Here is a 144,179-nt window from a genome sequence, read left to right as displayed (position 1 = left end):
TAAAAATAATGACATTTTGTGACAAATGTCATAAATACAATGATATTTGAGATAAAATATCGTTAAAACAACGACATTTAATACAAATATGTGTACAAATGTCATAAATATTATGACATTTATTTCAAATAGCGATATCATAGCGATGTCAAAGCTCCATATCAATCTCCTAATGCCAAACCAAACCCACGCATTTAATATTTAACTTCTTAATCATTTGCAGTAATATTGAATTAACTAGGAGCGTATATGGTTGGGTTGGTTTGAGTTTTTCAACTATCAAATCAAATTATTTGTGTCAAATGCTTAAATTCATAAACCAAACCAAGCTAATAAAAGTCGGGTTTTTCAACTTCGAATTTATTTTGGATTTTCAATATTTTTTTTACCGGTAAATTAAAGTGTTCATACAAACATATAATTAACTTGTGCTTCAAATATTTCTTTAGTCCTACCAAAAGACAACTATCTAAGGTGTTTCTTAAGAAAATAACACAGAATATGAAATGAGTGATGACAATAAATTAAAATATTCAACAGAAAATAATAATGAAATCGTATAAAATAAATATTGCAAATTAATAAGTCATAATGAAAATGGTCATAATTTATATAAATCATGGTATAATCCGTCTAATAAGTATTAATTACTTGATTAAACATTAAAGAAAAATTAAAATTAGGTTATGTATTTTAAATGTTTAAACCAATGTAAAACTAAAGAACAAATATTCAACATTATTATCATTCTTAGTTTTGAATTTTTGTTAAAAAAATTAAAATTAGTATTGATTTGAGCTTTATTGGAATTACTTATATCCATGGACTATAACCTTTATTGGACCATTCAAAATTGTAAGTCTAAAAAAAATTGAAATAATATGTTAAAAGATAAAAATTATGAAAAAGTATAAGAAATACTTAGAAATTATATCAAAGTAAATACTTTTATGTATACAATTATTTTATTTTATTTATTATAGCTACATATAACATACCAAAATAAATTTAAAAATATTTTGATAAAATTTCTCAAGAATCAATTTGAGTTACATATCAACCAATTGTTAATTAATAGATTGAACTAATAAATAAGCGGACTAATAATCCACGTAAACTTAAACAGATTGAGCGAATTAGACAGATTGAATTAGATTTTTAATTTTCATCCCCAAATATAAAGCTACTAAAGTGATAGATTCAAGAACTTTTTTTGTGAACATTTTCCTTTTCTTTCCTTTTTTTCAAAAAATCGTTAACCTTAATTACAAACTTTCTTGCCGTGAAGATTTTGAACCATGTGTGTTTAGGCCCCCTCTAAATTATCACTAATTAGCCATATTCACGTGGCTTCTTAATTACCAAGAGTATGAGATTAGCTGCCCCATAACTTCTCAAAACATATTTAAGATCAAATAATTTAAAGAATAGTTTTAATATATTAATATATACTTTAATTTAAAAGTATTATCTAATATTTTAAATTTTGTATCAAATTAAATGAAGAAGGCACATAAATGAAATAACAAGAGTAAATATTATTCTCCAATAAGTGAGTTAGACAAACTTAACTGAGATGACAAATAAATAGTTAAAATTAAATTTGAGCAGATCAAGATGATCAGATGAATGAATCAATAAATAAATCGTCGTCCAACTTTGCTTAAAGCATTCCTAGGCAATTTGATTCTTCCATTCATTTGGTTTTGTAAATGGGAATAATATTGACGTTTTTAATAGTACCATCACTACCATACAACATCACTTTCTCAATTTACTAGTATTGCTTAATTTCGTTTTTACTATGATTAATTTATTTTTTGATGCTTTTCAGATCTCTTGTATTTAAAACTGAAGATCTCTTATATACAAAAATGTCATAAAATTATTTAAGCTTCATGTAAAAAATGTCTGAAATTCAGTCAACTATATAACTTGACCTCAACCAAAAATGTCTGAAGTTTATTCCAATAATACCAAGATCAATAAGGCAATAGGTACATTACAATTAACAACACAAAGTATAAAATGGAGGTTTCAAATAAATTTGTTTGAAGTTGTTTTCAAAACGGATAAATTTGTAAAGAACAATAACTTGAGATAAATTAAATGACGATTTTAAAACAGATATTTTTTGACTCCGCCCATCAAAATTACTCTTAGCCCAAATTAATTACTACTTGATGGATGGGGCAAATTACATAGCTTTGACTAAGTTTTGCCATGCCTAGATGCAGTTGACCTAACCACTATGCACTAGCTAGCTAGGTTCCCCCCTCCTCATTAATGGAGTAGGAGATCTTTGATTTTTTCTAAATAAATTTCTGATCACATTATATTATAAGTTAAATACTATACGTACTTCACTGACCACGTGAAATGTAATTAAATTTCTTTAATTAAATCGTTCATACTAATAATGAAATTACAAAATTGTTTTTTGGAGTTCATTGCTTACGGTTTTGGTTTTACAAGTTCAGCACTATATTATATGAAATAAAATTAGCTATATCCAAATTAATTTAAGTTTAATGTAAGGTTATTTATAGTGGGTAAGAAAATAACTCACTTTTTGTATAAAACGTGCGTTGCATTCTAGCTGGTACAAAACATATTTTTTTACTTGTGTGTTGGTTGGAAGGAAAATATTGTTTTCCACGGAAAATGTTCTCCTACAAAATATTTTTCTTAAAAAGAAGTAGTTTTCTTACTTATAATAATTAGTTAGTAATTAAAATGAAAATATTATTCCGTTTCTTTTTAGATAAATGAAGGCAAATACTGTAACACGGAACCCAGACTCCCACTCTTTAACAGAAACCCGGAATCCTATCACACTGCCACACAATACCCAACCTAGCCCCAACATCGAATTAAGAAATGACCCTCACCCAAACTGCAACCCAGGATCAACCTTGACCCTGAGTTGGAGTTGGGGTGGGAATTGAATTTCGGGTTGAGGTCAGAATCGTCAGGGGTTCGAGTCCCGAGTCAGGATTTGGAAGTCAGGTCTCGAGGTCGGGGTCAGGAGTCAACTCTCAGGTCATGTAGGGGTCGAGGTCCTGAGTCGAGATTGGGGTCAAAGTAGGTTCATGGTCATGGTGAGGAGTCGAGTCTTGGGTCAGGGTCGGGATAGGGAATATGATATCGGATCAGGTTGGGGTCAAAATTGAGGTCTGGAGTTAGGACCTGGGAAGGAGTTAGGGTCGCGTCCCGGACTGAGGTCAAAAGTTGAGTCCCAAATTGGTATGGTGTCGGGGTCAAGAGTCGGGAGTTGGGTCCTGGGTTGAGGTCGGAGGGATGGTCCCGATTTAGTATTGGGGTCAAGGTCAGGAGTTGGGTCTTGGATCGGGTCCCTAGTCAAGGTCAGATCATGAGTAAAGGCAAGGCAGGAGTTGGATCCCGTAGTGGGGTCGGGAGTCGGTCCTTGGTCAAGTCGGGTGATGAGGTCGGAAGAGAGATTTTGAAAATGGTTTCCTTATTTTTATATATAGAAAAGTTATTTTTTAAAATTAGAGAAAAATAAATTTATTTGAAAAGTATTTTCTCTACAATGTTTATGTACCACACACACTCTTTGCTTTCAAAAGTCACATTTGATTCTCTGTATATTTTACTAACTCAAATTTACACTTAGGTATTCAGTATTCTATTATAAATAGAAACTCTAATATGTTAAACAACACAAATCTCTCTAGTTTGAGAAAATGGCCAAGTTTTCTCCTCAATCCCCAATAGCCAAAACATTTTTCTCTTTTTTCCTTTCTTTATTTTTCTTATTCATAATCTTCTCCTCATCCACTGCGACGATTCAAAATAATAATAGAAGGTATGTTAATTTTTATTCCGCTGTGGTTTTGCACATTGAATGTCTTACAATTGCTTCTTTTTGAATGACAACAACTTTCCACGTGGTGGGTCTGGGAGGTTGAAATGTACGCAGTACGCATAATTTTTTTTTTACCTTATTCTTTTTTTTTAATTTTATTTTACTTTAATACTAATATATATTTAAACTTATTTTGGTAGGCTTGAAGGTAAGGTAGCAATAATAACTGGTGGAGCTAGTGGCATAGGAGCAGCCACTGCTAGACTTTTTGTTCACCAAGGTGCAAAAGTTGTAATTTGTGACATTCAGGACAAGCTTGGAACATCCGTAGCACAACAAATTGGCAATAAGCAAACAATTATCTATGTCCATTGTGATGTCTCGATAGAAGCGGACGTAAAAAATGTTGTTAATACAACAATTGCTAAATTTGGTAAGCTCGACATAATGTTTAGTAACGCTGGTGTAATGGGCAATCCATTTACCAGTATCCAAGACATTGATTACAACATGATTAAGAACATATTCGATGTAAACGTTGTTGGAGGGTTTTTTTGCGCGAAACATGCTGCTAGAGTGATGATTCCGAAAAAGAAAGGTGTCATTATTTTCACAACAAGTATAGTGTCGACATTTTATAGTGATTTGGTTCACATCTATACTACTTCAAAGAATGCACTTTTGGGACTTACCAAGAATGTTGGAGTCGAATTAGCAAAATACGGAATAAGAGTTAATAGTGTTTCTCCTTATACAATTAGCACACCATTGATGTTAAATGCATTTAAAGTAAACAAAGAAATGGCTGATAAATGGTTTACAGAAGGAGGAAATTTGAAAGGAGTTTTACTAAGTGTGGAAGATGTAGCAGATGGAGTGTTGTATTTGGCAAGTGATGAATCTAGATATGCAAGTGGACTTAATCTTATAATTGATGGTGGTTATACCACTACAAATGTGGCTTTACCAGAGGTCTACAAGAGATTGTTCATCAACAAAACAATGTAATATTATTATTATTAAAGTAGGAATAAATAAATAAATAAATAAATAAATAAAGATAGACAAACTTATATATGGTGAAATTCAAATGATCATTTAACTATGTATCCGTATCAATATAAATAAAAAGCTAGCCCTCTTTGAACGATTGATTCCCCTCCTCCGTTTATTTTAATTTCCCAACAAATAAAAGTATTTTGTGCACTAGTCACTACAATAAAAGAGATATTTAGTGGCAGTTGATTTTATTTTTAGCAACAATATTTTGGTACCGTAAATATATTTAGTAGCAATTGAATTAATGTGACGGGAATTGCAATGTCTAATTTATGTATTAATAATAGAAAAATACATAATTTTGTCCAAGACACCTTGAGACAAATGAAATTAATGAAGGATACAAAAAAGTCTTAGTGCTAATATACATGGGATTGGGCCTGAGAAATCATGAGTATCCTATAGAATTCATAATTATAATAATGAGGGAAATATCCGTATGCCATAACCAAAAATTCCAAGAATTGCTAACCATTATTAAAAAAAAAAAAAGTGATTCCTCTGTGTACTGAAGATGGGGTGTTGGATCTAATATTTTTTGATGATTGACAAATGGTTTGGGCCAAAGAAGTTGGGTCGGAGCATAAGTAACATGGAACAGGTCCTTCCTATACATTCAGGGAAAGGGAAACTTTACATAAATTCTACTAGTTTATAAGCTAATAACTTAGATACATTTTAGTTTGTAATATTACAAATTTTATCAGATTTTGGTGCATCTAGATATGTTGAAATACATCCAGATACATATATCTTAGGATACATGGGGTCAAAATTAGGTGTAATTTGTTCTAGATACACTGTATCTAAGTGGATTTTCATGTATTTGAGATATATAACAAATCTTGCTCGCCACTCTCCTATGTATCTGAGATACAAGCGAATCACACCAGATACATACATATACATGTATCTATAGTGTATTTATGTATTTGAGATACATAACAAATCTTGCTCACCTTTCTCCTCATCTCGCTCGTTTCTGTCCCTATGTTAGTATCTGGTATCAAAAATACATGTAAAAGAAACTCTCTTAATTACTGGTAAAATATCTAATATTTTGAAAGTATAGGTAATATATATATATATAGTGAAGTATATCTAGTTTTGATTTTATAATGAAAAATTATGGTGTTGTTGATCATTTTCTTTATGCAGATCGTTCCTTGGGACGAAAGTTGTTTCTTTCCTCCATTTTAATAGTACTAAACTGTTTTAATGACTTAAAAATGATTTGTGAAATATCAATTAATTCCATACTTTAATTTTTTTCTTATAAGTTTTAATAAACGCTTCGATTATTAATATTTGAAAAGAGTCCTTTAAAACTTTATGTTATTTTTTTACGTACATGTGTATTCTAGCTCCGTTCCTTAGTCTAATATATATATTAAAGTTTTAGTAAGATGCTATCATCTGCTTTGGAATTTAATTAACTTTTTTTCTCTTCATTTTGGAAGATTTTCTTTTAACTCGTACGAGATATTGTTTTATTGATGTTGCAAGTTGCCTTCAAGTTTAAAATGGCTGAACATATTTTTATGTATAAAATTTCAACAATTTAATCATTTTGCTAAAATACGTGTATTAACTTTATGAAAAGGTAAAATAAGTATTTTTGCAATAAGGAGAAACTACCTAATTACACAAACATACCTATTATATTTACTATTTTTTTTTATTGTTTGAAATAATTTTATTTCATTAATTAATAATTTCATACCAAACTTCAAGTCAGATACATTTACATACATGTAAAACTATTGCTACTAGATACACTTAAATAGGGAAAGAGGGAAAGAGCGAGAACAGGAGGGAATCGACTGAAATTTGTCTATGTATCCCTGATACATGCAAATCACATGACTAGATACATACTAGATACATGTTTTTGATATGATTCATATATATCTGGAATACCAGATAGATATGCGAGCGGGATTTGTCTATGTATCTCAAATACATGCGAAGTACAGTGTATCTAGAACCAGGGGCGGCTCAACATAATTTAAGGCCTAAAGCGAAATTCTAATTAGAGGCCTAAAATTTAAATAAACTCTATTTGTATTTATTTAGTTTTCTAATCTTTAGATGTAAATTATTACTTAATGTCTTTTTTTATAAATGATTTTTTCAAATACTTTTTTTTCATTATTATTTTTAGGTAAGATTTTATCAATTCAATATTGAAAAACATCATTTTATTGAGACAATTATTATATGAATTGATAACATAATTTTACAAGTAATAAGTTGATAAACTTTAAATAAAGATAAGAGTTAGAATCATAGAATATGATTCAAAAGGTTGATAAGTGGTATACCCTTACTTTAATATGAAAAGTTACAAAGAAATAAAAAAAAGAATTTGTAATTCACTTTGTTCAACACTTTTCGACTATTGATTCATATTTTTGACAGAGTATTATTCTAACTATCAAAGATTTGAAAAAATAGAGTGCAAAAGGAGTTAAAAAGAATAGATAATGCGAGTGTTAACGAAGAAAATGTAAGAATTCAAAACAATGTTTTCTTGATTTCTTCTATTTTAATGGGGTTAAGAAGATTAAAATAATATATATATATATTACTTTTATTATAAATAATTAATTTTTTTATGAAAAATTAAACAATTTATTATTTGTAGAAATTTGAGTCCCTCCAAAAATTGGGGGCCTTAGGCATTGGCCTTGAAATTTATAGGCAAGAGCCGGCACTGTCTAGAACAAATTACACTTAATTTTGATCCCATGTATCATGAAATACATGTATTTGGACGCACTAAATTCTGATAAGATTGTTAATAATGCAAACTAACATGTATCTAAATTATTAACTTTTAAACTAGTAAAATTTTTATGAGTTACACATAAATTAATGACCGTGTAAAGCGCGAACATATTCACTCCAAAGGTAAAAAGAAATACATAGTCTTTCAATGACTTTGCGCCTCTTAAAAAAGGAAAATTTGATAAAGTAAAGGCAGGAGTAAATTAAAGTCAAGAAATAGGACTATGAATGATGAATGAAAATTAAATGTTATATTGGTTATATCATAGTCAAGAAAGACGACTATCAATCAAATTAAATCTACAATAAACAAATTCTTTTCACTTAGACTTTACATTTTGATGTTTTATCTTTTATGTGAACTTATATATTATTTAATCAAATCGCCAAGTATAATACTCACTCTATATTTCAATTTATGTGACACATTTCATTTTGAGATTCAAATCGTTTAAGTTTTATCGAGAATTTACTCGTGGAATCTTTAATTTTTTTTAAATTTAAATTTATATAGTTGTAAACTACGTAAAACTAATAGAAGTTATAATAATTGACAATTCAAAATATTTAAAAGATATATGAAAATTTTAAGATAAAAATAGACTTGTTTAAATTTTGAGATTCAAAATATGTCACATAAATTGAGACAGAGAGTGTGTTAGTTATCCATTCATGTTGTCTTCTTTCATCGTACACTATAATTGACATTTCTTTTCCTTCCACTTTCTTGCTTCTGGAAAGTATGTCAATTTTTCCTAATATACAATCGAATAATTTTATCCATAAATATTACATGAATATTTAATTCCAACCAGTATAATAGTAATAAATAATTAAGTCCATTTCATAACTAGTCTTTTTATAACCTACTTAATTCATTAATAAAAAGTAAGTTACAACTTATAACTTTAGAAAATCGCTATAAGGCATTGGTAATTATAATGCACATCAATATTAAAAAACAAAATAAATATGAATATCTAATTTCACATAAATCTTTGGGTGTAATTTCTTGTGACGGACTTATAAAAATATATCTCACAAGCACCAACTTTAATTGGAAGTGCATATAAGAGATCTCGATAGTCAAATTTGAGCTTTGAATATAGAAAACGTTCTGTTGAAAGCGTTATCCTCGAATGGACCTCCACGCGCGAACTTCAATTTCCCTTTTTAAATAGTAGCTCTAGGAATATCAACAATTCGATCCGCAGCCTATCTTGAAATTATTTAAGCAATTAAAATCAAACTTAGAATTCCTTAACGATTCTAAAGTCAAGGAAAACGACTAGTTTCTTTTAACTCAAACAATTTAGATAATATATATTTCATTTATTGCGCTAAAAATATCCTTTAGTCCACATTTTAAATTAGATAGCAATCTTTTATAGCTAACAAGCTTTTTTTTAAATAATAATAATTATTATTATGTATTACGTGACCCTTTTCAATTAGATAAAATTAAATTTTAATCCATCAAATTTTCTCTTTTCTTTTTTCCTCTTTTTAAGGCTACTTTCAACCCAAATACTCAAATTTTCTAGTGCAATACTATATTGAAGTGGAAGGATTCAAGTTGGAGAATTGGTAGTGGTTCTTTTTTGTTTGTTGCTATCTGAATTTTGATTTTTAATATTTATTGATATGGTGTAGTGTCCTTTTCTATCTTTTTCTCTCTCTTTTTTTCCAATACTTTATTCAATTTTTTTGCTTTATTTATTTATTTGTAGTTTATTGTGGACCCTATCTTTTATTTGTGTTTGTATTTTAGGACGATAAATATTGACACATTTTTTGACGTTTTCTTTAAATAATGTTGATGGGTCACTTTTCTTGTTTTTTTTCTTTTATGTATTCTCTTTAAAGAATATGATTGAGAAGATTGATTTAGTCTTTATGAACTATTTACATATGCAAGTAGATATTGATATCTCAATTCTCAAGTGGGTCTTTAATTATTGAAAAGGTTAATTTGGTCTTTCACTACTGAGAAGGTTTATTTACATATTTTTGGGCTTAAAGCAAGGATATTTTTGAAAAAAATAAAAAATAAATTATTTTATTTTATTTTAATTTAATTAGTTTATAATAATTTTGAAACTATAGGACGCATTGTATTTTAATTTTATATCCATATCCTTTAATTATAACTTGATTACTTTGAATATTGGTATATTTGCGTAAATTTTGTAATTACTTTGAGTAAAAAATCAACGGTCAATGAAGAAATTATTTACTACCACACAAATATATATCATAATTTATTTTAGAGAAATTTTTTTAAATTCATTTAATCAATACCACTTATAATTTATCAATGTTAATAATAGTTATCATGTATTTATTTACACTTAATGAGACCAATTAAATATCATTTAATTGACACTGCTTAGATAATAAATTTATGAACAAATATTAGGCAGTTGACATCATAGGTTTTTCATAACTAGTTTAATTGTTAAAGTGCCAAAAATAAAAATGGAAAACTTATCTAATTAGACAAACATTTCTACCATATTTACTAATTCTTTCAATACAGTAAAATCTCACTAAATTAATATAGTTGGGATCATAAAATATTATTATTTTGTAGATGGATTGTTTAATTGATAAATTAATATTTATTAATTAAAAGAAAGTTTTGGGATTCATATTCATATGTCCTGATTTTAGAAGAAATTGTAGATATCATCTGAAAAACAATGTTGATGATGAAGTTGAAGATGATACAATACCTTGGGAACCAGTTACGCGTAAGGCAACACTTATCACATCTTGAACTCTTTGCATTTTTATGGTGTAGTTCGAAAAGACAACATCAAAACTTTAGGATACAATAATAAAAGTTAGAGGCGAGCTTCAACTAGATTTAAGTTTTAATGAAAAACAAAAACAATAAAATCATATTTCACTAAATTATCATAGATATATTTGTAATTTTAAAGAATTATTAATTTATAATATTAATGGGACCATATATTTATATAGGAGTCTTCTAAAAATATATTATCTTATCGAAATGAGTGATTTTTTCCATTGGCCCAAGTTGAGACCGAAGAAAAATATTATCTTAGAGAGATTATTAATTTTACCAAGTATTAATTTAGTGAGGTTTTACCATAGATTGAAATAAATACATATTGTCTCACTAATTAATAATTTCATACCAGATTTCCAATACACCATTTTTGCTACCACATACACTGAAATAGGGAGAGTCGAACGAGATAGGAGGAAAGTGATCGAGATAGTCTATGTATCCCAAATATATGTGAATCACACTAGATACATATATCTGGGATAATAGATACATTCTGAAATACATATACATAGGAAGAAATCCGAGCGAGAGAGGAGAGAAAAGAGTGAAATAATAGAGAGGCAAGCAATAAAATCAGATAAATGTGAATCCACTTGAATACAATCTTTCTGAAACAAATTACACATAATTACCGCAATTCCCAATACAACAATTCCCACTTGTCACTTGTCAGTATTCTTCTTATATAAGTCTATATATATAGTACATAATAACCCCTCTAAACTAAGCTAAAATATAAAGCTAACCTCCTACAATACATATTTGTGTGATCAATATTTATTATGTCTAGCCAAAAATTTGTTCGTCCAATTTTTGACAATCCCTTTTTCAACATTGAAGAATTACCAAATGATACAATTAAACGTAAACCTGAACCCCTCATACCAGCCAATTCTGATCCCAATGATACTTCCTTAGTCATATCTAAGGATGTAGACCTTGACATCAACAAAAAAACATGGCTACGAATATACGTCCCACGACGAATAATTGCAAATCATGATAATGATAAATTGCCTGTCATTTTCTACTATCATGGCGGAGGCTTTGTTTTCTTTCATGCTAATAGTTATGGTTGGGATCTCTTTTGTCAGAGACTTGCTGAGAATCTTGGCGCGATGGTTATCGCCCTTGAATATCGTTTGGCCCCTGAAAATCGACTTCCTGCAGCTTACGATGATGCCATAGACGGGTTATATTGGATTAAATCAACTCAAGATGAATGGATTCGAAATTATTCTGATTTGAGTAACGTTTATCTTTTTGGATCCAGTTCTGGTGGAAACATGGCTTACCATGCAGGTACTTGATTAGAGTTATTTGGATTCAAGATTTAAAATTGATGCGTTCAAATCTGTATATATTTATGTTTATTATAGTTATTCTCTCTTATGTCCCAATGGAAGTATCTTAGTTTGACTGGATACTGAGTTTAAAAAGTACATGGAAACTTTTGAATTTTATGATTTCAAATTAAAGATATCATGTGTAGTATTTTCAAACTCGTGGTCTTAAACTTACACCAAAAAATGTTTACTCCCTTTCTCCCAATTTATATGATTTACACATTTCATTTATTTGACAAATATTAACCATATTGTCAATAGTTTATCCTTGTTGAGTCCCACTTATTTGCCAAGAAGTCTACATAGGTGTACTCTTTTTAAGTTTAATTTTGGAACATTGCAAAGTACTCTTCTTATGTTTCTTTAACTACGCGCTCAGTCAAACTATATATTAGATAAATTGGGATGAAGGGAATAACAAGGAGATTAGCTTAGCTTTGATTAGAGTCCATCTCTTCTATTAACACGTCCAAATCTGAACGTATTGAACTATTTATAATTTTATGGGCTAATTTTGTTACCCTTATCTACAGGATTACGCGTAGCATCTTCATCATACAAAGAACTAGAGCCAGTGAAGATCAAAGGGCTAATCTTGCATCAACCATATTTTAGTGGCAAAAACAGGACAGAATCCGAAGAGAAACTAAAGGATGATCAACTTTTGCCATTACATGCAATTGACAAGATGTTTGACTTGTCCTTACCAAAAGGAACATTGGATCATGATCATGAATATTCTAATCCATTTCTTAACGGAGGGTCAAAGCATTTAGATGATATGGTCACACGAGGCTGGGGGATCCTTGTAACCGGTGTCTCTGAAGATCCTTTGGTTGATGGCGCGCGCAACTTTGCTAATTTTGTGGAAGAGAAAGGTATAAAAACTTTCAAGCTCTTTGGAGATGGTTACCATGTTGCTGAGTTCTTTGAGCCATCTTTGGCTGCAGTCTTATTTGATGCCACTAGGGATTTCATATCTGCTACTAAAAGTTAAAAGTATGAGTTTGTTTTGTTATATTTCCTTTTGTGCAAATAAGAGAGGAGGGTATGCATTCCTTTGTGTGTGGGATTACTTTAAGTTGTTGTATTTTTCTCATGAATAAAAGTTTCTATGGTTGAGTTAGTCCTAATATCTATTTCGTATTTTGCAATGTTGATGACAACCTTCTCTCTAAATTTGTAAGTCTAAAGACATAATACATTACTGCGCCTTTAATTTGGCTTCAACTGATATGTATTAATTCCTTCCATTTTTGGGTGTGCACAAGTAGACACTTAAATTTGTACAAGTAGACACATGTGTCCTATATGATGGGTGTCTTACAAATAAGTTCGAGTCTATCTCACGCGAATTATCTCGTTGGACGCATGTGCCTAGCTATTTTTTCAATTTTAATACAAGTTTAAGTGTTTACTTATAAAGTTGAAGGGCATGAATGTCAGTTAACTTCATACTAAAAGACACATTGATATATTATCTTATGTCAACTAAAAAACTTCTACAAGTATGCAATTTTCAATTTGTTCCATTGATTCCTATTATTAAGAAACACCATGCATGTATGGAAACAAATTTTAAAGAGTAAACTTAGCTCGGTTAGGTGTTAATTATCCTATGACAAATTCATTTTACTCGCGGAAAAGTTGGAATTCATAAGTTTCAAATCTTAGATTCGTTTCGGTTCATGTGTGCTCTTAACATATATATAGGCCACAATCGTATAATTCAGTTCAAACGTGCAAACTATATCTGCCTTATCATGTAGTTTTGTTCGATAGGAGGTGATAAACGTGTGTTACTTGAAACTTAAAATAATTTATTTACCTTAATTTTGGTAGAATCTAAGTTAATTATTATACATATATTGAAGTGTAAGAAATTCTCACTTCAGCTATTCAAAAAGGCATCAATATAGGTATTCTTCCATAAAAAGTGAAAGATGCAATTTTTAAAATAAGATAGGTTGATCGGTATAACATGTAAAGATAATTTGATAGTGTTAAAATCTATATATTGATCGTGCATAAAATTTTGGGGGAAGGCATAGGCGAAATCTCCGTGACACACCTTAACTATACATGAGTCTTATTACCAGGGGCGGACCCACGTAGCTTTCAAGGGGTTCACCCGAACCCCCTCGGTAAAAAAATTATATTGTGTATATAAGGTAAGTTTTCTATATTTTTGTAGATATATTAATTTTGAACCCCCTAATAATCATGAAGTAAGTTGTAGCATAGTGGTAAACCTCCTTTTAAATTGACCCTAATGTCCAGGGTTCTAGCCCCATTGTGAGCATTTTATATTTTTAGCTTCTCTTCCTTTAGTTTCAGGATAAATCATTTATACTTTTATTTTTTGAACCCCTGGATGAAATTCCTAGGTCCGACACTGCTTATTACCCTTGTGAATTATTTTAAAGTATAATAAATACATCATTTGATGCTGAGGTGGCATAAAGAGTGTGCTCACTCTCTTGGAGGCATGTGAGTATAATGATCCGATCCATCATTGTTACGAAAGGGTACCTCGTGCAGAGTCCCAAACGTTTGGTAGGATAGTGCAAGATTCCAAAAATTTGAGCACGATAGATTTTGGCTTAGATTATTTTTGGACTGAGTTGAGGTCATCTCATCAAGCGGAAGGCCCCTCGCTATGGCAACGCTGCTATAGTGGTCTGAGTCCCACTATAGTGAGGTGTTGAAAATTACCAACCTAATTAATGTGTCATCTTTTATTTTCCTCCCACATTTGGAAGGAGAAAATAAACGAGGGTTGCTCTAAAAACCTCTAGAAGCACCCGAGGTAAGGGAGCAACAGAGGAGGGAGAATTTCTGCTCTAGGAAGGAGAAAGTCTACAGATTTTCCATGTCGTTCACCAAAGGGTGATTCCCTGAGGCTGTATTCTGGGAAAAGATTTATCAGCGGCTACTTTGGCGCCCAAATATGCTATGTTTTCTTCAAAATTTATAGTTAGACCTGTTTTTATCGCATCCTATCATGTATCTATTCAGAGATTTCATGCCTAAGTCTTCAGGCATGAAGTTTGGATGGTTAAATATTATTGCAATTGTTGTTATGGTGGAAAAAGATAATGACTAGAGGATAACTCTCTAGCGCTTGGTTGTTAATCTGTAATTTCTTTATTGGGGTGACTTGATGTTAATTGTAATTAAGGTTAGGCATTCATGCAATTGCTGATTTATAGCCATTTATGGAACTCATGGTAATCAAAGAAACTTGTGTATACTCATAATGGGGCTCTATATGGAGCCATTGATATCTGTAAGTGATGGTTGTATGATTCCGTGTTATGTATATATGCATGTTTATTGCTTGTAGGGTCATATTGTGTAATGTGTAATAGTAAGCATATGAAATGACTTGTGATTGTAACTTGTTGGTTCAAGTTGTGTAGTTCACTGTGCTACGTGATCATTCATGCTTGTTGTGTTGTGTGATTATGCATGCTTGTTGATTGGCTCAGGTACCATGCCAGTATATAATATTGTTTGTTGGCTCGGATACCACACCTAATATGATTATATGCAGTTGGCTTGAATACCATATCTAGTATGATACAGTTTGGTTTGGGTCTTGTGAGAGGACCAATATGTACTAGTTGTTACATGAGAAAACCCGATAATTATGTTGTAATTATGTGAGACATGTAGCTAGGCATTGTTGTTGCAAATGTTACTAGTTCATGTTGTTGTAACTGAGAGTACTGGTATTTTGGGGTTGTTGTTCCATGTGGTTGACGTGTGGTAATGGGTTGCGGGTAGTGCATATGAATCCAAGGTGGGGACAGTGAGTCTCGGTTAGGTGACACTCGTGATGGTCGAGGGATGTTAAGGGTTATTACCAATTGCACACTTACATGCAGTTTTGTATAATCGATGTCTTTCCTAGTGGAGTGAGTTTAAGGGACCCAGTTCATTTGTGGTCTGAGCCGTGGTTCTATTAGTTGGGGTGGTCTTTTTTTTTTTTTTTTTTTTAAAAAAAAGCCACCTCAATGGTGGGGGGTTAGGCATACCCCTACCTGTTCATATCTTGAGCAAAAACTTTTACAAGGGGAGAAATATGGTACTTTCCTCTATGTGAAATAATGAGAATGAAAATCTCATCCTTGTACAAAAAAATGTCCTATGCTTTGGTTACATAAGATAATCCTATCTATAACAAGATAGTCGTGATAGATATTTTGAGCAGCTTGTCCCCGATGGATAATAACACATATATAGAGTAGGCTCCAACAGATCATGCTAAGAAATTGAAGTGTCCTTATCTAACTCTGATGATATTCGGAAGACCATCTTGATCATTCTCTAGTGCAACTTTAACTTGTCTCGGCAAACAAAAGGCTGAAGTGAAGAAAGCTTCATGTTTCTCCGTCACTCCAATATTGGTTAGTGCATCAGCTATACTATTTGCTTCTCTAAAGCAATGACAATATCTTGCATTTGCCACATTATAACATTCTTACCCTTTATCATATCAACCATAATCATAAAATCCGTCTCAATAATGACATTATGTAAATGATTAATAGCACACCATTGAAGGCCTTTTAGGATAGCCAATCCTTCAGCTATGGTGTTACTACAATTACCAAAATAGGTCTGAAATGCCATATTGATATTACCCTGATAATCCCTTAGTATACCACCACCACTAGCCTAGCTCCCCAGGATTACCGTTAGAGCATCCATCAGTGTTCAACTTGAGGTAATTATCAGGAGGTTCTCTCCATTTAATAAAATTGATATTCAAGACAGGGTTGACTCTTTCAATTTTGGTGCACAACTCCTTCCAGTTTCATGTAGAGTTAAGGCAAGGAATCTGTTTGTTGAGTATAAGAGTCATCAACCATGTAACCTGGTTAATAATTCTATAGGTGGACTCCTTAATGCCTTGAAATCTAGCAGTTCATCTGTTTTTTCATATCTCCCAGCACAATATAGTAGGAAGACATTGGTGCATTGTCTCCTGAATTTTATTGTTTGTCTTTGTCATCCACCACTGCATTATCATAGCTCTGATAGATCCTTTGTGAATTTTGATCCCACAACAATTACCAAATTTTATCCATCCACAAAAAGATGTTGAATGTTCTCTTCATGATGTGTTTTGCAACAGTTGCAAATAGTCTTCTTCCCACCAAAAGGATATATATCCATCACCTATCCTCCAAATCATATAAGGTTTACATATATCTTTAAGTAATGCTTATTAGTCTTCTCCAAGTATGGGATTGATCAGGCTTGTCTTTACTGGATACATGATGCATTTTCTTACAATACTTGGCCTCGAGAAATTGTTTAATGAGAGAGTTTTCAGCTCTGAAGTTCCACTTGTTCTTAGCAGAAAATGCATCACAAAAACTCTGGATACTTTTAATACCTACACCTCATTCATAAGTAGGGTAGCAGAGATCGTTCCACTTAATCCAATGGTGCTTGTTTTTACCATGTGTATCCCCCAGAAGAAAAGAAATTAGCCATCACCATCTCCATCTTGGTAAGGGGATCTAGGCTTTCTTACCAATGATGAGATAAGCTAAGGTACCAGTTTTGGTTATTGTTCTGGCAATGGCTAGGGTGTTAACATGAGTAATGTAAGAGAGAAAATCGGTAGTCGATGGGACTAGTGATGGAATGTTAGTCAGTGACATTAATGTGGTAGATATGTTAGGTTTCAATTGTGTATCAACGTGGCATGACGGGGAAGCCTTGGGGTGGCATAATGGAGGTACATAGTCTTGGTTTAACCCGCGAAGGGTCGAGGTAAGAGAATTGAGAAGTGAGGTGGTATAATTGATCTTATTGTATAATTTTCTATCTATTTACTTGATATTATGCAGTAGATTCGGGTCGACTGATGATGTCTACTGGTACGTGTTGTTTGTACTGATACTATTCTTATTGTGCCATTTGACATAGTCTAGTTATAGGGTAAGTGATGTTGCATAGGTACATGTGAATGTGATCTTCAACAACTTCTATGTTTCCTTTCCTTACGATGGGGGTTGTGTTCTATTTTTTTGTCCAATATGTATTTTGTTAGTCGCTCTTATACCTATTTGGAATAGTTCCTTGGGAGTTGTTTCTCGGTATTTGTAAAATAGTTCATATAAAGTTTTGTTCTTCTCAAAAGCTTATGAATTTGTAGTAAATCAATTGTTTCCCTCATGTTTAAACAACTGCTTTGAGTGGTAAGGATACTCCTATCTAGGTGTTAGTCTAGGTCTCGTACAACCCAATTGGTTGGGTCATGACATTTCCCCCTATTGGACTAGGAGAGTACGATTATACACTATGTATAATGGAATAACTAACACATGAAAGAAGTGTATTCACCTTTTTTTTTAAAGCAAGTCCTCTAGGCAAGGTGTGCCTAGGGCTAGTTTTATTAATGAAAAGGATCTCAAAGAGAAGAGCACAAGCAAGGGGGCCTAGACCTTACCTTACTAGTCTTAATGAGGTAACAAGGTAACACACCTCTACTAATTAACAAGCATGAAGAAAATAAGATCTAGAGAAAACTAGATATTTTATGATCATCACAGAGTTTATAATACACTCTGTGATGATACTACAAATGAGGATGATTAAATAATGCAAAAATATAAAATCTAAGAATAAAGCTAGGTTATCAACCTTAAACTTTATTTTATATATGTAAGAATTAAAAGAGATGGATTGCCCGTGTAAAGTAACCTGAAGTATTTCCCTTTTGTTTTCTTCATCAAATATGTCCAACAAAACTTGATAGTTCATCACTTCTTTTTGAATCGTGTTGTTGTTGAAACTGTCATATGATTTTGCTTTGCTAGTCGCATTGGTAATTGCCTTGGAATAAATTCCTCAGTCACCTTACCATCCCAACTATGTTGCCTTTCATATGTCTTCTTTTTGTTTTGTTGCTTCCACTTCTTTGTTGCCTAGGCGAGAGATCTCCATCCTTGGCTATCTTATCAAATAATATGTCTAACATATCATCCTCATCATCTTCGTCAAACATTTCACTGCCCAAGTCACTATCATAAGTTGTAGTTGGACTACGTCTTGAAACTTCAGCTTTTGGCTCATGACTTATTTCCAATACCTTGGTGTTAATGGTTAAGATCTTTTTGGAGTTATCAATTGTCACTGTCATAGATGGATTTGCCTTACTTGAAGGCACAAATATGGGTGCTTGAGGACTTAACTTACTCCTTGTAGGTGCATGCTCCTCTTACTCAACTAAATCTGCCCATCTAGAATCACTCGTTTCCTTGACCAAACTCTTGTCATTTGTTTTGGAATGTGGTATGATCATTGGGTTTTCTTTATTCAGAGTAGTTTCTGGATTAGAAACTTGAAGAATTGGACTGGACAAAGCATGGAGCTCTTGATTAGAATTGGTCATTAGGGCATCAAAGGTGTTAGAGCACACAATATTCCTCGACACTTTATCTTCACAATTTATCGTTTGCCCCTTGTATGGTGGGTTAGTATAATCTAGTTATTGTAGTTTGGCTGGAGAAAATGTTTTGTTTGGTACTTCAGTCCAGCCTTCCTTATCATTGTCCTTCAAAGTGAAGTCATGATCGCATGTACCACCAGATTCAAAAATTTGATCCAAATTCTCTTTACACTGTTGCACCTTATTAGTCTGGCAAGAATCTTGAATCGTAGCCAAACTAGGATTTTTCCTAGATAAAACACCAGCAGTAGGTAGTTTAGGATTCGAAGCTAGATCGGCCTCCAAATTAATCACGGGAACCATCGAATCACTAGTAACATCATCTTTTGCACTCAAAACCAAAGTATCGTCTTGAACACAAGTATCAACTACTCGATCTCCATTATTTTTAATGGCTTCCACAATTGCTATTTCATTATTATTTGCATCTGCAACTCGAGTATTATCACCAATCCTTTGATCTATGTTTGTTAGTCCCCTCTTCTCATTTAAAATTTGTCTCAAATCACCTTGAAATTTCTTACCACTGAATTGTTCATCTCCAACCATTCCATTATCTTTGTGATTTTTATCTTGATACTTTTTTCAAAATCAATCAACAATTGTTTTCATCATGACCTTGATGCTTACAATGGTTACAATATAAAGGTAAATTATCATAAACAAATTCCTGAAAAACCTCTTGAATCTTACCGGTTTGCTCGTCCAAATACTGGAGACGCATCCTCTTAGGCAGCTTGTCCATAAGATTGAGTATCACCTTCACCCTAGCAGTGTTAGGCCTTGTCTTGTCTTGTGTTGCCTTGTCAATGGCTATTGGCCTTCCAACCACTGATGCCATCGACAACAAGGATCTCTTGGCAAATAAATCTGGTGATAATCGAGGCAACGAAATCCACACCGCAACCATTGAAGTTTCTTCTCTAGAATTGAAATCTATTGTCCAAGGAAATACCCTATAAAGATGTTCCTCTCCACGAGAAGGTAAAAAAACCTACCGATTTTGATAGAGAAACCACATAATCTTCATATTGGTCTATCCTTAGCAGAATATGTCTGCGAGCAAGTAAACCAACTAAACAATTTCCTTTGATGCCCAAGTGTTTAGGTAAAACTGTTCGCAAATCCTTCACTTCTAGTGTATCGGATGAGAACTTAATAATTACAGCTTGATGTAATCCTTCTTCCTGTGCGAAAATTTGTCATTCTCCCTTTGTGAGTTGAATCGTAGGCTCTCCATGTACATATTGAATCGTTTCAACTGAATTTTTGTCAAATTTTTGACATCTTGATTTGTGATTAATTGAATAGCAAAGGATGTTTGTTGATTAGGATTAGGGTTTGTCTCTCCCACAACCAAAGGCCGAGGAGAAATGTGCGCAGACATGGCTGCTGCTAAGTCTCCATCGCAATTGCTAGGTTTAGGTCGTCCGCAGAGATTTAAGTGTATTCACCTTCAATTACTATTAAAATGAAGAATAACAAAATGTTCTTCAAAAGAAGAAAATCTTTTGTTGCAACAACCTTCATCTTTAGAACTATTAATTGCTTTAAAAAAATGATTAGAGGTATAACATATTTGCTGACCATTGAGCAAAGGCTGGTGAGTCAAATGAATTGTTTTGACTTCTTCAAAAATCTGAAAAATTTAATAAACTATTAAATACAATAGCATGTTTGGTAACAAAACTATATATTTTTTCTTTCACATTAGGAAAGTCACATATATTTGTTATTTCACTAAAAAGATCATTTTTCTTTCTTTTATATCTAAAAAGTTATTTATATTTTATTATTTCAGTCAAAAGGTTAATCAAAGATGGAAAGTAATATACTCCCTCCGTTTAAAAAAGAATGCCCTATTCAGCTTTTCACGTGATTTATTTAAGACCAAAAAATTAAAATACATTTTGGTACATTTGACACAACTTTAACTTATGACCACAAGATTGAAAAGTCATCTTTATTTTCTTAAATTCCTTACCAAGTTAAACTAGGTTATTCTTTTTAAAATAGAGGAAGTATTAAAATACTATATAATTAATGATGCATCACTTGGTTTTTAACCCAAAAAAAAATATATTAGACCTAACTCATTTTTAACCAAAAACTCTTATTTAACCTAGTATTAGATTTGTAAAGCCTCTTTATCTGCTAAACAAATATTCAAAGTTTCCTTTATATGCTAAATAAATCTCTCTATCTATAAAAAATAATAATATGATAAATGCTTTACGTAGAGAGGGTTTTGAATAAAGATGATGGAAATAATAGCCGTGCAACTACATGTTGAGGCAAGATATAGAGACATCTTAGCTCATTGGCTAACCTTAATTGAAATAGTCCATTGTGAATAATTTGCATGCAGTTCATTTGCATTCAACGAATTTAAAATCCCTCATGATTTCCATTAAAGAAAAAGTAAAAAAAAAGACTCTTTGTTTTCCACCATTAGAATAAGTATAAAATGAAAAGAACTATCAAAAAAAGATAATGACAAATCAAAATCCTAGCATCTCATATTTATTGTTTGCATTCAATTAATATGATATTGTTTCTTTATTTTCACACGATTTGACTACGGTAACTATGTCCAGATATGCATACATTCACATATGATAATAAACTCAATTATTGCATTAATATTATTTTTCAAGCTAGCAAATTTATTACATACTACTTGAGAAATAATTCTATTATAAATAAAGTTTCCTAAATCTGATAGGGCGACTTCCACACAAAAAAAGAAGAAGAGGAGATGATAGATTTACTACTATATGCATAGCAAGGTTGAAAAGAAATCTACTTTTTATAAAGGATGTGTAAGGGGGTCGAGGAAACAGTGAAACAAAAGAAGGTTGATAGAGATGTAACGAAATAGCCATCTTTTAACTGTGAGATAACTAAAATATATAATAACTTTACTAAGTAATATTAAAATACACATTTTGTATTCATTGGAATATGTATGTAAATATTCTATGCAATAATTTATTATATTTTGAGAGAATTGGTATGATGTTATTTTCTGATCCTTCACATGGATGTTGGTGAGAAATTTAGACTTGAAATTTGTTTAATTGGAATATTCAATAAGACAAGAATACAATTTACGAAAATCATGTGAATCTAATACATGAATAAGTTGCTTCTTTACTAGGTATCAAGCGATTTCTTAGCAAATAGACTATAAGTATCAGACACATGATTTGTCGTATTAGCGTGAGATGTTTAAGAGACTCATTTATCATGTGAAGATATCTGAATAATTATTTAAAAGGTTGAATTATCAAACTGACATTTAATGCTAAATTTAAAGGGCTATATATGCATTTAGTCATAGGTAAACAAGGAGTACTTAACAAATAATATACTTATATTTAAGAAAATTTAAGAAGTGAAAGGTCTTAATTTTTTGCTCTATAAAAGCTCCATTCTTTAGCCCTCAAAAACCTTAGATTTCACTTAGCCGACACTCTCCTTTTCTTTGGTATGTGAATAACCTTCATGAGCCTATCGTTGTTACTTGAATAACATTAAGTGATGAATGTTTTTAAGGATGTACTTGAAGATGACTTGCAAATCGGATCCTAGTAAGAACATACACATTCATTAGTTCAAGAATAACTTTCGGGTAACATCCTACATGTTAATTCCCTTAAAATGTAACTTACTTAAATTAGGTTTTACATGTTAAAACTTTACTTATAGTTTTCAATATAAGTGAATAATTTTACATTTGTATTATCAATATATATTTATGTTTAGTGTTTTTATTGTTAGCTTTTCTATATATAGTAAATTGATTGCTATTATATTCCGAGTTGATTAGCAGAGGAAGATTTATGATTGAAAAAGATTTTAAGAATACTATTTATTGTAACTTTAGTGAATTCATAGATCTGCCCTTGTTAAGTGGTGATGAATCTTTAATTTCTATTGTTGTTCTATTAAATGTTAAGTTGGTAACCATTGGTTTGTTGCATTGAAAGTATTTGCTCTATTGCTTTTCTGGGTTTATGTTTAAAGCTATGGTGATTTTTTAGTCAAGAACAAATTAAGGACGGGTGGTTCTGCAGGATGACTAGTATTTTGCATGATTTGTTCAATTTTTTGACAAGGCAACAAGAAGATTGGTTAATCTAGTGTATATCTACTTTTTTTCTCATGAATGTGTATCTAGTGTCACGTTATCAAAATTAATTCTTTGATGTGTACATTCCATTTATTTCAGGGTGAAGCGGGTGATGCTCAATTGCAAAAAGATTTATGTTGTTGTAGGAGGTATTTTAAGAAACGTAACACCTCTTGTCTTACATATTATTATTCAGTTTGAAATTTGACATTTAGTGTCATACTGTTAGACTTCAGTAGTATAATAATTTCCATATATATGTGTGTATGTGCGTGTAGTCTTAATTAAGAGCCCGTTTGAATTGGCTTAAAAAGTAGCTTGTAAGTCCAAAAATAAAAAGTCAAACTGAAATTACTTTTAAATCAACAAATAAAAAGTAGAAGGAGACCTACTTTTGGTTTTTAAGTCATTTTAAACTTATTGTAAGTTATTTTTAATCTTGCCAAACACTTTCAAAAGTTAAAATGACCTAAAAGTAAGTTTGACCACTTTTAAGTCAATTCAAACAGGCTCTAAGTAAATTATATATATATATATATATATATATATATATATGTACAATTCGTAACAATAGTTCTATTTGTTCAACTAGGCAATTCTTATGTTTGTATTTTCTCAAAAAGTACAATTTTTAATAAATTGAAATTTGTCCTTTCCTTTTGGTTTTAGTATGGTTATTATGTTCAACTACAATTATTTAAATTTACTTTGAAGAAGGAACATTCTTTTTGTGTAAGATTGTCCTTTTAAAAGAGACTTGAGTGTTTGATTTTAAAAAATAGGGATATTATTACTACATTTTCCTTGGAATACACTGTTAAAGTCTTCTTTGGTAAGAAAAGCTTCGCCCTAAAGTGGGACTTTTCTGTACGAATCTTTATTAATCAGCTCCAATCATTTGTGTCGAATTCAACTTCACATCTTAAAGAGGATGTGGTTTCAAAATTTGAAAATTGATCCTACTTTGTTAGATCCAAAAACTTAAATTTTGTTCAACTAGGGAAACTTACATACTAGTATGCATTATCATCATTTCATAGTTTACTTCTCTCTTTCTTTTACATGCTACAGTAGCAGTCAAGTGGTTGCTTCAATCCCTTGGAGAACTTTATTCTTGTGTCGCTCGATATCCCACTGCACTACTCTAGCTTCTTTTGTTTGATTTATGACATTTTCTACCTGAACTTGTGCAATCCTATAGGTTGCTCTATGTTTTTGCTCATCATCTTATGTGCACTTCTCATCTTGTTCAGTATCAGCAACCTCCCATTTCAATCTATGAATCAGTTTTCACTACAAGAAAAGTGTGAATTACATGGAGATTAGTATGAAAATTTGTAGGAAGCTTAATTTCCTGCAAATTTTCATACTAATCCCCAGGAAAATTCCTATGTAATTCACACTTTTATTGTAATGTTTCTTTCATTTTCTATCTTCAAATGTTTAGTTTTTCCTTATTATTTTCTTGAGTATGTTCAATTTCCTTTTCAATATCATTTGCACGAAGAACATCGTCTAAACCTTTTTGCTCCAATTCTGAAACATTCACATATCTTTGTCTCTCTCTGCAATGAGTAAACCATATTTATAAGCAATCATGTTTTGGCATCTTCGTAGAATGAACCATAGTCAACACCGATCCAATTCAATGTGGAGAAAGAAGATTTTGCAAAATAAACCATGTCATCTACACTAGTAGACATCTCAGAAGTGAGATGTGACACCAACATAGACTAAACTTCATCAATCAACACTTTTTAGATTTTTCATGCATTTGGGAAGAATGTGTTTGTTTTGGTGTCTCCAATCTTAATAGACAAAGTTAAAACTGAAACCTTTATCAAGACTAGAGTCATCCAAACAAACATATTCTTCCCAAAGTCAAATGCACGAAAAAACTAAGAAAAAGCGTTGTTTGATGAAGTTCAGTCTATCCTTATATCTTTTCTCACTTATGGACGACTACTAGAGTGAATAACATGGTTTATTTTGTCAATTCTGCTTTCTCCACATTGAATTGGATCGATGTTGATTATGACTCATTCTATGAAGATGCCAAGAATATGATTGCTTATAAATATAATTTATTTACTGTAGAGAGATATATGTTCTGTTTCAGAATTGGAGAAAAAAGTTTTAAATGTTATTCTTCGTGCATATGATATTGGAAAAGAAATCTAACATACTCAACAAAAACATGAAAATGATAAGGGAAAAAAAGAACATTTGAAGATCCAAATAGATGATGCAAGAAAATTGATTCGTAGATCGGAACGAGAGGTTGCTGATATTGAACAAGATGAGAAGTGCACGAAAGATGATGAGAAAAAACGTAAAGCATCCCATAGAATTGCACAAGTTAAGGTCGAAAAAGTCAGTAATCAAATAAAGGCAGCTAAAGTAGTGTAGTGGGATATTGAGGGACACAAGAATGAAGCTCTCCGAGGGATTGAATCCACCACTCGACTGCTAATGTCTTATGTAAAAGAAAGAGAGAAATAAAACATGAAATGATGATAATGCATACTAGTATGTAAGTCTCTCTAGTTAAACATGTTTTTAAGTTTTGGGGTCTAGCAAAGTAAGAGAAATTTTCAAACTTTGAAATCATATCCTCTTTAAATAGATGTGAATTTGAATTTGATAAAAATGATTGGTGCTGATTAATCAAGATTCATACAAAAAAGTCTCACTTTGGTGTGAAGCTTTTCCTACCAAAGGCAACTTTAATAGTTTAGTCCTATAGAAATGTAACAGTAGTATTAGTTTTGATGATTGAAAAAATATTTTTGATGTTTGACAAAGTAAACTATGTTGCATTGTTTATCATCATCAAAAAAGGGGGAAATTGTTGAGAAATAGGAAAACATATAGGTCGTTTTGATGGTTGATAAAGTGAACGTGGTTCACTACTTGTTGTCTTATACAAACTCTATCAGGTGAACTAGATCCCTAGACGTGAACGCAGACAGCTTGTATACATATATGAGAGATTGCAGCAAAGAAAGAAACTAATAAATTACAGAAATAAAGGTGCGAAAAAAGAAACAACTTAAGTAAAAGAGCAAAAAAAGAAAGAAATAGGAGTAAAATTAAAGTCCATAGAGGAGTCAAAGTTTCCTTATAGGATGAAACTCTTTTAAAGGAAATTTCCTTATAGGAGGCCAAGTCCTATCCGAAGTAAAGTCATGGTCTGTGATATACTAGGGCAAGACAAATCTCCAGTATATATGGCATGAAGACCATTAAGAGCCGCAATTATTGCATATTCATGAAATATATCATCTTAAGAGCAATAACCATTGAAGCAAAACTACATGACTTCATCATAGTAATACAAAAACCTGGTTCACTAGTTGTGTTCAAGTCATCCTATTGAATATTGAAGTTTTATTACAAATAGGCTAGAGTTACTAGTCCTTGATGAGTTGGGCTAGGTTTATTATTAAGTTGTAATCAGTGGAGAACCCAAATTCTGTTGAGGGGTTAAAAAACATGTTAAATAGTGTTGACAAATAAGTTGTACTAGATTTCAAGCTAAAACATTGAAAAATGTTTGACACGATCCAACCCACCGAACCGTGCGGGCACCCACTCTAACACCTAAGTAGGAGAACCCTCATATCCCAATAGTCAAACATGCGGAAAAATTTAACAAAACAAATGTAACTACAATAACATAATTTTATAAATAATATCCTTAAGACACTTTTAGTTAAAACTTGCAAAATAATTTAACAACTCCCATGGATCTAGTCTAAACAGGTACAAGAGCTACTAAGAGTACAACTGGACAAATAAATAAAAGACACAGCTCCCCCCATGCATTCGAAAGGAAGAATAAAAGCTGCTAGAGATTTTCTTCGTCTTCACCTAATGAAACGTCACCAATCCTGCATCCAGACTATGTCAAAAGACATAGCAAGAGTTGTATCAGTACAAAACACGCATACTGGTAGGCATCATCGGTCAAACCCGACGCCCACCACATAACATAAGAAACCAACTAGTAAGATCATGAAATAAACCACTCGTTTCTCCACCGTTACCCTTTCTTGTAATACCTCCAAATCACACTAGCACTCTAACTACTAACTACCTTCCAGTCAACCTACTTACTAGGTATTTGATCATAGCCTAACCATTCTAACACGTAGAAGAATCCCCCACATACAACCACCAACATTGCCCACTAAACATTCGCGTCATACCCCTACTTGCTCGTCACATTACCCAACCATAGTCATAAATACCTTACATCAAACTCTCTTAACACTAACCCAAACTTTTTCCCCCAAGGTGTAATCCACCTAAGCGTATTTACAATTCCACTATACCCAACAGGTTCGCTCATTACAATGAACAATCAAATATAAACCATCATACAAGTGCCCGCTAAGTACAACATAAGCAAGTCAATACAACATAAACTCACATCCGCATATCAACAAGTGTAATCAATAATACAACATTCATATACAAACATCAATTTGACCATACTTAGCCCTAGTTCATCATCTAAGTACTTCCTTCTAGGGTTTAGTCACAATTCATCATAAATCCTCAATTCAATCACTTCAATTTATGATTTGGCATGCATTCATAAGTCTAGTTCCATTCATGATTTCTTAGTCTTAATCTTAATCTTGAACCAATTGTATCCATGATAACAATTCTAGAGTCCCTAACAATTCATCAATTTCTCTTTTCAAGCTATACACCCACGTACTTTGATTTCTAGGAATTACTCATGGAATTTACTTGGTGCACGAAGGTCTACACCCAACCTTACCATTGATTTCCATATATTACATAGTAAGCACATATTTATAACTACTCAATTTATAAAACCTAGTCTACCTGGGCGCCAAGTAGATGCACAGAGTTTTGACTTCGATTCGAGTTTTTCGAGCTTTGTGACGGTGAATTTGGCCAAGAATCCGTAAGATCTCACCATTCTTACGCTAGAAATCTCATTCTCCTTCCTTCCCAAGCTTCAAGTAGCTTTTCTGAAATTTCTAGGGTGTTTTACGACTTAATTAGGTATTTTAGGAAGATGGAGAAAATAAGATTTCTAATAATTTACGTTGTCTCGCTTATCCCGCTCCTACGCCAACTTACCCCGCCCTGGCGACATCTAGCCCGCTCTGGCGGGACAATGGCCTAAATTTTTCCCGAATTTTTGTCCCTCCTAATGAACGACGATTCGGGTCGTTACAATGTTGCTAGCCAGATTTAAACCCATATGACTACTACTCTACTAGTTTTTGACCCCCACCCCCCCCCATAGCCGATGAACCAAGTCACTTGTGTTGAGGGGATTCAATATATATATATATATATAAAAAAAATCAATTGACTTATTGAAGAGTAGTTAGTGAAAACTGTAACAAGAAGAGAGTTTGACTTCTTGGAGAGTAGTTAGTGAGGTTTGTAATAAGAAGAGAGTTTATCTTCTTGGAGAGTTGTTAGAAAAGTTAAGTTGATCGTTTGTTTTGGCCAAAAATGAAAATTTTATTTTAACTAAGTGTAAGAATTACAAAACCACTAGTTCATTGTACTCTAGAATTAGTCCTACAAATTATTCATTGAATCCTAACCATATAGAAAATAAAAAAATTATATGCCTAAATAGGAAAGGAGTCCAACTTGGCTAGCATCATGAACCACTTTCTATGACTTTTTCCTCTCTTAGTTTGGAATCTTCTAGCATTTCATTTGTCCCATAGTTGTTCCAAAGAGGAACCCCAGAATACCAACTTTTGGGCTTGTTCCATCACTTTATCCAAGTCTATGAGTGCTTTTCCTGAGTTTTCTGGTAGACAAGGGGACTCCCAGGTACTTGAATGGTATTGACCCCAAATTGAAGGGTTCTTGAGTCAACAAGACATTTAATAAAAATTTTATGGTTTAGGCAGATAATTTCTTACTACATCAGTCCTAATAAGGATGGGAGAATGATCGGAGCATTGCGGGCTATGGTAGTAAGTTTGTACTTGGTTATATGTTAAGAACCACTTGTCATTCCCAAAAGCCTAATTGATAAGACTATAAATTCTCTAATAATTCTAATGAATAAGGAGGACCAAGTTTATGTGGCATAATTCCTCCTAAATTAGAAATTTCCTTCTAAGAGGCCAAATCCTAGTCGAAGTAAAAGTTCTAGTCTGTTATACACTAGGGCATGAAAAATCTCCAGCATATATATAAGGCATGAAGATCATTGAGAGTCGCATCTATTAGATATTCCTAAAATTTATCATATTTATAGCAATAGTCATTAGAGCAAAACTATAGGACTTCGTCATAATAATGCAGGAACATGATTCACAATTTATGTTCAAGTATGTTCTATTGAATATTGAAGTTTGATTAGAAAAAGGCTAGAGTTATTAGTCTTTGTTGAATTGTCCTAGGTTTATTATTGAGTTGAATAATTCCTAGATTGAAGAGAGTAGTTGTGTGGGTGAGGTTTGTAACAAGAAGCGAGTTTGACTTCTTGAAGAGTAGTTAGTGAAGATTGTAACAAGAAGCAAGTTTGACTTCTTAGAGAGTAGTTAGTGAGGTTTGTAACAAGAAGAGAGTTTATCTTCTTAGAGAATTGTTAGAATAATTAGAGTTAATTGTTGAGTTGAGGTACTAGAGTTATTCTCTTAGATAATAGAGTTGTAATTTAAAATTGCTCTTTGAAGTTAGTGGAGGTTTCTTAAAATCCTACACATTGTAGTTTGTGGGTTTTTTATTCCCTTGAGCAAGGAAGTTTTCTACGAAAATATCAAGTGTTAATTACTCCCCCCGTTTCACAAAGAGTGACATGTTTTGACTTGGCACAAAGTTTTAGAAAATAAAGAAGACTTTTGAATCTTGTGGTCCTAAATTAAAGTTATGTCAAATGTACTAAATTGCCCTTCAATCATGTGGCTTTAAACATGCCACATGGAAAGTTGAAATTAAAATGTTACCAAAAAAAGAAATAGGTCATTGTTTTTTAAACAGACTAAAAAGGAAAGGAGGTCATTCTTTTTTAAACAGAGGGCGTACTTTTATTCTAATATGACTATAGGAATCAGGTTTCTAGAAATAATTGTTGGTGTGTAGTTTTCTTTCACTATTTTTAAAAATCAAATACTTATGTCTCTTATAAAGGGACAATCTTACAAAAAAATAATGTTCTTCCTTCAAAGTAAATTTAAATAATTGAAATGGAACGATAAATAAGCAAACAAAAACAAAAAAAGGAAAGGAGAAATATTAATTTATTAAATATTGTACATCTTGGGAAAATACAAACCTGAGGATTGCATCCTTGCACAAATAGAACTATTTTTATTAATTATACAAACATATATACAATTTACTTAATTGAGACTCCATCTATATATAGGAAAATATTGTATTACTAAAGGTTAACAATCTAGCACTAGATTTGCGGTACAATGAGATTATACTATTAAAATCTCAAATTTCAATTAAGAATATTTCTAAAGTCTTTTTCCCACACTTCACTATTTCATCTGCACTTCATTCTAATTTTTGTGTGCTTCAACAACCAAAATCCCTCTTTATTCCTGTCAAGAAATTATCTTTTTCGGTCATCTTTCTCTCTCAGAGCTCTTTCCTTCTTCGCTTTGCTTAAGAGATATCACTTATCTTCCATTCTGAAAGAATTTATTTTTTCAAGAAGAAGTAAGAATGTCATCACAGAAAAATGAAACACCACCTCCACCTGTTCTTTCAGAACCTTTGTTTAAGATTTCATCTACAGATAGTATTGATGATTCTATAATCACAAAGCTGGTGATTGGATTACTTCTCTTTGTAGGAGGTACAGTTCAAGAAAAAGGAATTTCCAAAATCTCTATGATCGTGAGGTCGTGGAGAAAGGCGAGAATAAGTGAGACTAAAGAGATTTTGGAAATCCTCTTTTTCTTAAAATGCACCTCCTACAAAGAGAAGTCCAATCACCAATTTTGATGATTGTTTGTGATTATAGTATCATCAGTACTATATGTAGATGAAATCTAAGTCAAAGGTCTTGGAAAATCAAGTGGAGGTGGCATTTCAATTTTATGTGATAACATTCTTACTTATTTCTCCTTGAAAAAATAAATTCTTTCTGAATGAAAAAATGAGTGATAACTCTAAAACAAAATGAAGAAGGAATGAGCTCTGAAGAAAAATAACCAAAAAAGATGATTTTTTGCCAGTAGTAAAGAGGGATTATAGTTGTTGAAGAACACAAAAATGAGAATGACGTGCAGATGAAATAGTGAAGTATGGGAAAAAGACTCTAAAATATTCTTATTTTAAATTTAAGATTTTAATAACATAATCTCATTGCGCCTCAAATCTAGTAATCTTGACCATGTCATATATGGTAAGTATATATAATGCAAAAAAAAATCATGAAGATTTTACTAATATCAAACATGAAGTTCTTTTCAAACAAATTAAAAAGAAAAATAAGACTTATGACTTAAAATAAATGAATCACAATGAGGTTGATGATAACTGATATTCAGTATAAAATACATACATTTAATTGTCATAAAGTCTTCATATGTATTTTTCTACCATCATTTAATCATTTTTATAATCATTATGTGCTTATTGCGTGTGCTTCTTTGCATAAAAGTTTTGTTAGAGCTAATAGGCATGCTTGAAGAAAAAAAATGAAGTGTTATGAAGCTTCAAAGTTGGAATAGAGGCATGAGGACTATGATCAAGATTGAGTCTGAGAATCAAGAGTCAAATGGACATAAAAATATCAAGAGAATTGCGAGAGTTCAACAACAAGCCGTATGCGGTGCAGTCATGCTACCAGGCCCGCGCTGCGCCAAGAGGAAAACATGGATCAAGGCTAAAAAGATAGTTACCGCAGTCAACCGTGCACAACATGGCCACACTACCCATCTCGCTTCGTGTATGAACAAAAATTACTGAGTTTGAATTTATTTTGACTGAAAGATATTGGTATCCACAGAGTAAATATGTGCGGTATAAATAGTGCATTAACTTGATTGCCTAAGGTGGACAACACCATTCTGTCCAAAACTGAGATCTATATGTTTGGCTATTCCAACAATAGTTACGTGGCATTTATGAATTATGAAAAAGGAGAAATAATATTAAGAATGGGAAGAAATTATCATACAATAGTCTTGTTTTTCAGGTGACCCCAAGTATATGAAGACTAGTAAAAATCACTTATCCTATTAATCAAGTACCTACCAACTGGCCAGACATGGTGGTTTTACTGCAAAACTATAAACCTAAGCTTTTCTCTTTAGCTAACACATGAAAACCACCTGACGGGAAGTGTTTAAATGTAATACATATGGTGCGCCTAGAGACAATCCCAACAAGAGTTCCCATGGTTATTGTTTAAGAAATCATAAAGGAGATCTAATATATGCTCAAAGGGAGAAAATTCATGAGACAACAGATACCGAGGAAGAAGCAATTGCAATAGAAAAAATCATTTATCATTGTGTTTCTATGAGCCTCAATAAGGTGATTTTGAAGACTGATTCTTCAGTTATGGTTCATATTCTTTCTGGAGTTTAGAAGATTCCTTGGTTGATTTCTACTATAATAGGAGACATTAAGGATCTAGCTCAGTTATGTCAAGTGAGGCTTCAACATGTTTCAGAGAGGGAAATTCATTAGCAGATTACATTGCTAATATAGCCTTTGAAAAGGTTGAACAACAATGTTTTCCCACCTTCTGTGAACTTCCAAGCAACGAAAGAAAGATTATTAATTTAAAAAAGTTGCTAATACCTAATTTGAGAATATGACCTAGAGAAATAAAGCAGAATGACAACATAGGGGAACAATATTTCATTATTACATGATATTACACTGTTGTATATATCATGAAAATGAGGGGTTTCAGAAGATTTGAACAAAAAGCAATTTGGCTCAGCATTCATACACAACTAAAGATTTCTTTTCAATTATTCAAAATTCACAGGATCAAAATTGTTACTTCTTTAGCTATATCAATCACTTTATAGAATATCATAAGAAAGGAAAAACCTGAAGAATCAACAACCAACTCTTTTTTTGAATTCCACATAGAAAATACAGCATCAAGTCTCACTGGAGGAACATATCCAACCAAATCATCTACATCCTGACACAGAAAAAAAAAATTGTTGGTTAGAATTAGAGAACAAAGACATTAAAGCTTCTTCTTTTTTTGAAAAAATAGCACTCATCTAACTCTGCTCAGATCTAAAATTGCGATTTGGAAAGAGAAATGAAGCTCCTTGCCATCCTTGAAAAAGAACCGTGAAGAAATGAAGAAGAAACTATGGTTTCCCTTCTTTGGATCTAGAGGCAACAAAAATTTAGAAAATCTCTGCAACTTTAGGTAGCTTTTGTATTCTTCTAAATATTTATTTGATTTTGAATTTCAAATCAAATCTCTGCAAGCTGAGCAAGAATGATACTAGGAAGAACAAAAGAACGGGGTTAATGACCCGCAACGAATGGGGGAAGAAGGTGGAATTCCACAAAGCTCCAAGCAGCAACACGGGGACAAGGAAGAGGAGCACAAATTTATGAACCCTTATTTTTTTAGGGTTTCTTTATAAATACCTAAAGGTTCATTTTACTGGACTGGGCTTTTTCCTTTTGGGCTAATCCTAGTTTTGGATTGGCCTCTGCTTGTACATACTTTATTAGTGAATAAAAAGAGCTCAATGCTCCAAATTTATTTATTTTAAAAAAACAAATGCTTGTAAATTGTAAACACAATTCACAAAAGATGTTTTATAATAATGCAAGATATGCCTCTTGTTATGACTAGTGGTGGAAAATGGGCGCGTTGGGTCAAATTTGAGCGGATTGAAAATGGGTCAACATAAAATGGATGATAATTCAACCCGCCCATATTTGATACGGGTAAAAATGGATTGGGTAACAAATGGGTTGGGTAAAATACTAGTTTACTCATATTTACTCATATTTACTCATATTTACCCATATTTTCATTAGTAAATAGTACTCTACTTAAAAATTCAACATGGAGAAAATATTTTAGTCTTTTTTAGATGAAAAATGTTAAAAATGCTTCATTTAGTTTTATTGTATCATAAAAGTAAAAAAAAATCCTAACTTTTCAATATAAAATAAATTTATGTAATAACAAGGGAAAAAAATTTTAATTTCAAAGTAAATGAATAGTTGCATTTTAGGACTAAGAGCCCGTTTGGATTGACTTAAAAAAAGTAACTTTTAAAAAGTAACTTTTTAAAGTGCTGGAACTTATTTTAAAAATAAGTAGTTATGTGTTCGGATAAAAGTGCTGTAGTTGAAAAAAAAGTTGTTGATGTGTTTGGCAAATAAGTGCTGGTAAACATTTTTTTTTATCAAAATGTCTGAAATACCCTTTAAGCTGTTAACATGATAAAAAGTTGATTAATTTAAGGTTTTTATATTTAGAAAAAAATTAAAACAAAATTAATTTATATTTTACATCCATAAATAATAATATTTTCCTATCATTCACATATTTCTTTACCACCTTATAAGAGGAATATAAATTCATATTTCAGAAATAATAATAATAATAATAATAATAATAATAATAATAATAATAATTCAATATGGGCAATTTGGAAATTGTATAAAAGAATTAAGGGCAAAAAGGTAATATATTTGGTCAACATAAAAGGACTTTTAAGTTTTAAAAAAAAAAAAGAAGCTCCCCTCACCTAGCTTTTGGCTTAAAATAAGTCATTTTTGACTTAAAATAAGTCACTTTGATAATTGTCAAACACTCTAATAAGTCAAAAACTGGCTTTTAAGCCAGTTTGACCAGCTTAAAAGTCCATCCAAACAGGCTCTAAAACATGCTTAATGTACTTTAAGCAATGTCAATACTAATACACGATTTGCTTATTTTACACTATTATTTATTATCCAATATAAAATTAAACAAATAAAAAAATATAATTATAATTAACAAAAGAAATGTACATTTAAAATATATTTTTGGAGGGCCAAAGACTTCACATTTTCAATTATAGAGAAAAATAATTAGTTCTATAGAAGAACATAAAAAGGAAGAGAAGTTATAATTTTTTTAGTGATATCATAAATTTTGAGTGAATAAAAGTTAGAAGCTTAACCATTTGGCTAATCCATATTTTACCCATATTTTACTCATAATTTACCCATATTTTACCCATATTTTTATGGGCTGAATATGGGTATCAACCCATATTTTACTCATGTAAAATGTCACTCACCCAACCCATTAAAATATAGACGAGTTGGACGGGTTGGGCGGGTTACCAAAATATGGACTCATTTTGCCGGGACTAGTTATGACCAATTGCGGTTGCAATCAATTTTAACATTGTAATAGTTAATTATTAATTATACAAATTAACTATAGATATAGAAATTATGTTAGAATCAAGATTTTCAAACCCTTCTTCTAACCAATAAAACTCCTATTTAATGCAACATGAATGCAAGAAATTACTATGTATATATCATGTTTAATTCATATCATATTTAGTGCCTCTATCATATTCTAAACACGATTTTAAGTTTTAAGCTTCTGAAATTATAGTTAATTTAGAATTAATGGTGATAATTACACTCAAATTCATTGATTTGCATGCACAGGTAAATATATATTTAAAAATATTATTTAGCTTATAACAAAAAAGAATATATTTGAATTTAAACATGTGTAACGACCGGGTTCCGTCATTATAGAAAAGTCAACGGGAAAAAATTTAGGCCAGAAAATTTTTTCGTAGTAACTTGAAATTTCCCAACCTAGTCTAGATTTAGATTAAATCAGAGTCATTAACGTCTAGGGAAATCTAGTAGTAATTGAGAGATCTAATTATGAATTTGATCACATGAGTAAATAGGTAAGTCGTTAAGGAACCCGTATGACTTTATGGAATTGAATTCGGGTGAGTAGAACTCTCAAAATTGGTCTTAGCCTGAACGGGTAGTATTTGAGTGTCGTTGGTTAAAGGCATGTTGTCAAATGGGGGTATTGGAATTATTAAAATATCTCACTGTTTTGTGCAAGACGCTTTGGCGGTGATTTCTGTCTCTAGGGCAGGGCCGTTGTAGCGGGGTGAGGACTATTGTGGCGGGCCCGACGCGACTTAAGTCAAAAATAAACCTCAAAAATATTTTATTCTGCACTTTTCGACTTTGAGAATTAAGGAACGACCCTAAGTGTTTTCTTGACAGTTTCCACCATTCTTAAGGCTAAATGTAAGGTTTTAACTCCCCGAATCTATTTTTCAATCCGTAGAACATAATCTTATGGGTACTTATCGATAAGGGAAGGTTTTGATCTGAAATCTATGGTGGAAAAAACCCTAGTTTGGATTGTTAAATCATAGGTATGATATAGGGTTGTTAGAATTGTTAGTAATTCGGGTAATTAGTGATTGTTTATTGATTCCCGTATTATATTGATCGTTTGTAGACCAAGAACAAACGGAACGAATCCGGAAAGGGAAAAATCAAGTTTCTTAGGGTTTCAAGCTTGTTTCGAGCTAGGTAATGGTTGTGATTCTATGATTGTGTGATGTATGTTTGTTCTTGCTTCATTATGATACATGCAAGTATGTGAATGTTGCGTTATTGATCACATTAATTGTAAATGAGAATATATAAATGATAAATGTCATGAATCATGACTTGATTGTATGATTATGAGAATGTACTTTGTTATTGTGATTGTGCCTTGTTGAATGGATGGGGTGTTGTGTTCCGACATACTAACTTGGATCGGTTTCCACGTTCCGACATAATCATTGGATTGGGTACCACGTTCCGGTATGCTAACAATTTGGGTTTAGGTTCCGTGAGAGGACCAATGTTTTGATCTAATTGTGTATCTTGAGAAATGTGAAATTGTACCTTGTTTGTAAATGTTGATAATCTTGTATATGTTCGATTTATGCATGTGATTATATTGTTGTAATGGCTTATGTATGTTGCACTTAGTGGGATAGTCGTGTGATCCTACCAGTGCATTGTGGTTGTGTACTAATACTACACTTACTCTTTCTTTGTTGAGTACAGGGCATCTTCAGGCGGCTATTGATAGATCTCACTTAGAAGATCAATGATCGTCGTTCGAATTCAAGGGTGAACCAGTTCTTCTAGGCAGCCATGAGTTCTCTTTCCGTCTATGTCCACATTTCGGACTTATACTTTCTAGTTAGTTACTAGTCATTAGTTTGGGGTTGTATCCCTTCTTGTTTAGACTTGTTGAACTTTAGATGTTTTGGTACATTGACTTTCAGGTTCTAGGTGTTTTTTCGCATTGTTTAGTTGTTAGATCTTTTGGAAGTTTATGGGAACTTATGTCTTTAGCTATTTAACTTGCTTTCATAACTAAAATGCTTTAGGTTTTGGTTTAGTTACTTGGTTTGGGTGATAGTAGTGGTTCTCCCACCGGAAGGTTAGTGTGGATGTCAATCACGAGACTCTGAGTCGTGACAAAGTTGGTAACATAGCCTAGTTTCGTTGATCTCGATGTTCCAAAACAAGTCTAGTAGAGTCTTGCGGAATGGTACGGAGACAGCTGTACTTTTCTTTGAGAGGCTATAGGACTTTAGGAAATCTCTATGTCTTCTCTTGTTTCCTTTAGTGCTATAACTTGATTCCAATTAGTATCTGGCGATTCAAATTAGTATCTAACCTCCTTCACTCTTTTGTCCGCATATGGTTAACACTAGATTTAACAGTGTCAGGCCCGTAGCTCCCGTTAATGCTCCAACTGAGGAATCTGCAGCGAGAAGTCGTGGTCGAGGCAGGGGTAGAGAAAGAGCTAAAGGTAGAGGCCGAGGAAGAGTGGCGCCTACTAGAGATGGGGTACCGGTCGAAATTACCCCCCAAAATGAGGCCTCTCTCGTACATCATGAAGAGATAGAAGAGGCTATTGAGGTTGAAATTGTTGAAGAGGTGGGACAAGAGGAACATGTACAGGCTGAAACTATCGGTGTTCCTCACATAGACCCAGTGTTAGCTCAACAGATCATGTCATTCTTGAAAGGGTTGGGTGGTCCTGGAGTGCTTCCTTCTGTTCAAGCAACTCAAGTTTCCGCTAATCCCCTTGTTGCTAGTACTGCGCCACAATGTGGGCGGGACTGGAGGTAATGATGTTTTCTTCCATCCTTTGTTGGGTTATATTATGACTGGTAATGAGCATGAAATGTTGACTAAGTTTTTAAAGCTAATGCCTCCAGTATTTCTTGGTTCTGAGAGTGAGGATGCTTATGAGTTTATTTTAGATTGCTATGAGAGGTTTCATAAGTTGGGAATTGTCCATTAGCATGGGGTTGAGTTCGTGACTTTTCAACTTCAAGGCGAGGCTAAGCAGTGGTGTAGAGTTTATATGGAATGCAGATCTTTAGCTTTACCCCCACTTTTTTAGACCCAATTCCATGTTTTGTTTTAGAGAAATATATGCCTAGAACTTTGAGAGATCGCAATAAGGATGAGTTTATGGCTTTGGAGCAAGGTGGTATGTCTGTGGTTGCTTATAAGGCCAGGTTTCATGCATTGTCTAGATATGTTACTCAATTGGTGAACACTGAGAATGAGAGGATCCTTTTATTTAGTAGGGGACTGAACTCTGAGTTGCAGGTATTATCTTTTCATATGACCTCTACAGGGAGGAGCTTTAATGAGGTAACAGACTTTGTTAAAAAAGTGGATGGGGTGAGGCGAGACGGTCAGGCTAAGGCATTGGCTAAAAGGGCCAAGAACTCGGGTAATTTTCAAAGTTCTTACTCCAGGGGGTCCGGAAGGCCAACGCTTGCAGCCAAGCCAATTCAGTCCTTTATGCCCGCCTCTACAGGTAATTACTCTAGAACTTCAGCTCATAATTTGATTCAGGATAATCAGGGAGTCGGACCTTCAGCGGACAACATGCCATCTTTTGATCGTAGATGTTACAATTTGGAGAGCATGGGCATATGAAGAGAGATTGTCCCTACCCGCGCATGATGGATTCCCAACAGCAGTAGACTAGAGCAGTAGTACCCGCGGGAAATTGTAATAATGGTCGAGGGCGTCTACAAGGTGGGCGAGGAGGTAATCAGCGAGATCGCGGGGTAGAGGAAATGGTAACGCAGGCAGAAGTGCAACGCAACCAGGCAGGAAAGTAGATCGTTGAGATGATAGGGCTCAATGTTATGCCTTTCTGGGCAAGAGTAAGGCAGAGGCGTATGACATAATGATCACAAGTACTATTCTTGTCTGTGACCGGATGACTAATGTGTTATTTGATCCAGGTTCCACTTATTCTTATGTATCCGTGCGATTTGCCTCAGAATTTGCTATGATTTGTGATATACTTGATGCCCCCATCCATGTTTCTACCCCCGTTGGAGAGTTTGTCATAGTCACCTATGTCTATCGTGCTTGTCCTATTGTGTTTATAGGTTTTCAGACTTGAGTTGTTTGGTGATTTTAGATATGACTGATTTTGATATAATCTTATGTATGATTTGGTTGTCCCTATATTATGTTGTGTTTAATTGTAATACTAAGTATGTAACTCTAGTCATTCCAAGAAGGGAAAAGTTAGAGTGGGAAGGGGTGTACAAGCCTAAGCAAAATAAGATCATATCCTCCATTCGGGCTAGTAATTTGGTAGAACAAGGTTGTTTGGCATATTTGGCTCATATTCGGGATGTTGAGGTTGAGTCTCCATCTATTGAGTCTATTCATGTGATGTCAGAATTTAGAGAAGTGTTTCCTAATGATTTGTCTGGTATGCCTCCGGATAGGGATATAGACTTTTGCATTGACTTAGAACTTGGTACTCGTCCCATTTCTATCCCTCTATATCGCATGGCTCCGGCAGAATTAAGAGAGGTTAAGGCTCAAATCCAAGAGCTTCTTGATAAAGGATTTATTCGTTCTAGTGCTTCCCTATGGGGTGCTCCAGTTTTGTTTGTTAAGAAGAAGGATGATAGTATGAGGATGTGTATAAATTACCGGCAATTGAATAAGGTCACTATTCGAAACAAGTATCCCTTGCCTCGAATAGATGATCTTTTTGACCAATTGCAAGGTGCATTAGTTTTCTCCAAGATTGATCTACCTGAGAATGTGTGCCTAAGACAGCGTTTATAACCCGCTATAGGCACTATGAATTTCTGGTTATGTCTTTTGGTTTGAATAATGCGCCTGCAGCTTTCATGAGTTTGATGAATAGGGTGTTCAAACCCTTTCTTGATTTGTTTGTTATAGTCTTCATTGATGATATTTTGGTTTACTCGAAAAGTGAGGAAGAGCATGCCGATCATCTTCGTATTGTTCTGAGTGTTCTTGGGAAACAAAGGTTGTATGGTAAATTCTCTAAGTGTGAATTTTGGTTGACTTCTATAGCATTTTTAGGACATGTAATTTCAAAAGAAGGAGTAATGGTAAATCCTTAAAAGATTGAGGCGGTGAAGAATTGGGTTCGGCCTAGCTCTGTGACTGAAGTTAGGAGTTTTGTGGAGCTCGCTAGCTATTATCATCGATTTGTGAAGAACTTTGTTTTTATTACCACTCACTGGACTAATTTGACCAAAAAGAAGATTTTATTTGAATGGACGGAAAAATGTGATGAGAGCTTCCAAAAGCTCAAGACTCTTTTAACCACCACACCCATCCTAGCATTACCGGTTGAAGGTAAAGATTTTATTATTTATTGTGATGCTTCACATTCTGGCTTGGGTGTTGTATTGATGCATGATAAGAATGTTATAGTTTATGCCTCGCATCAATTGAAGGTGCATGAGAAGAATTATCCAACACATGATTTGGAGTTGGCAGCGGTAGTGTTTGCTCTTAAGATCTGGCGGCATTACCTCTATGGTGTTAAGTATGAGGTATTTACTGATCATCATAGTTTGCAGCATGTGTTTACTCAGAAGGATCTGAATTTGAGACAGAGAAGGTGGATGGAGTTACTCAAGGATTATGATGTGACTATTGAATACCATCCAGGCAAGGCTAATGTGGTGGCAGACGCTTTGAGTAAAAAAACGGTGAGTATAGCTAGTTTATCTTGCTTGAGTGTATCCAAGCGACTCTTGGCTAAGGAAATTCAGACCTTGCAGTCTAAAGTCATGCAGTTGGGCATCTCAGAGAAAGGTGGGGTGATAGTTAGTATTGAAGTAAGGTCCACGTTCATTGAGGAGATCAAGGCCAAACAATTTGAGGATGAAAATTTGAATGAGCTTAAGAAGAAGACCGCAATTGGGAAGGCACAAGAGACCACTCTTGATGCGGAAGGTGTGCTCAATTTTAAAGGAAGAATTTGTGTTCCTAGAGTAGATGACTTGATTCAGAAATTGTTGGCAGAATCTCATGGTTCCCGATATTCTATTCATCCGGGTGTGACCAAGATGTACCGAGATTTGAAGCGAATTTATTGGTGGCAGGGCATGAAGAAGGATATAGCGGAGTTTGTGGCTAAGTGTCAAAATTGCCAACAAGTAAAGTATGAACATCAAAGGCCTGCATGTTTGCTTCAGATTATGCCAATTCTGAAATGGAAGTGGGAAAGGATAGCCATGAATTTTATGGTTGGTCTTCCCAAGACTTTGGGAAAGTTTGATTCTATTTGGGTAGTGGTTGACAGATTGACTAAGTCAGCCCATTTTATTTCGGTAAGAATAGATTATAATGCTGAACAATTGGCTAAAGTTTATGTGAAAAAGATAGTGAGGTTGCATGGGGTGCCCCTTTCTATCATCTCAGACAGTGGTACCCAATTCACATCTGAGTTTTAGAGGAAATTTCATGATGAATTAGGCATACAACTCACTTTTAGTACAACATTCCATCCACAAATAGACGGGCAGTCGGAAAGGACTATTCAAGTGTTAGAAGACATATTAAGGGCATGTGTGATTGATTTTGGAGGGCACTGGGATAAGTTCTTACCTTTGTGTGAATTCTCTTATAATAATAGTTATCACTCCAGCATTAATATGGCACTATTTGAGGCACTCTATGGGAGGAGATATAGATCACCCATATGATGGTTCGAGGCTGGAGATGTGAAACATTTGGGGGTTAATTTAGTGAAGGATGATCAAGATAAGGTGAGGAGTATTCAAGCTAAGCTCTTGGCCACCCAAAGTAGACAGAAAAAGTATGCATACAATAAGGTAAGAGATATGTCATTTCAGACTGGTGAGAATGTTCTTCTTAAGGTATCACCCATGAAAGGGGTGATGAGATTTGGCAAGAAAGGTAAACTAAGTCTGTGATACATTGGTCCCTTTGAGATTCTCGAATACGTAGGGACAGTGGCGTATAAATTAGCTTTACCTTCTAATTTATCGGGAGTTCATCCAGTATTTCATGTGTTCATGTTGAAGATATATCACGGTGACGGTGATTATATCATAAAATGAGACTCAATTGTGTTAGACAATGACCTCCAATATAAGGAGGAACCGGTTGTAATTCTTGATCGTGATGTGCATAAGCTGAGGACCAAAGAGATTAAGTCCGTGAAAGTTCAATGGAAGCATCGTCCAGTTAAGGAAGCTACTTGGACATGTGAGACAAGTATCCCCAATTGTTCATCGATTCAGGTACTACTCAATTCCTTCTTTAGGCTGTTTTTCCTAAGTTTGTCACTCGGGGACGAGTGATGGGTGAATTGTTATCTATTGTAACGATCGGGTTTTGTCGTTATAGAAAAGCCAACGAGAAAAATATTTGGGTCGGAAAACTTTTTCATAGTAACTTGAAATTTCCCAACCTAGTCCAGATTTGAACGAAATCGGAGAAATTAACGTCTAGGAAAATCTGGTAGCAATTGGGATCTAATTATGAATTTGATCATATGAATAGATAGGTAATTTGTTAAGGAACCCGTACGACTTTATAGAATTGATCTTAGCGTGAACGGGTAGTTTCTGAGTGTCGTTGGTTGAAGGCTTGCTATGAAATTGGGGTATTGGAATTATTAAAATATCTCACTGTTTCGTGCCAGCCGTTTTGGCGGTGATTTTTGTCGCCAAGGCGGGGCCGTTGTAGCGGGGTGAGGACCGTTGTGGCAGGCCCGGCGCGACTTAAGTCGAAAATAAACCCCAAAAATGTTTTATTCTGCACTTTTCTACTTTGAGAGCTAAGAAACGACTCCAAGTGTTTTCTTGACAGTTTTCCACTATTCTTGAGGCTAAAGGTAAAGTTTTAACGCCCCAAATTCGTTTTTCAATCCGTAGAACGTAATCTAATAGGTACTTATCGATAGGGGAAGGTTTTGATCTAAAATCTATGGTGGAAAAAACCCTAGTTTGGATAGTGGGATCATGGGTATGATCTATGGTTGTTAGAATTGTTAGTAATCTGGGTAATTAATGATTGTTTATTGATTTCCATATTATATTGATCGTTTGTAGACCAAGAACAAGTGGAACGAATTTGAAAAGGGAAGAATCAAGTTTCTTAGGGTTTTAACTTGTTTCGAGGTAGGTGATGGTTGTGATTGTATGATTGTGTGATGTATGTTTGCTCTTGCTTCATTACGATACATGTATGTATGCGAATGTTGCATTATTGATCACATTAATTGTAAATGAGGATATATGAATGATGAATGTCATGAATCATGACTTGATTGTATGATTATGAGAATGCACTTTGTTATTGTGATTGTGACTTGTTGAATGGATCGGGTGTTGCGTTCGGACACACTAACTTGGATCGGTTGCAATGTTCCGACATAATTATGGGATCTATTGTCACGTTCCGGCATAATCATTGGATTGGGTACCACATTCCGGTATGCTAACAGTTTGGGTTTGGGTTCCATGAGAGGACCAATGATTTGATCTAATTGTGTATCTTGAGAAATGTGAAAATGTACCTTGTTCATAAATATTGATAATCTTGTATATGTTCGATATATGCATGTGATTATATTGTTGTAATGACTTATATATGTTGCACTTAGTGAGATAGCCACGTGATCTTACCAGTACAATGTGGTTGTGTACTAATACTGCATTTGCTCTTTCTTTGTTGAGTATAGGGCATCTTCAGGCGGCTATTGACAGACCTCACTTAGAAGATCAGTGATCGTCGTTCGAATTCAAGGGTGAGCCATTTCTTCCAGGCTGCCATGAGTTCTCTTTCCGTCTATGTCCATATTTCGGACTTATACTTTCTAGTTAGTTATTAGTCATTAGTTTGGGGTTGTATCCATTCTTGTTTAGACTTGTTGAACTTTAGATGTTTTGGTACATTGACTTTCAGGTTCTAGGTGTTTTTCCGCATTGTTTAGTTGTTAGATATTTTGGAAGTTTATGGGAACTTCAGTCTCTAGCTATTTAACTTGCTTCTGTAACTTAAATGCTTTAGTTTTTGGTTTAGTTGCTTGGTTTGGGTTGTAGTAGTGGTTCTCCCACCTGAGGGCTAGTGTGGGTGTCAATCACGACGGTCTGGATCGTAACAACATGTTTGCATGAATGTTATCATTTCCATTATCATTATATGTCAGACACCAAATCGAATCAAATAAAGTTCCTAAAGTATTATTTTATGATCCAATCACTTAGGTAGATTAAATATAATTACTGGTATTATTCCTCAAAATTTTGAATTAAACCTTCTCATATACAAATGCTCCTTAACTAATTGCAATATAATGAAAGCCAAAATTCATGTATTTTCTATACAATGAAACAACTGCCTTTTCAACATATGTATTCTTTGACAATTTAGAGTTCTTATTGTTAATTTTTTTGTAATATATTAAATTGTTTAGAGTTTACTTTCTGAGTTAATTGGCAAAGGACAAATACATAATTGAAAGAGACTATATATATATTATTATTATTATAATTTTAGTGATTCATAGATATATCTGTTCTTGTTAATTGGTGATGAATCTTTCAGTCCTACTAAATGCTAAGTTGATAGCCATTGTTTAGTTGCATTGCTAAGTGTTTGCTCTGCAATATTGTTGTTGCGACACTAAAGTGGATAGATGTAAAATGCTAAAAATAGTTCTCAACCCTCACCAATGCCAATTAATTTGTCACTTTCCTTAAAATAAAATTTTAAAAAGTTATAAAAAAAAACCATCTATATTAAATTTGACATCACTCTGGATAGGTTCTTATCAAGAAAATCTGTTTCCAAATAAGTATTACTTTATAAAGCTTATCCCCAAGACATCATCAAATTGACATTTGGCAAAGGTTTTTGGCAGTACTTTTTTTCCTTTTGAAAAAATAATTTACTTATTTCAGAGAATTGAGATGTTTGATTAAACGCGGGTCTCCAAAACTCCAAAACTCTATATTGTAGGTTCAAATTCTATAGAGCATGAATTTTTTCTTCTTAAATAGAATTAGAATGAAATAAATTTATTCAGTAACTTTCACAACAATCAAAATTTGACCTCTTGTTTTGAGAATTTCTTTAAAATATATAACCCAACACAATATATTACATTTATATAGTCATATTTTTAGTTTACACTAGTACAATCAAGGTTCTTTTTCGGCAGTAATTATATATACAACATACAATATTATTATACACTTACAGTATGTGTTGATAATGTATCAACTTTACATTGAGGTAATCATTTTCTCAAGCTATAGAGCAGTTAATAATACACTTCAGAGAATTCTTTTAGAGCCTCTATTTATAGGGAATGAATCATAGCAATTAAATTATGTTTTTCGGATGTTTGTGATGAAATGATTGCATAATTCTGAGTTTATATTTAATAAAGTCGCATAATTTATATTTTCTAACAGAATAATTTAAAAACTTTACACTATTAACAAAAAAAGTTATAACTATCGAAAAAAACTCAACCTATCGATGAATGATATATATTCTTTTCGTTAAATTTTAATCTTAAAGATACAACCCAATTTAAAGGTTAAAGGTTATAATTTTGTAATTGTTTATTAGAAAATATAGTTATGCAACTTTGATGGAAAAAAATTATGATTATATAACCATTTATAAAATTTACCAGTTTCCTAATATCTATACAATTATGCCTAATCTTTTTTATAGTATTATTGATGTAATTTAGTGGGTGGTGGCTCATTAAGTATAGTATTATTATTGGTTTGTTGACGTGCTTACACAAAACTTTTGCTACTTTTGGAGGAAGGGATTTGATTAAAGGGAAAAAGGACAAATATACCTCCGAACTATCGTAAATAGTATGTAGATACCCTCCGTCATATTTTTGGGACATTGGTGCCCTTGCTGTCCAAAAACTAGAGCATATATATATACCCTTTATACTAACGGACATACACGTGTCATAATCTTATCCACCGACCGATATTTATTAAATATTGAATTGACGGATAAGATTGCGTCATGTGTTCGTATTTAGTCTTCCGTTAGAGTGAAGGACATATATGCTCTACTTTTTGGATGGCAGGGGCACCAGTGTCCCAATAATATGACCGAGGGTATTTGCATACCATTTAAGATAGTTCAGGGGTATATTTGTCATTTTTCCCTTGATTAAATATTTGAGTGCGTCTTTTAAAAACTAATTTTATAAAGTTCAATCAAGTGCAGATCTCAATTTTTATGTAACAAAAGATATCCATTACAATTTAAAATATTAAGATATGTTTTTCCTACTCTTTAGGGAAAAAAATAGTCCTATGTTAATAAGCCACATTTATTGTGCTATTAAGACCATCAAGACCATTTTACTTGTCATCATAACTCGAATAAATAATAAGATACTCAGTATAATTTCATAGTATAGAAAAGTAAAGTGTACATAAATTTTATTCCTATTTCAAAGATTAAAAAAAATAATTGTTTCTGATAATTCTAATTAGCTCAAGAAAAAATAATGCAAAAGAGTCCAAAAAAAAAAGTAACGAAAATACATGAAATAACATATAGTAACAAAAATAGAAGATAGCAACATGATAAGAATGGATAACAAGAAACAATAAATAATAATAGAAATCACAGGACAATAATCTTCATGATCAATACTACAACAACTATTAAGAATGGATAACAAGATGACGCATTGCTACCTACTAATCTCCTATCCTATTATGTGTTGTTTACTATCTCATATCTAGGATCATGTCTTTGATAAGCTAAAATTATGTTATATTCTATCTAATCACCTCTCTCTAATACCTTTTTGGTCTACTCTACCTTTCCTAACACCATCTATAGCTATTTCGGGGTTGCAAGCAAATTTGGTCTCCGTTCATCCAGTATTCAACATGTGCATGTTGAAAAAGTGTATCGGAAACCCCTCTTTTGCTATCCCTACAGAAGGTGTCAATGTGAAAGACAGTTTGACTTCAGAGGGAATTTCGAAAGAAATTCTTGATCATCAAGTTCGCAAGTTAATTCAAAAAAAATGTATGTAAAAGTGTGTGTATATGTATATGTCAGTTATAGGGCAAAATCAAGGAAAAATAGAAGGACTTCATAGCGTCAAAAAATAGTGCCTCAAACACACAAAATAAAGAGAGTTCATCATCTAGGTAAAATATGCTATTCTCGATTTTTATTGTATAATTGATATAAAAATTAATGTTTTTATTTATACTCTTCAACTGTAGTTTTTTTACGCTTTAAAAACCAACACCCTTCCATTAATTTTCATTAAAAAAAATGACAAGACCTTCTCCATTTTTTTTTTTAAAAAAAAAACTAAACAAAAACAATCATAGTTTTTTTCGTGTTTTGTGCGAAATCAATCAAAAAAACGACCATCTATTTTTTCTTAAATTTTTTTACTGTTTCCGTGCATTTTTTTTTGTGAAAATATTTGACAGATTCGTTTGTTGATTTTTGTACAGTAATATTAATAAAAAAACCATTGGTTTTTCAATATTGTCTCTCGATTATGTCGGTTGATTTTTCACTTGTTTTTAGTAGTGATTTTATTTATATAGTTTCTAGTTATTCTAATTTATTTCTAAAGTCTTGCAGTTTTTTTGAGGTATAATTTCTGCTAGTCTTTTTAATACCTTTTTGTTGTTTAGTATATAGTTTTTTATGCTATATATTTTAGAATTTGATGTGCCTTTTTAAAATTAAATACTTTTTTCATAGTTCCCATCAAATGGAGTTCGATAAAATATTATCCTAAGACACTAAATATTAACTTTTGGCAAACTAATTAAAAATATTATAGTGTGAGATAAAAATAATTAAATATATATATTTTTGACTTAATATAATTTATGCTCGTATTAATCTCGAATTCCTATTTTTTCTATGTCACCCCAAATTTTGTTTTGGATAAAAATTTTCTCATCAAGTGGGTGAATATTTAGTTTTTAACAATTTTATTAAGTTTACATCAAAAGTGCACTAATTTTATACCATAACTAGAGGACTATTTGTGCTCCACCGTATAAAATAAGGACTATTTTAAAACCAAGACAAAGAATATTGGACTATTTTTGGGCCTTTTCTCCATAGTTTTTTGATACTTTCATTTGCATCAAATGACAAAAATAGTCTCTTATGTTTGAGGGTGTGTCCAAAATAGTTCCTTAAATATGATTTAATAGTTTTAGTCTTTTAAATTTGTTATAAGTTAACGTAAATGGTCCCTTAACAATTTTGATCATTTGAGTTTGTCAAAAATTATTACTTTGTCTTTGATAAACTATTTATCGAATTCTATTTGTTAAAGAGAAAAAACATAAAGTGACACCTGAAGTTGTCCCAAATTTTCAAAAAGACACCTTAACTATGTGGGCGTCCTATTACCCCCCCTAAACAATTTCGAACTTATATTATTACATCATTTTTCGATCAGTCCCAGATTTTATAAAGCAAGTGTTATCACACACCAATTATTATGTGACACATGTTAATTTATTTGAAATATAATTTTTTTTCATTTTAAGTTTTTCTTTATCTTTTTTTCTTTATTTCTCTTTCTCTCTTTCTCTCTCTCTCTCTCTCTCTCTCTCTCTTACTTTTTGACTTAATTTCATTTTAAATAGTGTTTCATCTCCCACCCTCACGTTCAAGTTTTCCTTCCCTCCATTTTCTTTCTTTCTTTCTTCTTATTCACCTCCCACCTTCATCCCAACCCCACATCAAGTTGAGCCCCTCCTTCATTATTTTCTTTTCTTTTTCTAGACCTTGTTGAGTTATTGATAATAAAACTAATTGTTTTTCTAAGAAAAATTAAAATTTTGAAGCTATCATTAATTAATTTATCTCATTTTCATATAACTTCAAAATTGGTAATGATAATTTTAAAGAATCAATGAATTCCCCAAAAATTGAAAAAGCTTAATTGAAATTCGGATAAAAAAAAAACACTAAATGATAACTACTAATCATCTTGAAATCTAATGGGTTTATCAAATTATAAAAAAAACATTTAAATATAATTTTAAAATTGAAGAGAGTTAAACTAATATTAATAAAACAAAAGGGAGGTGAAGTTGTGGTAAAAAGTGGCATTGAAAGTGAGAATCTTCAATGGAGATGACAAAGAATTTTTGAAGAAGAAGTAAGAAAGAAAAAGAAATAAATAATAAGGAAAAAAAAGTTTAAATAATAAGAAAAACAAGAAAATATATTTTATAGCAAAATGCTTGTAAAAATAAAATTATATTAATTTTTTTAGTTTGGTCACGCTCTTTAAGAGAGTGCATACACTCTCTATGCCATGTGGACAAAAAATGATGTAATAATATCAATTCAAGAATGTTTAGGAGGGTAATAGGATGCTTGCATAGTTAAGGTGTCTTTTTGAAAATTCGGGACAACTTCAGGTATCACTTTATGTCTTTTCTCTTTGTTAAATTTGACATGAACTATGAATTATTATTTTTCAGTAAGAACTCATATTTTGCACATTACTAAAACAAAGGTAAAAAACTAAGGGCTCGTTTGGTGTGAGGGATTAGAAATAATAGTGATGGGATAAGGAAATAGTGATGGGATAAAAAAAAAATTATGTTGTTTGGTTGGCAAGTCCGGGATAACTTATCCCGGGATTAATAATTAGTACCGGGATAAGTTATCCCTCCCCATGGGTGGTATAGTAATCCCGGGATAACTTATCCCGAGATAGAATAGGTAAATGACAACTATGTCCCTTTAAATCCTTTTTATGTATCATTTTTTACATTTATGTATATTTACATTTTTTTAATACCATGTATAATAATATTTACTACTCCTTATTTTTATGATAATTATACATATTTTTCTATTAAAAAATTATACTATATAAATATAATTTTTATTTATGAATTTATTTGACTAATTCTTATGTTTATTTTATTTTGATATCTCAGAAATTTTCTTCTCTTTAATAAACTTAAGAGGAAAGTTCTATTTTTAAGCTAAATAAGAAAAAAGTTATATTTTTAAATACACATGGTACTTATCATGGGAATACATAAACAAAAATATTTAAGTTAAAAAAAAATAAAAGTTTTATTTTAAAAAATGAATAACTAAAGCTCACAAAGAAAAAATTAAAAAGTTTAAATAAAGTGAAGGGTAATTTTGTAAACAAATAACTTGTTCTTAAAATTTATCAATATATATTATTTTGAATATAACAAACCAAACACTCAATAAGAAATAATCCCAGGACAACTTATCCATCATAACTAATCCCAACATAACTTATCCCATCACAACTCATATTCAAACCAAACGACCCCTAAGGGACAAAATCGACGTACACTATCAATTATAGGACAAAATGGATGAAAAATAGACTGACTTCATAATGTCAGAAAATAGTGTCTCAAACACACAAAAAGAAAGAGAGTTTGAAATCCATGTAAAGTACACTAATCTCGATTTTTATGTAGAATCGATATAAAAATAAATATTTTTATTTATACTCTTCAATTACAGTTTTGTGCTTTGATAATCGACTTCCTTCCGTTAATTTTCATCAAAAAAATTGACAGACTCTCTATTTCTTTTTAAAAAAATCATAGTTCTTTCAAATTTTTGTGTGAAAGTAATCAACAAACGAGTTACGAGTGTCTATTTTTTCTTTATTTTTTTATTTTTTTCATACACTTTTATCGTGAAAATATTTGGTAGATCCGTCCGTCGATTTTCGTACAGTAAAATTAAGAAAAAGTCATTGGCGTTTCAATAACGTCTCTCGGTTCCATGATTGATTTTTCGCTTGTTTATAGTAGTGATTTTTTATATAGTTTTGATATTTATAATTTTGTTCTGAAGTTCGGTGCAATTTTTTAATGTGTAATTTTTACTAATTTTTTAAATATCTTTTTATTGTCTAATATAGTTTTTGTGTTACATATTTTAGAATTTGATGAATTGAATACTTTTTTCATAGTTCCCGTCAAATAGAGTTCAATAAAATAATTTCCTAGACTCTAAATGTTAAACTTTTGGCAAACTAAACTGATCAAAAGTGTTTAGTTCATACTTAAGGGACTAATTTGAATCTATCCTCAAACATGAGGGACCATTTTTGTCATTTTCTCTCAAACTCTCTAAACCCCTGAAAATTATTGCATCGGCTACTGTTCTTTTGTGTGTTGTATGCAGCCATATTAGCTCCATTCACAGGTTTGCTATAAAAGCACTATTTCTCTGTTCTTTGTGAAAATTTCAAATTACGCATTTTTTGTAATCATGATTATTAGTATTTTCTTCCCTAACTGTGGTGTTCGAGCCAATTTGTTGCCGCAATTTGATTAATTCAGTGGGCAATCTGCTATAGTCGATGACTAAATGTGTTCATAATTGTTAACAGTAGAATTTTGACTCATTTTTTACTGATTTTTCTTCAGCAGTACGCAATGGCGATCAACTCGAAGACGGAATTGCCAGGTAAATATCCTCTATATGTTAAGCTTAGTTTTGTTTGTTTGATTGAAGAGTGTTCGATCTACATTCGGCTGCAATTGTTGAAAATTTGAATTTTAATTGTATATTGTTGCTATAAAAGAGTTAACGGTTTTGGAATATGATCTTGTTGCTCGATTTGTATTTTATATAAATGATTTTTTTCAAAATGAAGTTTGTAATTAGAGTTAAATTGACAGTTTTACGGTATCTGCAATGATTAAACATATGTTTTAGGAATTTTTTCATTGCCTTCTTGGAAGCTTGATTGGCGTGGTTTAAGTTCAGTTCAGCGTGATGATGAATTGATGATCTTATGTTAACTGTATGAAGTTTGTGAATCTCATTTTTATTAGGATTCTGGATAAGTAAAACTTTTTTCTGTTTCATTGTTATAATTATGAAAAAGTAAATTATCATATGTATTAGTTAGATTGGTTCCATTCAGTTGAAAACACAGCATATATTTTCTGTTTCAAAGAATTGATGTGTTTGTCGTCTGTGGATTTTCATTAGCTGCATCGTGCTCTAAGTAGTAGAGTAGAACATTTTGTAGAGGAGAGTTATTGAGAAGTGCCAGTTTTCATCATAGGGAACCTCATTAAGAAAAGTTGAGGCAGTTGCACCTGCCTTCACAAATTAGAGGCAGCATCTCTGGGGGAAAACCTCATATTGTATCTGCATAACTATTAAGTTGATTATAGAATCATCACCGTGGAATTGGCAAAGTGTCTACAGAACAATTTAGTTGAATATATATAGAAAACAAAGAAAGAAAAATAAATTATATTTCAAAGCATTGGCAAGTGCCATTAGGTTGACGTGTGTGCCTTTCCTTTTCACTTGGCTACTTTCATTTGCAAAATCATTGTTCTTATACCTTTTGACCTGTTTACAAATGATTCCTAAGATCTGTTGAAGAAGTTAGATAAATCAGACAATTGATGTTCCGTTTTGCCACTTTTGATGATACAAAATTCTTCTTGCAGAAGATAGACTGAACTTCGAGGCACTCAAATCCCACCACAAATCAAAAGCTATTGCATCAATCAGCAAACAACAGAATCCATTTGATCTCTTACGCATATTGTATGGTAAGTTCTTCTAATTGCTCTGGAAGTTACCACAATATTTCCTAGAGTCTTGCTGATTAGATCAAGACTTTTAACTTTACTAGAGAGTGACTGAACCTTTTAATATGAATCTGAAAAAGTAAGGATGAAAATAGCAGATCTGAGGAAAGAATTTCGCTTCTTCTGGTAAATTTTGGGTCGCCTTTGAGACTACTTGCGTTTACTTTCAGTTTCACTTATTTATAAAAAATTCAGATGGCTATGGGGATAACCTCAATAATATCAATACTAAAATACAAAGTGATAAATTTTCAAGTGAAATAAAATTTGGCATACTTACAGTGTTACTCAGGGACCATTGTTTGTGCTCTGTTGTGTATGCAATAGGTCACCACTGTGCATGAAGTCAGCATAGAAACATATGCAAAGGATGCAGTGCTTAGGAATTCGTAAGCTAAGTTTATTCATATATTTATTGACTAGAAGCTCATTCTATTAAAAAAAGTTAGAGGTACATTATGTTTGAGTGGCTTTTGAAAATACTGAGGCATTTTAAGGGTGGAAAAGAAGCATATTCAATTGTCACTGAAATCATCTCAGAAGTCAAGATTTTTGATCTGGTATCTTTGTGTTCTCGATATCATCTTATTGCGGCACATAGTTTGGAAAAATGGCATTAATTTACTTCTCATCTGGTGATAGTGCAACTCTGTGATGGTATTGCTGAATGACACCTTTAAGTGCTCTTCTGGATTGTAGATGAACACGGTTAATGTTATTTCCCTCTAGGTAAATTAGTTGAGAGTTATATCCCTGCAGCTTTTGTGTTTTTGCCTTCTCTTTTGTGTTGGTTTTGGTATTGTGTACATTTCTAGTGACAGATTCCAAATATTGGCTTTTGGCCATTTACCCCTCCTTTATGATTGTAATATCTTCTCTGGACTTCTTTAGAGGGAGCTGTATCAGGAGCTGCTGCTGGTGTTGTTGTAGAAGCTGCTTTGTATCCAATTGATACAATTAAAACTCGTCTTCAAGCAGGTTTATTCTGTTAAACATTTGGTGAATATCTTCTATGAATATGCTTCCTTCTTCCTACTGCGTATCTTTTTAGCACGTACTAACTATTTCTCTGAAAGTTTTTTTACTTGACATTCTGGCTCTGAGTCATTAAGACAATGAGATTAGCTTTTGACAAATTCGTAACTGCTTCTTAACCTCTTATTTCTCATCCATCAAGCTTCCAACTTGAGTATTAATTTCCTTAAGTTTGATTTTAATTATACAAGGACTTCAGCTAAGTGAATCTTGTCACCTCTTATACAGTTATACTATATTAGTTGATTTGACCAGCTGTTCATGTTTTAATGTTAGGCAGTTCGTGGTGGAGGACAGATCATTTTGAAAGGTCTTTATTCAGGATTGGCTGGAAATCTAGTTGGAGTCTTACCGTAAGTAGTCTTGATTTCAAGTACTTTACTTTATGAATTTGATTCCATGGATGAATTTCTTGTTCAATGCACATTGTGCATTATAAAAATTACACTCAGGTCATTTCTCAATTCATTATGGGGTCGTTTGATAGGAAGTATAAGAAAAAATAATACCTATTCAGTACCATTCTTATACATAGTAAACCATGCCATTAATAATGCGGGGTACTATTCCTATTCTAATACTACAAACCAAACAATCGAGAAAATATAATACCAGCATAACTAATCCCAATTCTCTCGTTTTCTGTTATTACCCGTTGTTTCTTATGCTTCGGTTATCGCATTATTTTGCTACTGCTACTGTTCCTTTTCCTTGAATGTTATGTAATGCGTTCTCTATTATTTGCTATATTTTCTTTACTCTTGTATTTTCTTTTTCATACTGCTCTGTTATGCATGACAAGATTAACATTATTACATTGTTCTTTGTAGAGCATCGGCAATATTTATTGGTGTATATGAACCTGCGAAGAGAAAATTGCTGGACAGCTTCCCTGAAAACCTTAGTGCCTTAGCTCATTTGGTAAGTATTGCAACTGATAAAATGTCAGCAACCCTTATTTTGTTATATTTTACTTAAGATATTCAATGATCTGGGTCCATGCAATCTGTGACCGCAGTTTATAGTCTATAACTATATTAAATCATAGTTTAAGCTACAATCCTGAAGATGGAACATAACTCTTTGAACCTCTCACACGTAATTCGTTCTTATTTCTGGAAGTATATTTAAATTGACACATCTATGTGAGCGTAGAAGATAATTTTAAATTGTCCCTTTCTGAATTTTGAATTATCTATGCATTTACATTGAATAATTTAAGAAAAGGGCAAGCAATAAATGTCCCACATTTCAAAATTATCGAAGTATAAACGTTTATTTACACTCAATTTAGACTGCAGGTGCTATTGGCGGAGCTGCTTCTTCTATTGTTCGTGTACCCACTGAGGTAATGAAACCTTAATTGTCCCATCCAACGTTTTGGTGTTGCTTCACGGGTTTAAGGTATGAATAACTTACAGGTAGTTAAGCAAAGGATGCAGACTTGCCAATTTTCTTCTGCCCCTGATGCGGTCCTACTCATTGTTGCTAAGGAAGGGTTTAGAGGCCTTTATGCTGTAAGTAGGGGGTATTTTTCCAGAATTTATCAGAAACTTGAATCTATGTTGAATGACGGTTTTCCTTGCCCAGCCTCTTGAAAACCCATTGTTTTCTTTCTCGAGTGCAGGGGTATGGTTCTTTTCTACTGAGAGACTTACCATTTGATGCTATCCAGTTCTGTTTATACGAGCAGCTGCGGATGGGGTATAAGTTAGCTGTAAGTTGGTTCTGTATGGATGCTTACACGTCATCAATTTTAATCAAATTCAAATAACCCGTACTCGGGGGCAGAGCTAGAGTACAACTCAACCCTTCTTTCTTTTGTGCAATTAAGTAAACTAAAATTGAAGCACCAGTATACCAGTAATATTTCATCCATCTATAGTATTTTTTTTTATGTATTGAACTGGAACTGCTCAATTTCATTCTGCTTTTCACTACAAGAGAATTTACATAACTTGTCCAAATGATTATATATATAAACTCTTCTTTCTATTCATAAATTTACAAAGACTGGTTTTTATGTTCATATTCTTGGAAAAGAGACATACTTTTTTCTTATGCAGGCCAAAAGGGACCTTAAAGATTCCGAGAATGCAATGATTGGTGCCTTTGCAGGTAATCACATGTGTTAGATTATTTCCAATTTCTATGGTATCATCTGTTTCGACTGGTACACTGATATCTGCGGAAATCCCTCACTAAATAAACAATCCATGTGTAATCAACATACTTTTTCAAATATCTTTATACACATGAACATGACACATATTTATGAATCACAAGAGCCTTTTGCTTACGTTCTATGGAATATTTCATGGATTGAGGATCGATTTCAAGCTAATCTATGTTAGTTGGGACACGCTTCTTAAAAGGAGAATTTTAGAGATGCATTTCACTTGAAAGTGGTCCTTCATCTGCTGTAGTGTCTTGGATGGTAAAGTCTGTTTCCTATTAGAAATCAATTGGAAATGAATGCAAAGAGACAATATGCAAAGCTTGTTTCTAGATTCTTCTTCTGATTATACATTTAATATCACAGCAATAATTTCTGTTCTTCAGATATCTGTTACATTTGAATCTTACATTACTTGCAGGTGCAATAACAGGAGCTATAACTACTCCTCTTGATGTGATAAAAACAAGATTGATGGTTCAGGTTTGGTGCCCTCGCGTCTCTCTAACTGCAAATCTCTCTCTTCCTAATTCATTATTGAAAACCTGACTGCTTATGTTTATTTTACGTTTGCAGGGTTCAGCAAAGCAGTATGAAGGCATTTTGCATTGTGTTAAAACTATTGCAAGAGAAGAAGGAGCCTCTACTCTTTTTAAGGTAGTGACTTCGTGTTCTATGACTTACATTATGTGCATATGTTTGGTTGTACACATAGTGATTATGATTCAACTTTTCATCTAGTCCCTCCAAAAAAAAGAGTGCAGATGACGGATTGGCATAAACTTTCTTATACTGATTGGGTTATCAATTTTTATAATAGCTTGTCAGTTTGTCAGCCATAATATATGCTAGAAGCATCATTCTCGATCATTCTCTCTTTTTATCGCGTTTTATTGTCAAAACTCTGCCCATTGAAATTTGACATGTTGTCTGTTCTCTTTCATTCGTTGGAGGGAAAGAAGGTCCAAAGTAATACCAATTCCTTCGAATAGTTAATCTCTTCAACAATTTCATATAAAAAGCACTAGGAGTTCTAATATTGCAATAGAGTTCAGCAGAGAATTCTTGTGGGAAGTGATGTTATATGTAATGTTGACAATTAAGTTAATATAACTTAGATGATCAAGCAAGCTAAGCTAATTCTTTACCGTTGTATTGCAGGGAATAGGGCCACGAGTACTTTGGATAGGTATTGGAGGATCCATATTTTTTGGTGTTCTTGAAAGGACAAAGAAATTAGTTGCTGCAAAACAGCCTGTTGATTAGAACTTGAATCCTTCGAAATTGGACTATCAATTTGTCTCAGGTACATCGTAGCTACGTGACTGGACATAGTTCTCTTGAAACGTTTCTTCATTTCTCAGTGTATTATTGTTGGTTGAACCCTGTTGATTGTGGGCAACCTATGATGGGGTGTTAGTGTAATGCAGGAAGAATTGGGTCAATATTGTGCAGTTTACCTTTCCTTTTCTCTGCACTATTATTCTCAAACTATTATACTCAATGAAACAAAATCTGAAAGTCTAGGAAGGTTTACAACTACAGCATACCTAGTATAGTCACACAAAGTGGAATATGGGGAAGTTAGAGTGTACGCAGACTTTTACCAAGTGAGGTAGAGAGGTTGTTTCCTATAGACCCTCGCTCAAGACAGAAAAAGTTTAGAAAAAGACGTAATGGAAGTACAAGAGACAACAGAAAATAACAAAAACAACAGATAGTAGCAAAACAATACTACAATAATAATCCTATAATCGAACCATACGAAACAACATATAGCAACATAAGTTGAAGAACAAGAAACTACAGGAGTAGTATTACGCTTGCTGATAAGGGAACCAAGACAATACACTTCTACTAACTAGTATAGATGCACTCCTACTTAAAATCTAGGAAGGTTTACATGATATTTTAAATTATATATCAGGTAAATAAATATTACATGATGAAATCTCAGGGAAGATATGCATAATCATCTAATAGTTAAAAACTTGACATGGCTTGTGCATTGGCTTCATATTCTTGGGAGATCAATTCTTTCAGTCGATGGATCAACATGTCAAAATCATGTTGGCCACTCAGCAAGCTGAATCGAACATAACGATCTCCTGCAAAGAATTGTCTACCTGTACGACCTGTGATTTTTGCAACTCTGAAGATTTCTTGACAGTTTTTATCTTCTTTCCTCTTACACTTCACCCATGCATAACCTGCCATCAACGCCACAACGATTTATCTTTTAGAACACACACACAAGCATACAAAACTAAAGCTTATGTAGAAGTTTTCTTAGAGTAAAAAGAAGTCACCTGGAGATGGCTCTCTTGTTCTTTCAAAAAATATGCAATACTGAGTCGGAATTGTTTGGAGGCTAAAACGTTTAGTAAGGGAGAAGATATGACTCAATTTTTTCCATCGATCCATCAAGATTTGTTGTGCAAAATTGAAGAGTTGTTTGCCATCTCCTTGAGCAACAACTTTCAATAGTGTTAAAGCCCTCAACTGAACATCCTTTGAGGTACCCATTTCAGCCAAACTAATAAATTCCATCATTCTTGTATACACATTCACATCTTTCACAATTGCCCACCTACATTAATGAATAACAATTAGTTGTTTCTGTAACTAAAAAATAGTCATTGTTCTCGAGTTTTAAATTTCACAAGAGAAATACAGGATAATGTGTTGTGGAGTTTCACTTGTGGAATTTGAAACTCCAAAACGACTATTTTTCACTTGGAGAGTTGTTTTTCTTACCCAAATCTGGATCCAGCATGACCAGTGAGCTTAGACATAGAGAAAATCATGAGATCTTCATCAGCAGGAGCTGGAATTGCTGTATAATGAGACCAATAATAAGCATGATCATAAATGTGCTTCACATTTGGACCATTTAGAACTGGACTTTCCAAATTTCCATCTGGATTATTTGGTGAAGTCACAAACTCAATCACATTTCCAGCAAAATCTGAGTTGTTCTTCAACATGGATGCGTCTCCTCCAAATTCACAATGACGTGTTTGAAAGTATTCCGTTTGAAGCTTATAAAGCTGATAAAAAGTACTTTTAGTGAGAAACAGTTTGTGTTTGATTCAATAAATTTCAAAAACACTTTTGAGCAACAATACCAAGCATTTCCAAACTACTTTTCAAAAAAAATATTTTTTAGTTTTGAAAAACAGTTTTTGCTACTCCCCATAAGCACTTATTTTCTCCCAAAACTTAGCTTGGCCAAACAGACTATTAATATGTAATAGAGAACGAATTACCGAATAATAAGGGATTTTATTTGCAACTACTTTTGTTGAATAATTATTATCCATAGAAAGAGCATGAACTGCAGCATGTAGAAGCTGAGTAGAGCCTGTTCCAAATATAATGTATTTTCCATGTGTAATAGCATTCTTGGCAATTGCATGTATTTTTCTGATGCTTTTCTCAAGTTCTTTGGATATAAAGGACTGATTATTAGGAAATGCATAACTCATTCTATGCCATCCTGCCACTACTACTGCACTGCTAGCTGCATTTTGCATCCAGAATGGTTCCAAGAATAGAGGATCACCTCTGCATATTAATTATACAATCAATTACACAATAAAATGATGAAAGAATCAACTTTTTAAGGGGTTGGATGGTAGGGGTGTAATGTTGATAGTAGTTATGCTGAGATTATTTCTGATGTAGTAGTGTTTGATTTGGTATATTAAAAATAACATGCATTGCATTAATTATAAAAAGGATATCAAACACAAACAGTATTAATAACTCATAAAGTTAATGCATGCCTAAGGGATAGTACAGTTGAACATGAATAAATTTGCAATTTCAATCTTTTAGAAGGAATATTCACAAGAAATCTTTCTATCTTTTTGGATGGGAAAATGTGTAAAATATAAATTAGATGGATGATTGATAAGTAATATACTTCCATCCTCTAGTTATACTGTTATAGAGATGGATTATTAACAAAATAACAATAACATATTATTTAGTGTAATTTTATAAGTGCAATAGAGATGAATAATTAACAACTATAACATTTTCAGTTTAATTTCACATGTAAGGTAAAGACTAGAGATGGATGGATAATCAATAACAATAATATACTCGGTGTAGTTCTACAAGTGAGGTAGAGACTAGAGATGGATGATTATCAATAATAACATACTCAGTATAGTTTCACAAAAGAGGTATATATAGACTAAAGTCTAGATTTTAATATATACTTAATCTAATTCCACAAATGAAATAGATACTAGAGATGGATGATTAACAACAAAAAAAACATATACCTAATCCAATTCCACAGATGAGGTAGAGACTAGAATTGGATGATTAACAACAATAACATATACTCAGTGTTATTCCATAGGTGAAGTAGATACTAGAGAATATGGATGACGATTAACAACAACAATATTTTCAATCTAATTCCACAGGTGAGGTAGAGATTAGAGATAGATAATTAACAATGATAACATATTCAGTGTAATTCCACAGATGCGGTGGAGATAGATGATTAAGATTATAAAAAAAAAATGAATTGAATAAAGTAGAATATTACCCTTCAACATTAGCAGAACAATTGGAGGAAAATAAAGAGCAATCAATGCCACCATAACAAGAATAACATTCACAAATAGGGTTTCCATCAACATTAACATAACCATCAATATAGGCTCTTCCATGGCCAGAACATGAAATTGATGCAACTTTTTCTGCTTCTTGTGCAGCTCTTTGGCTCCAACTCAATTTCTCATTATCATAATAATACATTTTCCTAAAAATATATATATTCACAAGCACTAAAACTAAGTGACACAAAACATAACTAACACTCTTAATCTTTGCCATTATACAATAATATTGGCTTCCTTTTCTTTTCTTTGAGAACTAATTTGAAGGCTTTTGCAATTTGCAATGAACATTATATTAAATACACTTTATTTTCTTGGTAAAAGGGATATAAAAAATAGAGATAAAAAAATTTGCAAGATGGCAAATAGAGTGGGAACGTGCTATTTAAATAATCTTTTTGTCTGGCGGATACATTTTTTATACTCCATTCTTCTTCTTTAAACTCTATTATTGTAATTGGTTTTTTATTATTATTTTGCTTTGCTTGATTGGGTCAAGAAATATGATGTGGTTTGTCAAAAGCATCTGTGAAAAGATTCTTTAAGAACTAAATTGATGGATCTTGCAGTGAACATTATATATTAAGTAGGAAGAATAACTTGAACCCTGCGCGTCTAAATTATCAGTAGTCTTAATTATTCTTTAAGTTCGATATGTGGTAGTCTTTAGGTTACACTTTTTTAGGTGTTTAGGGATGAAAAACTTGAAAAAAGAAAACAATTTTCGAATAGACTATTTTATAATTGTTAATCGTCACATGGTCATATACAATGATTTGTTTATCCATAGTGTAATTCTTTTATATTTTTCTTTTGTAGACATTTGGCTGATTTTTTTTGGGGAAAATTGTACATAATGGCAAACTATTAATTCAAATTAAATGGTATAACCACACTTTGATTTAATTGTGTCATGTAGCAAACTGTTTGCCAGCGCCTCTCTCCCTCAAACTCTCGCTCGCCACTCTCCTCTCTCGCTCACTCCCTCTGTGCTTGCCTCTCTCGTTTTATACAACAGAATTGTACAAATTGCGTTTCTGTTTGTATAAAGCGAGAGAAAATTGTATATACACATGCAAATACATATATATTCGTCTTATACACTTATAATTATACAATAAAAATATTCCCCTGCCCAGTTCTCTTTTGCCTTTCTCTCTTTCTCGTTTTATACAACATAATTGTATAAATTGCGTTTCTGTTTGTATAAAGCGCGAGAAAATTGTATATACACATGCGAATACATATATATTCGTCCTATACACTTATAATTATACAATAAAAATATTCCCCTGCCCAGTTTTATGTTTGTAAAATGTATAATTTATGTTTGTATAAAGCGAAAGAGAGTGATTTTTGATATACAAATATTTTTGTCAACGATTTATACAAACGAGAGGCTAACAACAATTTATACAAATGGCTTGCCAGCGAAATTATACAAATCTGAAGAAGAGCCAACGAATTATACAATTGCTTCTTTTTGTATATATGTACAGCGAAATAGACAGCTTTCAATTGTATATGCATAGCGAATTATGCATGTATATGTTTGCTATGGAGCGCAATTATGCAAACTTTGCTATAGCATACAAATATGATTTTTTTTGTTTGCTATAGCATACAAATTGTTTTTTTTCTTTCTAATTAACATTTTAAGGAGAACAAAAGAAGGGTCGTCTAATATTATTGTACCTCACTTGAAGTGAAGACTTGTTCAATAGGTCCTCAAATTTGCTGGAGAAATCTTCATTCTCTGTTCTGGGTGTGGATTCTATTTACTATCTTAAATTTGTTCATTGATCTCAACGAAGTGCATCTGGTACTACTATCTTCCATTTTCAGTTTTCACCCAATCAACTGGTCCTAACAGACAACCGTGAGAAAAATAGAATTTTTAAAATTGCAAACATTAAACCACAATTAATAAGATATGTATCCATTGATATGAAAAGTTCAAGTAATTGCAACACAAAAATTTCTTTATGGATGTGAAAGCTCATTTTTATCTGTTAGTATGAACTCATGAATGACAATAACAACTTTATTAATTAGTTGTCCTTCCATTTATTTAATTGAACATAATAAGAATAGAAGCATGACGGAAAACTCTAAAGAAATTTGATTATTAAAATTTTGTAACAAAATTAGAAATCCCTCAGGATTTTTTACAAAAAGAGAGTTAATATCTCAGATGGTCACTCAACTTTCAATTGTTCTCTTAGAAAGTCACTCAACTTAGAGTAGTTTATTTGGAAAGTCACTCAACTTTGTTTTATAACTCAAAAGTCTCTCAATTATAAGTATTTCATTAAGAAAGTCACTCAACTAATTTAAATGTTTTTTAATTAAATTTTGTTAAAATCAATTTTTATTTTAACTTATTTTCAAAAATTAATAAGATGCTAATTTTAATTATTTTATTAAATCTTGTTGAAATATATTTTTTGTTTTAAACAATTTTTTAATAAAATAATAAGATTGCTACATTTTTATTTTTTTTGGATTACTTCTTAACTTCTTGATTCCAACCTTTCTAAAAAACAAAAAAAAATAAAAAATTCAGCATTAGTTCCAGTTAGACAAATGCTAGAATAGAAAAGAGAATTTTTTTTTGGCAATCGCTACAGTACGTTTTTCACAAGAAAAATATAATTAAATAATTAGAGTGGTGATAAGATAATTAAAATAGATATTTTATTTCAACAAAATTTAATGGAAAAAAAATATTTAAATTGATTGAGTGACTTTATAAATGAAATATTAATTGTTGAGTGACTTTCTAAGTGAAATATCAATAGTTGAGTGACTTTTGAGTTATAAAATAAAATTGAGTGACTTTCAAAGTGAGCAAACCTAAGTTGTGTGACTTTTTATGTGAAGTATTCAAAGTTGAGTGACCATATGAGATATTACCTCACGAAAAGACGGAACATAGAAAAAAAGCTAGAAAGAATGAAGAGGGGAAACGGAAAGGCCTAAGCAATATAGACAATCTAAATATAGACAACATGATGTAGCACCTCTCTATGACCAGCATTTCTATTTATCTTTTTTCTCCTTTTTTTGACATTTTATTTTTGTTTTGTATTTTTTATTTGTATTTAAAAAAAAAACTGAAAGTATTTATGTCATACCCAATTAATTATGCCCTTTATAACATCCATTACACTAATATAGATTTAAGTAAATGGAAGATGAAAAGATAAAAAACTATTCATTTTTCATAACTGTTTATAATTATTTTGCCTATAAAATAAAATAAAAATATTTGAGCATTTGTAAGTTGTAACAAATAAGAACAAATTTCTTCACTTTGGTTCTTCTTCTTCTGACGATGATAATGAATATATGGTATCAACTTATGTCACTAAGATGTCCATCAAATTTCTAGGTCATGTGACTTTTTTAACAAAAGAGAAAGAGAGAATATCTCATGATTCTTGTGAAGACATTGATGTAAAGAAAGAGATCATGTAACAAAAGTTTCTCTTCAAAATGAAAGACTTTTTGAAAAAATGTTTATTCCTCCTACAAGGAGAGAAAATTCATTATGGTTGAGAAATTTATATGAAGGTTGATTAGTGTTTCAAAGGGTAAGAATAATTATTTGGAGAAAAAATCAATCTATTTATGAAATTCGTATCAAATTAGGAGGAGAACAAACAAAAATTTATTTTGTGATTTGAAAAGAGAGAATTTAAAAAACCGACTAGATTGGTTTGATTTGGTTTGGTTTTAGAAATTTAAAAAACCGACTAGATTGGTTTGATTTGGTTTGGTTTTAGAAATTTAAAAAACCGACTAGATTGGTTTGGTTTTGGTTTTAAACAATAACCGATCCAAACCGAACCACGAACACCCATATTGACAGGATCCCAAATATATTTATTCACCATATTTTTTAAAGACAATAACTCAATGTTAATAAATTAAGGATATAATAAAAAAAATTGTCACTTCTTGATTTGTCAAAAATGACAAGTAAAAAGGAACATCAAATTAGAAAATATTTGACAAGTAAATAGGATCAGAGGGAGTATTTAGAATAATAGTATACTAATATTTTTTAAAAAAAAATAATGTCATTTCACTATAACAAAATCGATTTTTAGCGATAATAAATATGCATATTTACAAAAAGTGTTAAAGTTTTTATTGATATTAGTTAATTATCATTAAATTTAATGTTGGTATAGTCTTAAGAAACATTTATAAAGAATGTTAATTGCCTCTAAAAAAAAAACATATTTATCTTCCTAAAGATTTAGAAAAAAAATTATAATTATAAAAAATAAATGTGCCTACCAATACGAAGTTAACAAACTGAAAAAATATCCATATCAAGAAAAAGACGAAAAATACTATTAAATTTCAGTAACTAATGTGTGCGGGTGTGTAAACAATTTTACCTGTATAATTTCTACAATATGATATTCAACATCGACGGTAAGAGCAAGTATGATATGTGCTGAATAATCTAGGGTTTATTAACTTTAAACTTTCTGACGGAATTTTTTTTTTTGTTTTTTTTACAAAATTACGAACAAATACGCAAAAACAAAGAGAGTATATTGAATGAATTCATAAAAGTATAAAAGGAAAGAAATTGGAAGCAAAGTTTGAAAATATCACATAATTATCGCATGACACGTGTTTAGTGAGACAGCCCAATACATAGTATGACGAATCCGGTACAATTACTCAATATTGTGTTCATCTTTCTTGTTGACTTATAATAATAGAACTAGAGGGGCATGATCCGTACTTAATACGGGCTCAATAATAGACTCTTAAAATTATAATGATTAATAAAGTCAAAATAATACTTATTCAATTTCTACAAGCAGAATCTGGTAAAGATGTAAGTCTCCCGATGAGTTATATCATCTAGAATAGCAGAACAAAAAGTAGGCATTTCTAGGAGTTGCTAGAAGCAAATTACATGTTAATTCCAACTGAATAAAATGAAGAAATTCCTAAGATAAAAAAAATGTAGAAGTACTACAACCTATTACAATTAATCTTATCTATAGTTACCAACAATGGAAATGGTGGAGTGGTAAGTATCCCTTCATTCTTAACCAAGAGGTTTCGAGTTTGAGCCCCCTTGGGTATGGAGTTGCCTTTGTTAGGGAGCGCTTTACCCTCCACTGTGGACTTCCCGGTAACATTTATACCATTCGCTCAAATTCATAGTTTAAAATATTACAATTTACAACTGTTTGTATCATTTGAAAGAAACCTCATAGAAGCTACTAACACATTTTTCTTCGTTAATAATATTGTGGATTGATCAAAATATACGAAATTTTCAAAGGAATATATTTATCTTTGACCTCTTTGTTTATTATTTTTTCAAGAACTTAGCATGTCCCTTATTCTTAATTGACACACCATAACTCTGACATAAATTGTGTCAATTAGACAAAAAGATCATCAAAGGAAACTCCAACTTCAAGTTCACAATAGAAAAAAATTATAGAGAATTAACAAAAATGACATTTGGAAAAACAACAATGCATAAGGAAAACTATATAAAAGAGGAAGTATCCGATTTTACTATGTATATTATAACTTTTGTGCATTACATCCAACATTATTTATTAGGGAGCCAATTCTACATTCTTTTCTAATTACATGTCAATACATTCAGTACATTATCTAACATCACCATCATTATAGATTTCCTAACCAATGTTATTTCCTCTATATATGCTAAAATTCTTTTGGTTCATAAAATCATGCAAGAACATTAAGAAGTAGATAAACAAAGATTCTACTCCTCAATTGTGCAAGCATCAACATATCAAATAAACAAATTCCTTTACTGCCTCATCCTTGAACTATAAACATTTTTATTAGTGATGTTGAAGATATAATATCTCTCTTGGGACTTGAATGAACATACTGCATGCCAAAGTAAATTTTCCTATTCAAATAGAAATTAAGTGACAAAAAATATAAATATGAATCTAGTTCTATCATATCCTATCATTTCACCATTAGAGATTTACCTTTCTTTAAACACTATTTTAGTAGCATAATCTTGAGCATTTCAGAATATTATTTGATGTTGTAGTATTCATATCAAGCTAACCTCTACATTTTAAGGTGATAAAATATGAGAAGCAAATTTTGAAGCTCAAAGACAAAAAATACTACTAGAAATTTCTAACTTTATCTGCAAACATTGACCATCTTCAAAAAAAAAATTATTACTACTAAAATATGAAAAAAATATATTAACAATACAATCAAATCCTGAAATGATTAATATTTTATTCAAAGATCACCAAGGGAATTTCTTCATTTGCCTTTATGTTCAAGAGTAAAATAACTACTTTGTAAAATTACTCTCGTTACTTAGCAACTGCAAAACAACTCTTCCTAACATACATAAACCTATTTTCCTTTGTATTTCCCATCTAGCAAAAAATTGAAGTAATTACTAATAGCAGAGTCAATCATTAGCTCTAGAAAAGTGATGTAGAAAAGAAATGAATGCCAAGTTTTTAGAAATGGTCAAGTGTCTGATTAATTGAAAACTTATACCATAATCAGATCATTAGAATTACAAACTACAACAACAACATATCAAATATAATCTCATAAGTGGAATTTAGGGAGGATGGTGTGTACGCAACCTTACCTTTAGCATGTGAAGATATATAGATTGTTTTCTTTCGAACGTCAACTCAATGTACTGTTATTAAAAAAAATACCCAAACATAAAACATAGAAAAACTATAACACAGAGAAAGAGGAGCTTAAGCACAAATAACTATTCAGACTACCCTATAAGGACACAATGATATTGAATTGGGAAGAATAACATTTAAGGAGAAGGATATGTATAGCCACTTACAATACAATGACATTTTTTAGTCAAAAGTCATTAAACTTGCAAAAATGAAACGAAATCATCGAGTATATATAGCAAATGAGATCAATATTTTCAATAGTCAAGAGAATACAGTATGGCGTCACAGTTATAGTATATATACATAGAATGTAGTTAACAGATTGTAGAAATGAAATGGAAATTTGATCATCACTTATTGTTCAAACATACAATCTTACAACAGTACTAACAAAGAGAAAAATAGGAGAATTAAAAAGCAAAAATTGATATCCTAATAAATGAAATATCATTACCATCGATATGAAAGATAAAAACTGCCACAAATTCCTATCACTTATCTTAAGAATTGAAAATTCAACTCCTTACATATCTATATGAATCGTCCATAGGTCAATCAAGAAGCTTTATGGTACTCTCCGTTCTTTTGTTGTCTTTGAACTCCAAATAAGACTATCTGCATTTTGGAGATTAATTCAGTTGTAAAAATTTCTAATTTTGAAACTTTCATTTGAATTCTAAGAAACCCCAATTTAACGTTAGGTTAAAATATTAAAATCTTTAACGGAAAAGGGCCTAAAATACCCTTGAAGTATTGGAAATGGTACAAAACTACCCCTCATCCAGCTAGTGGCTCCAAAATACCCTTGTCATGCATCCACCTTTGGGTCCAAATTTGACCATTTTTTGACAGAATTTCATTTAAATTATTTTAAATGTGTGGTGCTCAAGCATTGGTTATAATTTAATTAATTAATATAATTTATTACTAATTAAACCCACCCCAAATCTGACCCAAATGATAAATCCGCCCCAAATTATGATTACCCGCCTATTAAACGAAACTCTTCACCCTTGGTTCCCAACATTTTCTTTTTCACCAGTTAATTTCTTCCTATATTGTTCATGTTTTGTAATAACTGTTACCTCTCATTTATTGGAAACTAGTCTATATTACTATTTACTGCCTCTAGGGGTTCATCCTCCTAATCAAACACTCTAAAATAAGTGCAACCATTTTTTTCCCGAACAGCTTCCTGCTAGAATTCGCAACTTAAAGACATTGACCATTTTTGAAAACATAATTAACTAGCAGAGTGAGAATTAACCTATTGAGGCATTATAAATCAGTTGCCAAACTCTCTTTCTCATTTAATATTCAGTCTTATCCTTCAACTTAACTAGGGAAGAAGAAGATGTTGGGCATGAAGGGGGAAGGATTTTGTTTAATAGGTGGGCAATAATAATTCGGGGAGGGTTTATCAGTTGGATCAGATTTCGGGTGGGTTTAATTAGTAATGGGTGGGTTTATAAATTATATTAATTAATTAAATTATAACCAATGGTTGAGCGTCACGTATTTAAAATAATATTAAATCATTTAAATGAAATTTTGTCAAAAAAGTGGTCAAATTTGGACCCAAAGGTGGATGACAATGGTATTTTGAAGCCAATAAGTGGATGAGAGATAATTTTGTACCATTTTCAATACTTCAAAGATATTTTAAGCCCTTTTTCGAATCTTTAATTAGCAGAGAATTTTGCTACATGTAATAACATGTATGACTCTGACAAATAATTAAATTAACATAAGTGAAAGAACTTAGAAAGTTTACCATGAAAAAAGTTAAAAATTCAGACTTTTTAACCGTTGAACTTCTTGAAAACGTAACCATAGTACAAAATCCAAAATATATATAGATTGTTACGTGTTGTTGTTATTGTTGAATTCCTATTATTGTTATCATTTTATGGAATTCGACGGAATTTCTAAATCTAGATTCACTTGTCATAAGAGCATGCATATATGCAGTAATACTGTATAGACCAAGCAAGAAATCAAAAATAAAGTTATAACTCACCGCAAGGAGTACTAAATCGAAGGACCCAAGAAACTTCCCAAAAATTAATCAATTGCAGTTTTAGTCGTCCGGAGAAATTAAAATCCATGAAGATGAGCTATAAACACCACAAAAGAGAAACAATCTGTGAAGAGTTGGCATTAAGATTGGTCTTGTCAGCGCAGTTAGTTCTGACGAAGAAGAATCGGCATAGGGTTTAAGTTTAGTTTTTGTTCTTTTGCTCTATTCATGTTTTGATTAAGAATAGATAACGTACAATTGTCTCTAGTACCAAACAAGTACAATTATCTCTCAGATAATCAATCCACCAAAAAATTTCGCAATTTCAAAAATGCCCCCTATTCGTCCTATCACATTTTCAGCACAAAGTACTTGTGTTCGTCCTCTATGTTCTAAAGAACAAGTGAGAATTCTATTTAGTTCTAAATGAAATCTATATTTCCTATCACGTTAATCTATTGGCGTTTGGAAGTATTTATTGGGCCTCATCGCAACTTTCACAAGAAGAAACCTCTTTAACCAAGCCCAATAACACAAGTTGCTCTCTGGAAATAGCCATGTTATGGACTTCTCTTCTATTGGATTGCACTTGTTGGATATTGTATACTCTTTTAACAACTTCAAAAAATTTATTTAATATGTTCCCCATTTAATTTTGTTTGTGTAAAGTTAGACGAAGTGTACAAATATTCATTTTTCATCGCTAATTAATTTTATGTTTTAAAGTTTAAAACAAATTACAATATCTGTTTTGACAACAATTTTAGATATGTGTAAATGAAGTTGTGAAATTCACATCTAATTTTAAGTTAATTTTTTCTGAAATTGATTTTGATAAAATCAACTTCAGACAATTATTTAAGTTATGTATGAACTTGATAGGACCAAACTTTACATACTTTTTTATTGAAGTTCCGTCTTACTTCATTAAAGACCACAAATTTAATGAAAATGTCTATATTTAATTTTGATTTTTACAACGAAGAGAAAAAATATAGAGAAAACATAAAAGGGTAAAAAAGGGAAAATTTAGGCAAATTAGGAGAGAGAGAGTTAAGGATATCAATTTTTTCTCACAAGACACGTAACAATTTTATTTACTTTTCATAATTATCATTTCAACCCAAACTAAAAAGTACTCCCTTCGTCCATTTTTATTTGTCATGTTGTGCTTTTCGAAAGTCAATTTGACTAATTTTCAAAGTTAAATTAAATTACGTTAATTTGATGTATAAAACAAAATAAAAAATAGATATTCAAAAATTATACAAAAAATACTATAAATTGTAATTTTCTGCATATCGATATGATGAAAAAATACATCATAAAATGTTAGTCAAAGATTTTATAATTTACTCCAAAATAGAGAACCATGACAATTAAAAGTGAACGGGATAGTAGTTGTTAAGTAGATCATTAAAAACCTTTCCTTTAGATATTTACCCCACCATTTATTATATGATTTTATTATTTTACCCATTGTTTCACTCTCCAACCGTCCAAAAGCATTTTGATTGGTTCTTTAGTTTGATTCCACGATTGAGGCAAAGTATAATTAAATGAATAAATGCCCTCCACGTGTGCAAATAATAGGTTTCCACGACATTACAAGATTAGACTTTAATTAATACTTAATTAATTATAATCTATACTTTTATTAATCGGTGCCGACTTTTGTTTGACGTTTTCTCATATTATTTGTTTATTAATATAATAATAAAATATAAGTTTGTTGCGTAATAGAATTCTCTTACTCATGGAAGTTTCCTTTCGTTCCCCATACTTCCAGACTATTTCCTTGATACTAGACAAATTACTAGCATTTTATTGTATCGTATAGTTTAAATTCATTATTAAGTAATAACGAAAAAGTTAAGTAACGATGAAAAATTTAATTTTGTATAACGATCAATTGGTGCGATCGCATCGTTACCTTATATTTTCTTCTCATTTTATCTTCACTTATTGTTTAATAGTCATATTTTATATTTTACCATCTATTTTTATTGTAGTTCTAGTCTCGTACCTTATTTTTTTGAATGTTTATCATTCAAATTGTTAGTGTGACATTACGTAAAGACGAGGATGATATTATATATCCAAACATTGTTTTTTCATTAAAATAATACAATTCAATTTTTTAAAAATAATATTTTTTTTATCTACTTACCAAACATATAAAAAAAAGTAAAAAATTGGTTTTCTGGGAAAATATTTTCCATTAAAATATATGGGTTGATCCCTTTCATTCACATATATAGAAAAATATATTTAAATTATTTTCAGAATTATTTTATGCTCAAATATAAATATTCTTTTACAATATATATATATATATATAACTTAAATTACTGTTTATAGTGAATGTATTTCCCGTGTTCCATGTCTTTCTAGATTGTTCCATTGACATATAGATGATTGGTGCAATTTTTTATTGTGGAATTATATCATTTCGACATTTGTTATCTTTATAACATTTTATTAAATGAAATTAATCTTAAACTTAAAAAATTATAATTGGTCCATTCATATAAAAAATATATGTTACATTTTCAGTTATTTTAAACTTATACTTAGAGTAACAGTATGTTCTACTAATATTATAAAAATAAAAAAATAAAAAGATAACTTTATCTTATTATAATAAAAACAATTTTTAGCGACAATAAATAGTATATTTATAAACAATGTTAAAATTTTACCCGTATTAGTTAATTCTCATTAGATCTAATATTATTATAGGCTTTAAAAACATTTATAAAAAGTGTACATTAATTATATCTAAAAGACATAGTTAGTCATAATTAAGATATTATCATAATTAATAATCGCTAAAGATTATTTTTAGTGTTCTGCCTATACATAAATTTAGATTTTTCAAAATAATAATAATTTGCGTAAGAGAATTTTCCACATCATGAATGTTTTCTCTTGTTCCATATTTCTGGATTGTGATTGGCATTTAGACAATTAGTGGCATTTTTACTTTTTTTTTTATTTCTAGATTGTTCCATTGACATTTTAGACTGCTAGTTGTATGCTAAATGTTTTTTTTTTATTGTGGCTTGATTGGGGATGGTAGTAACTTTAGGAGGAGGTAGTGTAAGACTTATGAATCTATTAAATTATATTAAAATTTAATACTCTTAGTGCTAGTTGACTACTTTTGACAATAATGTGCTAACTTTTAATATTTTAAAGCATCTTCTTTAAGTCGAAAGCTATTTTCATTTTCGTCCATTAATCTTTTATTATTTAAAAAATATGTTTGCATTTGACCTAAGAAGGCACTCACTATACTTAAACATTATATTTTGTTGGTCTTTAATCAAAATGGGGATTTCAACTTCACTAATTCTGAATATTAGAACAACAACGTCAAGTATTGACAATTAGATTTTAAAAGTGATATTTGGGTGTATTTTATGCATTTTTTAATACAAATTTATTGTTTAACAGAAAAAATTACAAATAGAATTCGTAAAGATGTGAACTTGGACCTCCTTAAGATTTATTTGATTTCCATGTAAAGACAATTTTGTGGATCTTTTTTATGTATTTGATTATCAAGAAGAGTCCGATCATATCTCCAAAGATGCTTCTTCAAGAGAATATACCACTCTTTTTATAAACATGAGCTAGAGTTTAAGGTAAAATAATTTTCAATAACATAATCCTAACTGAAATTGAACTCGTCTAGTAGAGTTCTACAAAAGTTTGATATCTACACCCTCGTATGCTTTGCTTTTTTATTGGAAAAGCACCCATCAATGTCAAGCATATTGAATTTCTTTCGAGAGGATGCCATTTTATAGAGATTGGAACATTTCGTTTGAAATACTACACCAACAAGGTACCAATATTGCAAAAGACATTGCTAGATAGAGGAAAAGAGGCTGTGGAAAGGGACATTTTCAAAGATGCACTTGTTCCTTTCTTTCCAAATGTGCCACAATATTGAGTAAGCAATAAAGATATAACGCAACCAACGAGAGTTATGGTGGAGTCATAAGTACTTTTTCTTTCTTAATCAAAGGTCTTGAATTCAAGTCCCCCTGATTATGATGGAGTCGTCTTTATAAGGATGTCATGATTTCATTTTGTTCGAAAATATGGAAGAGCTATTTTGTTGAAGAGGTATAGAGTAATTAACTTATAACAAAGAGAATTGTGAAAAGAACATTGTTAGACCGTCCCCAAATAATCTGATCTTGCTTGATAAAATATTGAGGAATACAACAAGAATCGATTAAGCAATGAATATTAATGGTAGGAATAAATCAAAAGATTATTTAGAAAAGTTCATCTTAAATTATTTATAGTTTTTGAGAATAATAATTATTATTTAAGAAAAAATCTAAAATATTATTTCATCTTAAATTTTTTAAGTAATAAATGGCTTAAATTTTAAATATTATGACAAATAATGTAAGACGAGCTAGGGAGTTCGGAGTACTCTTACGAGTCGTTTGGTAGAGTGTATCAGAAGAAATAATGTATACATTAACTTTGTGTATTAATAGTACCTTGTTTGGTATACTTTTTCATCCTAGATAATTAATGCTTGTATTGTGTATTGAAGTGTGTGTCTTACTAATACATACAAGGAAAAGGGTCAAAAATGCCCTTAACCTATTAGAAATGGTTCAAAAATGTCCTCCTTCCACCTATTGGTTTAAAAATATCCTCAATGTTTTCTTTAGGCTCAAAAATACCCTTTAGTTAACAGAAATCTGATGTGGAATTTAACTATTATTTTTAAATTTTTTAAGGAGTTTAAAATAAGTGGCCCACATAATTTTCTTTTTATAAATCAAATAAACCTTACACTCGAGCCATTTTTGATAAATCTATCCCAATTTTCGTATCTTTGATTTTATACCTCCCGTTATTTGCTTGTTCCTTTCACATGGAGATTTAAACTTTTGTTTGGTCATCATCTTTACTGAATCACTTTTGAAAAGGATTAAAGATAGATTTTTTATAAATTTAGGATTAGTTCAAACTTCATACACATGGGTTTATATCATCGTATGAAAATATTTTAATTGCTTGTTTTCATCTTGTTTAATCTGTATGTCTGGTTTTTAAATAACCAGATTTTACAAACACACTAGGTTTTGGATTGGAAGTTTTCTTTCTTAAAGAAAGAAAGAAGAGGATGAAAAATAGAGAAAAAAATTAAATTGACAGTGAAACGGGTTTGGGCTAGGTGGAGTTTATTTTATTTGATAAAAAAAATTAGATGGACCAATGAAATTTGTCCACTTGTTCAGTTAAATCCCACATCAGATTTCTATTAATTAAAGGGCATTTTTGAGCCCAAAAAAATGTTAAGGGCATTTTTAAACCAATAGGTGAAAGGAGGGCATTTCTGAACCATTTCTAATAGGTTATGGGCATTTTTTAGCCTTTTCCGTACATACAAATCAATGGTATTAGTAATGTTATGAGATTTAATGCATGCATTAGCATGGTTAATGACTCAATTATCCATCAAAATATTTTTCATCAGATTTGTGGAGGATGTGTCTTTGTAAATAAATACTCCTTCCGTTCACTTTTTCATGTCACCTATTCCACTACTAAAAAACTTCTTAAAAACGACGGACGGCGTCGCTCCAAAAAGCGACGTATTTTGCCACACTGTCCGTCGCTTTTTAATAAAAATAATTATTTTTTAAATTATTTTACAAAAAGCGACGGACGGCATCTCTTAGTCCGTCGCTTTTTTTCACGGATTTTTGCGCCAAATATATAAATAATTAATAATTTTTTATTTAATATATATAGCGACGCCGTCCGTCGCTTTTATTAAAAATAATTATATATAAATTAAAAATTAACGACGCTGTCCGTCGCTTTTAATTTATTTTATTTTATTAAAATAAAATTATGGCGACGGACGGCATCTTTATATCCATCGCTTATTGGTCAAAATATATGGTCAACTATTTTTAAAAAGCGACGGACAGTGTCTCTTAGTCCGTCGCTTTTTTGGTCAATATAATAGTCAACTATATTTAAAAAAAGCAACGGACTTAGAGACATTGTCCATCACTTTTTATTAAATATTTGAAAGATAGATCATTATTTTCTTATTTTCCTCTCTCTTCACTCTTATTCTCTCCCTTCTCTCTATATGGATCCTCTACCCGTCACCGATGCCGCCCTTCCCCGTCGTCGGCGCCGGTCGGCGTCCTCTCCCAGGTCTGCCCTTCCCCGTCGCCGTCCGCCTTCGCCGGTCCCGTCGCTACAGTGTTGCTGCCTCTCCTTGTTAAGGTTATGGTTAAATTTTAGTTTTTTTTTTTTTTCAATTGTAGTGATTATAATTGATTGTTTGTTAGTATATTATTGTTTTTGTTTGTTGGGTTGTGTTATTCAATTGTTAATTTGATTTGATTATTGTTAGTTAGGTATAGATAGTTGAAGATTTTTATTTTAGGGTTTTTTTTTAAAAAAAATTGGGCATTTTTAAATTGGGCATTGTTAGTTAGTGAAGAATTAGCATTTTTGTACTTTAGGACTAGTTTAAACTTGAGAATATGTAATTTGAGGTTGAATTGGGATTTTTTTGGATTTTATTTTAGGACTTGTTAGTAAAGTGTTAATTTGAAGTTAGAAATTAGTAATTGAAGTGTTATGAGTAGATGATGAATGTTTGAATGTCATGAATTTAGATGATGAATGTTTGAATGCCATGAACTTAGAATTTGAAGTTGAACTTAGAACTTGAACTTGAACTTTGAACTTGAACTTGAACTTGAACTTAGAATTTGAAGTTAAACTTAGAACTTGAACTTGAAAGTAGAACTTGAACTTAGAACTTGAACTTGAACTTAGAATTTGAACTTGAACTTGGAACTTGAACTTGAACTTGAACTTAGAACTTGAACTTGAAATTAGAACTTGAACTTGAATTTAGAAATTGAACTTGAACTTAGAACTTGAACTTGAACTTGAACTTAGAACTTGAACTTAGAATTTGAACTTAAACTTAGAACTTGAACTTGAACGTAGAATTTGAACTTGAACTTATATAAAACTTGAACTTGAAATTAAAACTTGAACTTAAACGTAGAACTTGAACTTGAAATTATAATTTGAACTTAAACTTAGAACTTGAACTTGAAATTAGAATTTGAAGTTGAACTTAGAACTTGAATTTGAAATTAGAACTTGAACTTGAACTTAGAACATGAACTTAGAATTTGAAGTTGAACTTAGACTTGAACTTGAAATTAGAACTTGAACTTGGAACTAATTAGCTTGAATATATAACTAATTAAGTTTTGAAATTAGATATGAACTTGAATTGAAAACTTGAATATATATATATATATATATATATATATATATATATATATATATATATATATATATATATATAACTAATATTCTTAGATTTGAAGTTTATATTTAACTAATTTTAGAACTTTTCGTGCTAGGCAACTGAAGTTGGTGCATCTAAATTTCTAAAGTTCAAATACAATTGTTTTCAATAATGTGTTTGTGTCCATCTAGTATTGATACTTAACTTTAATTCTAGTGATTATAATTGATTGTTTGTTACTATATTATTGTTTTGTTTGTTGGGTTGTGTTATTCAATTGTTAATTTGATTTGATTATTGTTAGTTAGATATAGATAATTGAAGATTTTTATTTTTGGGTTTTTTAAAAAAAAATTGGGCATTGTTAGTTGGTGAAGAATTAGCATTTTTGTATTTTAGGACTAGTTTAAACTTGAGAATATGTAATTTGAGGATGAATTGGGATTTTTTTGGATTTGATTTTAGGACTAGTTAGTAAAGTGTTAATTTGAAGTTAGAAATTAGTAATTGAAGTGTTATGAGTAGATGATGAATTGTCCACCCAAATTTGGAAAGAAAAAGTGGTAGGGGGGACACACAAGGGTAGATGTTATGGTCTAGGCTCTCGAAACGATGTTAGACGACTCCAGTCAGGCTTAGAAGGTATTGGATCATCACGTCAAGCCGAGGCACGTGACGGTGTTCAGATTGCTGCTATGTCAGATCAAATAGCTAAACTTACAGCGGCACTAGCAGAGTCGGAGCGGAGAAGAGTAGTTGAACAAGAAAGCATGAGTAAGACCATTCAGCAAATCAAAGAACAAGTAATGAACCTCGCTCGTTGACCTACTACTTTGGCTCCCGATGACACCGACGACGAGAGTGATGAAGATGATTATGTAGATCTCACTCCCTAGTTTAGATCTCTAGACATTTATGAAATTTTTGAAATTTTAAAACGAATTTTAAAAGACTTTATAAGTCTTTAATTTATGATTTAGATACTTTTGAATGTTATTTTAAGTTTGTTGTTTTATGTATTGTTTAAATTGTTTATAATTGTGTGTGTTTGATTGGGCTGAATAGTGTAGAATTGAATTGAATTGCATTTGTAGGTGGGCAACAGAAACTGCCAGTTTCTGCTGTCAAAAATATTGCAGAAAAATGACGGACAACGTGGTTTAGTCCGTCACTTTTTTGGATTTTTAAAAATAAAATTTTCAGAAAAGCGACGGACAGTGTCCTTTTATCCGTAGCTTTTCTGGGATTTTCAAAAATAAAATTTTCAGAAAAGCGACGGACTGCGTCGCCCTTTAGAAATTAAAAAAAATGAAAATTAGAATAAAGCGACGCAGTCCGTCTCTAAAAGAGACGTAGTCCATCTCTAAAAGCGATGCAGTCCGTCACTATTTGAAAAACGACATTGTCCGTCGCTTTTTGAAAAACGTCGAGCTAAAAGGCGACGGAAGTGACTGCATCGCTTTTTTGTCGATTTTGACCAAAATAGCGACACAGTCCGTCGTTTTTTGACAATTTAGTAGTGTTCCTAAAATGTTTTTTCATTACAATCTCTAAATTATTTTTCAAAACCTAATTATAATGTGACAAAATACATATATCAAAAATTATATTCTTAATGAGTGTATGTCAAGACAAATAGTGATAAGTGAAAATGAACGAAGAAAGTACAATACATGCTGTTTTTAGTACTCCAAATCAAACAATGTGTAAGAAATATATCTTTGCATAACTAATATAACTATATAACTAATATGAACACTACTAATACACTCTATGTAACGACCAGGTTTCGTCATTATAGAAAAGCCAATGGGGAAAAATTTTGAGTCGGAAAACTTTTTCGTAGTAACTTAAAATTTTCCAACCTAGTCCAGATTTGGACGAAATTGGAGTCTTTGAGGTGTAGGAAAATCTTGTAACAATTGGGTGACTTATTTATGATTTTGATTACATGAGTAGTTAGATAAGTCGTTAAGGAATCCGTACGACTTTACAAAATTGAATTCGGGTGAGTAGAACTCCAGGAATCGATCTTAACGTGCACGGTACTTTTTGAGCGTCGTTGGTTAAATGTGTGTTGTGAAATGGGGGTCTTGGAATTATTAAAATAGCTCACTGTTTTGTGCAAGCCGTTTTGGCGGTGGTTTTGGTTGCTCTGGCGAGGCAGCTGTAGCGGGGTGAGGCGAGCCAGACGTGACTTAATGTAGTAAATAAATTCGAAAAATGTTTTACTCTACAATTTTCGACTTTGAGAGCTAGGAGACAACCTCATACAAGTTCTTGACCATTTTTCACCATTCTTGAGGCTAAAGGTAAGATTTTAACTCCCCGAATTCATTTTTCGATCCGTAGAACATAATCTAATAGGTAAATATCGATGGAGAGGGTTTTGATCTAGAATCTATGGTGGAAACAACCCTAATTGGGATAATTGGGATCATGGGTATGATCTAGGGTTGTTAAAATTGTTAGTAATCCGAGTAATTAGTGATTGTTTATTGATTCATGTATTACATTGATTGTTTGTAGACCAAGAACAAGCGGAACGAATTCGTAAATGGTAGGATCAAGTTTCTTAGGGTTTCAAGATTGTTTCGAGGTAGGTGATGGTTGTGATTCTATGACTGTGTGATGTATGTTTATTCTTGCTTCATTATGATACATGTATGTATGTGAATGTTGGATTATTGATCACACTGATTGTAAATGAAGATAGATGAATGATGAATGTCATGAATCATGACTTGATTGTATGATTATGATAATGTACTTTGTGATTGTGATTGTGGCTTGCTTAATAGATCGGGTGTTGCGTTCCGGCACACTAACTTGGATCGGTTGCCACGTTCCGGCACACTAACTTGGATCGGTTGCCACGTTCCGGCATAATTATGTGATCGGTTGTCACGTTCCGGCATAATCATTGGATCGGGTACCATGGTATGCTAACTGTTTGGGTTTGGGTTCCATAAGAGGACCAATGACTTGTCATAATTGTGTATTTTGAGAAATGCGAAATTGTTTATTGTTCATAAATGTTGATAATCTTATATATGTTCGATATTATGCATGTGATTATATTGTTGTATTGACTTATATATGTTGCACTTAGTGGGATAGCCGTGTGATCATACCAGTACATTGTGGTTGTGTACTGATACTGCTTTTGCTTTTTCTTTGTTGAGTACATGGCATCTTCAGGCGACTATTGATAGACCTCGTTTAGAAGATCAGTGATCGTCGATCGAATTCAAGGGTGAGCCAATTCTTCCAGGCTGCCATGAGTTCTCCTTTCGTCTATGTCCACATTTTGGACTTAAATGTAACAGCCCAGAAAATTTTCGAACTAAGACTCGAACCGTTCTTCGTAGTGAGTGAGATTTTACCAAGGAATTTAAAATTTCTTAAGTGTTAAGGTCACTAGATGTAGCACCTTGAGTTTAAAAAAGAATTAAATTGGAAATAGCAAAATCTGAAATTTTGCAAGTTATGCTTAAGTATGAATTTTGGGTCGAATTCAAATGACCATAACTCCTAGTTCATAATGAATTAGGTGTGCTACCAGATACCGTAGCGAAGATCTTTGAATTATCTTTCCAACGCCGTGGAGTTTGCTATGTTTCGAGGTCGGATGAGTGAGATATGACCTTTTGAAGATAGGCTGTCCAGTTAAGGAAGGTTAGCCGACAATAGAGAAGGGTATTTTGGTCTTTTCCTTACCCAATCAGATTTGATTCGATTTTAGTAATATTTTAAGGGTCTAATCCTATTAGGTTCAGTTTTATAATCCTAAAATTAGCCTAGAGTTTTAGTTGAGAGTTCAAGAAGAGAAAAGAAGAGAAAAGAGGAGAAAAGAGGAGAGGATGAAAGCGTTCGTCGAGATTCTTGCATCTTGTTGCGGATTTTCGCCATGGGTTTGATCCCTAAGAGGTATGTAAGCTTCCATAGTGCTGGGTTCTTTCACCCACACGCCAATCATGATTTATTCAGCGTAATTTCGTTCTTGAAATTTATGGATTTAAGTTCTTGATGAGTTCTTGATAAGTGTTCTTGAAGTATATTAAGTTTTGAAGTAAGATTCTACTTGGGTCAACTTTAAATGACCATATCTCTTAGAATATTAAGAGTTACGTGAGCCATAACCTATCCAATTAAAGGTAATTGAATCTACTTTCCAACCCCACCAGTTTCACGTCAATCCAATATCTGAGTAAAAAGTTATGACTATTTTAGTAACCTATACAGTGCTGTTACGAATTAGCCGACGGGAAAATATTGAAAATATCGTTTTTTTTGTCTTTTTACCTCCAAGAAAACCATCAACGAATTTCTTGACTAATTAAAAAGCTCAAAACAGTCAGATTTACATCTTCACTCATGAAAATCATATTTTTTGGCTATAGAGATTTTAATAAACTAACTCGAGAATCTCAAGAAAGGTCTTCTTGATTGTTTACCTTCAAGCTAGGGTTTCAAGGCTTCTAATCAAGTTCTTCTTCAAGATTCTTAAAGATTCTTCAAGAATCTTGTTCTTCTAGGTATCTAAGGCCATCATAGTATTGGACTAGTTCGTCCTCACGCCCTACATCTACTTTCAGATCAGAAAAAGAGTAATCTAGGATACCTTCCCTAGATTTGAGTATTCTTGAGATAAGTTGATTTTGAGTTCTTGAATTCATATTTATTTTAAAAGTTCTATTCCTAATTATCGAATAGCTATATTGTTATTGAGATCCTTCATATCATGAATCATAACTCTTGAATTCATAATTCAAATTCAAGAGAGAGTTAAGAGTAGAGTTCAAGGAAGCCTTTGAGTTCAGTTGTGAATCCTTTGAGATCAACTATCGATTTGAACTAAGTTTTGAGGAAGTAAGTCAGAGAATGAGAAGAGTCACATACATGAGTTTCATAATGTTATGTAGACCTACGAGTCAAGTCGTTCATGCCCATAAATTCCGCATGAACTCCAGAAGTTGAGTATCTTTGAGAGGAGTAGTATCTTCAAGTTCTAAGTCTTGAGTATTGAGTTCCTAATACCCTTTGAGATTATATTTCTAAGCATGGGACTATTACATGTTACCCATAAAGTCTTTGAGTTGAATTGTTCATGCCTATAATTTCGCATGAATCCTATAAGTCGAGCAGTCTTGAGAAAAGAAGTATCTTTGAGTCCTTGAGTTGAGTCGTTCATGGTCATAATTTCGCATGAACCCTTTGAGTTGAGCATTCTTGAAATGAGTAGTATTATTGAAGTTCTTGAGTTCCAAGTATTTGAGTTCTATCTGTGGTTATTGAAAACCTTGCATTGAGTCGTTCATGTCCATCATTCGACACGAACCACATTTTAAGAAGTCTTTTACAAATATTTTACCTTTGTTTTAAGACTTAAGTTTTGAGTTTAGTAAAGAGTGAAGAGTAAAGTTTGAAGTCCTTTTCTTCAAAAGTATATTGGGACTAAGTATTCCCAAAGAGTTTATAAATGTTTTCACATTTAAATAAGAACGGAAACTGAGATTTCCAAAGGGCTTTCGGGCTAGTTTTCAGAAAAGAGAAATAGCTTTCTAAATGAAACAAGCAGGGAAACTGAGATTTCCAAGATAGCCTTTGAGCTAAGTTTTTGAGCAATTCTCTCAAACCAGCAGAAAAAAGTATGTTTTTAAAACATAAGAACTAGTATATTTTTGGGAGTAGTATTGAGCACCGATATGGGGGAGAGTTTAGCAACTCACAGCCCCCATAAACTATGTAGCCATCATGGGTAGAAAAGGGTCATACTTTTTAGATGAACCCTTTTCACATAGACTAGTGGATCCATTAGGTAGTTCAGGTCCTATACCTTTGGCCGGGTATAGGATGCTCTGGCAGCGTGAGGTAGATCGCTGTATCATCACTATAGCTCTTATGTGATGGTTGTCGGTTAGAGAAACTCTCACAGAAGTTATTGTATTTTTATATACATCAGTTTATTGTATTTTTATATACATTTCAGAGTTATGTTGTATCCTTGCATACACACAGATTTGACAGCATATTTTTAAACAATTTGTTTCTTTATATTGCACTTGTTTTAAATTGCTTTATATTGAAATGAGTTCAGTCATATTTAGTTGAGTATTCAAAGTTGAGTATCCAGAGTCGAATATCATATCTTTGAGTTAAATATCATATCCTTGAGTTGAGTATCTAATCTCGGAGTTGAGTATCTTATCCTTGAGTACTTCTGAGTTGAGTATCTTTGAGTAGTTTTGAGTACCCTTGAGTATTCCTTGAGTTGAGTAAGTTTGAGAAGAGGTAAGTATGTTTCATTTCTATCAAGTTTCAAGCTTATGTTTATGTTTTAGAATTCCTCTTACATGCTCGTACATTCCACGTACTAAGCCATTTGGCCTGCATCTTCTCATGATGCAGACACAGGTATTCAGGGTCATCAACATGAGCTTCGTTGATACATCCGAGAGTTCGAGTTAGCTATGGTGAGCCTCCTTGCTTTCGGAGGATTTCATGTACCTTTCAGTTATATCAGTTGGTAGGATGTCATGGGTCTTGTCCCGACTTCCATCTTTATCAGTTAGAGGCTTCATAGATAGTCAGTATAGTTGAGAAGTCTGTATCATTTATTTTATTAAATGTTTTAAAGACTAAAGTTTCCTTTTTATGGCGAGTTGTATATATTTTATTATACAGAGTTTTCTTTGGACTTAAAGTTTGTATTTAAGTTTTATGAACTTTTATTTCAGTTTTTAAGCTTTGTATGCTTGAATCAGTTTTCCGCTTGTAGTCAGCCAGGATGAGGGTTCGCTTGGGGACCAGCAATGGTCTTCGAGTGCCGGCCACGTCCAGGGTGTAGGCTCGGGTCGTGACATTAAACTTTTCTAATTAGTTATCAGTTCAATAATTTGGGGTTGTATCACTTCTTGTTTAGACTTGTTGAACTTTAGATGTTTTGGTACATTGACTTTCAGGTTCTAGGTGTATTTTCCGCATTGTTTAGTTGTTAGATCTTTTGGAAGTTTATGGGAACTTCAGTCTTTAGTTATTTAATTTGCTTATGTAGCTTAATGCTTTAATTTTTTATTTAGTTGCTTGGTTTGGGTTGTAGTAGTGGTTATCCCACCGGAGGATTAGTGTGGGTGCCAGTCACGATAGTCTGGATCGTGACACGTTATTTAGCATTATTCTTGTACACTCCTATACGACCCCTTAAAACTATAGAAAGAACACAAATAATTATTTCGAACAACATGCCCTTTCAACAAATAAGAATTTGAAACGTGTATGTATAAACATATTCCTATGATGACATGTATGATTTCATGAAGAACATCATAAGTAGGTCCCCCCAAATGTGAGAGAATATACTTAAGTTAGGTAAACAATTAAAGAATTTATGCGGAATACATAAACAGATCTATGAACTTGTTCAGTTTTTCCTCTTAGGCACCTCAACTACGTCACCTTCCTATTGAATCCTTAAATCACCTATAATTTGTACCTTTTAAACACTACTAACTGACATGGCACAAAACGTGTTCTCATGTCGCTCAAGCGTGTGAAGACGATTTAAAAGAGCTGATGTGGAATCCATCATGTCTTTTTTCCCTTTTATCTATGTAACCCTAGTTTTCTCCTTCTTTCTCTTAATTCTCTTTTCTTTCTCTTCTTTCTTCATGTCATATTCAAGTTGGAGATGCTCAAAGTATCTTTCTTTTTCATCGATTTTTCTTATAGATTCTGATAGAAATATAAAGTTAGCTAATTTTGGAATTTCTGCATCAATTTTTGAGCCAAATTTAGGTTATGAGTCATCATTTTCTTCCTTATCTTCGTGTTTAATGTTCATTGATGTGGTTGGAACACCATATTGAATGGCCATTGAAGTGATACATTCATGTATAGGGTACAATTTCAAGATTGATGTTGGTCCTTCGGTATTACTGCTCTTGAATTAGCACATGGAAGGCCTCCCCTGTTTCATCTCTCTCCTTCAAAGTCCTTGTTCATAAAAATCACCAAGCCCTCCTTCAAAGTCCTTGTTTATGAAAATCACAAAGCGATTTCGATTTTTTGATAGTGAGAAAACAAAAAACAACAAGAATTACAAGAAATTCTCAGAGAGTTTTAAGGACATGGTAGGATTATGCCTTGATCAAGATCCATTCAGAAGGACAACAACAAAGGAACTATTGAAGCATCCATTCTTAGAGTTATTTGGGTTGAACTATTGAAACTGTTGAAATGTTTTGGTTTTCCAGGTTTTATTTGGATTTTTATTTTGGCAAGATTGACTGATGTGTAAATTATTTCAACAGTTTGAGTATTTTGATTGGTTGCACTTTCCACGTGGGAAAGGTGGATTTCACGCGCACAATCAACAAAAAAATATTTGCTAAAGTTTTGTGTCATGTCAGCCAATAATGTTTAAAAGGTACAAATTATAGGTGGTTCAGGGATTCAATAGGAAGGTGGCATAGTTGATGTGCCTAAGAGAAAAAACCAAACAAGTTTAAGGGGTTTGTTTATGTATTCCACCAAAAATTTACTTACTCCTATAAATTAAGTGGTATTTTAGTTAAGATATTTTTAAGATTAAAATAATTAAAATATATTTTGAGTTGTCTAAATAAAATATATTGACAAATTTAAGCCTATATCTATGTATAGTATAACTCTAATTATCTCGAACAACATGTCTTGTCAACAAATTAGAATTCGAAACGTGTATGTACAAGAATATTCCTATGAGTCCATGGCATGCATGATTTTATGAAGAGCACCATAAGTTGGTCCACCAAATGTGAGAAATTAAAACCAAAAGAAATTTTTAGAAGATTTAAATATGGAAGATGATTGGTTCACGTGTGTGCTTAAGTTAGTTCAAATAACATACTCTATATATTTAAGCTTAATTTATTGACCTAAAAATTAAGAGATATTTTGGCTAAAATATTATTAATTATGTTTTTTTTTTTTTAAATGGATATAATTATCATCAAATTTGTACAATGAATTATGAATTATGTGTTGCAACTTACAAGTAAATTTGGGTGGGGTGGGGGGGGATAAAATAGCTTCTTGATTTTTAAAGTATCAATTAGTTTGGACCAATTTTTAGAGGCTAAAATATTAATTATTTTGAATTGGAGGGAATATTATTTTGGAATATAAAATACAACTCACTTTTAACCTCTCCTTATCTAAATATCTACTAGATATTTCTGTCATGCCCCATTGATTTCATGCTTGTTGACTATCAACCACTTGATTCTCATGCATATTCATATTTTCTTCTATTTGATTCGCCTCGAACAACTGTTTTGTTTGTTATTTCTCTATTCGGACCTTTTAAATTACTGAAGGTACATTGTTAAATAGTACGTACATTCAATATTTATATTAGACTAGTTAATGAAAGATATGTATTTTTTTTTGTACATGTCTATTAGTACTTAATTATAATTGATAGGTGTATATATACGTAATAGTTAATGTGGTCACTTTAATTGTGAAATAATTAGGAAAAATTACATAAATACATAACTTAAAGATGTCATAATCTCTAAAATTTTCTGTCATTTAAAAAAATTACAAAACCCCCCTCTTGTATACATCTATATCCCCTCCCGGATACATCTTTATCCTCTCATATACATCCCTATCCTCTCAGATACATATCTATCCTCTCGGATACATCCCTATCCCCCTCTCATGAGGTACATCTCTATCCTCTCAGATACATCCCTATCCTCCTCTCAGGTACATCCCTATCCTCTCGTATACATATCTATCCTCTCGAATACATCCATATCCCCCCCTCAGGTACATCCCTCTCATTAAGTAATGTATCATTTGCAATGTATTGGACAACCAATGAATGTATCCGAGAGCAATACAAAATTCACTTTTTTTATAATTAGAAAAACTTTCGGAATATAATGTAATTAGTCCCAAATAATATATGGGATTTAGGTAAGTTATACAAATAATTATGTTATAGTCTTTGCAAGTGATGCCACTAAGGCCGTATAAAATACTTATAGAAATTGCATTTTCATTTTTTTTTTTCATTATATGAAACAAGTCAAACACTATCTATATAGATTATTAGAAGTCTGATATATGATTTGAAACCTTTTTATGTGCTTTTATGTTATAAAAAAATTACTAATTATGAACAAGTTAATATTTAAATGGTCAACTTTTATTCAATTAGAGACCCAAACTTGAAAAGGCTCCTTTAAGATCTAATCAAACCAAAATAGATATAAAAAAAACTAGATCAAAATTTTAGAAGTTTGAAGATTGACATAGCCGATCAAGATTTTATCAACCTCAAAAGGTTCTCTTTTGAGAACTATTTTTAGCTAATGATATAATTTAACCTGAAAAGCTAATTCATATTATAAATCGCAGAAAATAAGACCGAGTTAATGACACTGAAAAACAAAATTTTCTTTGGTCACATCAACTTATGGCGTGTTTTCCCCACTCTCACAATTTCCTCTCCAATTATAAGCTTAATTTAGAAATCCTTTTCCCATGATGAAGTTTACAAGCACTACAAATATGAAAAACAAAATTTAATAAATTCTTCAATCTTGTGTACCTTTAGTTGAGTGGTTTCACTAAAGTATTAGTAAAATTTTAGAGAGATGCATTCACCTACTTTTCAATGAGTCAACTAGTTTTTTTTACAACTTTAGTCTTCCAATAATATTCAAGGATCTTTTAGATAGGAATTATAGTGTTTTTGATTCTTTAATGGTTGATTAAAAAAAATCTAATTTTAGTTCTAATGGTGATATATGACTAAGTGTATTTATTTAATTAAGATGCGAGTTTTAGTTTCTAATATTATATTTAGATCATTTATAAAATTATATTACATTCAATTTTGAGATATGAAGTAATAATACAAACATAACATAATATATACACAATTAATGAAAGGTGTAATTTTAAATAATTGAGTCCAACTTGTGAAGATTCACATGTAGAGGAATCTAAATGTAAATTTAAATTAATTGAACGTCACATGTATTTAATTATATATAATAAGAACTAACATCATAATTTACTCTAATAACGACAAATTAGTATTTGCAATATTGATGTTGACCATGGAAAAGAAACTACTTTTTTTTGAGTCCCCACTTGGAGAAATTAAATATTATTAATTTTTTGTGTTTTTTTTTATATATATATATAAGTTAGCATATTTGGCTCTTTGATAGGAGAATTTCTTTTGTAAATATATCTTAGTATCTTACCATATTTACAATTTGGCCAAGTTGTACAATAAAAAATTCCTCTTTAATTAACTTATATATATATATATATATATATATATATATATACTTATAAAATATGCAATGTTTTACTTCCGTAAATATTTTGTATTTTCGTTCTCAAAGTGCATTGCTTCCTTTTATATGTTTGAAAACCTCATTATATTTCTGTTGTACCCATAAAGTTCTATAAAATGGGATTGAGTATCAAAATAGAGAATATTTTTTTTTTATGATGGTGATATTCGGATCAGCTTTTTCGCACCTCGATTAATTTCAAGAAATACATGCCACCTCACACCTATGGTCGCCAATGACCTCACCCCATCCCTAGACCATATCCCCATCCCCGAACACTCACTCCCCATCCGTCCTATTTTCATGATATTTTGCTAGATTACATATAACTACTCTTGAAATAATAATTTATTATTTACTTACCAATTACTAAAAAATAAATAAGAATAATATTGAATTTTCAAAAAAGTAAAAATATTTTTCCATTACCAAAAATACCCTTAACTTTCACAATATTTAATGTTCTCATTTGAATTATTGGCACATACTGTATTTAATTAATTTAAAGCATTCTTAAGGGAGCTTACACTCAAAACAAGATACACAAGGCTCCTTAATAATTCTGTTTAACCTAAGGTTGACAGCTTCCTAACTCCCCAAAATATCCCTTAGACAGCTCCTCCCACTAATGCATTTTCTATTCAATTATATTCACCCAATTAAATAATTTTTAATTTCACTTCTTCAAGTTTTTGTCCTACTATTATATCTTAATTCAAGTTGCTAGAGTACCTATTTTATTTTTATATTTATTATAAGGAAGAAACATAGTTCATCTTCTTCTATTCTTTTGTAGAAGATAAAAATTAGAAAATAAAATCTTATATTCTTGGTTTATTTATTTTTATAAATTATTAAACAACATAATAACATATTTAATATAATGCCACAAGTGAGGTTTAAGAGGGTAGAGTGACAAGATCTTACGTTTACCTTGTGAAGGTATAAAAGGTATTATTGAAAGACCTTCAACTCAAGTGCAACAAAACAAAGTATTTATGAAAAAGAAAATACAATAGTGAACAAAACATGTCAATTAATAAGAAAAGTAGTACAAACCATTCAAGAAAAAAAAAGAATAATAACAATAATGAAATAATGCGCTAACTGAAACACTTTAGACAACAAATGGTATCAGATATCAAAAGCAAGAAATTACATATATAAGGCTAATATTACGAGAACACGGTGCTCCCAAACTCCCACTAAGTCTAATCCCGCTGAAAAGTGAGTCAAAACTCAATTACCTACTAACATTCTACCTTGTTCTGCAATCTCCACACCCTCCTATCTAATATCATGTCTTCAATCGGGAAGTTGAAGTTGTACGATGTCCTGTTTAATTACCTCTCTCCAATACTTCTTAAGTTTATCTTCACATTTTCGCATACCACCATATTCAACCTCTCACACCTCCTCACTAGGCATCTTCATACACATTTCCTCTTCATACATCTAATTCATCTTAATCCCGCTTCTTTCATTTCATCCACCACAAAGACTATTCACATTTCATCCCAAATATTCTTATTCTTATTCTTAATCTTATCTCACTTAGTATGCAAACACATTAGTAAGTTCTCAAACAATTGCAAAATCAATGTTATGAATACTACAATTATGGGTGTGTTAAGATTGTTTTTAAAAAAATAGCTTATAAGCTAGATGTCATAAAAGTCTATTTAGATTGACTTTTTATTTTTAATTATTTTTTACTTATTTTTAACATTTTAGTTTTAAACTGAAGTGTTTAGCATTTTGACTTATTTTTACCATTCTACTTTTCTTTTTCAGCTAACTAGAAATGTGAGACTTTATTCACATCTCCAACATCACAGTCTCTTTCTCTCTATATAAATTTTCCATCAAGAAATACTAATTAGTTGGATTAAATGAAGTAAGAAGTCGTTTGATTGGGAACATTTTATTCCAGGATAAGTTATTACAAAAGGCCTAACCCATCGGTGACCCTCTAAAGTTGACACCATATTTTACTTAAACACTTCAACGGAGCGATGTTCATTTTAGATACCTCATGTAGGGTCTATATGAAATAATTTATCCCATCACTAATATATAAATGATGAGTTAAATAATCCCAGAACAACCTAATACCTCCGACTAAACACAAGATAAAATAGTCATACATTTTATCCCTAAGATTATTATGTCGTATATCTCACACCGTAAATGAGAAAGTAGGTATGTATGTGATGATGAAGCAATTAGTCCACTTGCTTGCCACATGGCCCTCTTAAGATCTGAGGAAAATATCATCGCCACGTATGCATTAAGAAAACACAGTTAAAGATCTTCTTTCTGCTCCATATCTTTTTCTCTTCTTTAAACTCTTCTTCTCCTCCTTGTATTTTTTTCTCTCCAAATCCCTAAAATATCTTCCCTAAAATCTTTTTTTTTTTCTTCCAGATTTACCCTCACCAGTTTTCAGAATTCACATCTACGGTAGTTTACCATTTTTTTTATTTTTTTATTAAAATAAACTTTGCTCTAATAATTTTTTCTGGGTTTCTTCGTGCATAATATGTTGTAGATGTTGAGCTGTTTTTTGTTTTTGAAGGTTTTTTTTAAAAAATTGTCGAACAGTTTTATTGTACTATTTTCGATTTTTTTTTTCAGGAATAAGAATTGAGAAACAGTATATAATCGGAGAATTGATTATACTTCTAATTTACTTGAGAATAATTTATTTATTTTTGACAATTTGTGCAAGTGATAGTTTTCTGTTAATGGGAAAATGAAAAAAAAAAGTTTTTTGTTCCCTTTATTTTTAGGAGAAAAAAGGGTTCATTTTGATGAATTAATACTTTTTTTTAAGCTTTCAAAAGGTATTAATTTAGTTGTGCATTTGTGTAACAGTTTGAAGATATTTTTTTTTTTGTTGATGATTTGTGCAAGTGAAATGAACTGCAAACACTTTTTCCTGTTAATGGGAAAAAATTGTTCCTTTTTTAGGAGAAAAAAGGTCATTTTTAGCTTTCAGAAGGTATTAATTTTGTTGTACATTTGTTCTACTGTTTGATGATTTTTTATTTTTTGGTTTTGCAGGATAAAGTGGTGTATTGTTATTGTCTTCTTCACTGTTAAATAGTGAAATCTACAATTGCCATAAGCTGGTTATAACATTAAAGGGATAGCTTGAAGCTCTAAGGTAATTTTTCTTGATAAGATACTGGACCGTGGCGGAGCCAGAATTTTCATTAAGGAGGTTCGAAATATGAAGTAAACATATGAAAAAGTCTAGGGGTTCAACATTTACCATATATACATAAAAAAAACCGTGTATAAACTGTATAATTATGAACCCCATTAACCTTACTAGTTCCGCCCCTGCCTGGACCATCCTTGGATTGGGATCCAAATATGTTGAATTACAATATTTTGATCCTTGATTTGTAGCATTTTCTCGATCACTAAAATTCTTTGGTTGTCAAACAGTTATATGGCTTCTTCAAGCACAAGGTGGATTGATAGTCTTCATTTCTCTTCATTATTTTGGCTTCCTCCACAAGATGCAGAGCAGCGGAAGGTGCGCTGCTCATATGCTTCACTACAATATCTTTATATGCTTTTTCGTTTGTTAGAGACATTTTAAACTATCTATGGTGACCTTTCAACTCTTGTGATAATTGAAGAAAATATGTGATTAGGTAGAAGGGTATACAAAGGAGGAATACAATGTAGCTGACCCTAACATACTGTTGCATTTGACGAAAAAGGCCCTCCAATCTGATAGGTTGAAGAATGTCATGTAAAATGCCTATCGCTTTGCTCCATTATAGAAGATAGAAAGACTACTTTCCCCAAACTTTTAAAAAAAATTAAATCAAATGGCTCTCAGAATGTTGAGGTTATGCTCTATCCAGAGACCATACCACAACTAACAAACCATGCAGGCAAATAATAACACTCTGTATGTGATTAGAAGTCCCAAAATTTAACAATCACAAACTAATGAGGTTTAGATGAAGTTACAAGAGACTACTCAAACAGCACAAATAATCTTTGCCGCAACTCTCTTGCAAAAAACAACTTGCTCATAGTGCAACTATCTGGATTTATCATTTGAAAGGCCTTCATAGTTGTATTTTGTTATAACCGTTAAGCCTCTCTTGTACCAACACCAAGTAAATGCCTGGATACTTGGTGTATTCTCTTTAAAGGTGGTGAAAGAATTTGTTATTAAGATTCCAACCATTTAGAATGTCGGCATGTCTATGATAATGAAGGATTTGCATGTGTAACTTTTTCCTGGAGTTGGAAACAATGACGTTATATAATTTAAGTACTTGGGGTAACATTTACTTTTAATCCCATAAAGAAATGGAATCCGAGAGGAAGAGTTACTTTTCTGGTGGGAATATAATAAACGTTTAATAGCTAGTCTTGGTTTTATGAGACAGTGAGGAGCATCTCTAACCAAATAGTCTTACAAAAAGCAAGTATTGCACTATGCTTTATTCTTTCTCAAACAGGAGGTTGGATGAAGGATATAGATGTGAGATACATTTCATGGACTTCCAATTCCCCATGAGGATGACCCAGTGGCTGAGGCTCGAGAGTAACAGTTTGGAAATCCTGTTACAGTACTTCGTATGGGCTCATTTGCTCCAACCTTGGTGGCATGATTATATTTTCAATCCGTGCTTGTGCCGTGTGGGCTGGACATGCTACAGTTGAACTAGTCGAGATGCGCACAAACTGGTTTGAACACTTAAAAAATAAAAATTAAACTCATGCCCCTTTATATGTGATATTTATACCCATAGAGACCGTACTTGCTCTAATCACTCTGGGGAGAGATTTAGGTTCTTCAATTAGTCTTCCCAACCTTCTTCCTACTTAAGAAGTGAACTCCATCATTCTATGTGGTGCATGTTCCATTGTGAAAGCTTGTTTATCAGTCTCAAGTTGATCCCAGTTGATACTCTGACCAGTGGGTAATATGACTATTAACACATCAAAGCATGCAAACTACATCCTTCATCTTGTACTTGGAAATTGGAAAAGAAGGGTGTAGGACACTACGATGAGGGTTGGTGCTGTCTGAGACATATTTCAAACAGATGGACAAGAAGTTTCTTCTGAGGGGTGCCTATACTGCATAATATTCAACAAGGAAAAATGTTAACGAAGGAATGAAAAACCCTGTGTGTTGTATAATGGCTCTTCAATAAAGTAGAGAGGGAAGACGAAAAAATGTGCTTCTTACAAGGGAAGCAAATGGCGCATAGTGAGAAGGGACATAATCTGAAAGGTAGCAATTGCTTGAGGACCAGAACTCTTTAATAAATTTCAAGAAAGATCTCTGCCAGGATCCGACCTTCCAATGCTATTTGTCTGGACTTGGATTGAGTTGAATTAGTCCCATTGCATTATCGTCTTAAATTTTTTTATGCCTGAAAGACTTCTTACTTTTTTTGTTTATTTTCTATAGACTACCTTTGTATTTTCACTCATGACAAACCTCCTTTTATATTCTCTTCATAGGATCAAATTACCGCGTATGTTAAGTACTTTGGTCAGTTCACATCAGAACAATTTCCTGAAGATATAGCTGAGGTATTCAGTAAATTCTGTGACCATCTCTGTTTATAATTTTAATATCTGAACCAAGTTTTGTTCATTCTTCCCTCTAAACTAACTGCATGTGTTATAATTGGCAGCTCATACGGAACCGGTATCCATCGAAGGAGAACCGACTTTTTGATGATGTTTTAGGTATTATTTTATTCTCACCTATTATTTAGCATTTACAGTATTGCTTCCACCTACTAGTGAGGATTGATTGAGCTGTTTCTATGTTTTGTTGTTTGTTATAATTGCCAGCAACTTTTGTTCTTCATCACCCGGAGCATGGGCATGCTGTAGTTCATCCAATTATTTCATGCATCATTGATGGTACACTGGAGTATGATAAAAGTAGTCCACCTTTTGCTTCTTTTATATCATTGGTTTGCTCAAGGAGTGAGGTATGCAGACTCTCTAAAAATTTAACTTAACTCATCTCATCATGCTTTTTTACTCTGATATTTTTAAAGCCCATCTTGAATATCATAATATGAGTCTCCTTACTAATTATTAACCCTTAAACACAGAAGGAATATTCTGAACAATGGGCTCTTGCATGTGGAGAGATTTTACGTATACTAACACACTACAACCGCCCAATTTTCAAAGTTGATCGTCAAGACAATGGAACAGATAGAAGCACCAGTGGAAGCCACACTTCAACAAGTAAATCTTCCTGTAGTGAACCTGGTGTGCCTTCTATACAACATGAGAGAAAACCTATAAGACCATTGTCTCCATGGATCACTGATATATTGCTTGCTGCACCACTAGGGATTAGAAGCGATTACTTCCGTTGGTAAGCATCTCTAATTTGCTTGCGGGTTAGATGTTTCATTACACTTTATAATTCATTAAGAATGCAGGAAATATTCATTAGCATTAGTTGATAGGAATATTTTGTACTCGTATTTCTTGTACTGGACAGTGGGCATTTGCATCTGGTAGTCTTGGTTTAGCGCATTGCCCATTGATTACTCAGGGAATGTTGGTTTTGGTTTGGGTTACCATTTACATTAGGAGTAAGTTGAATTTTGGAAAGAGAAATTCACGTCAGCTATATGTTTAACTCTATTCTGGTCAATGCAAAATTGTTCTTTATTTCCTGAGTCCTTCTGACAAAACTTCATAATCTGATCATACTTGTGTTCTGCTGTTTTTTTTTTTTGTCTTTCTTGCATATGCTTAGGCTTCAGATCATATCCCTGGCTGGTATGCAATGTCAGTTTTTTCGCTGTCACCATTTAGTGGGGGCATGGTCTGAATTGTACTTTGTGCTCAGTTCATGTACTGTCAACGAACATTGCCCCTTAAAATGAAATTGTATATTTTGTGTTTAACAGTTTCTCTTCCCCATTTAAGAAGTTATGGATGACCTAGAATACTCTTTTCTTTGCTCCATATTCACTGTTTTAACATGATAGGGTTCTTAACCTCCTACGTATTTGTTTCTTCTCCTGTTTCATCATGTATGGTTCTCTGCGAGACATATTACACCGGTTGATTCTGGTCTGTGCATAGGATAATGTTCAAATTCCTTAATGGCAGGCATGCTTGCCAATGCTTTCCTGCTATGACTTATGAATAACCTTCAGAAAAACTTCTATTTATTTCTTGTGCATGGCACATTAAACTACAAGGGCAGTAACTCAAAAGACCCACGTGGATAATGCATCTAAGTAGTACCACAAAGACACCTGCTTTTGAGTTGTGTTGTCAAAGGCTTGCTTGCAGAGAGCTTTACCTCCAAAATTAGGTGCAAAGTAGGTTGTGCGCTTAGCCTAGGTAAATCTGTGCTTCGGTGCAATCACCAAAGCACCAAGACATTCGCCTCATCACCCATGGGCTCTGTTGTGAAAAGAGCAATTTTAAACAATACAAAACTTCACCCAATTGTATCTTTTTCAATTCTTTTGTCAAAATAATTGTGGTTTGGGTTGTCTTGGAGTGTGTGTGTGCTATTTCCCTTCAATTGCGCCTTTCTTCGTTAAAGCCCGGGCCTTATCAGTGCTTTGCGTTTAAAGCCCCTAATAGACTTCAGAAAGCTTCTTTTTTCTTCACTTCTCTCCTTTGGTAATACAGCTTCGAGTCCATTTGATTCCTTCAGAATTTGTGCGAATGCTAGTCGACATTTATCTACTCTTTGGTGCTCTTCATATTAAAGGATTTCGACACTATCATTTTATAGACCTGGAATATTTTTCATTGAGATTCTCTAAATTGGTAACTTGTAGAGTTTGAGACTGATGAACAAGGATAACTGAAAACTACACAATCCTGCTAAATGCTGTGAAATCTTTCATGCTTGTGCAGGTGTGGCGGTGTTATGGGAAAGTATGCTGCTGGAGATCTCAAGCCCCCATCAAGTGGTATGTGGACTTTCGTTTCATGAAATATTTTCTCCTGTTTATGGCTCTGGACCTACACTTACAATTTTTAGTTTTTTAACACCTACGCGCAATTCCTATGGACTCTGATAACATGCTTGAAAATCAGTGCAAGAAGTCTTCATACTGGGTAAAACTGGTAATAGTAGTGACCTCTTTTTACTGGCCTTATGTATAGTCATCTTCTAGCTAGTGAAAATAATGCTCCGGGCTCATGTTTCTTACCAAGTCTTACAAAAGAAATATATTTTTTCTCACATGAACATTAGTTCCTTTTCTCTTTCTAGATTATGTTTCTTGAAAAGAATAAGAAAGAGGAACAGTTGTCCCTGACCGCCACTGCAATTTTCTGCTAATTGTGATTTTGTGAAAGAATTGAAGCATTCACCTAAGAGGAACAGTTGTCCCTGACCGCCACTGCAATTTTCCGCTAATTGTGATTTTGTGAAAGAATCTAAGCATTCACCCCTAAAACCTTAAGGCACTGGGTAGAAAACTCCAAGATCTTTACAACAGTTTGGAAGCCCTTACACAACCTACTTGGGACAAATATATAGCTGAATAGTCAATACCTTTTTGCACATGTAAGATTTGTACATTAACTCTAGCGTGGACTCATTAGTTGGTGAATTGGCATACCAAAGGATGTGTTTGATACAATGTGAATCTGAGAGGATAGCTAAAAACCTTAATAAATTGTTTGGAAGCTCTTACACAATCTATGTAGGAAAAGTAATATAACTCAACAGATAAGATACATTTGCTTTGTATCTATTTCAAAAAATAAGATACATTTGCTTTGTTTCCATTCATTTTCTTCCATTTGTCCCTCCAATTAGACATTGAGTTTCCCAACTTTCTTATAGAAGGCTAAGATATTAATTTTAAAGTGTTTTCATATGCTAGAATTGCAACAGAACTGTTACTGACTTGAAAGTTTATTTTAGCTGCTTCTCGTGGGTCTGGGAAGCATCCACAACTACTGCCTGCAACTCCAAGGTGGGCTGTTGCTAATGGTGCTGGCGTTATTTTAAGTGTTTGTGATGAGGAAGTTTCTCGCTATGAGACTGCTACCTTGACTGCAGCCGCTGTTCCTGCACTTCTGCTTCCACCTCCAACAACGCCTATGGATGAGCACCTCGTTGCAGGACTACCACCACTTGAGCCATATGCACGTTTATTTCATCGGTAAGACTAAGAGCATGATTTAATTTAACTTTACAGCTTTGAATTAAGGGACTCATTTTAACTTCTGTTTCTGGATTAGATATTATGCAATTGCAAGTCCAAGTGCCACACAGAGGCTTCTTGTTGGACTTTTAGAAGCTCCACCATCTTGGGCTCCGGATGCACTTGATGCTGCGGTACAACTAGTGGAACTTCTGCGAGCAGCTGAAGATTATGCAACTGGATTGCGTGTAAGTTTGAAAATTTTCCGTCAAAGTATTGTGCTATTTGAGCATCAATCTGCTATATGTCTGAACATCTTAGCAATTTATATTCATTTCTCTGTTTTCTTTGTGGTTCTATATACAACTGTAAGGTTATACTTTTTAACCATCTATGCTATGTTGGAACACATAGATTGAATTGTTCGGTATGAATTGTATATAAACTTGCCCCAAACTACTATGCTCTCTGGTCCGAAATGAGCATATCTGTAGACATGTAGACATAAAGAATTCACTGTTTGCAGTCTTGATATTTAGCCAATTCCTGTATGTTAAATTGTCTTAGTTGCTTCTCTAAGAGCTTAAGTTGTTAGCAAGGGACATTTTCATTTTATTACTTACATTTCTACAACCTGCTCCTTCATTTGTTGGTCTGATTTTCGTTTTACCAATTTAGCAATTTTTTAGGGCTTTTCCAATTTTGTCCCATAGGCCAAAATTAACTACAGGTGCTAGCCGAAATATACAAAAACTATACACTAATTATGTATATTTCTAATCAAAGTACCCAAAACTGGTTGACCAGATGGGGTACGGATCCCACACCCATGTCGTGTCGACACTGGTGCGGCACCAAAAGTGAGGAGTCCGAGCAACTTAATTTCTACTTAATATACAAAGCCTATACATTTGCTGGCTATTTTGTAAATTAGATCACCGAAAGACATTGGACTGTAATTATCTCTTGTTTTTTTATTGGTGATGGTGATAATATTAGACATGTGTCTAAATGGAGCGGCATGAATAGTGAGGATTCACATTGCCGATTCCAACTAGCTTGGGTTTAAGGCATAGGGCGGTACCTTGATCGTTGAACCAAGTTGCTCTTCATACTCTAGTACCATGTTGAAATATGTTAACCGTCTTATCTAAAAGTGTTTAAAACTGCCGGAGGGGTATAATTTAACTATACTACAAATAATATATGTGAGATATGAGAGAAGAGTTTGACCAAATGCATGAGGAGAGTGTCTTACACGTAGGGTTTATCTAGACATGTACAAGGTATTCTGCAAGACTATAGTCCAAGTTAGCACACCTCTAATCTTCCATGTGCCTGTTATTTCTGATACCTTCTGTCAAGTTAGTGCCAAGCTTGTTACATATGAAACTAGTTCAGGGATGTGCAAGAGGTTTGATCACGATTGCTGGTAGGAGTGACTCTATATGATAAATCTCTTAAAAGAGGACAAAGTAGACTCAAAATCACATGGAAGGATGCTGTCTAAAAAAGACCTATAATCTCTCAGAATTCATATGCACAATTTTCTTATAGATTTGTAGTCAGTAAAATACAGAGAGGACTTCTAGTTTCAGAGAGACTGTTATTAGAATGGAACGGTCCTAAATGTACCAAAATGGATACTGAGGATCAATATAGCCAACCCTGACTAGTTTGGAATTGAAGCATATAGTTCCTATTGAGTTGTGTTGTTGTAGTGAACTTCTGTCTCCTTTCTTTCAGCTATCCTTGAAATCCTTTGTATAAACTATGACCTCTGAATTGTTCTCCACAGAAATGTATTTAATTATTAAGGAACTTGATTGGTTGTGTTGCTTGAGTACACCTTTCTATCCTACATTAGTAGAATTTTTCTTTTAGCTTCTTTTTGTAGAATTCCTAACATTTTATGTATTGCCAAAGCTTCCTAGGAATTGGATGCACTTGCATTTCTTGCGTGCAATTGGAATTGCCATGTCCATGAGAGCAGGAATTGCTGCAGATTCTGCAGCAGCTTTACTTTTCCGAGTACTTTCTCAACCTGCTTTGCTATTCCCCCCCTTGAGGCAAATTGAAGAAATTGAAGTTCAACATGAACCTCTGGGTGGCGACACTTCATGTAATAAAAAGCAGGTACGTCCGATCATGAGTTTATCAATGTGCTAGTTCTTCCATTCTGTGGATTTCTTCTTTTATTTGGATAGATATGTTTGGCATATGTGATTACCATTGTTATTATTCTTCAGAGAGAAGTGACTGCTGCAGAAGCCACAGTAGAAGCCACTGCCCAAGGGATTGCATCAATGCTTTGTGCACATGGTCCGGAGGTTGAATGGAGAATATGTACCATCTGGGAAGCTGCTTATGGATTGATTCCTTTAAGTTCATCTGCAGTTGATCTCCCTGAGATTGTAGTTGCCACCCCTTTACAACCACCCATTTTGTCATGGAACCTGTATACACCCCTTCTTAAGGTTCTTGAGTATCTTCCTCGTGGGAGTCCATCTGAAACTTGTCTTATGAAAATATTTGTTGCAACCGTCGAAGCAATTCTTCAGAGAACGTTCCCGCCTGATTCCTCTAGAGAAGAAACCAGAAAAACCAGATATGTTTTCGGCTCTGCCTTCAAAAATCTTGCTGTGGCAGAACTGCGAACCATGGTTCATTCATTGTTCTTGGAGTCATGTGCCTCTGTTGAGCTTGCATCTCGACTACTTTTTGTTATCTTAACAGTATGTGTCAGTCATGAAGCAAAACCAAATGGGAATAAAAGGCCTAAAGGTGAAGATTCTCACCCACCTAGTGAAATCGGGGTAGACACTCCGGCAACCATCGGAAAACAAAGACCAATAGGAAGTAAGAAAGTGAAAAAACAAGGACCTGTTGCAGCATTTGATTCTTATGTCCTTGCTTCTGTCTGTGGACTTTCTTGCGAACTTCAGCTCTTCAGTATGATTTCAAGAGGGCCTAATCATCCAGATCCAAAAATCATCATGGGTGAAGCCAAGCCTGCAAATGATTCATCTATTGAGCTACGAAACGGGATTCATTCTGCTGTCTCTCATACTCAGAGGATGTTGGAAATTCTAGAGGCACTTTTTTCTCTTAAACCATCGTCTGTTGGAACCTCATGGAGCTTCAGCTCAAATGAGATAGTTGCTGCAGCTATGGTAGCTGCTCATATTTCTGATCTGTTTAAACGCTCCAAGGCCTGCATGCACTCTCTTTCTATTTTGATACGGTGCAAGTGGGATACTGAAATTCATTCCAGGGCATCGTCAATTTATAACCTAATTGATATTCATAGCAAAACTGTTGCATCAATTGTCAACAAGGCTGAACCATTGGAAGCTTATCTAATACATGCACCAGTTCTGAAGGAGCGACCTAGATGCTTGAATGGGAAAAAGCATTATAAATACACTAGTCGTAATTGCTTAACATCAGAACAGCCATCAGGGCCTCTGTGTAAAGACTCCTATGATTGTAAAAGTTCACTTGTGTGTGAGAAAGCTTCAGACTCAAGTTCACACTCTAGTGAGATTGCTGGGTGCACCATCAGCAAAGTGTTTGCAAATTTCTCCTTGGATGCTACAGACTTGGCCAATTTTCTTACAAAGGACAGGCATTTTGGATTTAATTGCAATGCACAAGATCTTTTAAAATCAGTACTTGCGGAGAAACAAGAATTATGTTTTTCTGTTGTCTCATTGCTCTGGCACAAGTTGATTGCATCACCTGAAACACAACCCATTGCAGAAAGCACTTCCGCCCAGCAAGGATGGAGACAGGTATCTACCTTGTTACTTCTTCATGTTAATCGCTGTTAATGAATTAATATTTCCTGTGGCAATTGTCTGGTAAGAAACAAGATTTCATCCTCAAATAAGAGGCAACATCCCTGATAACATATGCTATGTGCAATGCCAATGTCATAGCTTGGTATCCCAGTTTGCTAGTTTGAAGTTGATTTTTCTGCAAGTGTTCCCGCTTGGAACTTCGCTCAAAGTTTCAAAAGGTGGTTGGTCATTAGTTTTGGCGCCAAAGATGTGAAAACCATTTTTCATGCAGAACAAACATCCCTCAAAACAACATTATTTGGTCACTCGCCTTTAAATTTGAGTATACAGGGATTTTTCTTTTCTTTACATGTGCAGCTCAATCCCATTTCCTTTTCCTGCAACATCCACGTACCCTCTTTCACTATGTGAATGGTATATTGGTATTTGCTAGGAAGAGCTCTTTTTGCTGAACTTACTCTGTTGGCTGAATTTTTTTTTAAAATATATTGGCAATTCCAACTTTACCTCCCGAAACTTTTTTTGAAAATGAAAAAATAACAAACGTTACCTCTCAAAACATTTAAGCTCATGCCAAAGGAGACTGGAGAATGATATGGCCGTTACTTGTTTGATCATGGTAGCACCAATTTCTTCTTCTATTTAGGTTTCTCTGTGAATATGAATTTGTCATCTCAAGCCATGCACTCAACCAGTGTAACATAGGGGTTTGTATGAACCCAATCACTTTTGTATAGACCCTATATTTGTATTAGAAAACCCAGTATGGTTCAGTTGTAAAGAAGAGACAATCAAAGCACTCTGGTTCCCAAGATGTGGGTTCTCGGAACCCACTTGTGTTAGTTCTTTTTCTCTTTTAGCTATTTGCCTGATTCTCTTTTTAAAAGAAACATGAACCCGCATCAGTTTTTTTCCTTTTTGCTATATGCAAATTTCTTTTTAAAAATTTTTTAAAAACAAAACATAAGATTAACAAATGAAAAAAGCAAAAAGCACTTCCTCTCTAAAACGAAAGGAGACTATTGGTTCTTCCACTGTTACACAAACGCAAACCCAAAACCAGATTTTCAATGAAAAGTTATGGTTTCTTACTTTTAAAAATATATATTGAATATTGGTACTCGTACCTTAGTTTGGTGGTTATTATATACTAACTTGAGGTCGGTGTCCCAAATTCAGAACCCATAAACCTCAAATCCTGACTCCGTCTCTGCATGCACCCCATCCACAAAAACTATGTACATCCAAAATAGCAGTAACTACCAACAACCTTAATTAGAACTGTACAGGCAGCATAACAAGCAAATCATTGAACTGTTTTCATGTAGGAGGTGAAAATGTTGTATGATAGCAGAAACTGAACTTGTTAGATTGGGAGTCAAAATGAGAATGTTGCTTTTACGATTATTATGCAGTGGTTTTGTGTGATAGCATGAAGAGTGTCCATAATCAAGTTAGAGCACATATTGCTTTTGCATTATATATTTGAATACACAAGAGACTTAGTAGCTTTTTATATGGTGCTAACAATCTTCCATAACTACAGGTGGTTGATGCACTATGCAATGTTGTATCAGCGGCACCTGGAAAAGCTGCAACAGCCATTGTTCTTCAGGTTCAGATTTCGCTTTAACTGTATTTGGTCATTATAGATCATGATCATTTTTTGTTAGGCTGCAGCTAGTATGCACAGTTTATATTTATTCGGATCCAAATGGCTTAACAGATATACCTGATATTTCAAATAATCACATTTTTTTCTAGGAAAAAGAAACAAGTTTGTCCTTGTCCTATCCGAAATTGAGAAACTTTGCCCTCCATTGAACTTTTGGTCTAATATTATCCCTGCATTAGGAAAAAAGTCTTTTTTTCCTTGACTCCTAACAAAACTCCGAGGGTAATTTTGAACTAGAGTCGAAAAACAAGGGGTAAGTTTGGACCTTTTTTCACAAATAATTTGGACACATGGAGTCCACCTATTTCATGTTGGAGCTCCGTTAATTAAAAGAGAAATAAGAGAAAATATAAGATGATCTGCTTATGGCAAGGGTATTAATAATGGACCCAAAGTGTAATGGAGGAAAAATTGAGCAATTCCGAATAGTTTAGGGGCAATTTCTGGAAGTTTTCCCTTTTCTGTCATATTTTTGGCCTCATCACATGACAAATACATCTTTTTTATGTTTATGGGTACAGTACCTGTCTGGGTCCAGAGTTTCTTAGACTTGCATGCATTAATAGTTATCATCACTTTGCTTCTAGGTGTAAGTAGTCTTCATCACCATATTTGTTTGGTCACTTTCTTGCCAAACTTTACTTGTCAGGCTGAGAGGGAATTGCAACCATGGATTGCTAAAGACGATGACCTTGGTCAGCAAATGTGGAGAATTAACCAACGTATAGTAAAATTGATCGCAGAACTGATAAGGAATCATGATATAGCAGAATCTTTGGTAATTCTGGCTAGTAACCCAGACCTCCTTTTACGGGCCACAGATGGGATGCTTGTCGATGGAGAAACATGCACCTTACCACAGCTGGAGGTAATGACATATTTAGATTTCTGGTTTAGTGGTAACATCTTTTATAGTTCTTATTTCTCACCTGATGAATTATGATTCAGAAAGCTACGACTTCCTTTATGTTCGTGAGTGCTTGAATATGTCCAAGGATGATTGATTCATCATATTCAATATCTTCTGCATTTTCTGATATATTTACATCCTTGCTCTTTAAAAAATATTGAGCAGCTTTTGGAAGTGACAGCTAGAGCAATTCAACCAGTGCTTGACTGGGGAGAATCTGGACAGTCAGTTGCTGATGGCCTCACAAACCTATTGAAGGTGATACTCTTTGCTACACTTAGTTCAAATTGGGGATCAATAAGGGTGTGCTTGGTATGAAGGGAACTGTTTTCTTGGAGAGCTAGTGGGTATCTTACTTATTTTCTAGTGTTTAGTAAATAAGCAACAAAAAAATAGTCCGAAAAGTATTTATATGTAATCTAGCAAAACACTATGGGGAGTGGAATGGTCAAGCGTTGGGGGTTGTGGGTAGGGAGGGGGAGACAATGAACTTGGAATGTCACTTATGAAACTTGTTTATCCTACTTTCATTAGGGAAGTTATTATTTTTCTCATTTTTTTGGGTAATAAACTGCGAATATCACCATAACACCCAAAAATATTTACAAACTAAAGAGCATCTAGCGTCTCAGCCATCTTCTACGAAGAGTGCAGAGAGAATCTAGACATCAGGAACCAGCAAAACAAAAAAAAAAACAGCATCTCAAAACTAATTGCAGAGTCCATGAATCAACATGTGACGGTTCCTAGCCTTCCTAGAGCTTGAAACTGACTCTAGTCTCTCTTTCAATTCCTTTTGTATGCGTAACAGCAAACTCAGTATTTACAGTTAATTGCCTAAACAATTTCCAATTCCTAGCTTGCTAAGTATAGTATATCAAAGCACCATACATTAGCTGTTACAACTTCCTGCTTAAACTGTCTCCGGTGTCTTCTTTTCATCCAGCTCAGGCTTTGTTTAGCAGTTTTCTGTGGTAAAGATTCACCAATTCAAGTAGCCAAAGCAGTATTCACAGTAGTTATCCATTGACAGTCTGCAAATAGGTGCTGATGAGTCTCAGTTATCCCCTCATCACATAAACAACATACATCATCATCAACTGGATGTGTTGTCTATGCAGCCTTTCTTTGGTTAAAAGTTTGTCATGGTACGCCAACCAAACCATTAGTCTCTGCCTAGGCTCATGATTGAACTCCAGACCAATTGAGCTTCAGACAAGCTATATAGATCACCAAGCATGGCTTGTAACTACTTGACATTGAGTATGAGCCATTAGGAGTTAGTTGGTAAATCCCCCCTTAATATCAGTGCACTATCAACCCTTTAAGAGAATTCAACTTCTTCCTTCTTCCCGTACAAAGTACCAACTGCAGCCTGAGGTGGAGTATGATCCCAAATATCATCATTTTTAAGGAACTTGCTTTCCTAGAGAATGTTTCCTAAAACATTTTGACCAACCAAACATGAGAAAATTGGAGAACATCTCCATACCAAACACCCCCTTAAGAGTGAAAAAAGTTATATTCTTTAATTATACTTAGCACTTGATGATAAGATAAACTTAGGTACAATACTAACTAGGTTCCTTTGGGTACATTGCAGTGTCGCTTACCTGCCACAGTTCGCTGTGTTTCTCATCCAAGTGCACATGTCCGTGCTCTCAGTACATCTGTTCTTCGTGACATTATGTATGCTGGTTCAGTAAAACCAGGTGCCAAACAAGCAGCAGATGTAAATGGCATCCACAATCCTGCTTATCAGTACCTTGGCATAAGCATCAGTGACTGGAAAGCGGATATTGAGAAGTGTTTGATGTGGGAAGCTAATAGCCGGCTTGAAAATGGAATGTCTGCTCAATTTCTTGATACTGCTGCTAGGGAATTAGGCTGTACTATATCAGTCTGAAAACTCACTTTTCTGGGGCATATATTAGGTCTCTCTGTACCATACCTATCTTGTAAAAGTCACTTTTAGTTAGAAAATATATTTTAGAGTCCTTACAATGGCATGTAGATAGTCCCACTTGTTTTGTTTTTCATTCGGCACAGATTATGTTTGTTGTACTTCCAAATACAAACATGATTGTGGAAATAAGTAGATGTAGTTGTTTAATATTTGAGTGACCTACAAATGGCTGGCTCAGCTTTAGAATTGAATTTTTCCTATCATGTAATAACCGTCTTACTTTGTATTGTACATTCAGCAGATAAAAATCATCTATGCAGTTTTGTTTTCATTTCATTTCCTTGTTGATCTGCTTACTGACTTAAGATAACTAATGGTTATTTGAATAGTCTTGAGATCTGGTAATGTGATTAACTTTTGTGCCAACTAGTCTCACATTCTTCCATTTATAGATGGCTTAGGAGGAGTCTTGTCTATGATTTCATATGATAATAATAAAAGTTGCATGGGCTAATGCCAAGCAATCATCTTTTTTTTTTTAATCTCGACTCCTTTCTTATTTTTGTTTGCTATGATGATAACATGAGCCGAGCTTAAATGGAGTAGTGAGGCCTTTAATGTATTTGGGGCACAAATTTTACTGAGTTGTCAGTCAGGTCACCAAATAGACTTGCATCAAATGGTGCATAGCTGAGACTTACGCTATGCGGACTCTTCAAAAACTTGCATGTCAGATACTTCAAAAATATAGTCCTCAAGGATCGAATACACACTTGGCGATATTTTCGGAGAATCTGAGTAACATAAGTTGAGACTAAAGTTGGAATCTCCATGTATACTTTATGTTGTTTCAGCCACTACTTTGGGGACTTGGATGTGTTTGGTAAATATATTACAAATTTCTCATATGGGTGGTTGGTAAATATAAATAAATATATATTTTCTATGAAAATACAGACGGAAAACCAAGTTTCACAAATGATCTTACTCGAACACATCGCTCTCAACCTCCACCCGTCCACGCCTTTACCCTCCACCCTATTCACATAGTGTTTGTTTGAATTATTTATAAATATTTTTTAGGACAATTTGATCTTCTGCTTACCTAACAAAGATCAGAAAATAAGTAAGAAACTACATATTTTTCACGAAAAACATTTTTCTTCCAACTAAACACACCTTTAATGTCAACCAATCATACCTTGGTTGATCTACGCATGCTAGGGTGTTGGTAGAGGTTATGAAAAAATAAAAATAATGGACTTTCGAAGAGACTGAACTAAATGCAGATATTAACTTCAGAGAAAAAAATGCACGCAAAAAAATTCATCACTCTCTATAAATTATTGATCAAATAAAAAATGAGAATGAGAGAAACCAAGCTCTATACCCAAGTCACAATCTCTTCTTACTAATGTTATATTACCAAAAAGATGAATTATAGGATTAAGAAAAATCTAATTCGATTGAAGGAGGTGTGTATGTAGAGTCAGCTGACTATAAAAGGTTCAGTTTTTTGCTATCTTTTCTGTTTCAGCTTCAATGCTAGAAAATCTTACACCTTATCATCGGCTTGTGACGAATCCGATCCATGCTTGATTGAATGGCTACGACGCTCTTTCCCACCTGGTTTAGATGAGGCATTCCCATACCAGATCATTCCGCAAACTGCTATGAGCATGCCAACTACCACTTGCATGTTGAGACCTTCTTTCCCGAAAAACAAGAATCCCAGTATCAAAACGAGGATTGTTTTCATATGACCGATAACTTGGAATGAAACAGCAGTGAATCTTCCAATGCATATGAACTGGCTGAGATTGGTGCCTATAGCTATAGTGCATGAAAGAATGATGAATACCTGCAGAGAAAGAGAGTTAATAGTGTAAGGGACCATGTATAGAACAAAAGGTGCACGGATCAAGAGTCAAAACTCATACAGAATATTGTTCATATCAGAGAGTATTTCCTCTGGTGGTCTAATCTTCCACTAAAACTTTCTTTGCACCGTCCCCCAAACCCCCCGCACGCAAGTTTTCAATTCAAATGAGGTCCATCATCCACTTTCATAAAAGCAGAGATGCAAAATAGGCTGGGGAAATAAGATATTTTTTTCAATTGATGGAATGCGCTGTGATCACATGAAACAGGTTTCAAAAATACATTGGTGAGCACTAAATCCTACTCTCTTGAAAATAACAGTCAACACAGTAAAGCAAGTTAAGCATGAGATGAACATTGGTCTGAATGTTCTATATCAGCTTTATTCAGCAGTAGCAAAATCTGGAACCTATTCGTACAACTTTTTGGGGGGGTCAAAATAAGCCAAGCCCATATAACAATTAACATCGGATAGGTGCATCTTAAAGTCGTAATTCATCAATATTGCAGATTCATAACTTTTTGACAGTGAAATAATAAAAGCATACATCAAAGTATCAGACAAAAGATATACCTAAGACCGTTCAAGCTTGAAACTTGCAAACATAAGAATGACCTTTCACTACCATTTTTCTTGAAGAGTTAACAAGTCAAACAGCAATTTAAGAGTGAGGTACTAACCAAAGATGGAAAAGTGAAGTCAAAGTGATCAATCCTCTTGTTGGTCAACCAATAATCCACAAGCGGGCCTAATAGCAGCAGACTTCCAGCTTGAACTGGTGCAGTATGTCCCAGCAAATTGAAAGAACTAAGGGAGTATTTCCTTTGAAGGTAATGAACATACTGCATATACAAAACCAAGTGCAAATATCAGTTTTTGACCAAGTGCAATTACATTCAAAGAGAAGAGCTTCAGAAAATTAGAAGACTAAAAGTAGGAGCAAAATATTATTTTTTCAAATCCAAGTCAAGCACAGAAGTGACAAGTTGTATAGAATTTCCCAGGAAACAAGTTTTCCATTTCTAGATGAGGCTTAGGTCTTGTTGATTTCCCAACAAACTTTGCATTATCAATAAAACGTCTCATTTTACTTATCCAAAAAAGTTGACTAATAGAGTGTGATTTCCCATATAAAACTCTATATACTACTACAACTCTGCATTGCTAATACAACCTTTGGCTTCCTATATAAAACTCATCAGAAGCAATACCTGCATATCTTGCAGGACAGCAAGAGCCCACTTATGTTCTATAGGGGGTATAATGTAGAATAAAATGTGCACAGAAGCAATACCTCGATAGGAGCACCTAAGCACAAAAATGCCTTTTAATGTAGGGGGATTTATGTTTAAACAGAAAAAAAAAATTCAAAAATTGAATAAAAACAAAGTTAGGAATTCTTACAAAACCTTTAGGTTTTCTAAAACTATAAAGCTTTACAAGTATACTATTTAATATAACTAATCTTGAATATTAGAATCCTTGCATAACTACTTTTTTGCGATGGTTGTCTCCAACTTAAGTGGCATGCAACTCAACTAATCCACTAACCCGCCTGCTACAACCACAAATACAGTTTCCGAGTTAACCTGTGCTCGCACTAAGACAAGAATATATGGGCTCACACCTAGTACAATAACTGGATTTGAATCCTAGGATCTCCAAACTGTTACTCTAATAGAGTACCTCAAACACTCAACTGGACCCTTGTGCTATAATACCTGGATTACTAGTCCGGTAATAGAGTACCTCAAATATTCCCTCGGTGTAATGGTGTGTTATTCAACTGATCAAATTAAGCTTTTCAAGCTGGTATAAGATATTAAATTGCCGAGACAACTTACATACTGTTGTAGAGCAGTGCTCCATACAGCTACAAAGGCAGCAATGAAGCCTTTGGTATTAACACTCACATCCGTAACTGTGCAAACAGCAACACCTAGGAGTACCACAACAATGCTCAGCTTTGTGTCCCTTGAATAGCGGATCTTGTCAAAGGAAACTTCTAGTAAGCAGGAGACAGGGATCATACTCAACTTTGCAATCTGAGAGTGATAATGGAGATTAGTATTTGAAGTCCTCAATAGAATCAGAAGAGCAGGGTGAATGTGATGCGCATAGAATTACCTGGTAGAATCCCACCGAGTTCCACATCAAACTGATGTTCATCCCAACAATAGAGAAGTTTGCACACAGTACAAATTTTAGAAGATCTAGAAGGGGTAAATGAGAAGCTTGGATGTACCCGAGCCACCTAAGAACAATCGTCATCAAAGTTGTTGTAACAAAATGCATCCCCGTTAATGTTGTTGCTGCAAAGATTGTTGTAATCAAAAGCTAGAACAACCATATAACGAAAAGACTGAAAAAGTGTATAGTAATGTCAAATCTTCATTGTCCAACAAGCAAAAAAAAAAACATTAATCGGTTTTAACATGAAAATGCCCGTGCTGCAAACCTGCTTAGGTTCAAGTTTGTCTTAAGTCTCTTTTCAATGTTACAAGTATTAAATTCATATCCGCTAAGCAATTTTTGTATTTCCTGTAAATTGTGCGATTCAGTTCAAAGAAGCATGTGTTTCTCTTCGTGCTAAATGTCCCACCAGACTGTCATTTTCTTTTCTTTTTTTCCTTTTTAAAAAAGCAATGCATATAGCTATAACATTGTAGATTATAGAGTTCAGAATATTATATTTCGGGATATTATATCCAGATTCCTTTTAATTAGAATTAATAGATATAACCAATGTAGCTGGAATCTTAATATAAGGGAATGCTGTTCTGAGAAAGTGATGGAATATCGCGGAGAAATTTACCAAAGAAAAACCCGTAGTTAGCCATTAAGGCTTTGTTAACAATAATGATTCCAACTGAAGTGACCACATTGAACATCCATGCAGCCACATCACCTGCAGCCTTTTTATCAGCCTTGCTTGAAGGAGCCATTTGCCTTTATTTTTTGCTGCCAGAAACAAGTTTTACCCTCCAAGCAGCAAATAGAAGCATTCACACTTCTACATCAAATTTCCAAATCTTTTATTTGCTCTTCCCACCTACGATACGTAGAAGAAAACATTATGATCCACAACAGACAGATCAAGCAAACAAACAATTCCCTTCTATAACCCGATCGCATAAGTAAGAAAATGAAGTTAATAATACCATTTCCATAATTGCAATGGTCTAATAAGATCTAAAAACAAAGTAAGGGTAAAAGCAATACAACAAGCAAAGAAAGAAACAATTCACCATATGATCAAGTACAAAATAAACTTTTAGTGAAACTCCACCACAACTTACCAAAATCAAAACTCCTTTTTCCCCTTCTTTTCTTCTACAAATTTTTATTTTTCTAGTCAAAAATCAGTACCAGCTAGTAAAAATCACAAATTGCATAAAAGATCAAAGAATTCTCAAGGATGCAAGCCAAATGAGCTAAATCAACTCTATCTCTTATGAATACAACAACAACACCTCAAAGCACCTACGAGTGTGGCCTAATGGTCAATGAAGTGAGTCCAGCAAAGACCAAAACGCTAGGTGATCTCTTCCCATTTGCTAGACAAAGTTACCTGCCGGACACCACGGTTATCAAGAAAAATAAAACTCAATCCCAAACTAGTTAGATTTAACTATATGAATCCTCATTATCCATTTCGACCCGTATAATTCCAATAACACAGTGAAAAATAGATTAAAAATCACATAATCACTAGAATCGCAGCATTTGCATCAATCACAGATGCAGATCCACACTTTGCTTCAAAATTTAACAAGACTTGCGCTACCCTATTCTCAGATCTAAATTCCAAAAAAACTAAATTGCAATCAGTGAATCAAAATTCTCATAAATCATTCAACAGATCTACATTTGCAATAACAACACACCCAATTGTCAAAGAAAAAAGTGAAAAAATTGACTCACCAGTTGAGAAGTAAGGAGAAATAAAAGTGACCCGTTTTAGATGCAGATCTTAACGTGCGAACTGGGTCTTTACTATACGTATATATGTTTATGTATAAACGAATTGAACAAATTTTGGACTGTATCTGTGTGAATGTAAGAAGAACAAAAATGGAGGAATTGGGGAAGAAGGAAGTTTTTATTGATTTGTGAGGTAGAATTGATTTTTTTTGACAAATAAGAAGTGAAAGAAATTGAAGAAAACACACACAACTGTACCAAGTGTATGATATGTTGTGTTTACATGTACAAAGATGATGGAGAGGGTGGTGGGTGGTAAGGGGTATAGTGGGGGAGCTGAGGAATGTACTATTTTCCAACTTGGTCCATGTGCTTCATTGTGTTTGTTTTTTCCTCATTAGATTGGGATGAATCCGACGAGAAGGAGTTGCTCGAATGGTAAGCATTCATCACGTTTAATTTGATGATTGTTTGAGTTACTAAGGAAGCAGAAAGAGTGAAAACAGATTGTGACTTCGAGTCATTGAATCAAGAAGGGTGGAAGCTCCGGGGGGAGAGGTTAAGAAAAAGGTAAATTAACTGAGTCAAACGAGTTGGGCCGACTCAGAATCAGATCAGATTGAATCGATTTTCGATCGACTCGGTTAGGTCTGAGTAAAGGTTGTTGGGAGTTGTGTTGGATTGAATTCGTACGGTTCAAGTTTTCAAATTAGTGGTTTGAGATTGATTGTTATCGATAAGGTCGGGTGAACTATTAATCGGGTATCTGATTGGATATGATATAGCTCAACCTTGCCTGCACGAGTTAGTTTAAAACCTTCTAAAGCCAGATCGACTGGAATTGCCCTCCCCCTGCACGAGTCAGTTTAAAACTTTCTAAATCCAGATCGACTGGAATTGCCCTCCCCCTGCACGAGTCAGTTTAAAACCTTCTAAATCCAGATCGAATGGAATTGCCCCCAATCCCCACCCAAGAATCAATTCAAATTTGAAGTAGTTTTATTGATTTTATCTTTTTCTAATCGACCCGTGTCTCAACGAGTATAGGGTAAATACTAATATATATTTGTATTATTCATATCTAAAATAAACATATTACTTAATTATGATTAATAGCACATTTGGTCAAACTTTCAAACTCTGCTTATTTTGAAAAGTGTTTTTTTGAAAATTAATTTTGTAGTACGTATTTAAAAGAACAATTTACTAAGTATTTTTGTCAGTATTATGTAACAATGCGTGTTCAGTCAAGGTTCTAAAAAAATTTAGGGGAACAGTTTTTTTTTTCAATTTCTTAAAAACAAGCTTTGCTATTATTCAAAATATATCTTTTTTCAACGTTGATTTGAATAATATTTTGAAAAATTATCTTCAAATATCTATTTGACCATAAATTTTATATCCGATTTTATAGATAAATCTCAATTTTGAGAGAAATTTCACTTTCACTCACAAAATTTCAATTTTTACCGTATTTATTGATTTGATATAATATTTGATACAAGTAAATTTTTACCAAAAACAAGAAAGGAAAGGAATTGAAATTAGTTGGATCAAACTCACACGTATTGTATGAGAAACTCCACCAATATCATTAGGTTCATTTTCCCTTCTTATTATTGTTTGAGATATGTGTCGATTTCAATAACTTTGTTTAATACCTTATTTTTAATGTTTCTTGAATTATAAGATTGAATAAGTAAAATATCTCATTTAAAATATTTTACTTTTTTCGTATGATTTTAAATATTGGGTTCCAGGTTTCTTCTTTTTTTTGTTAACTGTCGATTTTTCATTTATAACAGAATTGTACAATTACAACTAGAGCAGTATTGGACTACCTACTCACTCATCAAAACTAATAATCTACTAATCTATAGTCAAACAATACAAGCAATTAGTATAGATCAGTGATACATTCCAACTAAGTCTAGGCAGAAACTAAGGATAGGTGTTAAGTTGTTGTAGTGTAATATGCCACTTTGCTCTGGTTTGGCTCTTGATATATGGTTCCAAGCTTTGAATTGGGTCAAAGTTTTTTAATTAAAATTTTATATATTAGATTACGATGGATGATGAATGAATCAAATAAATTTATTTGAAGATCAATTGTAAATGCCTAATTAGTTTATTTATAATTAATTAGGTTTGTCATCGGTAAAAAGGACAAATGATGAATGAATCAAATAAGTCTAATTTAGTTTCTATCTTTTAGAATATAATTGGAAAAAAAAAACATTAAGGAAATATTATTAAATTAAAGAACAAAATTTCAATCAAATAGATATTATTAAAAGGATACACAACTTTTAAATTTATTCATTAGATTAAATTTAATTTACTTATTTATATAAATATTTTGTCTAACTCAATTTCAAGTTTAATAATACTTCATTTGTTGAAAAAAAATCTTAGAGTAAATATATGAAAAGAAAGTTATATAGAAACAAAATAAACAATAGAGATAAGAAGAATAGAAGACAAAAATATAGAAAAGGCCCAAAATAGTCCCTCATCTTTGGATTAAGACTCGAAGTCATTCTTGAGTTTTCAAACGGAGCATTAATAGTCCCTCATGTTTGAAATATTGATGCACTTTTGGTCCTCCTTCAAAATTTTGCCTATTTTTTAACATTGATTTTATTCATAATTTATGTATGAAATGTTTATTCGTCATTTTATATATTTAGTAGAAATAATAACTTCATGTGAGAGATTGTGAAAAGAAAAACACATTGTTTTGTTTAGTAGAAATCGTATTGCAGGTAAAGTCGAGAGGTTTATCACGACGATTTCACATGCAATAGTATAATTTTTTCTTTTCTTGCAATGTTATATGTTAAAATGTTCTTAGTTTAACTGCAGTAATATTTATATTGAACAGAACAAAGTGTTCTTCTTATCACCTTCTCTCACATAGAGTTATTATTTTTACTAAATATATAAAAAGACAATGAGATATTCCTTACATAAAATTATGAACAAAATTAATGTTAAAAAATAGGCAAAAGTTTAGGGTAGGACCAAAAGTGCACCAATATTGCAAACATGAGGAACTATTAGTGCTTCATGTGAAAACTTAAGGATGACTTTGAATCTTAACCCAAAGATGAAGAACTATTTTGGACCTTCTCTCGACAAAAATACAAAAAATATGCCTAATAAGCTTAAATAAAGGCAAATTGAGAAGAAAAAACAACAAAGAAGAGAAAAATAATGAAAATGGAATTTTGACAACAAAATAGAAAGAAAAGAAAAAGAATAAAGTTTCACATTGAGCCTGAAAACAATGAGTCCTTTTATTGGGTTGGGGATTCTAAGCCCAAAAGTTGAATCCATCTCAATCTTTGCTATTAAACTTTTCAAAGCAAAAAAAAAAAAAAAATAAGAAAAAAAAGGGAAAATGGTTTGAAATATATCTAAATTTTGACCAAAATTGCAGTAATGATACCAATTTTTGGAAATGACCTTTTACCCCCTACACTATTTAATAGTGTATTTTAAAGGTATATATATATATGTTCACGTGGACATCATAAATATTGTATAATTATAAATAATAACGTGTCCATGTGGATACATATATACCTTTTAAATACATTATTAAATAGTGCAGGGGGTAAAAGGTCTTCCATAAAGTTTGATATCGTAACAATAATTTCGACCAAAGTTGGAGTATTTTTCAGACCATTTTCTCAAAAAAAATAAGGACCAAATAAGGAAAAACCATCTAACTAGACATACATCACTATTATATATACTAACCTTACATTTACTTTCAAACAATTATATATATTACCACTTTTAATATTTTATACCATATATTAATGAAGATAAATAAGATACACATCCCTTAAATTCAAGATTGATTAACTATCTTTACATTTAACGTCCAATAACAATCAAATATCTTTCTCTCATCAACCTCTCCCAATTTCATCCACCATTAGTATCTCTCCCCCTACCCCCACGTCCTCCACCATTTTCTATCTCTTCCATCATTCTCTCAACACACAATTTCGTTCGAATAATTATAAAAAACAATTCCAATTTAAGAAAGAGATGTACGACTGAGATGCTTCTACAATATCCGTTTGGGGCTAATCATGATACTATTACATTCAATGAAGAAATCAAGAATGGAGTTCCATCAATATATTCTAAATGCTCATTTGATTTCCCAACTTGGTATTTGATGTCTGTGCTCAATCATTTGTAGAATTATTTATTTTGAGCACAACAAAGTGAACAATTTTTCTTTTTAAGAATTCAAATTTGTTTTTTTGAAATTTGAGATTCATTTTCTCAAATTTTCATGTTTAGAGAATCAAGTGTATCTCCCACTACGTATCTGATTCATGCATCTAATTTCATGTTTAGATATATTGTATTAGATGTATCTGCTATATACATGTACTGGTACATACTCTGTGACTTAGATAGATTAATAATGTACTAGCTACATGTAGCATATAGCATATACATATGTGTATGGACATATTTCAACAAAATCGTCGTAGATCACACTTTTATGGAGTGACGGTAATCACAAATTCATTGTTCGCGCAGTTAGCGTTAATGAAGATCCACCAAATCCAAAACGCACATTTATCAATTCAAATCTACTTAAAAGATTAATATCGAATAATTTGATACATACTTCAAATACATGTATCTGCTATATGCTACATGTAGCTGGTACATAACTAAGTCACAAAGTATGTATTAGATATATGTATATAGGAGATACACCTAATAAAGTATATCTTATGAAATTTGGTGCATGAATCAGATACATAGAAATAAGGGAAAAGACTCAAATATGCCATCGAACTTTCAGAAAAGGCTCAAATGCATTCGTTAAAAGTTTGGCTCATCTATGTCATTGTTGTTAAAGAAATGACTTATCCATACCTTTTTTTTAACTCCAATTTTACAAAACCGTTTTTTACACCAAACAACTTTTAACACTTTTTAATTGGGATTTTGGATAAATGTACTCTTTTTGCTTCTTCTTCTTTTTCTTCAAGAACACATGAATAACATAAACAATTCTCGAATTTTCAACATCTTCAATTCTTCACGAAATCATTTCAAATTTCGGTCACATCATTAATTTATTCTTTTAAAAAAACAAAATTCTAAAGTCATTTGTAGAGTTTAAAAAAATCAGCCGTATTAAAAAAAGTATTCCAAAAAAATGAAAATCAGTTCCAAAATTTCAAAAAATTGCTTTGATTCGTGATTTTGTAGTTGTTTTGGACATTAGATCTTTGTTCTATAGTGTTTTTGAGTCTATGTTCAAAATTTCAAATGATTTGAAGTTATGGAGAAAATTTTACCATTAAAGAATGTTGAAGTTTTGAAACTTTGAAGAAATTTCAAGTGAGTCTTGTTGAGTTAGGTTGAATTCAAGCTCAAAAGATATTGAGTTTTGGTATCTAGCTTGGAGGGAAGCTACTCTTGAAATTTGAGGTGATTTCATGAAGAATTGAAGAAGTTTGAAATTTGGGAATTATTAATGTTCTTTATGTGTTCTTGGTGTTTTAAAGGAAAAAAATGTAAATTGAAAAGCTTTAAAAGTTGTTTGGGGGTGTAAAAAATGATTTTGCAAAATTGGAGTTAAAAAAGGGCATGAATGAGTCTTTTCTTTAACAACAATGACATAGTAGGCTAAACTTTTAACGATGACATAAATGAACCTTTTCTGAAAGTTCGATGACATATTTGAGTCTTTTTCCTAGAAACAAATTCAAATTTCTGGAAAGAAAAGTTGTTCACTTTGTTGTAGTTAGAAAATGAATGGAAGAAATTAGATTTTTTTTAAAGTTTAGACTAGATATACTCAAAAGTTGTTAAAGGAGTAATTTCCCCCTTAAATCAAGCATGTTAGTTACAATCTCTAATTAAACATGTATCTTGTTTTGTCAATTCTCCGGATACATGTATCTAGGGGTGTTCGTGGTTCGGTTTGGATCGATTATTGGTTAAAACAAAAACCAAACCAATCTAGTCGATTTTTTAAATTTCTAAAACCAAATGAAAAAAATAACCGTCGGTTTGGTTATTGACTGTTTGGTTCAGTTTTTTTGGTTTTTTCAGTTTGAAAGTAATAAATTTTTGAGGACATACGTACAAACATCTGGTATATGAACAATCCATCGACAAACTATTGTTGGTTCAATTAAGCAATTAAAGAAAACTAAAGTTATCATTACACGAACAAAATGATTCAATTAAGAGAAAATGTAACTATCTTATGAAAGATATGGTAAGTAAAGACTAAAATAATAAATTTTGATGGACTTGGACTTATGATTGTAATAGATGGGCTAAATTTACGTGTTGGGCTTGAGAAAAATGGTAAAGTTAAAGACTTAAGTTATTTAAAATTGAACAAAATATTTATATTTTATTTATGAATAACATATAAATAATTATGAAATTTATATATCTAATTTATCGGTTCGATTTGGTTATTTTTCCAGTTATTTTTTAGTAAAACCATTACCAAACCAAATAGTATCGATTTTTCAAAATGTAAAACCAAACCTAACCAAATATCGTTTTTTTTTAATCGGTTTGATTTGGATTGCGGTTCGATTTGATTTTTTAACCATAATCATGAACAACCCTACATGTATCTGTCGAGTTAAGATACATGTATCCAACCAACGAAATGTGGTACAAGAAGTAATATTTAAAACTACTGTGAATACTAGTAATTAAGACCTAAACTAATGAGATTTATGTTGTTTGCCCAAAAAATAATAATGTACTACATGAGACTCAAACCCGTAACAATTGGACAAACTTTGAACCCCTTAGCCACCAAATCAGGCTTCTCTTTAGTGTAAGGATATATATATATATATATAAAATAAGAATTTGATCTTATACATATAATATAATTCCCATAAGAGGGTTTGAATAAATCCCTAAACTCTACATAGCTTTGTCCCTAACTCAGGTCCACACCAAAATCTAGTTTTACATAATATTGGTATTCAACACATAACACTTTAATTTTAAACAATATAAATTCGTTTAAATTTGATACATTTAATAACTATTCACATTCATCAGATTAGCACTCAAGGGTAGCTACAAATATTAACTATATATTTTTAGTATTTTATTATTTGATATAATAATATACTTGGATATAACATATGATAAATAACATAGATTTTTTTTAAGTTATTGAGTAAATACATTATATATACACCACATACTAGATATATTATTACAGAAACTCCACAATTATTTGATAATGGTAAAATGTTAATTAGACAATTGAAATCAAATCGACGCAAAATCGAAAAAATAAAAAACATGTGAATTATCACAAATCAATTGAATTTATGGGAAACATACTATATATCCTTAGCTCTCAATTGAACTCAAATAGCAAGCATCAGACCAAGCCTAATTAAACAAAAAGAAATCAAATGAATCCACAAATGAATGACTTTATGATTAATTAAGAATTTTTTTAAACAAACAATTAAAATAATTGTCCCTAATCACTTGCCTAAACTATAGGAATCCACCCAATAACATTATTAGTAATCCACCCAATAGATTTGAGTACTTTAATTGAGAATCCACTCAAAGCGAATAAGTAAATTGTCAACTACAAATCTTTCAAGAGAATTCTCAATTTCACTACCATAAATATTGAATCAATACTGTAATGTTTGACATTGTGAATAAAAGATACAATAATAACGGATGAGATATTACAGTACTTGAAAAATCGTAATTTTGATACATATATTTATATATAATTTTCAACTGCTCAATTTGAATCCCCAAAGAAAAATCAATCGACATACCTTCAAATGCAGATTTCGAATGATTATGATCGTTTACATATCGATTAATGTTGATTTTTCTCGTTCAAAAACATTGAAGAAAAAATAATTCAATCTTGTAATCTATTTTTGAATTACAGATATATATGACTCTAGAAATAGATATCATGCGATTTGTTCTTATATATTAAATCTCCGATACAATTTCCTAACGTGTCTGATACAACCTATCACAAAAATGAAAGTATATTGATAAATTTGATAAATATAAAAAAACATGTTAAATATAATAATTAAGCTCCAAAATCTTGCTATTTATGAATTTTTTAAAAATAAATAAAAAACAAACTATTAATTCAAAATTGAACTTTATATTGCTTATACAAATTTGAAAAACTAATGCAAACTTATTTGGTAAAATTTGAAATATGTAATCTTCCAAACTTTTCGTAATCCAACGCCGACTACTATTTTCACACCCCAAATTGCTTACAAATACAATTTCATACCAACCTCCGCCGTGAAACTCGTCGAAATCTACCCAAAATTCGCCTGAGATTTTTTTGGGTTATCGAAACCGGTTGAAAAAGATAAGTTTAAGGGATTAGAAGGAGGCGATTGCTGTGAAAATTTGAAGATGGGGAAGAAAAGGAAGTCTCTAGCATCGAGCCTTGATGAGGTGGATCGAACCATGTATTCGACTTTCTGTAGCGCTGCTAATTCCCTTTCTCAGCTTTATACTCAGGCTATGAACCAACAGAAGCTTTCCTTCCTCTCCGGTGAACGCCATGGAATGGTAATTTTTAGTTTTTTAATTTTCCGTTTTTTGATATGTTATAAAAATTTGTTCTTTGTTGGCTGTATAGTTTTATGTTTGATTTTCGGTATCTGGGTATAGTTTTTTTTGTTGTTTAGTTTGGAATTTGAACTGAGGTTCGGGAAGTATTGTTGGTATGGATAAGGTATGAGGGTAGTTGTATGATGAAAGGCAGTAGAAAATAGGTCTTACTATGTGGATTTCTACCGTCAATACCGACTAATTTGGTATCCGGGTCAGCTTTCGTGCACCGTAAACTAATTTCATGGGATACCTGACACCTTCCACCAACTTTATCCACCAAGGCTAGGACAGATGGGAAGAATTACCTAGTGTTTTTGTTTCCGATGGGATTGAACTTGAGACCTTATGGCTCTCAATAACTTCATTGACCACTAGGCCACACCCTTGGGTGCAGTTTGGATTGAGGCATAGTTTTTTTTTGATCTTTTTCATTGTCGAGGATTGGGTCATCGTCGATTCACTTCCAAGGAATAGTCTTTTTCCCTACTTTGTGTAGTTTTGAAATGCTTAACTCTGTCTATGTGAGTTTTGTTAAGTAGAGGAGGTCCAAAGTAAAGGAGGAGAGTTGTGGTACTATGAAAAATAAGTCACTATGAGGATTATAGTCAATACCAACTAGTTTGCTCTGAGGCATAGGTGTTTTTTCCTCCAAGAATTGAGTCATAGTTGATTGATTATTGTACGGAGTTGGAGCTTCGTATTCTTTTTTCTTTTGATTTTTGGTGAACCCTATCCCCAAAATCTTCTAGGAGGAACCAAGTAGTGATTTTTCCAATTTGTTCCCTTAGTGACTCGAACCATCAACCTCATTGTGCATTTACATTCCTACATGGTGAAGCATGGGGTTTAGCAAATTATTGATTAATTTAAGAATGATTTTAGCTGCTTATGCCATTAACAGGTCAATAATTGAGTATTACTGTGCAGTGTGCACACAAGCTAGCTAAAATCATTCAAACTATTAATGTGTGCTCAAACAGCTCGAACACCACCATCATAAAAGAGGAGACGAAAGAAGTAGGAACAAGTTGCATTCTGCGCTAAAGTTCAAACCGTACGCTTCAAGTCATTAACATAAGAAGTAAGGAATTCTTATGCAGTTAGCTGCCAAAGGAGATTCAGTTTTGATATTCTTATGAAAGGATAAAATATGTTTTACTGTATATAGGAATCATATTGGACACAGTGAGTTCGCCTCTCCAAAAATAGTAACGGTTTGAGCTTAATTTCTGTTTTTTTTTCTTTTCAACTATAGTTTTCGTAACTTTATATGAACAAAGCTGCTTCTTTTTTTTAAAAAGAATTTTTAGATTTGGACAAAAAAAGTAAAGTAAAGCAGGGATTGTGTGTATCGGCGTTGTGCTATTATATATGCGCTTTGCTCGAAAGTGTTCTCAGCAAAATTGATTTTTGGGGAAGATGGGCAATTGTGTTTCATCTGTTCACTGGAAATTTCAACAATCATTTTCCCCACATTTTTGTTTTCAATTACCATTTTTTTTCTCAAAAAAATAGTAGGATTCATATTGGGAAGTGGAACAGGGATTTAGTTTTGGGGAGAGGTGTGGAAGAATAATTCTAGAATAAGCGTTCCCACAGAACTTGAAGTAGTGATTAGCAGGATGCTATGGCGAGATAGCCTTATCCAAGGCTACTGGTCATTGGAGGAAATTGAGGAATTTCTTCGCAGGTGTATGAGTGGCCCACAGGAGATTTTCTGTGATGGGGATAGAAAGGAGGCAGGGAAGAAGTATGGGATACCAAAGGCACCTGAGGAAGAGCTTTATTTTGATTGGTTTGTGGTGTAAAATGCAATATTAGCAGCATATAATTCAAGGAAAAGAAGATTGCAGTGAGTAAGTATAGCTTGTGTATAGAATTGGAGAAAACACATACCGTAATCTGATGCATTTCATAGTCACTCCCAGTGTTATCAAAGGTGAAAAGTGCAAAAAAGCTCTAAGGTTCACTGGGGCTTTAAGCGAAAACCGCAAATAAAGCATGAGCTTTAATGAAAAAAGGCGTAAAGGGAGAACAAAAATACAAATATATATGTTTAGTCCAAAACTAATAATTATAAACATGAATGACAAATATATGAACAAAGAAATTGAAAAAATATTATGATAATGTAAAATATCAATTTCTTAGTGTCGCCTCTTCAACAAAGGCTCATTGGCAAGGATAAGTATGCCTTAGAACCTTGATGACGACCCTAAAACGCACATAAAGCGACGCGAAGCGAAGTGCTCAACGCGTTTTGATCCCTGGTTTAAGGCTTAAGCGCGTCTTTGACAACATTGGTCACTCCATAGCTTTGAAATCTCGCACTTTCTCTTTTTTCTTTTGGATTGGTTATAGATCGATAATGTGAAGCAGAGAACAAAGACCATCACTAGTTGGAGAATTAGAGGATTCAACATGGATAATAAGGCTATCCGAAGAAGAATGTCGTCTTTTTTTTTTCTTTGACAATTGGAATTTAGAGGGTCAGGAGATTATTGCATAATAGAGAGAGCATTCCCCATGTGTAAATGTTGTTTATCTTGATTGACAAGTGTGGTTGAGCCACTCACACCCTTTGTAAGTACTTTTGATGCTGAATTGGTATGTAATCAATGAAACAATTGTGACTGTTAAAAAGAAACAAAAGGTCTATGCATCTTGATTGGACTGTGCACATGTGAATTATTTCTTGATACTTAATATGTAGTTATGGTTACACTAGCTTGTGCCTGCAAGTATTTGGTTTATAAGCATAGACTTTAAGGCATCTAGATGTTTTTCTTGGAAGACTTCCATTCCATTTCAAAAAATGTTTTTTCTTGGAAGACATGCTGTGATATTTAATGTTAAATTATTCTACTTCTGTTTGTCAGGATTCTATTTTTTGATGAATCCTTGCATATTGTCCTTTTGATGGTGTTTATGATAACTAATCTCACATTGTTTCAATAGGAAAAACTGTATCAATGGATCTTGAGGCAACAAGAGGGTGGATCCAGAGTAACAACTGTTGACATAATGAACTACCTTCAGGTTTATTTTCTATTATCTCAATTATGTAGCCACCTTTTTTCATGGTTGATATGTTTGATTTTCCTTTCGTGTTGATACTATGGAGCTTCGACTTCTTAGCATAGAGCAGACGAGTTCCTTATCTCCTTAAAAGGTCAATATACTCTTGAAAGCTTGATCTAGATCTTTTCTAGTCCACGAATTACCACATGATCCCTTTCCCACCAAATAAAGGGAAAAGGAATCACGGAGTCTCAATTCTGTATCTCTTTTTCGGCCAATTGGAAAATTGGCACTGTCACAAACTCTCAAATTGCTCTTTTGAGGGTAGATAATGTAGATTACTGACAAAAAGAACAGAACTTAATTTTGTATGTTAATCAACATTTTAATCTTGAAATCCCAGAAATAATAATCAGTAGTATGTTTGTTTGGTTTTTGAAGAAGATTATGTTTGTTTGGTTTGAGGAAGTTGTAATCTCAATTTTACTATTATGGAGAATGTCCAAATCTGACTTTTTTAAATTTTCTTTGGAAGATTTAAAGAACAACAATTTGGAATTGACGAATGGATTCAAATTTATTAAAGAAGTACAGGTATTAAAGAGCATGAGATTTTAGGTATTACCCCTTTTACCCAAAGATTCTCTGGATCTGGTTATCCAAATTAGTGCTGCAGCTACAGATACAGTTGAGTCTTTTTGAGTTTTGTTGCAAATGCCTAATTACTTCTAGGAGAGAGTGAGAAACCAATGGCTCCTCTGTAGTTTTTGTGTGTGCAATCATTTGAGGTAGACACCCTTAGAGATTCAAAGAATGCTGGTAGTATGTTGTTGAAACATTTGGCTTTATTTTTCAGTGAGTGAATGGATCACAGTTCACAAGAACCAAGACACTATGGATGATAATGTGATTGTCTTTCATCAGTGGCTCTAGTGTCTCTGCCAACTTTCAAACTCAAGATTACAGACTAGATTGTATCCGTAAAAGGGACTTCTATTTGGATTTACTCTTATCTGTTATTTTAGCTTTAAGTTTTTCTGCAGTGAAACAACAAATTAATCTTTCTCACTGATCAAACAAAAGCAACAAATTAATCTTGCTCATACTCAATTTGAGGACCACTTATTTATTTTCTTGCCTGGACAGACATTTTACTTCTCTGTCATGGTTGAAATAGGTGCTCTTTACGGAACTGTAATTTACTGGGAACCTTCTGCCTTTCTTTTTGAGATGTAGGACATTTTCAGTGGCAATGAGAATTGATGTTTGGTTTTAGTGATATTCTTTTTAGTTTCTTGCAGGAAGCTTACAAAAGTCTTTGTGGATGATAACTAGCACGAACAGATTTTTAGCTTAATCTCGTTAAATTTGTTATGCTTAAAGTCTGGAGAAATCACCCTTCAAGGTGGTCCAGTGGTTTGAGCTTGGAACTTCCATGTTGGAGGTCTCAAGTTCAAAACCCCTTGCCAGCGAAAGCAAGGGGTTTGCCTTTCTGGGTCGAGCTCATCACACGGGGCTTGCCTAGTGACCATCTCTCCTATGTGGTTTGTGAGCTATTGCATAAGAGCGGGAGTTTTACCCTATGCGCACCCAAAGGGTAGCGGCTGCGAGTTTCCCTTGTCATAAAAAAAAACGTCTCAAGAAATCATCATTTTTTGTCCCAGATGACAAATCTTTTAAAATTAAAATTTAAGTGACAACGCTTTTACATGGTTCTCTATTACCAACCGCAACAGGTGTTTCTCAAGCAAAATCATGATTGATGAAGTTAACATTAAAACGAGTCTGGAACAATGTGCTTAAGAAATGTGAAATGAAGTTAGCAAGATGGAAATCAGAATATCTCTCTAGGGGTGGTAGGCTGACCTTGATTAATTCTGGTCTTGATTCACTACCAACCTTTATGATGTCAGTGTTCCCAATCCCCAAAAGGGTAATCACTAGGTTGGATAAAATCAAAAGAAAATTTCTCTAGCAAGGAATCAGTAAGAGAAAAGGCTACAACCTGGTTAAATGGGATGCTGTAATAGTGGGAAGGAAGGATGGAGGTCTAGGAATAAAGAACTTGATTAATTAGAGCAAACCCCTTAGGATGAAATGGCCGTGGAAGTTCAATAATGAAGAACAATCCTACTTGAAGGAAGTCATTAAGGTGAAATATGCAGAGGAAGACAACTGCATGACCAAAGAGGTGACTACACCATATGGGGTTAGTTTATGGAGATCCATTAGATCTCTATGGTCTGAGTTTAAGGCTAACACAAAGATCAAAATGGGGAATGGAGAGAAAACAGAATTTTGGAAGGATGTTTGGAATGAGGCAGGTAGGCTAGAGGTTTTGTATCCTGATATATATTCACTAGTATCTCACCAACAGAAGACCATAGTAGATCACTAGACTCCTCAAGGGTGGAACTTCATCTTTAGAAGACAATTAAATGATCGGGAGATTCAAAGGGTAGCAGATTTTTTCAACACCATCGAGTAATTTAATGGACTGGAAAGGGGTCAAGACATTTTGTAGTGGAAAGGCAGTTTTAAGGTGGGTTGTGCATACAACTAGCTGAACCACCCCAATCAGCCTCAAAATCACTGGCCATGGAGAGGAATCTGGAAGTCAAAAATACCACTCAAAGTGGCATGTTATGTCTGTTTTTAGCCAAAGAAGTTGTACTGACTCAAGACAACTTAAAGAGGAGGGGGATACCATTATGTTCTAGATGTTTCTTTTTTGGGGAAACTGCTGAGGTAGTTAACCATCTTTTTCTACACAGTAAGATCACTGGCCATCTATGGAGGTTATTCCTGAGTCCTAAGGGTATGTCATGGACCATGCCTCCCAAGATCACATAAGCAATGTAGAGTTGGGAGGAAGCAGGAAAGCAATCCAAGAACAGAGACAAATGGAGAATTGTCTCAGCTAGTATATGGTGGGAAAAATGGAAGTAAAGGAATTCTAGAGCTTTTGATAGTATAGAGAATAGTGTGCAAAAAGACTTTTGAGACTTGTAGTCTTAAGTATGCCTAGAATTTGTGTCTATATAAATAATCTCATTAAGGGTAAATTAGGCATTTTAAAGATAAATTTGTTTCTAAGTATAAAATGGTTTCATTCTTTTTGGGACAGACTATCAAAGAAAGAGTGCCACATAAGTTGGGCGGAGGGAATATATTGAAATCTCCCCATGATGATGTGTTTTCAGTTTAAATGGCATTGATTATCTGGAATTTGATATTGATTTTTACACAGCACAATAATTTAATACCAAAAGAGATGTGAACGGCGATTAAATTGCTCAACCATATGATTAATTTATTATTTTCTTCCACATTAGGCTTTGGGGGTTTGTGTCTGCAAGAATTTTGTTTAAATCTTGCGTGGATCTTGTAGCTGTTTTTTTTTGTGCGAATCCTGTTATCTCTCAAAGAATGCTTTAATTGAGATTAACTGATTACTGGATTATAGATTGCAAGAATCATTTTGATATATTTTATTTTGATTATTTCCGATTTATAGTGCCCATAATGATGATTTTTCCTCCTCATTATAGTCCTAGAATCCAGGTATCTTCAGAGAAATTGAAAATTATTGGCTTTTTAGCTATACTTGATCTTCCTGTCCTGCACATGTTAATTTTTTTTTTCCTCAAAGGCTTGACTGATTTATTGAAAAAGGGGTATTTCCTCTTAAAAGACAGCATCTCTCACTATGCAGATTGGATACATAGAAGTTCTTTTTCTTTAAAAAATTAAATTTGACTCAAATTTGTTCAAGTTCTTCCTACATAAAAACTTAACTTTGCGCAACTACCAAAATATTCACCTCATGTATCTGGTTGAGGGAAAATTATTGAGAGAAAAAAAAAGGAAACAAGGGGCAGAGATATGATGGAAGTGGCTCTTGACATGCTTAAATCTACCTTGGCTCAGCTTTTGGCCATTCATGGGGATCAAACTAGTGGAGATCTTTTTATATTGTAGATTGTTAATAAAAGCCCGTGTCCTGCTTTCTTTCAATGTGCACTGATGTTATGGAAGTTGGGTAGTAGTTTCTTTTAGTTGCCTATTTCACCATTCTGGTTGCCATTTTTTTTTACTAAGATTGATTGTACTTATAATGGATACGTCCAGTCCTTGTTTGATATTGACAGCTCTGTTTTGATGTGTCTAAATATGCATTTCTTTATCTTGTCAGTCTGAATTGGATTATAATGGAGAGGACCAGTCGATGTCGCCTAGGCCACCGCCTCAGCATTCCCAACCATTGCATTTCACAAACTCAGGCTTCCATGTCTCTCCAGGACCAGTTGGCGTTGCCACTCCAGGACATGGCTTACGGTCTGATCATGATCAGCAACCAAAGAACAATGTTTTCTCGAATGCTCTTTCAAGCCCTGTTCGCCGAAGCCTACAAAATTATCATATTGCTCAAGGGAGTCACTTTTCGAACAATGCTCAACCTCCCAATGCTACAAGACACAACGAAACTAACTCCCAACACCAAAATAGAGATTCTAATGGTTATAACTCTGCCGATGCATCCATGGATATGCATTCTGATAGTCCAGGTCATGACTCTACCTATTGACGCCATAATGTTTTGGAAGCTGGCTTTTGGCATCTGCAAGCTGAGGTAAGTTGACGTCTATCGTCGTGCAAGTGTTAAAGGTGTAAAAATAGATTATGAAATTGGCTGCTTGATGATGAGACGAGAAGTGTCCAGACATCAATATCATTATGCAAATGCTCCTTCGATGAGCACCATACCTTTTGAATACACTCCTATTTTCAGACCACCTAGTCTTGTTTTGGATCTTTTGTGATATTTTTCATTAGTTACCAAACTATGTGATCGATGTCGTGTTGTTGTTGTTTGGTTGCTTGTGTTTCTGCTTTTCTACCAAAGTAGGAGAATGCAATATTTCTTAGACCAATTTGTCAATGATTCTACAAGTTATGCCAGTGTAAACAGAGATATTTCGAAGTGCATAATTTATGAGCTTGTAATTTATGCTACTCTTATGTTCATCTTTGCTTGAATCATTATCATTGTTAGTCTCTTCATTTCTATTCAATCTAAAAATGAGGTAAATAATATTATACTGAAAGTGGGAGTGTAAAGTTGAAGTATCATTATAATACTTATACTAAGGCCTCATTTGTTTGCACGTCTGAATCTGAATTGTTTAGACTTTCGCCCATTAAGTGCATTTGTTTTGATTCAGATCTAACCACTTAATTCCTCTGACCGAGTCTGAAAATGGTTCAGATCTCTGTTTAGTGCTCTTCATTTTTTTTAATATTAAATTCTAATACATTTCTCTTCTTCTCCACTTTTCCTGCAAACTCACCATACCCATTACTTACCTGCACCACCATTTGCCAAAAAACATATATAACTGAATTTATTGACGAAAATATTAAATCGATGAGTTGAGGATACTAACTATTAATCATGAACAAGATCTATAAGAGCTTGAACTTTTTCTTAAAATGCATCGATAATTGCTTCGCTATATGCTACCATACGTGGACAAAGCTTGTGGGTTCTCCGATAGCGTAAATACGCAGACGGGTGAATTTTGGGAATTAAATTGAATTTGTTTTCTTCTTTCTCGTCTTTGGAATTTGAGTTTTGGAGCTAAAAATTGATTTTAATGGAGATTTTGAATGCTCAATTTGTTGATGAATGTGGAATTCTACCATAGTGTAATGTGCCAAAAAGATGTGAGAAACTTGAAAGTTGATTTGATTTTTTTTTTAAAAATTAAAATATATTATGTACATTGAGATATTGAAAAACAAACTATCTTAATTATTCAGATGTGCATTCAGATTCAGACGTCTCAATCTTAACGAAAACAAATGAGGCCTAAACTGAAGATATTAAAAGTGGGGTGGTCTTACTTAAGTTAAAAGGTGAAGATAAAAATATCTATAAAATGTTGTTAGAAGGCATTTCATTTTTTGTTAATATTTATTTTAATTTCTCTCCAATTTATTTAACGCAATTTATATCTATTATAAAATAAGACATAAACAAAGTGATGTAGCACTTCTCTATAGCCAATATTTTTATATATCTTTTTTTTTCTTCATAATTTTCGTCTTTTCTTCTTGTTTTTCCTCCTTAACTAATTTTAAGAAATTCAATAGTTGCATTCATTTTTGTTGAAGACAAAGAAAAATGAAAAGACCTTATGTTCAAGACTACTTTTTCTGAGCAATTATACCTGTACATTTACCTCTCAATAATTGAATTATAGATCAAAACACTAAATTCAAGTGTCATGTCATAAAATTTAGCTAAATATGTATTACTTTCAATTTGAGTAATTTTTTGAAAATAATAACAAAAGATAGGTAATTTTTATGATATAAAAGAAAGAAAGATAATCTTTTGAGTGAAATAGGAAATAGTATGTGACTTTTTTTGATATAAAAGAAAAAATTTCCTTACAAACATGTTATTGAATTTAATAATTTACGAACACTTGATATTTTTTAAAAAGTCAAAATGATTCATATAATTTTATCGACCTTTGACCAATGGTCAACAGATCTAAGAATTTGTGATATAAAATTTTGTTTACATGGAAAATCAATCCAGAGTATAGACTTGATTTCTATATATGAAACAATATTGTACGTACTAACATGGGAATGAGAACTAGAAATATTAAAGACACTTGAAAAATTTCGATTCAATATTTTCATAACGTAAAAATAAAATGTTATGGACCTATCACAATAGAATAACTAGCATAAGTCATCCTGAACATTGAAGAGAATTCGAGAGCAAAAAAAGTCTTAAGTGAAATTCATTCATGAACACTTACTAGGATTTAAGTAGCAAGCCATCTACATATACATATAATAATTAAATGTTTACTTATGTATCTGAAAATGACTTGCAACTTGCATTCTATAGTGTAATTCCATTAGAGTGTAACTTTACTTTCATAAAAAATGGCCATTTACCTAGCGAGAAAAAGAGTGCGGCGACTAAGTGATATGTAGGGTTTTGAGAAATAAAGGAAGGAGAGTGAGGCTTTTATAGATCACAAAAAGCTTCGAACTTTTAGGAAATTTTAAATCTACCCCTCACAATTATATTAATTGACAATTAATCCCTCTTTATTTTTTTTTGACTAAACACATATATAACCCTTTAAATTTAGTATTTAGTGTAAACTTGATACTTCAACTTTTAAAATATTATTTAGATACAAATATAAATAATATATTTATATCACACACACATACACACACGCACAATTAGCCTCCTCGATATGATAAATCATGTGTTCTATATGTAGCTTATACTAGTGAATTTACTAAGGAAATAATAAAAATACAAATATTTTATTATTTCCTAGTAAATTCACTAATATTATAAGCTAAGTATAAAACACATGATTTGTCATGTTGAGGAGGCGCGCGCACACGCACACGCACACACGCACACGCACACGCACCCGCACACGCACCCGCACACGCACACGCACACGCACACGCACACACACACGCACACACACAATTAGCCTCCTCAACATAACAGATCATGTGTTTTATACTTAGCTTATACTAGTGAATTTACTAAGGAAATAATAAAATACAAATATAAAGGCAACACACACACATAGTTAGCTTCCTCGACATGACAAATGATGTGTTTTATACTTAGCTTATACTAGTGAGTTTACTAAGGAAATAATAAAATACATATATATATATATATATATATATTTATATATATAAAATTAGCTTCCTCGTTACTTTTTCATCCCAATTTATGTGATAATATGAAAATTAGACAAAGAATTAACTTGTCTAATATACGTCTAAAATTTGTGTTGATATAAATAATCTAATTAAGGATAAATCAGCAACTTTTTAGTTAAATTTATTTTTAATCATAAAATGATTCCATTCCACTATTTCTAAAATTTACTAATAAAAATTGAGTGCCACTTAAGTTGGAAAAAATAATACATTGAAATCTTCTTATAATGATATGTTTTCAGTTTAAAAGGTATTGATTCTCAGAAATTTGATGTTGATTTTTACATGGCACAATAGTTTAATACCAAAAGAGATGTGAACGGTAGTTAAATGCTCAGCCTTATTATTAATTTATTGTTTTCTTCCACATTAGGCTTTGGGGGCTTGTGATTTTTAGATTTTTGTTTAAAGCTTGAGTGATTCTCATCGTTAAAGTTAAAATAGATATTTTAAAATTAAATATATTAATCGCTTATTATATTTTCACTTATTCTATCTAGGTAGTAGAATTAATATTTCTATCATTCTTCAGGGTCTTATCCTCTCGAATTTTTGAAGTCTTCTCCTTTCTATTAAATCTAAAAAATAGAATAGAAAAGCATTTAGTAAATCATATTATATCAAAAGTTGGAAGCTAAAATTAAATTACTATTTTTATCCCTATAAAAAATAACATGTTATAACATATATAATTAATTAAATATTAAATAGTAGCCATATCATAATATACTAATATATTTATATTATACTACGTACTAATGCTAAATATATTAAAAGTGGAACGATGTTAAGTCAAAAATTAAAAATTAAAAATATTCATACAAAATTGTTAGATATTTTTACCTTTTAAAAACTAAATTAGGCATTTTCAAAATCTATACTTTCATTTCTCCTAAAACTTATTTAACACACAATATATATATATATATATAAAAATATAAATAAGACTTTTATTGTTCAAAGTTCAATTAAGGCTTGTACCTATTGAACACTTTTATTGTTCAAAATGAGTATGTATTAGGATTTATGCACTTTCTGTTGACATGACAAAGAAGGTGCAATACACATATAGTTAGTGCGTGGAGGGATATTTTGGCTTTTTAAAATTATTTTTTTAGGATGAAAATTTTATTTTCCTTAATTTCATACTAAGAGTTGTATACTATATATTATTATTATAATCTCGAAATAAATGATTTATATCTATTATTAATATGACATGTTTAATCAAAAGCGGCAGAGTCAGAATTTAAAGTTTATTTATAATTTGAATTCACTATTAAATTCATAACTCGTCCTAATTAATGATTCACAATTACATATTTATCTTTTATAAATATATGATGTAAGTAAAAATTAGTTGGCTCCGCCCCTACTTTCAATTGAAAAAACAACTTTTAGTAAATTATTTATACTTATTATTATTGTTATTATATATGTCCTATATCACATTTCGTGAATAACTATATTGGAGAGTGAATTTTAATATAGCGCCGAATAAACTACAACTCTATTCCCTACTCAAAAAGCTGAAATCCACAGGAGTTGAAAGAAATTCCATGCTGCAAAAGATATACCTTCCCTATCACACTAGAATAACTAGCATAAGTCATTCTGAACATTGAAGAGAATTCAAGAACAAAAAAGTCCAAAGTGAAATTCATTCATGAACACTTACTAGGATTTAAGTCGCTAGTCATTTACAAATACATATTTATAAATAATAATTGAGTATTTACTTATATACCTGAAAATGACTTGCAATTTGCATCCTATAGTGTAATTTCATTAGAGTGTAACTTTACTTTCATTAAAAATAATGTAACAAGTGATAACTTTAACAAAAAATGAAAGATGCAATAGGGCACATGAAGGCCATTTACATAGCGAGAAAAAGAGTGCGGCGACTAAGTGAAATGTAGGATTTTGAGGAATAAAGGAAGAAGAGTGAGGCTTTTATAGATCACAAAAAGCTTCAAACTTTTAGGAAATTTTAAATCTACCCCTCACAATTAAATTAATTGACAATTAATCCCCCTTTTTTTATTTACTAAACACATATATAACCCTTTAAATTTAGTATTTTTTGTCAACTTGATACTTCAACATTTTAGATGATTATTTAGATACCTTTACATGATACATATGTGTATCGTGAACATCTCACGATGATATGTCAAATCATGTGTTTTATACTTAGCTTATATTAGTGAATTTACTAAGGAAATAATAAAATATAAATATAAAGGCAACACACACGCACACACACATACACACACGATACTAAATGTAAAATATATAATTAATTAAATATTAAATAGTACACATATCATATTATACTAATATTAATATGCATATACTAAATACTAATGCTAAATATATTAAATGTGGAACAATGTTAAGTCAAAAGTTAAAAAACAAAAATATCCGTGAAAAGTTGTTAGAAACTTTTACCTTTTAAAAACTAAATTAGGCATTGTTAAGCTCTTTAATTTTTTATATTTATTTTCATTTCTCTCTTTCAGCTTATTTAATACAATCTATATTTATCTATTTATTATTTATATTATAAAACTAGGCATAAACAAAGTGATGTGACACCTCTCTATAACTAACATTCTTATATATCCTTTGGGTAAATAGCGATTTTGATTCTTGCGTTGTTACCTCATTCCAATTTTATTCCTTGTGTTATTTGTCTAAGCACATTAAAACCTTCAATTATTTAAAATGTTTCGATTGAAATATATTTATATATATTTATAAGGAACTATATAAATACTAAACGTGACACCTTTAGAAACAATGAGCCGTATTGTGTCGGTGGTCAAAGCTCAAGTTATCACCTTAGGGATAGGGTTGCATGTTCGAGCCCTGCGTGGTACTCGAAAATTCAAAATTCTGAATCCCCCTCTTTGTTCAGTGACAGATGTCTTGTACCACCTTTCATGATTAACTATGTTTGAGAATGAATTTTAATATAGCGCTGAATAAACTACAACTCTATTTTCTATCACATATTTAATCATTTCCTCCTCCACTACTCAATTGCAAGTGATTGTTTAGTATAAAAAGAAGTTTTACGGGTCGGGTACCGGGTCAAATCATAATTTTTTGGGTTGAAATGAATTGGGGATTTAACATTTTCTTTTTTGACTAAAAATCAAGTGTGATATCAATAAATTTAGCCATATTACTTTCCAACTTGAGTAAGCTCTTGAATAAAATAATAAAAGAAATGTGACTTTTATGATATAAAAGAAAGAAAGATAATTTTTTTGATTGAACCAAAAAAAAAAAGTTACCTTTTTTATAATATAAAAGAAAAAAAATATTTCTTTACCAAATATGCTATTGAATTTAATAGTTTATAAGTATTTTTAGATTTTTAAAAAGTTAAAACTGATTCATATAATTTTATCGGCTTTGACAAATGATTAATAGATTTATGAATTTGTGATATAAAATTTTATTGACATGGACGATTAGTCCAGAATCTACAAATATTGATAGTATAGACTTGATCTCTATATATGAAATAATATTGCACCAAACTCGAAATAAGAGCTGGAACACTAAAAACAATTCAGTTTCTTCATAGCATAAGAATGAGATGTTGTGAACTTACCACAATAGAACAACAAGCTAGCATAGGTCATCCTAAACATGGAAGGAAATTCAAGAGCATCTATGCGCAAAACCTTCTAAAGTGAAATATATTTGTGAACACTTACTAGGATTTAAGTAGCTAGTCATCTGCAGGTACATTTTTAAAACAATAATTAAATGTTTACTTATATATCTGAAAATGACTTGCAACTTGCATCCTAGATGTTAAATCCAAAAAATGTAACTTTACTTCCATAAAAAATAACATAACAAGTGAAAACTTCAACAAAAAAAGATGAAAGATACTATGTGAATGCCATTCACATAGCTGAAAAAAAGAGTGCGGCGATTAAGAGAATTTAGGGTTTTGAGGGCTAAAGGAAGAACAATAGAGCTTTTATAGATCAGGAAAGACTTTGAACTTTTTAAGAGATTTTACATTTACCCCTCACAACTATATTAATTGGAAATTAATCCTTCTTTAATTTTATTTGCCCATTAAATTTAGAATTAAGTGTCAATTTGATACTTTAATTTTTTAAATAATTATTTAAATATCTTTACATGATGAATATGTGTCTCGTGAATATCTCACAATGACATATAAATCACGTGTCTTAAACTTTGCTTATACTTGTGAATTTGCTAAGAAATCAAAAGTATACATATATGAAACCACACACGCACGCAGCACGCGCACACACACGCACACGCACACACACTTATGTTGGTTATATATTTTTTTAGTATATACTCATATGTGGTTATATGTATATTTATTAAGAAAAATAGTTCTGTATTTTATATATAAGTGTATATAAGATGTTTTGAATACATAAAAAAATTAACGGCTAGAGAGTGATTCAGTTTCACGTATTGTAAATCATACTTTCTTCTCATAGAAATCAACTCCTAAACTTTAAATTATTTATTATTGTCTCATTGAGTTTTTCACGTCAACAAATTTCAAATTTAAATTTCTCACCACCATCTCACAAGAAAAATATTTACTACTCTCTTATAAAATATTACTAGCTATGTTTTCTAAAATTACTCTAGAATTCTCATTCTAAAGTGCTCTTCCCAATTCTGTAGACTTCTTTGATTATTTTATATTCTTTGTGAAATATCTTAAATATATGAATTAAGTTGTTGATGAATTTTTAAAGTAATTTATTATTGTATCATTGATAGAACTTAAAAATAGTTATATCATTAATACAAAAACGATTTTCAAAAATTATTATATGTCACGATCCAACTCATCGGGCCGTGCGGGCACCTACACACTAACACCTAAGTAGGAGAACCCTCATATCCCAATAGTGAAAATATGCGGAAGATTAACGAAAATGGAGATAAATAAAATCATAGGGTTTTCATAAATAAAACTTTTAAACAATTTAGAGTTAAAATTTGTAAAGTAACTAACAACCCCAAGAATCTAGTCTAAACAGGTACAAGAGCTACTAAGAGTGCAACTGGACATAATCAATAAAGACAAAGCTCCCACCATGCGGAAGGAAAAGTAGAAGCTGTTGGAGAATTCTTCGTCTTCATCTAATGAAACATCACCAACCTGCATCCAGACTATGCCAAAATACATAGCAAGAGTAGTATCAGTACAAACCATACGTACTGGTAGGCATCATCGGTCAACCCGACGCCCACCACATAACATAAGAAAACAACTAGTAAGATCTTGCAATAAAACCCCTCGCTTCTCCACCTTTACCCTCTCTCGAAATATCTTCGAATCACGTTAGTACTCTAACTACTAACCACCTTCTCAGTCAACCTACTTACTAGGTTCTTGATCATAGCCTCACCATTCTAACACATAGAAAAGTCCCCAAATACCACTACAAACATTCCAACTAACCGTTCACGTCATACCCTTACTTCATCTTCATATTACCAGTCATGGCCACATAGTACATTACGTCAAGCTTTCTAACCACTAACCACAAGTTCCTTTCTCCAAAGTTAAATCCACCTAAGCATTTACATCACGTACACTACCCTACATACCGTATCACATCCCGATTGGGTGTGCCCCTTCCGGTTCACTCAACATCAAGGTACATATCAATTTTACTTAACATAGAAAAACAATCAAACATAAGTCCTCATAACCATAAAACAACTCCGGAAAATACAACATCAATTATCATTACGAACAAGGTACAATTTCACAATCCTCAAGGCATACAATTATGTCAAATCATTGGTCCTCTCAGGGAACCCAAACCTAAACAGTTAGCATACCGGAACGGCGGACGTGGTACTTGATCTAATGATTATGCCGAAACGTGGCAACCGATCCAAGTTAGTGTGTCGGAACGCAACACCCGATCCATCCAACAAGCCACAATCACAATCACAAATCATATTCTCATAATCATACAATCAAGTCATGATTCATGGCATTCATCATTCGTATATCCTCTTTTACAATTAATGTGATCAACAATGCAACATTTGCATACATACACGTATCATAATGAAGTAAGAACAACATATACGTACCACATAATCATGCAATCACACCCATCACCATGAAGTATTCAACGACATATAACACTTAACCATAATTCAACCAACTTAGCCCTAGTTCATCACCTAAGGCTCCTTCCTATGATTAAATCATCTTTTGTTCGGTGCACAAAGGCCTACACATAGCTCCTACCATTGAATTACATTATATTACGCAGTGAGCACAAATTTATAACTACTCAATTAGTAAAACCTAGCCTACCTGGACGCCAAGCAGCTGCACGGAAGAATTGCAGATAATTTTCTGGTTTTCTGGACGACATGACGGTGAATTTGGCCAAGAATTCGCAAGATATCGCCATCCTCGCACTGGAATCTCTTCCTCCTTCTTTCCCAAGCTTGGAGCAACTTTTTGGAGGGTTTCTGAATTATTTACTTCTAATCTAGGTATTTTAGGAAGAAGGAGAAAATAAGATTTCATGTTATTTACATTCTACCTCGCCTATCCCCGCTCTGGCACTAACTTACCCCGCCGTAGTGCCGCCGCCCTAGCGGCATCTGCCCCTCCGGCGGGACAGTGACCCAGTATTTCTTGAAGTTTTGCTTTCTCTAATTAACGACGGTTCGAATCGTTACTTTATATTATTTGACATATAAGGAATTTCAAAAACTCTCGCTATATTTGATAAATATAGTTTATATGCCTAGTTAGGTATATAATTTCAAAAAAAGAATTTCTTGGAGTTTATAACTTATATATAACTATTCTGATTTGTGACTAGACAAAGTAGTTGACTATAACATGAGAGACTTGGCCACATTTTATCCACAAACACTTTATACATTCCATACAATATTTCTTTCTGATAAAATAACAAACACTAAAAAAAAAACCAAACACTATCTTCTTCTTCTGACAAGAAAAAAAATCAAGAAAATGTCAGTGGCATCATCATATACATTCCCTTGCATTAAATTCCAAAATTACCCTTCTTATTCAATAAAGTCTGCAATTCTTACTATAAGAAATTCTCAAGCTGAAGGTCCAATTAGAAGACCAGTTGCTCCATCACCACCTAAGCCTACTACTATTCCACCACCAATTATTACTACTAGTGCCCCTCCTAAGCCTGTGACTGTCACAACTTCTGAGGGTAAAAATGTAATTACACTTGAATTTCAGAGGCAAAAGGCTAAGGAACTTCAAGGATACTTTAAACAGAAGAAACTTGAAGAAGCTAATCAAGGCCCATTCTTTGGTTTTATTGCCAAGAATGAAATCTCTAATGGAAGGTACTCACGCCGTTTCAATTTGTTTGTTTTACTCTTTTTTTAATCTATTTTAAAAAGAATAATTTTTTCGGTGATTTTTTAATTTCTTCTTAGATAACAAAATTAAAAGACATTTTTCTATAGTTTACGTATCTTTAGTTTAAGATGATATGTTACTTTCTTAATCTTCGTGTCAAGTCAAAATCAGAAAAAAAAATTAAAATGAAAGAAGTAAAATAAAGAAGTTGATTCAAGAATTAAGGTTTGATGTAACTGTCTTTCTATTTTACTTCAATTTTGAAGTTGGAATGTGTTCATATTACCATTGGTTTTGGTATGATTTTAGCCTTACTTTAATGTGCCATTTGTGTGTGATGCTATATTGTTTTTGATATAAATATTGACTTACAAGAATGACATAGGCACATGTATGTATCTGATAAGTGGCGGAATCAGAAATTTTACTGAGGGTATTCTAAGGTTTAGTATATGTGGATGAAAAGTAATTTTTGTCTTATATACACAGTATATTTTACGATAAGTTGTTCAACGAACCAAGCTTTGCTCTGTATGGCTATGTTGCCACTAGCTCTGTTAAGTGTTAAGTACCTACCTTTGGCATGTGGATATAGGCGTTCAAGAATCTAATATCATTCCATTTGACAATCTCTTTATAAATGAAATAACATAACAGAATGTATAATGAAACAGAATGTGCAGAAATTAGTGCAAGTTTGGTTACTATACACATTCTTTGAACTTGATGTTATGGAAACACATGTATGTGCAATTTGAATAGTTACATTTTGCTATGAACCTCGTGTTTGGATTGTTTGTAATTTCTAACTCGTTGAGCAGATGGGCGATGTTTGGTTTTGCTGTTGGGATGTTGACAGAGTATGCAACGGGTTCTGATTTTGTCGATCAAGTTAAGATCCTTCTCTCCAATTTTGGTGTTGTAGACCTTGAATGAGACTTTTGCTGTATAATATTTGTTTGAGCCACAATTGTTGTATCTTACAACTCCTTTTTACTTTTCAAGAAATATATATATATATATATCAAGTCTGATAAAGATTCTCATACTTGGGCTACAAATTTTTTATTTGGTTTCCCACTCGGTGTTCTGAGCCCACATTAAAGCTCCGACTAAATTCAAATCGCGCACTACATGGCCCATTCAGGGGTAGCGCTCCCAACATAATTTTCTCCATACCCAGGCTCAAACTTGAGACCTGGGTGAAGCACTTCCAACAGTTCACCAAGATATGTGACTGGACATGCTTCTACCTCCATCTCTTATTCCAAGTTCTTTTTACTTTAAGCATTTATAATTTTCGATATAAGGACCTTCTCTTTTTTTTTTTTTGATATAAAGACATTTGTTTACCATATAAAGAAATATTTAGACATTTTTTTAGCATATAAAGAGGTTTTATGGGGTGGATACTAGATCAATTAGCAGTTATTATTATTTTTGGTTAAAATGAGTTGGGGGTTAGCATTTTTTTAGGCTAAAAATTAAATAACAAAGTTGTTACATTTACCCAAATATATATCACTTTTCAGCTTGAGTAACCTTTCGAATAAAATAGCATACTATAGGTGATTATTATGATATGAAAAAAAAGATAATCTTTTGAGTAAATAACAAATAGTAAGTGAATTTTCTAGTATAAATAAAAAAAAAAATTGTTACCAAAACAATTTAACACGATGGTCAATAGATCTAAAAATTTGTGATATACAATTTATTTGGGGAAAAAGAGTTGTTGTTTTTTTTAAAAAAATATTATTATTATTGTTATTTTAGGTCAGTGACCACGGTAAATAAGACATAAAGAAGAGAGTTCAGTTACTAAAATATTTGATAACACAAGAAATTTATTTTTTATGAGATGAGTTAATATTAAGACATAAATAAGACATAATGTAAACCTAAGCTATTTGTATTTAAGAAAAAGGACAAAGATCAAACCTGATAAGTTTTTGAATACTTAAATGACTAAAATTGGTAAGTTTATAGTTAAGGGACTAAAACTGGTAAGTGTATAGTTAAGGGACCAAAGTTGATAAGTTTTTGAATAGTTAAAGAACTAAATACGTCAAGTCAAGTGTGTAATTAAGGAATCATTTTAGTATTCCTATAGTTAAGGAACTATTTATCTCATTTTTTCTCTCAAAAGTCAAATCCCTAAAATGTAGTGAAAATATTTTGACGACTCCTTTTTTTTTACTCTTGCTTACCGTAATTAAAAAAGTTAAACAAATAATATATATATATATATATATATATATATATATAAATTTTCAATCTTGTAGTCTTAAAATAAAGTTATGTTAAATGTACCAAAAATCTCTTTAATTTTGTGACCATAAACATGACAAGTGAAAAACTGAAATTAAAGTATTACCAAAAAAGAAAAAAATCATTCATTTTCAAATAGACTAAAAAAGGAAAAAAAATCATTGTGACCTTAAACATGTCAAGTGAAAAAACTGAAATTAAAATATTACCAAAAAAAAAAAAGATCATTCCTTTTCAAACAGACTAAAATAGGAAAAAAAAATCATTATTATAGAACTTGAGAGAGAATTTATTCTGACTGACTTTTGACCAACGGTCAATAGATTTAAGAATTTGTGAACATATTTTACTATTTAAAGGATGCACAAAGTACAAAAATAATATCATATCACTAATAGATTTTTTTTTAAACAGTAATTGTGATGATGAAGAATGTTGCCTCAAATAATGTTTTTCTTTTGAAGACCCTTTTTTTGTTATGCTCTATTTTAATAGTAACACAAGGTAAATACACTTTTTTTTTCACGAGTCATATTTATTCCAACTTGCATGTATATAATATATTGTTAAATAACTTATTATTTTTCATTTTTTTTGTTATATGAATTAGCATCAAGAATTGGAAGAAGAGATTTTGAATCAAATCAAGCTTATGCAAGTGGAATTGATGTTTTCAAAATGGAGAAAAATACAAATATTCAGCTTGATGATTCAATAGTAATTGACTATGCACCAGTTCATCAATCGCCAAGTGTACATCACGATCGACCACCACCAAATGATCGTCGTTCGATATAATTTATGAGTCTTTTATTGAATAATATTGATATTTAGTAAAATTTTCTGATGTGTGCTTCTCATAAGGTGTTTGTATGCCGATTTATTAGTCTTCTTATGTCTTTGTTGTTTCGATGTTTGACTGAACTCTAATGCATAGACGAAACTTCAAACGTGTATTTTTTTTAAATTATAAAATTTTTCTAGAAAAGTATTCCTTATTTTAACTTTTTAATCTTTTTTATGTTTTATTTGTTTTCCTTTTACTATTTTTTAGCTATTCGTCCTAAAGACTTTTACTAAAATATATCAATAAAGAAACACAATCTCCATATTTTTTAGATTATGTATGAAACTGATAGGATTTCTGAGGTTTTTATTCAATTATTGTTACACATTTTATCTTTAGACTATTTTGAAATATATATAAATAATAATAATAATAATAATAATAATAATAATAATAATAATATTAGTTGAGGATGGAAAAGACTAGAAAATATGGAGATTAGGTGATGAAATTGATGATGATTTCATTATAAATATTTTCTCAATTATTATAATTTTTATGTTGTTATCTTTCTCAGATAGTATATTTTTTTTTCTATATTATTTGTGATTTATTTGCAAAATTATTGAAAATTTTGCTTTTGATTTTTTTTTTCTTAGTCATACAATTATTAAATTAATGATACATGAAATATACGGCTCCAAAGATCTATGAGACTTACTCCTCGCCTCGTATGTGCTGCCTAGAGCTAGGGGTGTGTATCGGTCGGTTCGGTTCGGTTATAAGTATTATCGGTTCGGTTTATCGGTTTTCGGTTTTTAAATATGCTAAACCGATAACCAAACCAATAAGATGTTGTTATCGGTTTTCGGTTTATCGGTTTTAGGTCTTTAACGGTTCGGTTTTTGGTTTAACCAATAAGAAAATGCTTTCAAAACAAATATATGACTTATCCAATAATTTGACGCGATACGCATACATCGAAATAATCATTCCAAACGGGACAACAAGGACCAACTTGTTGTATTTTGGTCATCACAACAAAGACTTGGTTAATTTTCGATCACCATAGTATATATGAAACGAGGTCCCTTTTATGCAATAAAGAGAATCAAATAAAACCAAATCATAGACAAAAGTCAAAACAGTAGCAAATGAGGCCATGCTTATGGTAACTAAATGAAGTTTTACGTTATTTAAAAAAAACACACACACACACAATTTGAATTCCTGACGTTAATCAAATTGCAGATATTTACAATCGTGCAAAAGCTAATATTAGTCAATTATAAACTAACTAAAGTAAATAAGTAATACTAAAAAGTAAAACCTAAAGGTTAAATAACTAAAAGTAGAGAGGAGAGTTAATTGTTAAGTAGTGTTAATAATTGCGTAGGATTTTATATTTTTAGTCTAATATACTACTAATTATATTAATATTTTTTAAATATATTATATCTATGTATAACTAAAAATTAAAATAGTAAATTATTATATTCTTAATGGGTTATCGGTTAACCCAATAACACAATATTAAAAACCAATAACGAACCGATAACCCAATTTTTTTTTTTTGTAAAACCATTAAATAACCGTTATCCCAATAACCCAATAACAATAAACCAATAACACTTTTTTCGGTTCGGTTTATCGGTCGATTCGGTTTTTGCACACCCCTACCTAGAGCGCCTTGCCTGGCACCCCCTCCTTTTAAATCACTGGTCACTACAACAAATAAAATTTTTAGCAGTAATAATATAATTATCGCTATATTATATTTAGCAACAATAATTTATATAGATATTTATAATCAAAACTTTACATAAATGTCGCTAACTCTGAATAAAATGACGTTAACTCAATTACCGTTAAATATTTTTAGGACAATATTTATCATCGCTATATTTTTTAATTGTCACTAATATCTCTTTTATTATAGTGAGTGTTGATTATAAGGTTTTTGATTTTTATGATTTGAGCTTTATTACTTAGTTATGGTATCTTGGAGAAATTGAGACTGATTTTGGCTTGATTATTAGACATTAAGGGGTCGTTTGGTAGACCGCATTAGAAGAAATAGTCCATGTATTAGGTAAGGTATTATTTATTATTATGTTTGGTAGGAATTTGGGCATATGTATAACTAATCCATGGATTAGTTATACCTCATACATGGTATTATAGGATGTATTACTAATACCTTTCATTTGGAGGTATTAGTAATACATAGGATATAATACCATGGGATAAGCCTATGTAAAGACAAAAATATCCCTCAAATC

The 144,179-nt window shown here is 32.3% G+C and overlaps 8 protein-coding genes and 1 non-coding gene across 11 annotated transcripts; 7 read left to right on the top strand and 2 right to left on the bottom strand.

Moving 5' to 3' along the window:
- The first annotated feature begins 3,707 nt into the window (after positions 1–3,707).
- LOC125820195 (secoisolariciresinol dehydrogenase-like) lies at positions 3,708–4,837 on the top strand. Its single transcript, XM_049499623.1, has 2 exons — positions 3,708–3,829; positions 4,030–4,837. The coding sequence occupies exons 1-2, from the start codon at positions 3,708–3,710 to the stop codon at positions 4,835–4,837; spliced, it is 930 nt and encodes a 309-aa protein (XP_049355580.1).
- Positions 4,838–11,258: 6,421 nt separating this feature from the next.
- LOC125820191 (probable carboxylesterase 120) lies at positions 11,259–13,115 on the top strand. Its single transcript, XM_049499619.1, has 2 exons — positions 11,259–11,801; positions 12,379–13,115. The coding sequence occupies exons 1-2, from the start codon at positions 11,282–11,284 to the stop codon at positions 12,840–12,842; spliced, it is 984 nt and encodes a 327-aa protein (XP_049355576.1). The 5' UTR covers positions 11,259–11,281; the 3' UTR covers positions 12,843–13,115.
- Positions 13,116–51,990: 38,875 nt separating this feature from the next.
- On the top strand, positions 51,991–58,054 carry LOC125820196 (S-adenosylmethionine carrier 1, chloroplastic/mitochondrial-like). The gene is made up of 13 exons (XM_049499624.1): positions 51,991–52,029; positions 52,254–52,293; positions 53,298–53,402; positions 54,333–54,419; positions 54,757–54,829; positions 55,307–55,397; positions 55,771–55,824; positions 55,898–55,993; positions 56,104–56,193; positions 56,543–56,594; positions 57,074–57,135; positions 57,229–57,309; positions 57,814–58,054. Exons 2-13 carry the CDS (start codon positions 52,263–52,265, stop codon positions 57,916–57,918), a joined length of 927 nt encoding a protein of 308 aa, XP_049355581.1. The 5' UTR covers positions 51,991–52,029; positions 52,254–52,262; the 3' UTR covers positions 57,919–58,054.
- On the top strand, positions 57,752–140,197 carry LOC125820207 (light-harvesting complex-like protein OHP2, chloroplastic). The gene is made up of 3 exons (XM_049499635.1): positions 57,752–57,755; positions 138,452–138,823; positions 139,661–140,197. Exons 2-3 carry the CDS (start codon positions 138,468–138,470, stop codon positions 139,773–139,775), a joined length of 471 nt encoding a protein of 156 aa, XP_049355592.1. The 5' UTR covers positions 57,752–57,755; positions 138,452–138,467; the 3' UTR covers positions 139,776–140,197.
- Positions 58,601–60,203, bottom strand: LOC125820177 (tryptophan aminotransferase-related protein 3). Its single transcript, XM_049499603.1, has 4 exons — positions 59,922–60,203; positions 59,410–59,702; positions 58,962–59,242; positions 58,601–58,862 (listed from the first exon to the last, which is right to left on the bottom strand). The coding sequence occupies exons 1-4, from the start codon at positions 60,186–60,188 to the stop codon at positions 58,636–58,638; spliced, it is 1,068 nt and encodes a 355-aa protein (XP_049355560.1). The 5' UTR covers positions 60,189–60,203; the 3' UTR covers positions 58,601–58,635.
- On the top strand, positions 91,784–106,491 carry LOC125820161 (protein GIGANTEA-like). Of its 3 annotated transcripts, none has more exons than XM_049499587.1 (15): positions 91,784–91,884; positions 92,172–92,262; positions 94,224–94,295; positions 94,400–94,454; positions 94,563–94,705; positions 94,832–95,103; positions 96,618–96,673; positions 97,639–97,879; positions 97,959–98,109; positions 99,788–99,997; positions 100,111–101,655; positions 103,211–103,279; positions 103,989–104,207; positions 104,415–104,507; positions 105,853–106,491. In XM_049499587.1, the coding sequence occupies exons 2-15, from the start codon at positions 92,176–92,178 to the stop codon at positions 106,153–106,155; spliced, it is 3,516 nt and encodes a 1,171-aa protein (XP_049355544.1). In that variant the 5' UTR covers positions 91,784–91,884; positions 92,172–92,175; the 3' UTR covers positions 106,156–106,491. The 3 variants fall into 3 exon arrangements, with proteins under 3 accessions (XP_049355544.1, XP_049355543.1, XP_049355542.1); XM_049499586.1 differs by lacking the exon at positions 91,784–91,884 and adding an exon at positions 91,919–91,955 and having other exon boundaries at positions 94,835–95,103; XM_049499585.1 differs by lacking the exon at positions 91,784–91,884 and adding an exon at positions 91,919–91,955.
- LOC125820190 (UDP-rhamnose/UDP-galactose transporter 6-like) lies at positions 107,469–112,269 on the bottom strand. The gene is made up of 6 exons (XM_049499618.1): positions 111,962–112,269; positions 110,853–111,089; positions 110,165–110,349; positions 109,882–110,082; positions 108,718–108,879; positions 107,469–108,016 (listed from the first exon to the last, which is right to left on the bottom strand). Exons 2-6 carry the CDS (start codon positions 110,980–110,982, stop codon positions 107,711–107,713), a joined length of 984 nt encoding a protein of 327 aa, XP_049355575.1. The 5' UTR covers positions 110,983–111,089; positions 111,962–112,269; the 3' UTR covers positions 107,469–107,710.
- On the top strand, positions 120,193–128,494 carry LOC125820203 (uncharacterized). Its single transcript, XM_049499632.1, has 3 exons — positions 120,193–120,574; positions 123,578–123,658; positions 127,836–128,494. Exons 1-3 carry the CDS (start codon positions 120,416–120,418, stop codon positions 128,226–128,228), a joined length of 633 nt encoding a protein of 210 aa, XP_049355589.1. The 5' UTR covers positions 120,193–120,415; the 3' UTR covers positions 128,229–128,494.
- LOC125820520 (small nucleolar RNA snoR135) lies at positions 121,952–122,097 on the top strand. The gene has a single exon (XR_007442534.1). It is a non-coding gene; the product is annotated as a small nucleolar RNA snoR135 (small nucleolar RNA).
- Positions 140,198–144,179: the final 3,982 nt, after the last annotated feature.

Source organism: Solanum verrucosum, unplaced genomic scaffold (assembly GCF_900185275.1).
Source record: "Solanum verrucosum unplaced genomic scaffold, falcon-dt-bn FXZP01000229.1, whole genome shotgun sequence".
Taxonomy (NCBI): Eukaryota; Viridiplantae; Streptophyta; class Magnoliopsida; order Solanales; family Solanaceae; genus Solanum; species Solanum verrucosum.
The sequence above is the reverse complement of the archived record's forward strand: the minus strand, read 5'-3'. Positions and strand labels throughout refer to the sequence as shown.

Bases quoted from the DNA above. Each gene is read 5' to 3' on its own strand.
- LOC125820195 (XM_049499623.1), top strand. From the start codon at position 3,708: ATGGCCAAGTTTTCTCCTCAATCCCCAATAGCCAAAACATTTTTCTCT. The intron at 3,830-4,029 runs GTATGTTAATTT...TTATTTTGGTAG, and splicing joins ATTCAAAATAATAATAGAAG to GCTTGAAGGTAAGGTAGCAA.
- LOC125820207 (XM_049499635.1), top strand. From the start codon at position 138,468: ATGTCAGTGGCATCATCATATACATTCCCTTGCATTAAATTCCAAAAT. The intron at 138,824-139,660 runs GTACTCACGCCG...CTCGTTGAGCAG, and splicing joins AATGAAATCTCTAATGGAAG to ATGGGCGATGTTTGGTTTTG.
- LOC125820177 (XM_049499603.1), bottom strand. From the start codon at position 60,188: ATGCAAAATGCAGCTAGCAGTGCAGTAGTAGTGGCAGGATGGCATAGA. The intron at 59,243-59,409 runs GTAAGAAAAACA...TCATTAATGTAG, and splicing joins CATGCTGGATCCAGATTTGG to GTGGGCAATTGTGAAAGATG. The intron at 58,863-58,961 runs GTGACTTCTTTT...CGTTGATGGCAG, and splicing joins AACAAGAGAGCCATCTCCAG to GTTATGCATGGGTGAAGTGT.
- LOC125820161 (XM_049499585.1), top strand. The intron at 94,455-94,562 runs GTATTATTTTAT...TATAATTGCCAG, and splicing joins ACTTTTTGATGATGTTTTAG to CAACTTTTGTTCTTCATCAC. The intron at 99,998-100,110 runs GTACGTCCGATC...ATTATTCTTCAG, and splicing joins CTTCATGTAATAAAAAGCAG to AGAGAAGTGACTGCTGCAGA.
- LOC125820203 (XM_049499632.1), top strand. From the start codon at position 120,416: ATGGGGAAGAAAAGGAAGTCTCTAGCATCGAGCCTTGATGAGGTGGAT. The intron at 120,575-123,577 runs GTAATTTTTAGT...TTGTTTCAATAG, and splicing joins CCGGTGAACGCCATGGAATG to GAAAAACTGTATCAATGGAT. The intron at 123,659-127,835 runs GTTTATTTTCTA...TTATCTTGTCAG, and splicing joins ACATAATGAACTACCTTCAG to TCTGAATTGGATTATAATGG.
- LOC125820190 (XM_049499618.1), bottom strand. From the start codon at position 110,982: ATGGCTCCTTCAAGCAAGGCTGATAAAAAGGCTGCAGGTGATGTGGCT. The intron at 110,350-110,852 runs GTAAATTTCTCC...CAATCTTTGCAG, and splicing joins TAACTACGGGTTTTTCTTTG to CAACAACATTAACGGGGATG. The intron at 108,017-108,717 runs GTTAGTACCTCA...CTTTCTCTGCAG, and splicing joins ACTTCACTTTTCCATCTTTG to GTATTCATCATTCTTTCATG.
- LOC125820191 (XM_049499619.1), top strand. From the start codon at position 11,282: ATGTCTAGCCAAAAATTTGTTCGTCCAATTTTTGACAATCCCTTTTTC. The intron at 11,802-12,378 runs GTACTTGATTAG...CCTTATCTACAG, and splicing joins AAACATGGCTTACCATGCAG to GATTACGCGTAGCATCTTCA.
- LOC125820196 (XM_049499624.1), top strand. From the start codon at position 52,263: ATGGCGATCAACTCGAAGACGGAATTGCCAG. The intron at 55,994-56,103 runs GTAAGTAGGGGG...TCTCGAGTGCAG, and splicing joins GGTTTAGAGGCCTTTATGCT to GGGTATGGTTCTTTTCTACT. The intron at 57,310-57,813 runs GTAGTGACTTCG...GTTGTATTGCAG, and splicing joins GAGCCTCTACTCTTTTTAAG to GGAATAGGGCCACGAGTACT.